Source organism: Spermophilus citellus, assembly GCF_964194105.1.
Source record: "Spermophilus citellus genome assembly, chromosome: 6".
In the NCBI taxonomy this organism is placed as follows: domain Eukaryota; kingdom Metazoa; phylum Chordata; class Mammalia; order Rodentia; family Sciuridae; genus Spermophilus; species Spermophilus citellus.
Window position 1 is genome coordinate 97,743,214 of NC_138187.1, and position 131,299 is coordinate 97,874,512.

At 40.6% G+C, this 131,299-nt stretch overlaps 2 protein-coding genes and 1 long non-coding RNA gene across 10 annotated transcripts; 2 read left to right on the top strand and 1 right to left on the bottom strand.

The window, feature by feature from the left end:
• The first annotated feature begins 30,993 nt into the window (after positions 1–30,993).
• HEATR1 (HEAT repeat containing 1) lies at positions 30,994–78,931 on the top strand. 5 transcript variants are annotated; one of them, XM_081296936.1, is made up of 46 exons: positions 30,995–32,069; positions 32,152–32,332; positions 32,590–32,758; positions 33,296–33,512; positions 34,553–34,694; positions 36,144–36,245; positions 36,663–36,803; positions 38,426–38,637; positions 38,767–38,900; positions 40,254–40,356; positions 41,458–41,568; positions 42,245–42,362; positions 43,319–43,426; positions 44,256–44,351; positions 44,733–44,821; positions 45,674–45,885; positions 46,361–46,482; positions 47,059–47,250; positions 48,901–49,084; positions 49,211–49,347; positions 50,110–50,302; positions 51,139–51,308; positions 51,693–51,851; positions 53,790–54,032; positions 54,317–54,448; positions 56,370–56,473; positions 56,633–56,776; positions 57,505–57,623; positions 57,710–57,831; positions 59,270–59,398; positions 60,917–61,147; positions 62,022–62,148; positions 63,341–63,495; positions 66,784–66,830; positions 67,692–67,815; positions 68,580–68,720; positions 69,177–69,466; positions 70,115–70,265; positions 71,273–71,431; positions 71,558–71,692; positions 71,833–71,937; positions 72,026–72,194; positions 72,838–72,992; positions 73,676–73,834; positions 75,382–75,490; positions 76,583–78,931. In XM_081296936.1, exons 3-46 carry the CDS (start codon positions 32,617–32,619, stop codon positions 76,669–76,671), a joined length of 6,423 nt encoding a protein of 2,140 aa, XP_081153062.1. In that variant the 5' UTR covers positions 30,995–32,069; positions 32,152–32,332; positions 32,590–32,616; the 3' UTR covers positions 76,672–78,931. The 5 variants fall into 5 exon arrangements, with proteins under 5 accessions (XP_081153065.1, XP_081153062.1, XP_081153063.1 ...); XM_081296937.1 differs by having other exon boundaries at positions 30,995–31,910; XM_081296938.1 differs by having other exon boundaries at positions 30,995–31,664.
• Positions 78,401–96,437, bottom strand: LGALS8 (galectin 8). 4 transcript variants are annotated; one of them, XM_081296940.1, is made up of 11 exons: positions 95,847–96,437; positions 94,903–95,043; positions 89,222–89,310; positions 87,991–88,201; positions 86,502–86,621; positions 85,902–85,958; positions 84,049–84,075; positions 83,798–83,923; positions 83,246–83,334; positions 82,346–82,511; positions 78,401–79,565 (listed from the first exon to the last, which is right to left on the bottom strand). In XM_081296940.1, the coding sequence occupies exons 2-11, from the start codon at positions 94,945–94,947 to the stop codon at positions 79,416–79,418; spliced, it is 1,080 nt and encodes a 359-aa protein (XP_081153066.1). In that variant the 5' UTR covers positions 94,948–95,043; positions 95,847–96,437; the 3' UTR covers positions 78,401–79,415. The 4 variants fall into 4 exon arrangements, with proteins under 4 accessions (XP_081153066.1, XP_081153067.1, XP_081153068.1 ...); XM_081296941.1 differs by having other exon boundaries at positions 95,776–95,898; XM_081296942.1 differs by lacking the exon at positions 95,847–96,437 and adding an exon at positions 95,384–95,678.
• LOC308650704 lies at positions 96,342–101,932 on the top strand. The gene is made up of 3 exons (XR_014022393.1): positions 96,342–96,480; positions 96,598–96,876; positions 100,484–101,932. It is a non-coding gene; the product is annotated as an uncharacterized lncRNA (long non-coding RNA).
• The last annotated feature ends 29,367 nt before the right edge of the window (positions 101,933–131,299 follow it).

Sequence of the window (131,299 nt, forward strand, 5' to 3'; positions counted from 1 at the left end):
AGTCTCCTTTCGGCCCCTGCAGAGGCAAAGTGACTAGTATTAATAGCTCACGCTCATTGAGCTCATGCACTGTGCTCAGAAACCTTGAAATCTCTACATCACAACTGAGGAAGCCGAGATGCTGAGAGGCCAGTCAGGTAGCCCAAGGCAGGAAATGGGAGAGCAGGAGCCTGGCTCAGGTGTCTGTGTGAGTCCCAGCCTCTCCCCAGATGTGGTCCCTCTCTCCCTGGGCTGTGGTGGCCTGTCATTCTGGCTTTCTGCCTGGCATTTGGGTCCTACCACATACCAAGATGCTGCCTAATGCTGGCCATGAACCTTCTTTCTCTTTAACAAAAATTGTTTAAATGTGTATAATATTGTGTGTAGACAAGTTTACTTGAGGGATCCTTCACAAAATGAATGCACCTGGGTCCTTACCATCCAAATCAAGAAACAGAACATCACTAGGATCCCAGATATCCCCCACCCCCTTCTGATATCTGCCTACCCTTCCTTGCTGCCCAAATTAGTGCCTTTATTGTAGATTAATCTCGATTGTTTTTGAATGTCATATGGATAGACTCCTGTTGGATGTGTGCTTTTGTATCTGGTACCTGCTGCTTACCATTATGCTTATAAGAGCCAGTCCTCTTATAAGCATAATGGTAACTATTGTGTTCATTCTATTTGCTGAGTGGCGTTCCATGGCATGGCACTTCCCAACAAGTGCATCCATTCTTCTGCTGATAAACATCTGGATGGTTCTAGGTCAAGTTGTTATGAATAATGCTGCCATGGACATTGTTGGACACGCTTTTTGGTGCACAGGCATTTCTGTTAAGTGTGCTATATGAAATGACAATTTTACATAGTCTTCACATCAATCTGCATTTCTACCAGCAGTAGGGAGAATTTCAGTGGCTCCGAATTCTTTCCAGCTCTGGTTTTGCCAGTCTTCTTGGTATCAGCCATTCTGGTGGTGTGTAGTGAAATTTCACTGTGGTGTTGGTTTGATGGACTACAAATGATGTGTAGAACATTCTTATCTGTTTATTATAAATTTGGATATTACATTTTTTTAAAGTGACTAAGTCTTTTGCCCATCTTTCTATTGGGTCATCATCCTTATTTAAAAATTTGAAGCAGTTCCTCAAATATTCTGGATGCAAGTCACTTATCAAATATATAAACAGTAAATATCTTTTCTATTCTGTGGCTTACCTTTTGTTGTTGTTGTTGTTAGCAGAGATTGAACCCAGGGGTGCTTAACCACCAAGCCACATTGCCAGGCCCCCCGCTTTTTTTAGAGAGAGAGAGACAGTGTCACTGAGTTGCTTAGGGCCTCGCTAAGTTGCTGAGGCTGGCTTTGAACTCAAAATCCTCCTGCCTCAGCCTCCCAAGCCACTGAGATTATAGGTGTGCACAACTGGGCCCAGCTTATGTCTTTTTTATTGGTTATTTTTAGTTACACATGATAGTAGAATCCATTTATATACAAGCATGGAATATATATTATTCTAAGTAACACCCCATTATTGGGCCAGGTATGGTGGCAGACGCTTGTAATCCCAGCATTTTAGGAGGCTGAGACAGGAGGATCTCTAGTTCAAAGCCAGCCTTAGCAACTTAGTGAGGCCCTAAGTAACTCAGCGAGACCCTATCCCTAATAAATTATTTTAAAAAGGGCTGGGAATATGGCTCAGTGGTTAAACACCCCTAGGTTTAATCCCTGGTACAAAAAAAAAGACCCTGTTCTTGTGGATGTATATGATGGTGGGATTCACTGTGGTGCACTCATACATGCACATAGGAAAATTATCAGACTCATTCTACCACCTTTGCTTTTCCTATCCTCCCTCCCTTCCCTTCATTCCCTTTGTCTAGTCTCCTGAATTTCTATTCTTCTCCCTTACTGTCTGTGGGTTATCGTCCACATATCAGTGAAAACATTCAACGCTTGGCTTTGGGGACTGGCTTACTTCACTTAGCATGATAGTCTTCAGATCCATCCATTTACTGGCAAATGACCTCTGTGTATCTTCATAGTGTTTTGGTAAGCTTTTCTCTGAAGTATCACTGCTCTGATTGTCAGTTACTAAACTCACTTCCCAATGGGGGGTCACCTTGCTATCTCTGGGCCTTCTCTAATGCCAACCACTGATGTACCCTGCCTTCAGGATAATGTCCCCAGCCAATTGCACTGGATGCCCTCAGGGTTCAGTGCACCTGTTCCTGTCCTTCAAGGGCCAGCCCTTTCCCAAAGGGCAGATCTGATTCCATGTTCTGGCACCTTCGAGTCTTCAAAGACATCCCAATCGTTCACTAACTGTGCCTAATAATAGTCTGAAAATAAGTTCAGGATGTTCAAACAATTAACTTATAAGTGAACTTTTAAAATCCATGACTTTGTACATTGGGGGAGTCCTAGACATTCTATTTCTTTCTATCTTAGTCACCTAGGATCAAGTATTTCTAGCCAGAGAGAACTGAAACATTCAAACCATGATTGTGAGTCACCTAAACACCTCTGCAATTTAGGGCCCGCCTGCCAATCCATGGGAGAAATTATACAATGGAAAAAACACTTTTTTTTGCCAAATTGAGAAATTCAAGATGTAGTTATTGAATGCCTAACATGTCATCCACTGTCCAAAATACTGTAGAAAGTAATAAAAGAAAAAACCCAACACCAATCTATGCACATATGGCACTTAACCATTTAGATGGAGAGACAGACAGTAAAGAAGCTAAATAAATAAGACATTTGGTATGTTAGACAATAAGTGCTAAGGAAGGGAGGTGGGAGTGTCTCTAAGTGGTAGTGACTTGTTAGTTTTAGATGGAATTTCTAGATCGGGACTCACAATAAAGGTGAAATTTGAGTAAATACCTGAAAAAAGGAGATGGTTATGAAGATAACTGGGGAAGAGTATCTAAGGCTGAAGAAAGAGCAAATACAAAGGTCCTGAGGTAGAAGTGTGTCTCATGTGCTAGAAAAGCAGTGAGCAGCCAGACGCAAGTATGGTTAGAGCTGAGGGAAAAACAGGAGAAGAGGTCAAAAAGATGTAAGGAAGGCAGGGCCTTCTAGGTCACTGACCTACAGTGTGATGTAGGACTATGCTAATTTGGGATAATGATGCTCAGAAGCCAAGTTTGCCTTATGTGTACGTAAGTATGATGGTTGTATGGGCTGGGGTTGTGGCTCAGTGGTAGAGAGCTTGTCTTGCATGTGCAAGGCCCTGGGTTTGATTCTTAGCACCAGATTAAAAATAAATAAAGTATCGTGTCCAACTACAACTAAAAAATAAATATTAAAAAAAGAATGATGGCTGTAACTTGAGGATTGTTAACCACATACTGTAGTATTTAAATATCAAGTTCTGTACCATAATGTATATGCAATTTATATGTGAATGATATCTTAATAAAGCTGCTTAAAAATAACACTTCTAGGGGAGATATGGGGGAATGATATTGGCTAAAATAAATTGTTCTATTGTGTGAATATATGAATATGTAACCATTAGTACAATTATAACGCACCAATACAAAATAGAAAAAAAAATAAAATTATTATTTTAAAAAAACAGCATATTTCACCCTGAGAAGAAAGAAAATCAGCCATGGGAGGGCAGAGCTGGGCCGGGGGGGGGGGGGGGACATCTTAGGAATGTGGCTGGCTGGCAGGTGCACTGAGATCCTGGGTCCCCAGCAAGAACATTCCAAAAAGGCCAGGACACAGGACAGACTAACAAAGCCCAGCCTGGAGGTTCAGCAGAGGCCAGATGGCTTCCTGTAGAGAACTAGTGGATGAGGAAGGGCTGAGTTCACAGGAAGAGCCTCCTGAGCCTCGGCTCTTATCAAGGGTCAGCTTCTCCCCAGTGGCTGCCCACTCAGGTCATTCCTTCCACCCTTGCTAGAAATGGGTATTCTTTATTATTATTTTTTTAATTTAAGATGTCTGTCTTCTTCAGTAACTTTATCATGCTAGATATGTGTTCTGCTTGCTCTGATGTATATTGCTCTTTTTGGTTAGGAGTTCTTAAATAAGCTACATTTTTTCTTTGTTGCCTCCTGGGGCTCTGGCTTGCCACCAGATTCTCCAAGTTGGGAGCCTCCCTCTCTCTGGTCTTCTGAGCTGGTGATGTGGAAGAAGGCAGGCTCCAAGTCCCCTGGGGATTGTGGACAAAGTCTTTCTGTCACAATCCTTCTTACTTACCTTGTCATAGAATCAGCATAGTCTTGAGGCCTTGTTAAGCTTCGTATTAGTTATTTTTAAAAAAATATTTGTTTATTTTTATGTGGTCCTGAGGATCGAATCCAGAGCCTCACACATGCAAGGCAAGTGCTGTACCATGGAGACACAACCCCAGCCCCTGTATTAGTCATCTTTTGCTGAGCAACAATATTATCACAAACTCAGTGTCTTAAACAATACTTTTATTAACTCGCCGTTCCGTGATTCAGGACTGCAGACACAGGTAGGCTGGGTCCCCTGCTTTAGGACCCCACAGAACTTCAGTTGGGGGCCAGCTGGGCTGCAGGCTCATTGGAGGATCCACAGGGCAGGATCTGCTTCCAAGCTCAGGCAAATGATGGCAGAATGCAGTTCTTGTGGACCGCAGAACCCAGGGTCTCAGTTTCTTGCTGGCCATTGGCTGGAGTCTCTCCTTAGTTCCTCGCCCTCTGAGTTTTCCCAGCAAAACACATTTCCTCAATGCCAGCACATTAGAATCTCCTGGCAAGACCAATGTTCAATCTTACATAATGCAATCAAGGTCATGTGCTCAGACGTATCCTCTCACTGTGTGCTGTGCAACTAGAATCAGGTCACAGGTCCTACCTACACTCAAATAAGGGAGTTACAGAAAGACCCAAATACCAAATACCAGAGGTAAGGATTATGGGGCCATCCTTGAGGTCAGTCAGCCACAGTCTGCCCTCCAGCCCCCAGGCAGTTGTGTCTCTCATCCAGGAAAAGACATTTCGCCCCTTCGAGGTTCCCAAGAGTGTCTCATCTCATTACAGACTTTGCTCGTCGCAGAATCTCATCATCTACATGATGATGAGACCCGTATGTAGATGACGCTCATCAAGTGACATTCCTCTCAATCTGTCAATACATAAAACCAAAGAAGTAGGGGCCAGGGTGGGATTGAGACCCAAGGAATCTATTACTTCATAAACATAGAATTTGCTTGATTTATTATCAAGCAAAGGAAAAAGAAAAGACATCAGGATGTACGCACGCAAGTAGTCCACAAGTTGGCTATGAAGCCACAGTGAAGGTTTAGCTCTTATAGAATTAAAGCCACAGTAGACGGAGCTTACTAGCTTTTGTGAACAGAAATTAGGATAACTGGGTTATCCTAGGCACCGAGTGTACTTGACAGTACAAAGTGTTTACCACATTTTTCAATGTCCCTCAAAATTTGAGATTAAGCCCAGTTTCCCTCAAGAGGCAACTTCTCTGTTCTCCCCTCCCCCTAGCCAATATAAAATGGTGGCACAATCTTATAACAACAGCTACGCACATGCCCATTCAAAAGGGGTGAAAACAAGGTATGAAGAAACCCTTTATCTATAGAAATTCTGAAATCCAGCCAGATAAGTGTTCGAAGTTCCTTGATTAGGTTTCAAGGCCTGAGAGTAGTCTTTGCAGCTCTGGGTGCTGCCTTCAAAGTTGCTCTTTTCTCCTCAAGGGTGATGTGTTTGCACTGAGTGGTCCCACTGGTCTGCCTCCTGCCAGTCGCATCCGGAGGGCCTGAAACTCTTGTTCTGTGCCTTGTCCCTTCTGGTGTGTTTTTGCTTAAATAACATTCTCGAGCACTTTGTGGATTTTCCTGTGAAATTTTCTGGCTTAAGTTCTATCAAAACCCATAACCACAGAACTAGTTGAGATCCCTACCTTAGGCCTTGCTGAGCTGGCCAAGGGAGACTGTGCTCGAGCCTCTGAGAGGCTGTGTTTTGCTCAGGAGGGCCCACAGGCACACCCACGCTCTCTGGAAAGTCTCTTGTGTGACAGAAGCTGCTCTGGCCCTCTGATCTGGCTGAGGTCTTAACAGAAGGTTGTCTGTACCACCCTCAGCTTTTCTTTAGACAGCATATCCCCGAGTGTGATCAGAAACCATTTCTTCATTTTAACATCTTTGCCATCTGGAGTGGCTGAGGATTTTCAAAATCATAAATTCCTAGTTCCATTAGGTTTGATCATTTCTCCTCTTGGTCTGTCTCCTCCTCTCATGTTCTACTACACACAGTCAGAAGAAGCAGGCGGCACCTGCAACACTTTGCTTGGGAATCTCTTCAGCTACATAACCAAGTTCACCCCTCCTGTTCTGTTTTCCACAACTACTGGCAACCAATTTTCTTTGTAGCAAAGGTCCTCCTTACTACTGTTCCTGATAATATACTCCTTACTTCCTTCTGAGCATGCACAGGCAGAATCCTCCAAGTCCAGATTTCTACTTAGAGTCTGATCAAGATAATGTAGGCTTTCCTTAGCGTCTGCTTGGGAGGATTACCAGCCTCCACCTACCGCCTGTTACAGAGCCGTGCCCTCCCCATTTTTGGTGATGCCACAGAAGCATCCTACGCCGGTACTGAAATCTCTTCTGGTTATTTCTTTCTGTGAAATAGCACCATAAAGTTGGTGGTGTAAACAACACACATTTGTGTTCTCACATTTTTGTAGATCAGGAGACCAGGTACAGCTTAGGTGGTTCCTTTGCTCCTGGATCACTGTGTCAGCTGGAGCTGAGCCTCATCTGAAGCTCCACGGCGGCAGGATCTACTTGCCCACTCATGTGGCAGCATGTTGTTCCTTGTGGGCTTTTGGGATAAGGGTCTCATTATCTTGCTAACTGGAGGCCAGATGCTGCTGGAGGATTTCCTTGGTTCCTTGTCATGGGGATATTGCCAACAGTACCTTGTTTTCTTGATGTCCTCAAACCTAGCAAGGTAAAGACACTCCTTGCAAGACGAATATTACATGCTTAATATAAGCATATACAACAAAATCACATACCCATACTCCTGCCCCTTTGACCCCTCACCCCCCCCCCATACACACACACATTTGGTACTGGGGACTGAACCCAGGGGTGCTCTATCACTGAGCTACATCCTAGCTCTTTTAACTTTTTATTTTGAGACAAGGTCTTGCTGGGTTGCTGAGGCTGGCCTTCAACTTACCTTCCCTGCCTCAGTCTCCCAAGTTGCTGGGATTACAAGTGTGTACCACTGTGCCCAGCTCCCCTTTGCCATAATCTGTTGGTTAGGAGCAAGTGACAGGCCTCACACTCAAGAGGAAAGGATCAGACAAAGGCATGAGAACTAGCTATGGATGGGGACCATCTTAGAGTCCATCTGTCATGATTTCTTCTTAGGATCTCAGGACCAGGGAGACTGGGCACACTCGTTCATTCAAGTCAGCTTACCTTAGGGAGGTAGATGGATTTCAGCAGCACATGATCTACCCAGGATCCTCAGCCTGATGGTCCTCAAGCAACAGTTCCCTGATGTCTTGGCCACCGCGGTCTCCCTTAGCTGCAGCTCTCTGGCTTTGTGAGATGTAAAAAGTGAAGTTAGACGTGCATCTCATCTGGATGCCACATTCCCAGAATCCCTGTATACATACATGCACATACAAACATACATGTGTACGTGTATACGAAATGTTGAACATTTCCCACAGCCTAAACGTTTAGAAAGTATTTAAATAAGTTATGATACTCATAAATTAAAGTACCCTCTAATTATGCAAATATTCAAAGATTTTAGCATAGAAAAACATTCCTGGAGGGGAGGCAGTTTACAAAAACAGGTAGTTTCAAATGTGATTCCTCCTAAATATATACATGGATATGTGTATAAAATGGTTAAAAGTGGTTATCTGTAGGTGGGTAGCATGAAGAGTGCTTTTATATGCCTTCCTTTAACCAGTATTATAAAAAAAATATAATGAAATATATCACTTTTTATGTTATAGTGTCGAGATTTAAAATGTTTGCTTATTTTAACTTTAGAATGTGAGCTATTTGTGGTTGGACACGTGTTGTTTATTTCTGTATTTCTAGCCCCTAGCATAATCCCTTGGGCATATTAAACTCTTAATAAATGTTTTTGAATAAACACATGAATTTCAGAATGTTTAAAATCTAAAATCAAGATATTCTGTGAATATAAAAATAGTAGTTTACAGGGCTGGGGATGTGGCTCAAGCGGTAGCGCGCTCGCCTGGCATGCGTGCGGCCCGGGTTCGATCCTCAGCACCACATACCAACAAAGATGTTGTGTCCGCCGAGAACTAAAAAATAAATATTAAAAATTCTCTCTCTCTCTCTCTCTCTCTCTCTCTCTCTCTCTCTCTCTCCTCTCTCACTCTCTCTTTAAAAAAAAAAAATAGTAGTTTACATGCACTTTTGTAAGTAAAACAAAACAAAGTACCTGAAACCTGGATTCTATTTCTTCAAAGAAACTAACTCTACTCCAACCCCAAGTAAAGTCAAATATTATACCTCCAGCATCCAGGGGAAGGGTGGTAGATGGCATGGCTGTAATGAAGGCTGGTTTGAACAAGTGAGCTTTGCAGATAATCTAATGTTTCCTGTCTTAGTCTACAATTTTAACCATCTTCCCCTATATGACTTTAAAAAATTATGTTTAGTTATACATGAATACAATATTTTATTTTGTTTATTGATTTTTATGTGGTGCTGAGGATCAAACCCAGTGACTCATCTATATGAGGCAAGCCCTCTGCCACTGAACCACAACCCTAGCCACTCCCCCACCCCTCATATGACTTTTGAAAGAGAGACTAATGAAAATTGATGGAGTTATTGTTAATGATTCCTTTTCTGTTCCATCACTATAGAAATTGGTAATAAACTTTTTACTGATTTTTAGCTTTAAAACGGATGAGGAAGAAAAATAACGGGCCAAATAAGTGGTCCTTGTAATATTGAGACTTTACTATAAAGTACTTGCTTTTTTTTTTTTTTTTTTTTTTTGCTTCACTCAAAATAAACTGTTACTCACCAAGATGAGTGGGTAAGAGATCTTTTCCCCAAGAATACTGAACAGTGACATGGCATGGTATGTTTATAAGTTATAATTTCATCATTGAGCTCTAATGCTCACATGATTTTTAAAGATAATGGGGCAAGAATACTTTAATCCTCTTTTATACACAGAGAGATCAAAGTGCAGAAAGAGTCTAAGGAAGGGTTACAGGTGATTTGGAAAGTTACCAACCATCAAATAATAGTGATGTTTCTGGCCAATCTTTCTGTGTAAGTTTAGCCGAGACCCTTTTACCTCCTCCTACTCAGTAGGTTCTTGATTCTGAAGAAAATAGAAGAGGAAATCCTTTATAAATTACAAAACCTTCTGTGACTCTAATGTTTTGTGAGGAGTGCTAGGAGCCACAAGCAAATAATATGATGCATGGCACTTTCGGTTGTAAGGTGACGCCAGCTAGCCATTGAGATGATATGATTATGTTAAGATTTACATTCATATGGAAATTGGACTCCTGCTGTTCACCTTGGCCTGCTACGGGACTCATGTTACGGGACTCCTGGAGAGTTCCCATTGGTTGGGGAAGGATAGTAGGAGGGAATTCCAGGGGAGGTCCGGGCTCCCCCCCCCCCGGTTCCGGTAGACACGCGCGTGGGTGGACTGGTTTTTGGCTTACCAGCATGTACGGAGTATTGGCGGCTTTTTCAAAAATAAAGTTTTGTTCCTGCTTGAGTGGCTCGTGATTCTGTGCCCAGCCAGACTGAGGCAATTGGTGGCCCGTACGGGGAACGCCTGAAACTTAGAGGTGAGTAAAATTGCTTGCCCCTAAGGGAAGGCGACAGAATGGGTGACCGTTTCAAAAAACAATGTGTTCTTGTTTTGATTTATTTTGTTTTTATTTCAAGCTCCCTAGCCCTAGAATTTTCTCAGGCGAACTGGGAAAAATGGTTGGCTCAAGGTTTGAAGTTATTCGGCCCTGAGAAAGAGAAAATTGATATAACCATTCTCTGCTCCGTTTTTGTTTCATTCTGCTTCGGCTTTGTTTTATCCTATCTTATTGGGTTACTTTACCTTTATAGTAGATTAGAATCTAGTAAAAAACAAACCGAAAAACGGTTAAGTAAATTATTAGAGGTCCAAACTATGGTAGAAAAAACGCTAGGTCAAGCAAAAGAGAAGGTCTCTCAAGCTAGTCAGACAGAGGAAAATTTAAAGAAAGAAAGCTTAGAGGAAAAACAGCCATCAGGTGGAGAATTAAAACAGGAGGCTGCTACTAACTCCGTTCTATCACCAGAGGGCGTAATTCAACCAACAGCTCCATCTACAGCTGAGCGGCCCTCAACTCCCGTAGTTGATGGACGGAATTCTGAGGCAGGACCCCAAAGATTAGCATGCCCTGTACTTGAGCAGGCAGGAGGGCAACGAATTCACCGTGCTTTAGATTTCAAAACAGTAAAGCAATTAAAGGAGGCTGTAACAACCTATGGGCCGCAAGCTCCCTTCACGGTAAGCATGGTCGAATATGTTACCAACTTGGACATGACACCAGCAGATTGGGCTAACATGTGTCGATCTGTGCTAAATGGAGGACAATATTTGTTATGGAAGGTTGCCAATGAGGAATTTTGCATGGAGACAGCTAGGCGAAATGCAGAAGCCAGTTACCCTCAAAGAAATCTAGATATGTTATTAGGAAAGGGACCTTATGAGGGTCAAAGACAGCAAATTGAATATGACCCTGGCATATACGCACAAATTGCTATAGATGCAGTTAGGGCATGGAAAACTTTACAGGGGCATGGAGATTTACAAGGTCAATTATCTAAGGTAATACAAGGAACTAATGAACCTTACGCTGAATTTGTAGATAGGCTTATTCAGACAGCCTCTAGAATATTTGGAAATACAGAACATGCAATGCCATTTATAAAACAACTGGCTTATGACCAAGCAAATCGTTGCTGCAGAGAGGTCATTAGACCATGGAGACATGAAGATTTAAACACATATATTAAATTATGTAGAGACATTAATGAACAAGGGCAAGTCTTAGCAGCAGTACAACAGGCTTTAGATGCTAGGCCAAAAACATGCTATAATTGTAATCAAACAGGACATTTTAAAAGGAGTTGCCCCATAAGAGGAGGGTTTAACAAAACTAGGTATCAAAGGAATAGAATACCGGGTATTTGCCCACGATGCTATAGAGGGAAATATTGGGCTAATGAATGCCGTTCTCAAACCACCATAGAGGGTATTCCGTTATCAAAAAACGGACAAGGACCAAGTGTTTACCCACGATATCATGGAGAAAGGTATCAGGCTCCATTGCCAAAAAATGGACTAGAGGGCCCAATGCCCCGGGGCCCAAAACCACAAATATACGGGGCAATGGAGGAACCCAGCAGCACCATCAAGGTAGTGCCCAGGACACATTATCCATTAAATCCCTCATCAGACAAACTAGAGGGAGCGCAGGGTTGGACATCTGCGCCTCTGCCAGAGCAGTACTAACTCCAGAGATGGGAGTTCAAATCATTCCCACAGGAGTAAAAGGACCTCTTCCCCAGGGAACAGTAGGCTTGTTATTGGGACGCAGTTCTTCTACACTAAAAGGACTTATGATAAGTCCTGAGGTAATTGATCCCGATTATGAGGGTGAAATAAAAATTATAGCTAGTTCTCCAAGAGGTATATCAGTAATTTCACCAGGAGATAGAATAGCACAGTTATTAATAATACCCAGCCTGCATGATAAATTTTCCAGTTGTAATGTAGAAAGAGGTTCCAAGAGATTAGGCTCCACAGGTGTAGATTGGGCTATGCTGTCTTTAAATTTAGATTCTCACCCAATGCTAAAATTAAATATTCAAGGACATGACTTTAATGGGCTGCTGGACACAGGTGCTGACCTCAGCATCATATCTCGTCAAGAATGGCCAAAACATTGGCCATTACAACAAGCCACTCAAACGCTTTGAGGCCTAGGAGTGGCAACAAATCCCCATAGAAGTGCTATGGTATTAGACTGGAGGGATCCTGAAGGATGTGAAGGAACTATACAGCCCTATGTATTGGATCATCTTCCCGTAAATTTATGGGGACGAGATGTCCTAGATCAATTAGGATTGACATTAACAAATAACATCAATCCTAACGCGCCCACTACTAGGGCTAAACAAGGCTTTAGGAAAGAAAAAAGATTAAGAGAACAAGAACAAGGTATGACAGCACCTATTCAAATAGATCAAGAAATAAATAGACATGGATTGGGTTTTCAGAAAGGGCCACTGAGACAATCAAAATTACTTGGAAATCAGAAAGTGTCGCGACCCCCTTGCCCGCAAGGAAGACGCAACAACAGGAATCTTCTTTCAGCCGTTTATTCAGGTCCTTGATATTTCTTCTTCTTTCTCTCGGATGCCTCTCCCAGCCTTAATAAAGCATCTCAAGCCCCAATGCGAAGCTGCCACGTGGAGCTTTCTCATAGGGTGTTAAAAAACCATGCGCCAACTCTCCCAAAAAAGGAGTTGTTTGTTACAGACCACAGCGGAGCCAGCGCCATCTTGTAATGGCGACCACAGTCCGCAGAAACGGCTCACCACAAGAAAGACCAGTATGGGTTCCTCAGTGGCCCCTGACTAAAGAAAAGATACAAGTAGCCCATGACTTGGTCAGACAACAATTAGCGGAAGGACATATACAACCTTCTGTATCCCCCCATAATACTCCCATTTTTGTCATTAAAAAGAAATCTGGTAAATGGAGATTATTACAAGATTTAAGAGCCATTAATAATGAGATGGTTATTATGGGACCTGCTCAATCAGGGATTCCCCAATTGTCTGCTTTACCAAAAACCTGGCATGTTTTAGCTATAGATATTAAAGATTGTTTCTTTTCAATTCCAATTCATCCCGAGGATAGTCCACATTTTGCATTTACTATCCCTGCACTGAATCATGAAGGTCCTGATCAGAGATATGAATGGAAAGTACTCCCTCAAGGGATGGCTAACAGCCCAACTATGTGTCAAATTTATGTTAATAAAGCAACCCAGCCACTTAGAAATCAAAATCCTGAACTACAAATATTTCACTATATGGATGATGTGTTATTGGCACATAAAGATAAAAACACATTGCTAGAATGTTATGCCACACTTACAAACTTATTGAAAAATTATAATCTAGAGATAGCAATAGATAAAGTACAATTAAATCTTCCAATTAATTATTTAGGAGTTCTATTATCCTCAACCATGGTCCGTCCACCAAAAATTCAAATACAAGTAGATCAACTCAAATCACTTAATGACTTTCAAAAGTTATTGGGAGACATAAATTGGATAAGGCCTTATCTAGGCATACCAACAGGAGAGTTGGGACCTTTATTTGATATTCTAAAAGGTCCATCAAATCCAAATTCACCCCGCATGTTAACGCCTGAAGCAAGAAAAGCATTAAAAATCATTGAAACATATATGGAAAATATGCATTTGGATAGAATTGATATAAGTTTGCCTTTATTATTTATTGTACTACCAACAAAAAATATTCCTACAGGAGTATTTTGGCAAGAAGGTCCATTATTGTGGATACATTTATCTTATTCTCCTAACACTATTCTTACTAGATATCCTGAGGCTGTAGGACAATTAATACTCAAAGGAATAAAAGCAGCAAAGGGAGTGTTTGGGATTTCTCCCAATAAAATTATTACTCCATATACTATGGATCAAATTGATGAGTTAGCTAATGAGTTAAATACTTGGGCAATAATCATGTGTAAAACTAGTGTTTCATTTGATAATCACTTACCATCTAATCCTTTGTTGTCTTTTTGGTCTAAGCATCCTGTAGTTTTTCCAAAAATGACAAGAAAAACCCCTATCATAAATGCTCCAAATATAGTCACTGATGGGTCAAACAATGGTACAGCAGCAGTAGTTAGTCCTGATCAAACTTTTACATTTTTAGTACCCAAACAATCAGCTCAAAAGGTAGAGCTTAATGCAGTATTACAAGCTTTTATGATGTTTAAAGATTCTGTATTTAATTTATTTTCTGATAGTCAGTATGTAGTTAATGCTATAGTATCCCTTGAAGATCCTGGTAGGATTTCACCTTCTTCTACTGTTTTCTCTTTGTTTTTCGCTATACAAAGTCTAATCTGGGACAGAAAAGATCCATTCTTTATAGGACATATCAGGGCACATACAGGATTGCCTGGAGCCCTTAGTATGGGCAATGAACTAGCAGATAAATCTACACATGACATACATATTTTCTCCACAATAGAAGAAGTTATCAATTTTCATAAAAGGTTCCATGTCAATGCTAATACTTTACAAAAGCATTTTAAAGTAACTAAAGAACAAGCCAGACATATAATAAAACAATGTCAAAATTGTGTGACATTTTTACCACAAGTTAATCTTGGAGTCAATCCTAGAGGACTGATACCTAACCATATTTGGCAGATGAACGTCACACACTTGCCAGAATTTGGAAAATTAAAATATTTACATGTTACAGTTGATACTTCTTCCGGATTTTTGATGGGCTCCCTTCGTGCCGGAGAAAAAACTAAAGATGTTATAGCTCATTGCTTACAAAATTTTGCCACTGTGGGCGTTCCAAAACAGTTAAAAACGGACAATGGTCCTGGTTATACTTCCACCTCTTTTAAACAATTTTGCTCATCATTTGGCATTACTCACATAACAGGAATTCCATACAATCCACAAGGACAAGGCATAGTTGAAAGAGCTCATCAAACTATTAAAATGTACTTATTAAAACAAAAGGAGGGAATTGGAAAGGGGTATATATCCCCCAAAGATAAACTTAAAATAACCCTTTTTACTCTAAACTTTTTAAATTTGGATTCATCAGGACTTAGTGCTATGGAAAGACATTTGTATCCAAAAAATGTACATAAGCCTAAGGTACTTTGGAAAGATATTCTAACAGGACAATGGAAAGGTCCGGATCCAGTGATAGTCTGGAGTCGGGGCTCCGTCTGTGTTTTTCCACAGGAGGAACAGCAGCTGATTTGGATTCCAGAGAGATTAACCAAAACAATTTCTACAGAAAAAGAAGATGATTTGACTCAAATCCATAACAGCTGATATCCAGAACTCCAGCTTGGCTATTCTTACATCTTCGACAGTGATCAACCAGGATGCTTTTTTCAATATCTATTTTATTATTGCTTTTCCCACATCATAAAGTTCCATTTTAATTTTGAGCTCATACAGACATAAATTAATGTTTTTCTGATCAGTTTTATTTTTTGACTATGGAGTTTTTAAACATTGCAATGGAGATTTCACCTAGGTAATCTACAAGGCCTTTACTATTGTCTTATATGTTGTATGTTACGTGTGCACATTTCTGTTTTGTGTTGTATGTCTGTATGTGCGTATGTCCATATATCATATATGAGGAGCGCTCATAAAAATATGGATCCCAATTTTTTTTTTATTATTCACATGATTTTAATGGTTTAATTTAATTTGGGTAAACAGCTGTTGAAGACTGTTTTAATATGTGTACAAATAAGCAGGTTAACAGATCTGTTTGTTTACTTTCACCTTTCCTTTTCATTATATTTAATAATTCTGTTCAGGATAATGTAAATTGTTCTAAAAATTGTTTTCTTAATACCTGTTGAAATGTTACATTTTTTTTCTCTTTTCTTAACATCATTGTCAATCCCTATTTTCATCCCAGTGCTGGTGAAGACAAAGATGAAACCAAACTACGACTTCTTCAATAATTATCACAACAAACTGTATAAACTGATGCATCAATGAATAATAACTCAACAAGTAATGCTCAATCACTGAGTCGATTTATTTTGGGAGGAAATGGACATATTGATAGATTCCTCCACTTTGAACTGCTTACAAAACTTGCCTGGACTATGTATCACTTGTATGCATTGTGCTCTATCTGTTGATGCAGCGAATTATGGTAGTGCTGGCGTATCTTTGCTGTAGTGTCACCAGTGATGCAATTTTTCCTAAAGAGCCGTCTATTGACTTGATGTCGTGGCATTTCTGTATCCTCCTCCCTTCTACTAGTGATGGTCTAATTTTGGGGGCCAACTGAGGTGAGGCAAAGAACTTCACCCCCCACCGGCACCAAGGTCAAATTTGGGGGCCAACAGAGGTGAGGCGAAGAACCTACCCCCCCACTGGTGCATAGGCCTATCCACAGGTATGGCTATATACTGGACCAGTAGTCAGTGACGGGTATGATTCAGTTGCAGTGGTATCAACCTAAGACAGGAGGCTGACGCCTAGAGGTCAGTTTTCCGATGACGAGTAAGAACCATATGTTGAATTGGACATACCTAACAGGCACGGTCCCTAGCCACATTGCCTATTGCTTAATTAAACAGAAGGGGGCAGATGCTAGGAGCCACAAGCAAATAATATGATGCATGGCACTTTCAGTTGTAAGGTGACGCCAGCTAGCCATTAAGATGATATGATTATGTTAAGATTTACATTCATATGGAAATTGGACTCCTGCTGTTCACCTTGGCCTGCTAAGGGACTCATGTTACGGGACTCCTGGAGAGTTCCCATTGGTTGGGGAAGGATAGTAGGAGGGAATTCCGGGGGAGGTCCGCCCCCCCCTTCCGGTAGACACGCGCATGGGTGGACTGGTTTTTGGCTTGTACGGAGTATTGGCGGTTTTTTCAAAAATAAAGTTTTGTTCCTGCTTGAGTGGCTCATGATTCTGTGCCCAGCCAGACTTGTCGCGTCTACCCGCCGGCAGGAAAGACGACAACAGCAGGATTCTTCTTTAACACACTTTATTGGAAGCTTCCATGAGGTATAGATGAGAGAAAAGGGCCCGAGCCCGAGAAAACCACCCCTTATATACTTCAGCTGCAGCCCTGCTCGTACACCATTGGACAAAGAGTGCATAGCAACACAGCAGCAGCCAATAGAATGATAGACCCAGCACTTGCACATAATGCAAGAGACACCCAGCTCCAGCTTGTGCAAAGCAACAAGCACTTCTTGAAAACAGTTTGTTCCAGGAGCTGGACAATTGATACATTGTATTCTAGGGAGTGGCTGAAAACAAAGAACTGGGTCTCAGCCCAAGAATTAGGCTCACGCCCACACAAGGCAGCACAGCAAAATGGCTCTCTACAGTTCCCCCCTTTTGTTTTCTAAAAACAATACAGGCAAGAGTAGAGGTGAATTGCCATTACTCATACTAAGCCTTCAACCAGGAACCTTATCAGACCCAAGCAGGTCAGGACGTTCCCGCATGACCGGTATTGGCTGAATATGAAAACAGACACCACAGATCTTACAAGGCCTTGTGAGCTGGCCTCCTTGACGTGCATAAACTTCAGGGCTGGATCCAAGCCCTGGGGGCCGGGGGGAATCCACTGCCAGCAGTGTTTTCCTTTTGTTTGTTGCACGTCAAAGGGAATCAAGTAGCCCCTGTCTTAGGTCGTTCACTGCCCTTACATTGCTTACCCGTCCTTGGGGAGGCCCCATTCCCCTGTCTTAGGTTGCAGTGCAAGCGTGAAAGTTGCCCGTCTCTGGGTACTACAAGATCAGCTCGTTGTTGCCAAGGCGTTTAATGGTATCTACTCAGCCAGTCATTATTAGGTCTCTGAGGCTGAACTGTGGCTATAAAAATACAACGACAAACAAGTTGGCAACACCCTAAAAGAAAGGCACGGGTCCTAAAGCGATAGAAAAGCACTAGTGTGGAAACCCATCTGCGTGCAATGGCAGTAAAGCCGGCAGAGTGCAAGGGCTTTCCAACACTAAGAGAATAGCAAGAAGAGACATGTCGTTCCCAGTGCAATGTCCGTAAACTTGGGGTGCAACGACCATGTCAAAGATTCACTGTTTAATTTGCGCAAGCCAAACTTGAGGTGAGTTGCCATTTTCTAAAGCTGCAAGAGCTTGTGTGAGCATAGCCTTATCATGAGCATTGCGGGCCTTAAGGCGACAGAGAAACCACAAGCAGAGAACCATACCGAAGCAACACATTGCACCAATCTCTGTAAAGTGCTATGCTTCACTTTCAGGCCCTTGGAGCGTAACAGACCATCTAGGGCCGAGAAAAGCGGACTTGAAGGTGCGGCACCCCTGACACAACAACAAGAAAAACACAGAAAACAAAAGACACAGACGACAAAAAGAACACAGAAAACAAAAGTAAAAGCACACATTGCAGCTGCAATAAAATATGAGGCCTACGGGGTCCCGCTCTCGGGGACGAGGGGTCCGCTCACGGACGAGGGGTCCACTCAGGGACGAGGGGTCCACTCACGGGACGAGGGGTCCACTCCGGGACGAGGGGTCCACTCCGGGACGAGGGGTGCACTCACGGGACGAGGGGTCCACTCCGGGACGAGGGGTCCACTCAGGGACGAGGGGTCCACTCCGGGACGAGGGGTCCACTCACGGGACGAGGGGTCCACTCCGGGACGAGGGGTCCACTCAGGGACGAGGGGCCACTCAGGGACGAGGGGTCCACTCACGGACGATCGGTGCACCACTCCTGTCGACTGAAAGTTCTGATTCTCCCGGGTTTCGGCACCACTTGTCGCGTCTACCCGCCGGCAGGAAAGACGACAACAGCAGGATTCTTCTTTAACACACTTTATTGGAAGCTTCCATGAGGTATAGATGAGAGAAAAGGGCCCGAGCCCGAGAAAACCACCCCTTATATACTTCAGCTGCAGCCCTGCTCGTACACCATTGGACAAAGAGTGCATAGCAACACAGCAGCAGCCAATAGAATGATAGACCCAGCACTTGCACATAATGCAAGAGACACCCAGCTCCAGCTTGTGCAAAGCAACAAGCACTTCTTGAAAACAGTTTGTTCCAGGAGCTGGACAATTGATACATTGTATTCTAGGGAGTGGCTGAAAACAAAGAACTGGGTCTCAGCCCAAGAATTAGGCTCACGCCCACACAAGGCAGCACAGCAAAATGGCTCTCTACACAGACTGAGGCAGATGAGTAGCTCAGAGTCCCCTTTTTAGTCTCCTCTTTGCCCCAAAAATGAGCCCTGTGAGCGCTCTTGACTGCAAACCCTCTGGTCACAGCCAAGTAACCAAGCTGTCCACTGCCAGCCCAAGGCCAGCAAGATTTTCCCGGTGTATTTCAGCTGGTTGGGTTTCCTGGGTGTCTATGGCTTGGGCCTTGGTCTCTTTCAGGTTCAGTCAGCTGCCAATCATCCTGCATTTATCTCCCCCCTGCCAAAAAAATGCAGAGGCTGCTGCAAGGTGGAAATAAACCAAGTTCTGGCTCATGGCTAGGGCACATAGAGATGGCCAGTGTTGCCGTTGCTCTGCCCCACCTGAAAAAGGCACCCACTCCACCCCCCCCACACACAAACATCCCATGGCCACCTCCTACCAAGTCCCTGTGTGGAAGTTCCCGGCTGTGCACCTTCTAGGTCTCCAATCTGAGCCTCCCAGCTCATCTGTCTGCTCCCCATCCCTTCCTCTCTTTGCCTCTCTTTGGCTTCTTTCCTCTCTTTGTCCTCAAAGTCAAGCTTTTCTTTCAAATCTTCAGCTCCCTTCTCCACCAGCAAGCCTACACACAACTAATGTGAGGTGGCCCTTCTCCTCCAGGAATACCTAAAAAAGACTTTTAGTCCCTAAAGAAGACATTCAGAAAGTATTGTTTTAGATTATATTGGCATCCAGACCATATCTTTTTTATTAAACAACTTTTTCCTTATGTTAAAGTAAACAATCTTCTATGAAAATGAGAAAGTAGAGGCAGGTAGAAATAAAAAAACAGAAATCAGAGTCTCACCATCCACAGTTCTTGCTAAGATTCACAAGCATTTCTTCTGAGACCAAGTTCTATTCATACAAGGTACATGTGCTTACCCAGGAGAGCTGAGATGCACAATTTGGTATCTCTTTTTATCTAGCATGGTGTTGGGACATTTTCCAACATAATGAAATATTTATTTAAATACATTATGCTTTAAAGTCAGCCTGTCTAGACATTTCTCCTTGTATGTTAACATTGGGTGGGGGAAACATCCCCATCTTTGGGGCCATTCCTAAGTTTGAAGATTCTATTTAAAAAATATGGAATATGGAAAAAGCTACTTATTATAGATCTTATAGTGGACCAAAAATCTCTGTATGTAATTACTTAATTTAATGGAGAACAGTGGTGTTATCCATCAGGAATACCAAAAGGAAGCTAAAAATAGTGATCGTTGAGTAAGACTGCAGGAGATATTCTAAGAACAGATGAGGAAACATGATAGCAAATTCCTCTGTGGTTTGTAAATAGACTTGTGCTCTGTTGGAAGAGGCCGAGTCTTCTGTTCGGCTGGGGAATAGGACCCAAGGTCTAACTTCCATCCTATATTTATGGCATAGGGGATAGGGAAGTGGCCATCCTTGACCTTATAAGCCTAATGATTATAAAGGTGTATTTTTCTGATGCTTACAATAGTACATAGGAGAAAGACTTTCGGATGGATACATTGTTGATCAAGAGGCTCAGAAATTTATTTCTTTCTATAAAAGCAGTGAATCTTCCATTTTATTTGCTTTATGAAGAAATAGGAACTAGAAATCTGATTAAATTCTCAGGAAGCCAGAGGTTTGGGTAAAGGCCTCTCAAGTCCTTGGTTGGGTGGCAAAGGCATCTGGATGCTATAAACTGCATTCTGATGCTGTCTGGGGGATTTGATCAAATTACTTTACTTTTCTGAGGTTCCAATTTTTCTTCTGGGGAAAAAAATGCAAAAGAAATACACACTCATTATAAAGATGTTAAGCAATATTTCAGTACATAAAATAAAAATGTATTTTACGTCACTCTCTGTGTCTAACCCATGATTGTGACCTTTGTTAAAATTTGATATCATTGCTTCATGTATTTCTCTACAAGTATTTAAATATTTCCTTATAAATTGATCAAACTTTATATATTGTTCTATAATTTACTTTTTGCACTTAACAGTAAGTATAGGCATTAATTATCTCCTGTAGTAGACTTCTATTTCATGACACAGAGATACCTTAATTTATTTAACAATTTTCAGAACTGATGGATGTTTGGATTGACCTTGATCTTTTAGCATGTTCACCAAAAATGTGCCACTTGATATGTTCCCAAAAATGCTCCCCTGGCTGGGCACAATGGCACACACCTGTAATCCTAGCTACTTGGGAGGCCCAGGTAGGATTATCACAAGTTTGAGTCCAGCCTAGACAACTTAGTAAGGCTGTCTCAAAATAAAATCAGAAAGGACTGGGGGTGTATCTCAGTGGTAGAGCATTTGCCCAGCATGTGCAAGCCCCTGGTTCAACACCCAGCATTGCAAAAAAAAAAAAAAAAAATTTTAAATGCTCCCCTTCTATACCTTCTTTACCATTGAATATTATAAATAATTTTTTACATTTATGCAATTTAGTCAGTGAAAATGGAATTTATTTATTTATTTTTTTATTATTAGTTGTTCAAAACATTACAAAGCTCTTGACATATCATATTTCATACATTTGATTCAAGCGGATTATGAACGAAAATGGAATTTTTTAAAAAAGTTTTTTTAGTTGTAGATAAACACAATATCTTTAATTATTTATTTATATGTGATGCTGAGGATCAAACCCAGTGCCTCACACATGTGAGGCAGGTACTCTACCACTGAGTTACAGCCCCAGCCTGAAAATGGAATTATATTGAACATTTCTCGGTGTATAAAATGAAGAGTTGGACTGCATGATCTCCAGGGATTTTTGGAATCCCTGGAGATTGCTACAACTCTGAGGAACTGTGGAAAACAAATTGCTGTACCTAAAGACAGAAATGACTGGTGCCATAGTGGACCTTTCTGACCACCCCCTGACTCATCTGCAAACTACAATTGGAAGGTCTGAGAGTTTCCACGGAAAGTTCCAGAGGAGGCTGGACATCCAAGTAGACAATAAGTAGACAATGGGACCTAACAATCTCATCTGAAGGGAAGGAAGACTTTTGCTATTTTCAGCATTTTTAAAAATTTTACGTTTTGGTTGTAACTAGACACAATATCTTTATTTTATTTATTTATTTTTATGTGGTGCTGAGGATCCATCCCCTGCTGACCTCCATCCCCTGCTCCAGCTGCTTCCCCAGGGCCTCCCCCGTGCCAGGCGAGCACTCTACCGCTGAGCCACAATCCCAGCCCCGATTTTCAGCAATTTTAAAGAAATAAAACTTAAGATACGCACACACACACACACATACACACAAGAGTCAAGAGTAAAAATGATAATAATCAACCTTTCAATACTGCATATCATAAAGCAAAGACAAAAGCTCAGTGTTTTATCCCCAAAGCTCTGGCTTTGCAAAATTAAGCATTTGGCAGGGACTATCACCAATTATAGTAAATGTCTTGGTGAAGCCATCTCAGTTGACGCCTTCTTTCCAGCTAGACTGGAGGGTCTGTGGAGCGGGGGTGGGGGGTATCGCTGTGTCTGATGGGCCTTTCTGGCTCCTTCAATCTTTTGCTCACACAGATTTCCGGTCTGTGTGGCAGTTTGGAAGCTGTCCCCTAGACCCAGGTGTTGGTGAGCCTCCTCCGAGTCCCATAGAGGTTAACTTCCTAGTTACCATCAGTTTTCCTTTCACACCTTTTCCAGTAACTCTTTTTAGTTCACAAAATCCTTTCACAGTTTTAAAACCTTTAACTTTCAAAAATCTCAGTCAAGGGTACTGTAAGAATGCAAGAAACCAGGTCCACATGGCACCAGTGGGGAAATACTGAAATGTTGTCAAAACCCCACACTGAACACCTACAGTCACCACCTACTGCTTCTCTACCCATGGCCTTTGCCCTCTGCCCTGATCTCTACTCCTCTGATCTGACCTCTACTCCTTGGCCAGAAGAAAAGCACCCACAACAAGGAATGTCTTCCATATCTGACCTCCATCCCCTGTTCCAGCTGCTTCCCCAGTGTTTCCTTGGGGTATGCCCATTGTCCAGCCTAGTCAGACTCCACAAACACTGCTTCCTCTCTCCATGTCTATCTACCTGCTGATCCAGTGGTGGGCTGAATTGTCACCCAGCACATCAGCCTTTTGTTTGTTTCTAGTTGATCTTTGAAGATGCAGCTCAATGTCACATTCTAGAGGAAGGTGAACTGTCTGGGAAGGTTAACCCCATCACAGCCTCAATATCTGTCTTGAAGATGGTTGAACAGATTGGCATGGGTTATTTTACACCACCATCTTTTGCATTAGATTCTGCTAAGGCTGATTTCTAGGTAACTACAGGTCCTATGTGTAGGTCATCTTGCTTTCACACATCAAAGTTCCAGGCATCTTGGAAAGGCACAGTTACTGTAAATTGAGTTGACGTGAATTCAATTAGCACAACACAGTGGTGAATCTGAAGTATTTGAAGACTGATTTGGTTAGTGATGTTGACATAAGTTCCTACAAAGTATTGTTTTGTCAAATCAGCTACACTTCACAAGTTATGAAAACTACTAACACATCATGTATCTGGGAGAATGTCAATTGGCAGAATGATCTCAAACTCCATAGTATAGGAAGAATGAAATATGAGAAATTCTATTGTTATTTTGTTGGTTCTCCTTGGTAGGATTTTTGTACAATAGCTACAATTCTCCAAGGATTCTGCGACTGTTTGCAACATTTGAAAGCATATTTAATGAGAATACAAAACTAATAATGTGTAAAATATAACAGGACACACTTTGCTTGTGCTAGTTCAATTAATTTCTTAAAGGCATAGTACCATCCTTCCAACCTTCAAAATGCTCAAATGATTTTGACCTTTCCCATTTTGATGTGTTAAATGGGATAACAACCACTACCACCACCACCACCACCACCACCACCATTCTGACAGTATAAGACAACAATTGCCTTATAACTAAATAAGTTACCCTTTAATCTAAGTTCTCAGATTCTTTAATGTCTAAAATTATACTTGTAGCTTACACATGCAAAGGTCCTCTGAAATATACAATGAGACATTTCCCAACATCCTTATATGTGTTAAAGGAGGAAGTTCATTCTATTTCTCCTTTGTTATGGAAAACTGACTCCCAGGACTAAGTGTCTTCAGAGGATGCTCTCTTTGTTCCCAGACTGAAGAAATGTCTTGAGGATAGCATAATCCAAAATGGGCATTGCTATTTAAATAATTGTTGCTATATTGTCTTTAGAAGTTATTTACATGGAGTTATTTATGGGAAAAATGTTAACTATGTTTATTAAATCTGAGAGGTTGATTTAAGATGAAAAATGACATGATAAAAGAATTGTTGTATTTATGAACACTACTTAAGGTAACATTATTTATCCCTGCCAGAGACATATTTTAATTCATATTTTCATGTATTACCAGTGATACTATAAAGTGGCATCATCCTTTCAGAAGCTATTTGGAAATATGCATCAGGAACTCAAAATATGCTCATACCCATTAACTTCCTAATCCTACTTCTGGAAGCCTAACCATCCAGCATTCCAAAGCCATGAATGGACCATTATCACTTTATTGTGTGGGATATATATATATATATATATATATATATATATATATATTTAATAAAGTATAAATACAGTCAATGTAAGTACACATCTCTAAATATAAACTTAAACAATAGTTCAATAGTTTTAAACAAAAGTAATCAGTGCATACCAGCAATTCCATTTCTAGTTGCTCCGGTGGAGAGCACAAATTCAGATGCTGTTACTCCATCCTGTTCAAAACCCTCATTTCCTTGGGTTCTCTAGAATTCACTCTTATGGATGAACAGAAATAAACATCTATTTTTTAATTTCCTTATTCCACCCAAATTACATAACCCAATATTAACTGGTGGATATTTTCTTCCTTGATTGCATTTGAAACTTCCCTGGTACACTATTAAATGCTAACCCATATTGGAAACTCTCTCTGGATTAGCTGCTTGGTACTGGGGATCTACTTGTCTGGTTTTAGCCCAGAGCTATAAACTTACAACTGCTTTGTCCTATATTCCTAATACCTGATAACAATCTCCTATCATATCATCTTTTGCCATTAAGTGTCCCTTTGAGAATTTTTAAAAAATGTACATTCTAGAGTATATACTTTGGAATGATTTGGTCAAATTATGAAAATTATTGCATATTTATCAAGACCGAATTAAATATGTAAAATTTAATAACTTGCAATGGCAAACAGATTTTTACACATTTGCCAATATATCCAGGAACATAATTTTTTTCTCTATTCATTCAAATCTTTGTTTTAGGATTGGGGACATGGCTCAGTCGTTATGTGTCCTGGATTCAATACCTTGTACCAAAAAAAAAAAAAAGTCCTCAAATATTTGTTTTAGTTTTCCCTAAAATTCTACAGTTTTATTCACCACTACCCTATCACTAAACAAATCACTATTTCCCCAGTGGCAAATATTCAATAGAAACTAGCATAGAATGAGCAAGGGATGAGAGAAGAAAGGGATTCAGGCTACCCACATCTATAATTTAGTGTGTATATTAAGCAGATGACTGTGAATAAATATTGTTTGAATGCATAGATAAATTAGAATAATTTGATTTTGAGTCCTAAATTTATTACTTTTGTTTAAAACTATCAAACTATAGTTTTTTTTAAAAAAAGTTTATATTCAGGATATACACTTACATTGACTGTATTCATATTTTATATAGAGATATATTTTTAAAAATTCACCATCCCACACAATACAGTGAGAGTAGTCCATTCATGGCTGTGGAATGTCGAATTGTTAAACTTCCAGAAATAGAATTAGAAAGTTAGTGGGTATGAACATATTTTGAGTTCCTGATGCATATTTCCAAATAGCTTCTGAAATTATCTACTGTAGTATCACTAGTAACACATGAAAATGTCCTTTCCAGGGATAAATAATATTACCTTAAGTAATATTAGTAAATGTAACACTATGGTTTCTAAATAAAAATAAATATTATCTTATAAAATTTTGTTCTCATTGGTTAAGTGTCTAAACATTTTTAAAGTAGCTCTCTTGGTGACATTTGGAAGCATTGTTTTTGTTGCATTTTACAACACATGGAGGGTTAATGAGTCAATTTTTAGATAATTGTACATACTTTTCAAATTTAAAAAATTTGATAATTGCTGCTTCCCACAGGCACTAGGATACCACCTACCGTCCTTTGGGTAGGGAGACACTTTGGTGCCACCTGCTGCTTGCTAATGATATGCCGGGTACTTGCTCCTGTCTGTTCCAAATCATTTCAACTCCTAGCTCCACCAGCATATTAAAAAATAAATAAATAAAAAGCACTCAGATTCATAATAATTCAAATAACTTTGTTTGGGACCCAATATGAACAAAGACTTCTCAATCATTTAACTAATCACATAGTTGTTGACTCTTGACCAAATTACAGATTTCACATGTTGAGTTTACTTTGTTAATGATATGCATCTTATTTCTTTTCTCATGAACTTATACAAGTTAAAGTTAATTGCATCCTGTCAATTGTAATATGTGATGTAAATAATCCAATGATAAAATTTCTGAATAAATTATTTTTATTATAATTAGAATAATTCTAACTATAGAGTTACTACTTTAATAATGTTACTCTCATTCACTTGCATTTTGACACATCTATCTTCCTTCCTTCCTTCCCTCTCTCTATTTCAGTACTGGTGATTGAAACCAGAGGTGCTTCACCACTGAACTACCCCCCAACCCTTTTAGCTTTTATTTTGGGATAGGGTGTCACTAAATTGCTGAGGCTGGACTTGAGCTTGTTGTCCTCCTGCCTCAGCCTCTTGAGTCACTGGGATCGCCGGTGTGCACCCCCTCCCCTGAGTCTGACACACATTTCTTAAACAGGAAGGAGATACAGATGTGGCTTAAGCCCATTTTCATTCATTCAGTTAGTAAACTAACATGTTAGCCATGTCCTAGTACTTGAGTTGGTAGTAGAGATTCAGTGGTGAACAATAAAAGGCCCTTGTCTTCAATAGCATCGAAGACCAGGTGACGACTGGATTTCTGCAGATACACAAAAATTTATTTGTTTAAAAATGTAGGAGCCTGTCCCTAACAACCTGCCAGCCGGCACTGATGGAGCACAGCCCACAGACCAAGTCCCTGGCCCTTGCCCTGTGCACCTGGGCTTCAGGGAAGCGGGTTTTTTTCTCCCAGAATAAGACCCTGAGTGCTCTGCGGGGGAGGCTCTGTGGCTCCTGGTCACTGCTTCAGAGCCCAGGGAGGGTCTGACTGAAGTACTTAGGTGAGAGAAGAGACAAACTGACTTGTTCCTGCTCCTTTCAAACTGCAGCAACATAATAGATTTTGACATATGGAGTATTATTTCTAAGTGGTTCCAAACATGTAATTTTTTATTTCCTTTTGTTTTCTGATTTATGGTTCTGGATGTGCTTAGAAATTTGTGTAGCATTCCCAATGATTAAATACAACAGCTGAGAAATATTTAACAATATCAAATAATTCGTAGATCTCAAATTTGAAAAGAGATGACTACAGCTGAACCATGAATGAAAGTGACACCTATTGTTTACAATGGCAACTAGATGGACATTGAATAATCAACTTGTCATTTAATTTTGTGAAAATATCTCATAAGGTAATATTTAGAGACAGGGTCTCACTAAGTTGCTTAAGGCCTCGCTAAATTGCTGAGGGTAGCTTTGAACGGGCCATCCTCCTGCCTCATCCTCCTGTCTCAGCTGGGATTATAGGCATGTACCACTGAGCATGGCTCAGAATTTACACTTATTTAAATAGTTTTATTTAAATTTTTGTCATTGATTACAAACTATATTTGGCTTGCTAGAATGAAAATAACTCACGAAAAATACACTTAATGTATTGATTTTTATTTAATTTACATTTTAATAAAATCATCTAAATTTTACACACCTTGAATATAATTAAATTTATTTTAAACTCAATCATCATTGTTGATAGAACATAATTACATTGAGATTTTTCTTCTTCTAGGAGGGCTGTTGGGGATCAAACCCAGGGCCTCACATATGAGGGGAAAAAGAAGCAGGTAAACAAATCAGATCATTTCAGGTGTGTTAAATGCTGATAACAGGATTTTCATGTAAAGGGGGTCCACTTCATGCTTTAGATATAAACTTCGCTGCTCAACCCTGGGGCTTATTTTAAAACCAACTTATGCTTTTCCTTCCTCTTCTCCCTTTTTCCCTCCCTAACCTCAAGAAAAGCAAGATTAACATTCTTCCTGTCCTAAAGTGAGTCTTCTGTACTTCTGCTCACTGCTTACAAGAATAAAGAAACTCTGAGCCAGGTGCAGTGGCGCATGCCTGTAATCCCATTGGCTCAGGAGGCTGAGACAGGAGGATCTCGAGTTCAAAGCCATCCTCTGCAATTTAGCGAGGTACTAAGCAACTCAGTGAGACCCTGTCTCTAAATAAAATACAAAATTGGGCTGGGGATGTGGCTCAGTGGTGGAGTCAAAAGAAAGGAAGGAAGGAAGGAAGGAAGGAAGGAAAGAAAGAAAGAAAGAAAGAAACTCTGGACTGGGAAACAGGAACAACAGTTCTTTCAAGGGTATAAGTTGAACATTCATTAGATCTACTGATAATGTTACTTGGAAAACACCCTTTGTATCCCCCTTTTTAAAGCTCTTTGCTCCTCCTGGCCATTAGAATGTCAATCTCTGTGACATGAGTCTTCTGTGACTGAGTCCACTGCCTACTCATTTGCTAGTAAATCAATAAAACTTCTTTTTTCCTTTTTCTCAAACCCTTGTCCTCATTATTGGATCTTAAAAGACAGTTGCAGGGTCCACACGAAGTCCAAGGACCACGCCACACACGAGAACGTCACAAGAGATTTATTGTTAGTAACAGAAGGCATACCAATAAGGCTGTCCCTCTGAGGAGAGCAGCAACCTGTAGGCACACACAGAGCAACTTTGTAACCCACAGGAAGACTCAATCTCATAAACTGCTTAGGAGTCTAAGCTGCGGTGGGGTTGATGGTTTTTTAGCAGGCACATGTTCTTATGAGAAGTTAAGCAGGATTGCCTCAGAATCAAAACTTTGGAACCTCTAGATAAAATGGCTTCTAACCTAAAATGGAGAATCTGATGCCAATATTGATCTGATGCCAATAGAATCAACACTGGAGACAAGGATTGAGCTGTTTGTTGTGTCATGCTCTGGAGAAAATACTAGCTCAGTATATTTGATGGACAGAAGGAGCCCTGTTGTGGTCGAAGTAGAGCCAAGGTCAAGAACAATCCTATCTGGGATCATCATTTTCCCAAAACTTCTCATTCTGGTCCTAGCATAACAGCCACCATCCATAGACCCTCTGATAATCCCATCAGGAGATCATCGGGGGCTCATCATATTACCTGACGGTTTGGGGATTTACCCATTTGTGTTCTTGTCTCTTCCTGCTGGAATGAAACTTCTACAGGAACAAGCACTTCAGTCTCTCCTTCACAGGCACAGCTACATCTCCAGCCTGGCATAGGGCACACCTGGGATGAATTAAGGAAGCTGTACTCTGGGTTGAAAGGAGTGGGATGGGAGGGGGAGAACATCCTTAAAACTGCTCTTACAAGTTTTCTTTTTTGGAGCAGAGTCCTTTTCATGAACAGTGATTGAAACAAGGAGTAGAGTTCATTCCTCTTCCTCCCCAGACCAGAATGAAAGAATGTATGATTAAAACACTGTCTCTGTACTGGGGATAAATCTCAGTTGGTAGAGTGCTTGCCCCACATGCACAAGGCCCTGAGTTCAGTCCCCTAGCACCACCAAACAAAACAAAACAAACAAACAAACAAACAAAAAAACCCTCCATCTCTATCTTTGCATTTAGGAATATTCATTAATTGTAACTGAAACTATGGTCTTAATGAATGTAAAATAGTAAAAAAAAATAGTAATAGTCATAAAAAGAATTATTAGGAGACTTAGAGAGCTATGTATGACCTATAACTGGTATTTTAAATTCAATAACTGAGAAAATAAGTTTGCTCAGATCATCATTGAGATAGGTATATAACCACAAAATCAAAAAACCACAAAATCAAAATCAAAAAACAACTAGGAACAAATTCAAAGAATTGTTTTAAAATGGAGAAAACACAAATCATGATCACCATGTATTTTCCAAACCAAAGCTTTTTATAAAAAAAATCATTTATGAACTTTTTATTTATTTCCCTTTTTAATTTCCTAGCCTACTTCCAAAGTAAAATTTAGCATGGCACTCTGTACCATTGTAAGAGTAAAAGAAATTGAAGTTAAAGTGTAAAAGACCAGGCATTGTAAAGTTTCTAAGCAGCAAGGTCTGAGTTAAAAAGTGAAGGACCAGGTATTGTTAAATTCCTCTGCTACACCCCAAACCTGAAATTCCTGTAGCTGTAAGGACAATGCCCGGAACTGCCCAGTAAATATTCCCCCTGACCCTCTGGTTGTTTAATAACCTAGGACCCTGTGTAGCCTGGCATGTAGGCATTCAAGGCCCAAACCAATCAGTTTGAATGTGTACCCCGCTTAGGAGTGACCAATCACCCCCGCCAGCCCTGTTCCCGCCAATGAATGTACTAATCAAGTCTAAGAATTGTTGTTTGATTTTCCCCGGCGGTGTAAGGTGATTTGTTAAAGGAGACTGTGATGTGTGTAAAGTCCCCGCCCTCCCCAAAAAGTGTACTTAAGCACTGCTCAACCCCTGCCCGGGGGCTCTGGGCTGCTCTCCCTTCTTGAGTGGCCACGGAGCCCCAGCATGCTGGAATCTCAATAAATCCCCCTCTGCCAATTGCATGAGTGGTCTCTTGGTGGTCCCTCACACCATTAGAGCCAACAGAGAAGACTGAACCAAATATCTGTAGTACATTTTCCAAATTCACTTTGATAAAGCCTTTAAAAATGTATAAAGGATTTTTTTTTTCAGATAAAATAAAGAAGAAAATAGGCCTGATTTTCATTCTTTACTTACTACTCAAAACTAATTGCTTTTATAAAGGTAAAATTCCTGAGAAAGAACAAATTCCTACGAGAGCTGTGGGTCAGGATGAAATAGCCTCCTGCACTTTCCTGTCATCTTTACAAGGCTATCAACACCCGGGAAAAGGTAGATTAATAACTACCTGCAGAAATAACCGAAGACAACCTGTGGCTGTCGTGAGTGCCCTTAAAACAACCCAACAACAAAAGATTTGAACAAATGGGACAAAATCCGCAGAAAGCACAGGAAAGGGGAGCCCCTGTATTTGTTCGTGTCTCCGACATTCTCTTGGGAAGAGGGGTACGCAAAGACTGGCGCGCTCCGCGACTGAAATGGATGCTACCACCGACTGGCAGGCACCCGAGGCACCCAGCGCCCTCAGTCCGCGCAGGCTGCGAGAGGCCACCCTGCCTGGCATTACCACGCAGTCCTGAAAGCCAGCTTAGTAGGTCGGGGCGTGGGACCTTTCGGCCAGGCCAGCGCGGGACGCCCGCACCGTGCACGCCCGGGGCCGGGCTGCGGGGGCGCCCTCGCTGAGAGGGAGCCAACCGCGGGCGCTGGACACTGTGTGTGGACTGGAGGGAGAGTTGCTCCTACACGTTCATTTGCTGAAAGTCACCAGGCGTTCAAATGATCGGGTGCGTTCACAGTTTGTAAATGACCCCTCCCCGCCTGCCCTCCGGGAAGGCGCACCAAACAGCCGCAGCGGGGCCGGGGCTTGGAGCGGCTCGTCTCAGGAAATTCTCGGCCCGACCCCACTTCACAGAGAAAGTAACAAACTCAGAGACAACAAGCTGAGGTGGAGCGGCACAAACGGAAGGCGCGGCGCTGAGATCTGAACCCGCGATGCGACATTACGCTACACTGCACACGGCTGCTGGATAGTTGCGTACTGAGTGAATGCGGCTACAGATCCTTAGAGTTTGCAAAAAGCCTCGCCGGAGGCTGACACCCTGACGCTAGCCGTTGAGTACAAGGCCGCCGCTCCAGAGCGAGGGAGCAGAAAGCCACAGCAGAAGACCCTCAGCCAGCTGGGAGGCGGGGTGCGTCAACAGAGCTTCGCGGCGGGGAGGCGGGGCTGGCTCCTCTGTGTCTCATAATATTGTACCTTTTCTCTTGCCGTAGATCCCGGAACCGGAAGCTCCTCTGAAATTTGGGATAGATTTCCGGTCGAGGGCTAGGCTCGCTGATGCCACGTGGTAGTCCCTGTGAGGTGTTTTTGGCTTCCAAGTCCTGTTGAAATTCAGCGCTTCAGGTGAAGAGCTGCTTGGTGTGGCTGCGGGCCGGGGCGCTGTGCCGCGGGAAGGTAAGGCGTCCCTGGGGTTGGGGTGTTCGTGGGGTTCGGGGTCGAAGAAAGCTTTGGCGCGGCCGGGACTGGAGCCCGCGGTTGACGCTCTTGTCGGGGTGTTTGCAAGTCGGGGTCGGCGACTCCGGGTCAGCCGATTCATGCGTGCTGCAGGGCGCTGCGTGCGAGGAAAGCTGCGTGCACCGGCGGCATTGGCAGCTTTCAGAGGAGCCTCCTGTAGTTTTGCACGCACTTCTCCCAACGGTTGTGTTTCTTAGTGTTTTTAGAAGTCGCTGGCGTGAAAGATGACGTCCTTAGCCCAGCAGCTGCAACGACTCGCACTCCCTCAGAGTGATCCCAGTCTCTTATCTAGAGATGAAGTTGCCTCTTTGTTGTTTGACCCCAAGGAAGCGGCCACCATCGACAGGGACACCGCCTTTGCCATCGGTGAGCCACCCTTAACTTTGGAAAGGGCTTTGAAGAGTTTGTTTTCGGAGCGTTGCTGTATTTCTTGTTTTCTCTTTTGCCCTGCTTTCTTCCCTAGCATTTGTAATGTGATAACTTTACCTTGTGCTAGGTACTTGAAACATATTTAGGTAGTGGTATCTGAGTCTCAGGAACAAGAAGCAAGATTAGGAAGGTAAACTAAAACATAAAAAGGAAGAATAGTTTAAAAGGGACTGGGGTTGTGCTGGTGGGATGGAGAAGTCTTCCAGGAGGAGTGGCCTAGTTTTTGTAGAGGATATTTAAACAGGATTTAAGAAAGCAAGAAGAAAAGTTGCTTCTGCCCTGAAGTACTTTCTTTTCTCCTGCTTAATGACATAGGATTAAGTCTGTGTGTTGAAAACTAGAAATCTGTTTGGAACTACATTGTGTGTTACACATGCTAAAAGAATTCATAGACTTTCAGACTAAGTAAAACTGTAAAAAGGATGGGATGAGTTTACTCAAAGAGACTTGTTAAATAAACCTACCTTTTCCTAGGATGCACTGGCCTGGAAGAGCTGCTTGGAATTGATCCTGCCTTTGAGCAGTTTGAAGCACCATTGTTCAGCCAGCTAGCAAAGACCTTGGAACGCAGTGTTCAGACCAAAGCCGTGAACAAACAGCTGGATGAAAATATTTCATTATTTCTTATTCATTTGTCCCCTTACTTCCTGCTTAAGCCAGCACATAAGTGTCTGGAGTGGTTGATTCACAGGTAGCTGAATTACAGAAATAACTGTGGGCTGGCCTCTTTTAAAAAATTAAGTAGTTGAAGACCCCTTACTATTTATAGCTGAAAGATTAGATATGTTGAGAGCTTAATATGTCTAGAACTTGAAATAAGCATGTTCTTCTGATAAAACACTCTGATGTAAGATCCATTTGTTTTAAACTCATTAAGTAGTCTAAGGAGCTCTAACAACAGAACTGGAGTATACATGAAGTTTGTTTCTAAGATCTGATCTTTCATCTGCTTTGGAAATTGTTAGTAAGTTTTCTGTTCATTTCCTCATTGATTGGAATCATATTAGAGCTTACATATTTTTGTTTTTGTTCCCGTATATGTATTTTAGAAGTAGAAAAATTTTCATTTCACTAATGGAGATGAGCAAGTATAGTAGTTTTCTTTTAAAAGAAAACCTAATTTTAACTTGGAGCTTCTGATTACTAGAACATTAGAGGTAAAAGGGAGTTCAGAAGTGAATAAAATTTCTCTTTGTTGTCTAGCACTTAGTTTCTCCCAAATACATCCTTAATATAAGAACTTTTGCGTTTGATTTTTCATTTATTTCTTTGTGGAACTAATTTATTCAACAAATACTTTGATACACAGATAAGTAGCTTACTCTTGGATACTATTTTGAAATAAATGTCTTAGTAAAGATTTATGTAAAATTTGGGGCAGGGTAGCTTGGAGTCATTGAGGAAAGAAACTATGGAAAAAATAACATGTTGGCTAATTCTAAAGTATATGTAAAACTAATAAAAGGCAAAGCAGTGTGGTAATGTAAGAAAAAGTACATATAAAGGCGTAGGACAGTTAGATGTAAGAGGGAACACTTGCCTGGAGACTTAGGAAAAGCACCTTGAGAAAGAAGCAAGGTGTGAGCTAGGTTCTGAAGACTGAGAAGAATTTAATGTATCTTCCAGAATTATCTCCTACATTCTAGGTATTTTTAGCTCATTGGTATGTAATTTGGACATATCGGGAAATGTAAATTTTGTGTCAATTTGAATTGTTTGCTTTTTCCTCAGATTTCACATCCATCTTTATAATCAAGATAGCCTCATTGGTTGTGTTCTGCCATACCATGAGACAAGAATATTTGTGCGGGTTATACAACTTCTAAAAATTCATAATCCAAAGCACAAGTGGTTCTGGTTGTTCCCAGTTAAGGTATGATTATTAAATGATGTATGTCTTTATGTAATCATTACAAACCTTGATTAAGGAGTGTAATTTGGAAAAAAATAAGTTCTTTATGCTCCTGGAGATAGTTCAGATATTATCTATATTTTATTTTCTGACTTCCAGTTGAAATTAACTAATAGCATCTGGCATTTATTTAGGACCTGGACATCAGTCTAGGCATTTTACGTTATATTTTCTTAAATTCTTATAGAACTGTTTTTTTACTGATGAAGACAGGCTCAGAAAATTAAGTTACTTGCTAGAGTTCATATGACTATAAAGTTCAGAGTTGGGATTTGAATCCCAATCTGATGTTAACAGCCTGTGTCTTTTTCCACTGCTCTATGATGTTTGGCATTTTATGTTTTGGAACTGAAGAAGTTGGAGATGATGAAAGACCAAAATTAAAAGGATAAGGATAAGTTGAAAAGCTCCCAGAAATTACAAAAATTATGAATAAGGTGTTAGAAGTTGATTTACAAATGAATAAAGGATAGTTGCCTAGCAGAAAGGGTCTGTGTAAGATCAGAAAACACAGAATTAAAGTAAAACCACTGACTTGCCATTAGCACTTTGCAACACGTAAGTATATGTTGTTAGTTGGTAATTAAATATGCTATATTGAGCCTGGTAATCCAGCTGAGAAGAGGGCACATGAGCATAAAAGTAGCCATGAAACTGAAACTGCAGAAAATTCGACAGATGATCATGGTGATGTCACCAATCAGAATGAGTTAAAGGAAAGGAATGAGGAATTTTGAATTCAAAGGAGAATTTAAGAATCTGGCTATAAAGCACTTGAACTACAGTGTCAAAAAGGCCAACCTAGGACGGGGTTGTGGCTCAGTGGTAGAGTACTTGCCTAGAGTGTGTGAGGCACTGATCTGCACACACAAACTCTACTACTTCCTAGAAGCTTGTATTTGAGGTATCCAAACCTCATTCTTCATAAAGGTTACTCCAGATTCTCCTTTCATTGATTTATTCAGTGTTTGAGCACTCCATACAGACTGTGTACAATGCTGGGTGGTATGAGTAATGATGTAATCTGGGCAGGTTCCTGGTCTATTTTCTTTACTAGCATTTTTGCAAAGCAGTGGTAAACCATATCACATTAACTCAGAAATCAAATACAACCAGTAGAATTACTAAGAAGCTAGAGAATACAGCTTTATATAAATACATACCAAAATGTGACATATGCTAAGTATTTTCCACTGAGTTCTTTGCCTTCGTTGTTGGCCTGCTTTTTTGGATTTCTGGAGTCTGCATAGTTTTATTTATTTATTTATTTATTTATTTATAATTAATGGTATGAGATTAAATTTTGTACTCATGAACTTCAGCAGTATAAAGACATAATTAGGGTAGGTACTTGAAAATAATCAATTGATGAATATCCTTAATATCTTGGGGTTTTTTTGTCAATAACAGCAATCAGGAGTGCCCTTAGCTAAGGGCACCTTGATTACTCATTGCTACAAAGATCTGGGATTCATGGATTTCATTTGTAGCCTGGTGACCAAGTCTGCGAAGGTGAGTAGTGTATTGTTTCGTGCATGTTTGAGTCCATGAAATGGTTGCCTGCTCTGAAAGAAGAAGACATACTAAATAAAGCCTTACCTAAGAATAATGGAATTTGAAGAAATTCCTTTTGTTAAATGTTATGCTGTGTTGGAGCATGAACAGTTTAAGTCTTTTGTCACCAAAGGTGTTTTTCTACAAAGATAAATAAGTCTGTTCCTTGTCATATTCTAGGTAATGGTGATCATTTAAACAAAGAAACATCTAAAAATATCAGGAAGATTGTTAGGCTTTTCATTCTTGTCCTATTGTGTACTTGTTGTTACAAATGTAAAAATTAAAATGTCAGAGTAGGTCAGGAGAGCTATTAAATATTTTTGTGTCTTCATCTACACCCCTGCATTTTTGGTTTTTTGTTCCTTGTTTCAGGTATTTGCTGAGTGTCCAGGAAGCTCTGCTCAGTTGCGTGTGCTCTTGGCTTTTTATGCTTCTACCATCGTGTCTGCTCTAGTGGCTGCTGAGGACGTATCAGACAGTGTTGTTGCCAAACTATTTCCATATATCCAAAAGGTTGGTCCTGTTAATATGTCAAGTATTTTGTACTTAATGGAATTTAATGGAATTTTCTTGATTTCGAAAATTTCATTTAAGTAAAAATGTTTTTAAGTGTACATTTTATTTTAGATGATTGTTAAAATTTAATCTTTATGTAAAAATATATGATTTTTTTTCAGACCTTAATTAGGTTTTTAAGAATAACTATTGGGCTGAGCACAGTCCTATAATCCCAGTTGCTGCAGTCTGGCTGGGCACAGAATCACAAGCCACTCAAGCAGGAACAAAACTTTATTTTTGAAAATTCTAGGGCTAGGGAGCTTGAAACAAAAACAAAATAAATCAAAACAAGAACACATTGTTTTTTGAAATGGTCACCCATTCTGTAGCCTTCCGTCAGGGGCGAGCAATTTTACTCACCTCCAAGCTTCAGGCGTCCCCCGCACGGGCCACCAATTGCCGCAGTCTGGCTGGGCACAGAATCACAAGCCACTCAAGCAGGAACAAAATTATTTTTGAAAATGCCGCCAATACCCCATACACGTCCGGGCAGAAGCCGGTCCACCCACGCGGTGGTGTTCTACCGGAACCCCAGAACAACTTCCTGCCCCGGAATTCCCTCCTACTGTACTTCCCCAACCAATGGGAACTCTCCAGGAGTCCTGTAGCAGGCCCAGGTGAACAGCAGGAGTCCAATATCCATATGAATGCAAATCTTAACATAATCATATCTCAATGGCTAGCTGGCATCACCTTACAACCAAAAGTGCCATGCGTCGTATTACTTGGCTATGGCTCTTAGCACCCAGTGACTTAGGAGGCTGAGGCAGGAGGATTGCAAGTTGAAAGCAAACCGTAGCAACTTAGCAAGACCCTATCTCAAAATAAAAAATTTTTTAAAGGGACTGGGTATGTGGCTCAGTGGTAAAGTGCCCGTGGTTTAATCTCTGATAACCAAAAAAGAGAGAGAGAATAATTGTTGGCTCTATAGCCCAGCTGCAGTCTTACAGATCTATAACTTTAGCAGTCTCTTTACTGGAAAGAGAAGAGCAGACAGTCTTCAGGGTGCAGACATGCATCTGTTCTCTTTGCACTGGCTTCTGCTTCTCGGACTTTCTTTCTCTCAGGTGGCCTTTTTGCCGGCTGACTTCATAGAATCCTTTGAGGCTCACTTCCCACAATTGTCCCAATGTTCTTCATCAGGTGTTTTTTTAACTTCTGTTAGTGATCTGATTGAAGTCTCCCTTCCACAGATAGGGAGCATGTTGGTTCCTGTCAGGATGCATAGTGTATGTATGAGTTAGAAGATTTCAGAGATCTCTTCTTTCATCTAAGAGATGCATTTCATCCCTGGGTCCACTCAGGAATGGGCTCAATTAGTGGATTTTCTACTTCTAAGAATGATTAGTTAATTGTCCTTGTGCGTAGGTAGGTGTTATTAATATCTACTTTGATATATTTTTAAAATTTTATTTTTAATGGGCACATTAAACATAAGAATTATTTATGGGGTATCATGTGATGTTTTGATACACATATATGTGATGTAATAATTTGTTATGGTAAAAGTAACATTTTAAGTGGAAGAAAATAACCCTTATGCTTGGTCATTTTCCTTATATTTCAAAAATATGTAGGGATTAAAATCATCTTTACCAGATTACAGAGCTGCAACATACATGATAATATGTCAGATTTCTGTAAAAGTGACAATGGAAGATACAGTCATTAATTCACTGGCATCACAGATCATCAGAACGTTGACTAAGGTACCCTCCTTGGTCAAGGATGGATTAGGTTGCTTGATCGTTCTTCTGCAGAGACAGAAGCCAGAGAGCCTTGGGAAAAAGTAAGTCAATGAACTGAGAAATGATGCTAGTTGAGTGAACTTAGTTATTTTGCATAATTTTTGTGAGATGACTTTTTATATTGCTGCTTGTCTCACTTGTCAACCTCATATGTACTTGCTTCTTCAAAGGCCTTTTCCTCATTTGTGTAATGTTCCCGATCTTACTGCAATACTTTACGGTATTTCTGAAACACATGATGTCAGTCCTCTTCTACGTTATATGCTTCCTCATCTGGTGGTTGCCCTGACTCATCACATTGCAGGTACATAGTTGTATGTTTATGTTCAGAGCTTACTTTCTAAAATGTGACTCTTGATAGGGACCACACTCTGGTTAATACCTTCAGATCATTTAAAATTCCCACCGTCTAATTGTTTCCATGCAACTTACCTGTTGTTCTTATGTGAGAAATATTTGGGATGGGAGAGATCCTGGAATTACTAAGTGATTTCTGAGAATTCTATAAAATAGTCTCTACACGAAAAAAGACCATGGGATTATGTTAAAGTATATTACTCAGTAGAATTTTTCCTTCTCCTTTAGGTACTTAATGATCTTTAGTGATTAATTTACACTAAATATCCAGCTGCCAAAAATTTTTTTTCTTCTGAGAGTCATTAAAATATAAGTCCAGCCAGGCATGGAGGCACTTGCTTGTTAATCCCAGTGGCTCAGGAGACTGAGGCAGGAGGATTATAAATTCAAAGCCAGCCTCAGCAACGTAGGGAGCCCCTGAGCAACTTAGTAAGACCCTGACTCTAGAAAAAAATATCAAAACAGACTGGGGATGTGGCTTCGTGGTTAAGTGCTCCTGGGTTAAATCCTTGGTACCAAAAAGAAAAAAAAAGTTCAAGAAAATCTCATGCATAAAAAATACCAATTATTAAAAAAAAAAGATTAATTAGAAAGTAGTTAAGTAGTTATTTGCATATTTGTTTTTATCCTTTAATAAACACAGAAATAATGAGGAAATACATGGTCCTCTTGCTACTTGGAGAATACTAAGAAAGACTTCTTTAAAATTATGTCAGTCTGTTGGACAGTAAGATCTGCACAACTGAATCTTGGTGTAAATCTTGCATTTCAGAGAAATGGCTAGCATAAATGAAAATGTGTTCTTTGTCTCTAATGATGATGAGTAATGTAATCCCAGGCTTTGAAACAGCATCTAATATTAGATCCACGTTTATAGTAAATCTAAACTAGAAAGTGATAACCTTGGCTCGTAAGGAGCTATCACAGTGGAAGTATAGCCTGTTTTCAGATACAGTTTATAAGAGCTGGGCTCATGCCCCAGCTTCACCACTAACTTCTAATGGGACCTGGTAGTATTTGTTGTCAACAAGTATTCTCATACTATGTTCATAATAAAACAGAAGTGCAAAAATTTTAGTCTTTGTATCCTCCTGCTCCCAATATAGAGAGTTTCAGATAAAGATAAAATGGTTTGAGAAATATAAATAGATCATACATCTTTAAAAATAGGTAGAAGGCTAAATGTCAATTTATATCTTCAAAAATTACTTTTAGAAAAATTTTCTGCTATAAGTAAATTTTATCATGTGAGCATGCAAAAGAATTTCTCCTGACTCAATTTGATTTGTTACATATTAAGGAGAAAAAACTGAAGAAGGAGATGGTCAAATCTATAAGACACTCTTGGAATCTATACTTACAAAAATATCACTGAAGAACAATGTAGACCACTTGTTAGCCAGGTAAGCTATTGTTTTTAACATGCTTCTGATTTTCATGCCTGTGTCTCAATCAGTATTTGTTTCAGCATTAGTTAGCAACAGCAAAAACAGCAAAAGTAAGTTTTCTATTTGCCTTTATAGCTTATAGAAAGAAAAGATAATGGGTAAGCTAAATTGAATGCAATTTGTTGTTGTTTAAAATTACTACTAAATTGGGTGCAGTGGCACACACCTGTAATCCCAGCAGCTTGATCTCAAGTTCAAAGCCAGCCTCAGCAAAAGTGAGACACTAAGCAACTCAGTGAGACCCTATCCCTAAATAAAATACAAAATGGGGCTGGGGATGTGGCTTAGTGGTTCAGTACCCTTAAGTTCAATCTCCAGTACTCCCCCCCAAAAAGTTTCAACACTATTGGAACTCATTTGGAAACTTAATATGGGGATAAGCATGCAGTAAAGATTATTTCTAGCTAGGCATGGTGGTACATATCTGAAATTCCAGCTGTTTGGGAAGCTGAGTTGGAGGATCACTTGAGTTCATGAGTTAAGGCCAACCTGGGCAACACTGTAAAGACCTATCTCAAAAAAACAACAAAATTGTATGTTCCTTTTTTTCTTTTCCTAATTAAAGAGCAACTTGGTAACAGTTGCAGTAGATTAGAATCCTGCTTCCACCCTTCCACTAGAGCAGTAAGTTCTGGAGGTCAGACCCTGGATCTATTTTTGCCATTGTGTGAGGTTGACAGGGACCTGTCTGCTGATGTGCATCATTTGTCCCCTTGCTCAGTGGTTGGGCTGAGAGTTAAATGACAGTGTACATGTGAAGGCTTAGTTTAGACTTGAGAATGAGAATGGGGTTTAAAATTAAAAATCCCAATCTTCCTTTTCTGGTATATAAGGGCTGAGGGTTGGCTTTTTTGCTATTTATTTGGACCTCAGACAAATTGGAAGATGTCTTATGCTTTAGTTTGTTTTTTTTTAAATCAGTAAAAGAGGTTTTATAATTTCTAACTCATACAAGTATGACAATCAGAGATAATATTTGTAAAGTACCTAGGTCATAGGAAGGACTGAATGAATAATAATTCTCCTATGTGTTGATATTTCTACTTCCTTTTTCAGCCTTCTTTTTGAAGAGTATATTTCATATTGTTCACAGGAAGAAATTGATCCTCATAAAGTGTCTTTGCTTAATGAACAATTTCTTCCACTCATCAGACTGTTGGAAAGCAAGTAAGTTCTCTTGTGTTTGTGCTCTTTGTTCATGTATACTTCCTCCTATTCTGTGAAGATAAACGTTCACAGATCATATCTTAATATATTTTAAGTTGTAAAGAGACTTCATATTTTTTCCTTTCCATGAAGATACAAGAATAGGAATTAAATATATTTGAAATACAAAAGGAAATAGGGCATGTACAACCAGAAAAATGAGAAGTTATACTTCATTTATGTATGGTATGTTAAAATGCATTCTACTGTCAAATATAACTAGTTACAGAAAAAAATGCAAGGAAAAAAAGAAAATAGGTGTTGAATGGGGACTGTGGAGAGTGTAACTTTTTTTTTAGAGAGAGACTATTTTGTTCTTGAAGCTATAAGGGTACCAAACTTGATCATTTGATTTTATATATACCATTTGTTAAATTAATTTTTTAAAAGTTTTTTTTTTAGTTGTTGATGGACCTTTATTTTATTTATTTATTTTTTTTGTGATGCTGAGTGCCTCACATATGCTGGGCAAGCACTCTATCAGTGTGCTACAACCCCAGCCTTCATTTGTTAAATTCAAAGTTTCACTTTCAGTTATTTTTAAAATTTCATTTCTATTTCTTTTCTTTATACGTGTATGGTGTATATGGTTAGTAACTTTCTTAAGAAGTGAATGAACTCTTCAATCTCTTCCTAGGTACCCCAGCACATTAGATGTTGTGTTAGAGGATCACCTAAAAGAAATTACAGCTCTTAAAAAACAGGAACTTTTTCACCAATTTATTTCTCTTTCCACAAGTGGAGGAAAGTATCAGGTATGTTGTTCTTCTATAGAGGAATTGTGATTTTTAGTAAATAGACATTATGTGGTTGCTTGAAGAGCTGCAGATGGAAATGTCCTATTCTCCTTCCTTCTGGAAAAAAAATCAGAAACGAGACTGAACAGTTTGCCTGCTTGTTTGATGTAAGGCTCAGAAGCAAGTATTGAAGAAAGTACAGTAATTTTAAATAACTGAACATGATGCATTATTTCATGAAAACAGTTGTTGGGGAATTTCACATATGGCGTTCATTAACAGTCACCAGAAGATGATGCTTCTTGTCTTTCTCTGGGTCTGTGCTTTAATTGTAGTATTCACTGGCTCCATGTGGCCGTTTTCAGTTATGATTAGGATAGATGATGATCATGGTAGGACTTCCAAAATCTGGTGCTTCCGTCCTAGGTTTTTATGTTAGAAGTTAGACGTGTAAGCAGAAGTTCTTACAATTAGCCTTGAAAATGGGTATTATGAAGGGAATATGATAGGTTTAGTTTTTCTCTTACATAATTAGACTTTTATCTTTAACAGTATTGCATTTCCAAATCTTGGGTTGATAGGTAGATTTCCTTTAGTCTGATTACATTTATTAATTAAATTGTCATTAATTTGATTCTCAGATTTATGTTCCACTAATTTTGAGACTTTTTGTTTTGGGGTTCTGTTCACTCTGAAATAGGTATCTGTAAAAAGGGTAGAGTTACTTCATAGAATTTCTTCACTAAATTGAACCTACTCATACACACAAGTACACACAAAATACAACCATTAACCGTACAAATGTTTTCATCTGTTGTGATTCACCATGTTCTGGAGACAATTTTGCTTTACTTTTTGTTTTTGTAGTTTTAGATGGGTGTAATTGAATATGTTGTGCATTTTGGGGTATTTTTATTACGGTTCGTATGCTGCTCAGATTAGATGAGATTATTGGATATTTTTGTTACCTACAGATTTTAGCAGATTCTGATACTTCCTTGATGCTTAGTCTGAATCATCCACTTGCTCCTGTGCGACTTCTGGCGGTTAATCATCTGAAAAATGTCATGAGAACATCAAAGGTTTGTGTCAGATAATTTTCAGTTGTGATTTCTTTGACATTCTGATGAGCAGAATAATTTTAGAATAAGAAATTGAAGTTATCATTAAGAATTGATATTGTATATAGTTATTATAAGTAATAATTTAAAGCAACTTTAGGATCTGTGAAAATGTTCTTCAAAGGTGGTTGATTTAATACTGAAGTTCTGAGAAATGCTTTATTTTGATGCATTTTTTTTTTAAATATTTATTTTTTAGTTGTAGTTGGACACAGTGTTTTTTATTTATTTATTTATTTATTTATTTATTTTTATGTGGTGCTGAGGATCAAACCCAGGGCCTCGCACATGCTAGGCAGGCGCTCTACTGATGAGCCATAACCCCAGCCCTAGTGTGTGTTTTTAAGCCTCTAGCAACCTTTTGAGTTAGATGTTCTTATGAGCAATCCTATTTCACAGGCAACAGTGCAGCCCAGAATTAGGGAACTTGCCGAAGGTCTCGTACCTAGTGGACAGTAGAGTTTGGATTTAAACCTGGACATTCTTGCTCTTTAGTCTGTATATTTCAATATCTGGGCTCTTGTTTTAACAAGATCAGCTCCTTACTTTAAAATGGATTATAAATATAATCCAGTTCCTTCAGTGGAAACCGGAAGAAGTTTTTTTAATAAACTAATCTTATAAGGCCCATGATAGATTGCCCCATTCCTATGTGTTTGACTTTTTTCCTCCAGTACTTGGGCCTGTGATTGGGATTCTGGAGTGCTTTTCAAAAAACTGCTCTTCCTTTCTGGCTAGTCTTGTGAGGTTTATAGCAGCAACTGGATTAATTTGTTTTTCTCTTGCTCAGGAAGGCATTGATGAATCTTTCATAAAAGAAGCTATTTTAACCCGATTAGGTGATGATAACATAGATGTTGTTTTGTCGGCTCTGGGTGCTTTTGAGGTGAGTAAATTTGTTGTTTGTGGGTGTATACATTTTGTAAATATTTTACTGCTCTTCTGACATTATTCTCTGCTGTAGACTGGAATATATTTGGAAATTATTACTCCATTGGAAATTTGTTCACTTGAGAGCACAGACTTAAGTCTGCTTTAGAGGAAGCTCAGAGAAGTAATTAGACTTTACAGTTATCAGTTGCAATACCATGGGACCATAGAAAATTGGGTAATGAGTGCCACTTTTGAGAAATTGTTCTCATAAACTTCATACTGGGATTGTTAGGAAAAATTCACCATAAATCATTATTTTTTAAAGTTCATTTTAGAAACATCATATATGTTTGAGGCAAGTAAATATTTGCTCTTGGGTTTTTTCCCCCTCTAGATTTTCCAGCAACACTTTAGTGCAGAAGTGACTGTTTCAAATCTTCTGAATCTCTTTCAAAGAGCAGAACTTTCAAAGAATAGGAAGTGGTATGTGTTCATTTCTCTTCATGCTCTTTTGAATGGAGTTCTTGTACCAAGTACAAATTGATTTTCTTTCTTTTTTTTTTTAATTTTTAACTAATAATTTAGTTATGTGGCCTTTTGGTTGTGGTAGTAGGAAAGATCCTAATGTAATGTCTTCTTGCATTTTATACCTAATTTAGGTTTATGTGTATTCTTCATAATTTCTGTGTATGAAATTTTTAAATAAAATACAAAAGTATGTCATATACTAATAATATATATTAATATGTGGTGTGTTAAGATATAATAAATTTTGTAGGATGAAGCGTTTTCTGATTTTTTTTTACTCTATACTACTTTTACATAATTATTACTTTGTAATTGAATACAGATATAAATAAGTTCAGAGGCACTTGGTATCTTCTGGTAGTATTTGATGAGCTCTGGTTATTTCATTTTGGGCACATAAGCATTTTCCAGCTCCTTAGAGCATGAGACCGTGGCTTTGTGTCTGTCATATAGATATTTCTCACATTAATATGTATATATGATGATATAGGATGTGCTTAGTTAATTTTTTGAATGTATGAGTGAATCTTTGGTAAGTAGAGAAGTTGAGATATGCAATTTGATATGTATTATAGTTGACGTTGATTTTTAATATTTTTTAATTGACAAGATAACATAAGGTGATTTATAAAAATGTTTACATATATAAAAAGGTAACTCCTTTATTAGCATGGATTTTAAGAGATGTTTCTGAATAATACTTTTTTGGTAAGGAGATATTGTCAGTTGAACTATAAACAACATGATGATTAATTTTTACTGAAGTCTTGAACATGTCTCAACAAAACATGCTCATGCATCTCTTAGGTACAGGGCCCTTGAGATAGCAGCAGATGTACTAATTAGAGAAGAGATACTAAGTGGAAATGATCAGTTGTCAAATCAGGTGGTTGTGCATTTGCTGCCTTTCCTGGTCATCACTGATGATGATGTAGGATCTGCTGAAGTGAAAATTGCTTCGTATTTATCAAAATCGGGAATTTGCTCTCTGCATCCTCTGTTAAAAGGCTGGAAAGAAGGTAAGAAATTTAGGTGGGTTTTAGAAAAAGCAACAGGTAACACTTTAAAGATATTTAAATTTAAAACTGTCTGTATTCACTATTTGAATAAATTGTGTTTATTTTACCTCAGCACGATTTTTTAAAAAATATTGCCAAGATGAAAAATATACAACAGGGGCTGGGCACAGTGGTGCACCCCTGTAATTCTAGCAGCTAGGGAAGCTGAGGAGGAGGATAGTGAGTTCAAAGCCAGCTTCAGCAACTTAGTGAGGCCCTGTCTCTAAATATAAAAAAGGGCTGGAGATGTGGCTTAATCCTTCATACCACAAAAAAAAGAAGAAAAGGAAGTTGACTCAGATATTCAGAACTGGATAAGAAAGAAAAAGCAAACCTTTGAAGAGCAATACTAGAATTTTTACACAAATTCCTTATTTTACACAGTTCTATATATGAGTGTTAGTGGCATGAGGACACTATTCATGATTTTTTACAGCTCTTGAAAGTGTGATTAAAAGCACAAAATCAGGAAAACTGAGTGGTGTAGCAAATCAGAAGATGATTCAAGTGTTGGCTGGCAATATAAATTCAGGAGACCCTTCTTCAATGTTGGTAATGGTAGGTGTCTATTGACGTCCACCCCAGCTTTCCTTCTCATGCTCTTGTTAAACTCTCTGCTTCTGTTTTTTTAGATTTTTCTTATTTCCATTCTTGAATATACTGATTATCTTACTTAAAACAAGTAAAATGTTGTTCAGATATTTTCCAGAATATTTGAGCGCCTTGGTATATCATTCTTTTCACTGTGGTTCTGAATTGGACTAGTGAGAATAATGTGTTCTTTTTCACCTTCATTTTTCCCTCTCATTCTCATTTAAAACTTAAAAGTCTTTTTTTATTAAAGTAGCAAAGTAGAAAAGTATTTGCCTTAATTAGTAAAGCTTTGTAAAGTTCATAACTGTGTGATTTGAACACATTAACTAGTTTGCAAGTGTGATTATGTTCATCGTAGTTTCTGAGAATATTTATTTTTTTAAGTACTTAGAAATCAGTGCTTATTACATTTTTAAAAGCTTTATATTTGTCCTCTCACTTTGTATGTAAAACATACAGTACCTCAATAGGCCTGAGATAGAAAAAGCTGTTTTACGAAAATTAAGAGTTACAAGTAATAGAATGTGTTTATTTTTCAAGGTGGAAGATTTAATAAACGCTGGTGAAAAGGAGACCTTTAGCCTGAAGCAGAAAGTGACATTTCACGTGATTGTGTCTATACTTGTCTCCTGCTGTTCATCTTTAAAAGAAACTCGCTTTCCATTTGCAATGAGAGTCTTCGGTTTGTTGCAGAAAAAAATAAAGAAGCTGGAAAGTGTCATTACTGCGATGGTAAGGAGTGCAGTCTACAGAAAGCTGAATATTGACATCAGTCAGTCGAAAATCTGGCCTGTTACAGCAAAACCAAAACTTAGGAGGCAGAGATATGGTGTCTGGTTGCTAGGTGGGAGAAATGTGAAGCAGCCTTGGGTTGCAGTGGGGTCCTGAATTAGGTGCTCCCATGCTTTTGCAGAAAATTTAATTGAATCGTAGAGTTTTGAGGTTGCAAGTTTTTATGTCTAATGTTTGACTCTTCCCTTTATTATCTTTATTGGGTAGTTTTCCAAGTTACATTTAACTACCTTGAGTGATGGAGAATTTGCTTAGTGTATTAGTACTTGAACGAAACATTATTTAATTCTATTATTTACTAAAACAAGATCTTGTTTATATTTTTAAAAAATTTTTTTTAGATGTTGGTGGACCTTTATTTTATTCATTTACTTATATTCAGTGTTGAGAATCGAACCCAGTGCCTCACACATGTTAGGCAAGTATACTACCACTGAGTCACAACTCCAACCCCGAGATCTTGTATATTTTAAAAATCGAATATTCTATTAGATATGGATCTTTCTAGCCTTCTATTGTCTTTGACAGTATTACAAGGGACATGTTTCAACTATTTTATTTCTACCTAGTACTACATCTTGAGGTAATGAGATTATTTCTTTTCATATCTGCCCAACATAACTGTATTTTGTTTTTATTTTTCCTCCAAATTTCAAAGGAATACATATTATAGGATTTGCTAAATGAATTACATTTTATCACATTTATTTACACTTTCAGGATTTATGAATTCTGATCATAGCCATTGTTAGCTAAAGTTACCTAAACTTTAAGAATGGATCTTTATATTTTTAAAAGTGTTTCATGTGAGCTCTTAATGTCTAGCTTCTTTTTCTTTTGTGAAGTGTGGTAACTGGAATTATACTTCTTAGTGTTAAAAGTGTGTACCAATTTTTTATATAAAAGTAGGATCATATTGCTTTATATTTAAATACCCTTTCTGAGCATGTTGCAGTTGCAGCAGCACATTGAGCCAATCATAGCCCTCAAAAAATACATTGTCTGATAAAATTGAACTTAGATTCTTTTTCTTTGGTGATTTTGTTGTGTACCCTCTTTAGATTAGCAGGAAACGTGCAATTAGAGAAGTCCCTTTGAAGAGTTCTTAGAAATGCAATTCTTAGACTGGGGTTGTGGCTCATTGTTAAAGCTTTTGCCGAGCACATGCACCATATAAAAATAATTCAATAAAAATAAAGATATCATGTTCATCTACAACTACCAAAACTTTTAAACAATAATAATAATGAATAAATATAGTGTCTATCCCCAACTAAAAAAAAAAAAATTAAAAAAGATACAATTCCTTATCTTTCTGTTTGGAAATATGCCTGTTTATTCCTACCATTTATTTGATAGGATTAATATGAGTAAAATTTGTTTTTAGAGAGCTTTTTAAGGTAAAACAGATAAAATGAAGCCATGTTTAACCTGTATTTTTTTCTTGTGAATAGTAATGGCTAGACCTCTCAAAATCTGTGTTAAAATTATCCATCCTCTCCCCACCAGTACATGTTACTGTCCACCCACATAGTCCATGCTCAGAACCTCTTCAAGTGTGTGCTTGCTTTGTTTCCTTTCACATTTCAGGAAATCCCCTCAGAATGGCATCCAGAACTGATGTTAGACAGAGATTTACCAGGGGAGCTGTGGGCACATTACATAGAACAGCTCCACAGTGCCCAGAGGGTTGCAGTGGAAGACTCAGTTTTACTTATATTTTCCCTGAAGAATTTTATTTATGCACTGAAGGCTCCAAGGTCTTTTCCTAAAGGTAAAACGCAAGTTGTAAATCTTTTAAAACTGGATTCTTGACTGTGATTCTCTGTCTTGAATGAAAAGTTCCCCATAGCATGTTCAAGTAGGTTATGTATTGCTCCTCTTTTTCCACATTCCGTAGATGATACGTGGTGGAATCCTGAACGCCTGGACGAGGACGGTAGACAATACCTGCACTTGCTCACTGGGCTCTTTGAGGTGGTCCTTTGGGGTACTGATGCCGTTCACTTCAGGGTTCTGATGAAACTTCTCATGAAGGTACATGGTGTACTGCTTTCAGACATTCTTCCCTTTAAGATAATATTGTAGATTGTTTTAGTTATGACAGATTATAACAAAAATGAAAGTTCTCTTCAGCTAGTGAAGCATATGTGATAATAAACATGGGCCTTGTAAAGCATTATAATCCTGACACCAAGCGTGATAATAAACATGGGCCTTGTAAAGCATTATAATTCTGACACCAAGTGGTAGGTTGAGCAGAGACTAATGTGCTGCACCTCTACTAATGTGCTAATGTGCTAAGCCCATAATCATGTTTAAGAATCACAGCAGCCCAGTTGGTTTGATTTTTAAATGCTGTTTGAATAACCTCTCCCAACTTAAGTTTTCTCATTTGCAGTGTCCCCAAAGTCACCCGGAAATTCATGGTGGGTACCACTTACCTCCATGTTCCCAGCAAGTGATTCTTGTTCTTCTCCACAGCATTTGACATATTTAGCATTTTTTAACTTCATCTTTGAAGTCTCTTGATGAAGCTTCCCAGATACTACTCTTACTTGGTTTCTATTTAGTGCTGTCTTTTTTGTTAAGTATTCAAGTGCAAGGTTAGAATGAGTCCGAGAATCACTCTTTATTGACATCTTTTCTAATTGGTTAAAATACCAAGAGTAGAATAAGTGATTAGACAAGGCACAACTTTAAATTATTTGTGTTTTATAATTGTACGTGAGTGATAACAAGATTTGGAACCAACTTGTTTGAGCAAGGATTAAACCTCACTTTTTTTCTTTAAATTAGGTACATTTAGAAGATGTTTTTCAGTTATTCAAGTTCCTTTCTGTTTTGTGGACTTATGGTTCTAGCCTTTCAAATCCACTTAACTACAGTGTGAAGTCAGTGCTGCAGATTCAGGCTCTTTATGTAGGCTGTGCACTGCTCTCCTCTCAGAAGATCCAGTGTAAACAGCAGCTGGCGTCCATGTCATCCCCAGGTATTAAAAGTAGCGTTGATGTGTTCTGTCATGTCTGACTGTTAATGCTTTCTTTGAATGTTGTTTATGTAGTGTGGAAAATTATAACTTATTAAAAAAAAACTGTATATAATTTTTCTAATTCTAAATATTGCAGTTAATGTATGAATGACATTTACAGAATCTCACTTAACACAAAAAGTTGCATAATAGAAATGGTGGCAGAAATATATGTGAATTCTTAATATACAACTATTAATTTCTTGAGCTGCAGCAGCTTTAGTTACAAATGAAAGCCAAATCATCATATTCGGTTCAGTAATCAACTGACTGTTTATTCAAAAGTCCTTCCTGGATTTATCTCTTTCCTAAGTGTAAGTCATTTTCAGATTCATTGCTCTCTAATGAAAATCTGAAAATAGAATTTATATGTAATTTTGTGTAAAGTAGAATTGCAAGTCCAGCATGGTTGTGTACACCTGTAATCCTAGTAAGGTAGGAGGATTGCAATTTCAAAGCCAGCCTGCCTGAGCAACTTAGTAAGACCCTGTCTCAAAAAAGTAAAAGAGCTAGGTATAGGCTCAGTGGTCAAGTATCCCTAGGTTCAATCCTCAGTACCAAAAAAGAAAAAATAGAGTTTCACATTTAACAAAGGTGGAGAATTTTACGAAGTTGATGAATGTGATGCTGAAAAGTAGATTGACTTAACAGAGCTATTGTCAAATAAGCGTATCTGGCAGAATTAAACCATAAAAATATGGTTGAAGATGAACAAAATGATTTGGATAATGGATTCGGTTACAAATGTTGTATATTTCATTTTTAAAATTTGGTATCAACGTGTTTTCTTTCGTTAGTGGTGACATCTCTACTCATTAATTTGGGAAGCCCTGTTAAAGAAGTCCGTAGGGCTGCCATTCATTGTCTCCAAACTCTCAGTGGAGTGGCGTCACAGTTTCATTTGGTGATAGATCATTTGGTTCCTAAAGCAGAGGAGATCACCTCAGATGCCACCTATGTTATTCAGGTAAACTCCTTGGCAAATGAATTGTGTGCATGCCTATGTGTTTTGCAAGTTCTCCAATCCTGACATTTTTCTTGGAGGGATTTTGATGAACTGAGTCACTGAATTTATAAACTGATAGGGCAGTAACTACATATCTTTCCACCATTTCTAAAAGATTATAGTTTTATGTATCAATTCTGCTATTCTTTCCTTTGGCTAAAAGACCAATGTTTAGCTTTTCAGAGTAAACTAGCTTTGGGGTATTGATACTCTTTCCAGTTAGTGTTTTAAAGGGAAATAAAGTTTAAGCAGTGTCATATTTGGGAAAGATTTTTCATATTTAGTACCTTTAGCCTTTGTAGTTCCTGAACATTTTTTAATCCAATTTTCCTTCTGTAATACTAGGATTTGGCTACTCTATTTGAGGAACTTCAGAGAGAGAAGAAACAAAAATCTCATCAAAAGTTGTCTGAAACTTTGAAAAACCTACTTTATTGTGTGTATGGTTGCCCATCTTATGTTGCAAAAGATTTGATGAGAGTATTTCAGAAAGTCAACAGTGAGGTATGTGTGATTTAAGTCGATTGTACACCTATGATCATGTATGAGGAAGACATTTGCAAGACACATGCACTTTCAGAAATGATAATTTTCTTAATTTGGGATGAAGAATTGAGGTGAGTGGAGTAAAGGATGCAGGATACAAGAAGCATATTTTGGTGTTTCTTTGTGTTTTAGAATTAAGTGCATCATCCTTGTCTAATCATTCATTTGGTTTTTAAGTAGACTTAAAATGCACATGGGAGTGCACTACTGGAAACTGTTGGTGTGTGTCTATTTTGCAAGTGAAAATTCTCCACAAGGGGATATGTTTGGACATGAGTCAGTGGAAACTCCTAACTTGTTTCCTTATTTATTAAATATTATGTGTTTATACATTTTGGGGGGAGGGAGGGGAGTCCATAGCTTTTGTTATGTTCTCAAGGAAGTTTGTGATACAAAAGAAAGAGGTAATGAAACACTTGTGTGTATGGTGGTGTGTATTATGTTCAGCAGAGGAAAAGACCTTCATTCTGGTTCCAAAACTGCCTGACGGATTGTAGACTTTGAGAATTAAAATAGGTTAAATGGAGTGAAGACCATTTGATTATATTTTCTACACATATCAGCTCTGAGTTATCCCTGGTGTAGATTAGGAGTGGGCAGATATCTTGGCTGAGGACCAGGTAGCAAATACAGTTGGCTATCTTCATCTGTGGGTTTTGCCAACCTCAAATTGAAAATATTTGGGGAAAAAAATTGTGTCTCTGTTGAACATGTACAAACTTTTTTCTTGTTATTTCCTAATCAGAGTATAATAGCTATTTATTTAGCACTTATGTTGTATTAAATATTATGAGTAACCTAGAGGTGATTTAAAATAAATAGGAGGCTGTGCATTGGTTATATGGAAACACTAGACTATTTTATATGAAGGGTATCCTGGGTTTTGGTTTCTGGGGAGGATGTAGAACCCATTCCCCATGGATACTGAGGAACAACTCTGTTTTGGGCTCCGTAGACCATAAGCTCTGGTGCAGCTACTCATTTTTGCTACTGTGTCAGCAAAGTAGCTATAGTGGGTATGTAAGTAGATGAGCATGGCTGTCAGTAAACAAAACTTATAAAGGGCATCTGTTGAGTTTGCCATGGTTTGCCAACCTAGTTATTAAAGCCTTCACATTCATAATTTGAATAAACACTTATACCAAATTCAGTGTTTGAGGGAAGTGCACAATGTTTTAGCAAATCATAAAATATTGTTTTAGTCAGATTTTAGGAATATACATATTTGTTCTCAGCTCCTCTCTGAAGAATGAAAGGCTTTGAACATTATAGGTGGACCACCAGAGAAGACCTGATCTTAATTCAGATTAATAGTCTCCTCTGAGAATTATGATTGTTTTTTTGTGGGGGTGGTATGGGGAGTACCAGGGATTGAATTCGGCCACTCAACCACTGAGCCACATCCCCAGCCCTATTTTGTATTTTATTTATTTATTTATTTATTTATTTATTTTTTAAAGAGAGAGTGATGGAGAGAGAGTGATAGAGGGAGAGAGAGAGACAGAGAGAATTTTTCAATATTTATTTTTTAGTTATCGGCGGACACAACATCGTTGTTTGTATGTGGTGCTGAGGATCGAACCCGGGCCGCACGCATGCCAGGCGAGCGCGCTACCGCTTGAGCCACATCCCCAGCCCTTGTATTTTATTTAGAGGCAGGGTCTCACTAAATTGCTTAGTGCCTCACTGTTTTGCTAAGGTTGTCTTTGAACTCTGTGATACTCCTGTTTCAGCCTCCTGAGCTGGTGTAATTTCAGGCAAGTGCCACTGTGCCTGGCTATGATTGGGTTTTTATCCTAAGCTCCTAGCCTTCCTATAGGGTGTCTTTGGACATCTTTGTAGTGTGAGGGAAACATCAGAACATCACTGTTTACTAATACGTTTTCCAATCTTTAGATGGTGCTTTCTCAGCTCTTGCCAATGGTAGAACAGCTACTGGAAAAGATTGAGAAGGAGCCCACCGCTATCCTGAAAGACGAGGCTGTTGTTTTGCATCTCGCTCTGGGAAAGTACAATGAATACTCAGCTTCCCTTTTACATAAAGACCCAAAGAGTCTAGATATGTTTTTAAAGGCTGTGCACACAACAAAGGAACTTGACCCAGGAATGCCAACCATTCAAATCACTGCCCTTGAAAAGGTCAGTGACTTTTTTTGAAATCTAAAGCTTGTTGGGTAATGTAAGTGATTAATAGACTAGATGCATTTTAAAGGCTCCTCATACAGTTTAACTACTTTACAAAACTGAATGTTGCACATGTGTTGTTAAAAAAGAATTGCATTATACACGAGAAAATAAAATGTGAAACAGTTTATATTCTGAGAGAATAAAGATGCAGATGCCATCTTTGGAGTTTAAGCTTGTTCACTGAACTCAGTTGTAGTGTTTGTTTGTTTGTTTGTTTTTTTCCCTATCCCTGCTAGATCACAAAGCCGTTTTTTGCAGCCATTTCAGATGAAAAAGTTCAGCAGAAGCTTCTGTGCATGCTGTTTGATCTGTTGGTGAACTGTAAGAACTCACATTGTGCTCAGACTGTTGGCAGTGTTTTTAAAGGGGTAAGTTGTAAACTTTCTATAATTTGTCTGTTGTTTAGTCTTTTACACGTGACCTCATTTTTAACTGTCCTGAATTTTACAGTATTCCTGAGAGGTCAGATGTCAGTCTCCATTAGCAAGAATGATGAAAAAGTAGGTCATAGGGAGGTACAAAATCAGAATTATAAGTCCTTGCTATTATTTTTATTATTGACATACTTATAGTTTTAACAAGGTAGGATGTGTCCATGTGTTGGTTGGATCTTAGTTGCATTAACAGGTGCGTTTTGTTTTATTCAAGAAATGAGAAAGAGTAGCTCCCATGTTGATCTGGGTGGTGTTACTCCATTTAAATAGTTTTATGCCATGTATGATGGAATTGAAAATTCACTTATTGGTTTCATATGTATATGGAAGCCTAGCTAACAGCAGAATACTACCTGGTTAATTCTGTGTTTCAAATGCATGGAACTAGATAATTAGTATGGTGAAGCCCTAGTATCCAGATTTAGCAGTTCTCAAAATTTTAACATATTCACTTAATTTTTTTTTTTTCTTTGCTGAAGCATTTCACAGTGGACCTTAGAACAACATTTACTATGCATTTTTTTAAAAAATGAACAATTTTTTTATGACTGTAATGCCATTGACACCTGGAAAAATTAATATTAGTTTTTTAATGTCATCTAAATACTCAGTTTATAATCATATTTTTATGGTAGTAACAAAAATACTTTTTGTCAATTGTCTTCTTTTTAATCCAGATCCAAACATGATGTCATTTAGATATCACAACAATGTTTTCTAAAATGAGAGATTTCTGGATCTCTCCCATATCTGCAAAATCTTGGGGTATGAGTGTGTGTGTCTTCGTTATTCCTTTCCAGTATATTAGGATATATCAGGCTTTGTACATGGAAACAGTGGGTATGGATGATTCTCTATCTGGTGGCTAGTTTTTCGTTCTAAGGGTTGAATGTGGAATTGAGTGACACTGGACTAGAGAAGTGGTACCATGTTATAATCAGAGCAAGTGCAGGATTGTAACTTGAGACCCAGGATAAACCCTACAGAAGCAAGTGCCCTGTAGCAAGAGAACTCAGGTAAAATGAGCATCGAACTGGAACTCATGTTGACTAGTGCTGGATTGGTTGCTTTGAATTTATACCGGCTCCCTCCTTTGCTTCTAATTTTCCTTTGGGTATACAACACAGGAGCATCAGATGGCAGAAGAGTGGGGCAGACACAGATCGAGAAAGTCAACCTTCCTCATCAGTTGATGAAACTGTTGTCATGGGAGAATGTCTGATTTTAGTCTTAATGTAAACAAATGTGAAGAGAAATTAGAATCACAAATAACATGTGTTCAACAGGCTTTGAATACCCTATAGTGCTAATTAATTATAGTGCTGGTTGAATTAAGATTTATTGCAAAAAAGGAGACTCTTACAACATTTTGAAGGATTATTGAAAGGAAAATGTTAACCCAAATCCCTCTAGCTTTCATTTCAATAGACTGTGGACTAGAGGGTAGATGAAATATTGGAAACATGCCATGTCAACCAAAGATAAGCTTGGCCTAAAGCATAAGACAGCTGTACTTCTCATTATAAACATTGTTTTGATTACAAAGTACACTAGATGAAACACTTCTTTACATTTGTGACAATAAACATATGCCATATAGTGAAATAAGTATATACTGATACGAGTAGATTTTTAAGATACCAGAACAGTGTATTCCTTTAAACAACTACTGGTATGTGGAAAATTTTCAAAAGAAATTGTTAATGGTGTTTGCATTTGGGGTTTGAGCTGTGCTGTAGACTGGTATAAAAGTGGACGTAAATACTTTGACCATATCTCTTTTAATCATTGCTTATTCCTCTGATTTCATCATGGTGAATTAATGTTATCAACCATTCTTCCTTCAATATTTCAGATTTCCATTAATGCTGAACAAGTCAGAATAGAACTGGAACCACCAGATAAAGCTAAATCCTTGGGCACAATTCAGCAAACAAGAAGGCAAAAAATGCAGCAGAAGTAAGAGCTATGAGTGTATTAAGAACATACTCTTGTTCCCAGGCTTTGCATGTTGACACCATTATGATACTCATCAGTTTGCCATAACTGGGTACAGTAGTTTTTGTTTAACAGTGATGGTGTTTGTATTTCCATCTTTTTGTCTTCTATGTTTCCCAGAAAATCACAAGATACAGAATCCATTCAGGAAGTTGGAGGTTCTTACTGGCAAAGAGTAACCCTCATCCTAGAATTATTGCAGCACAAGAAGAAGCTGAAAAGCCCTCAGATATTGATACCAACTCTTTTTAACTTGTTGTCTAGGTAATGACATTTAACTTTGATCCGTGAGCAATTAATTCTTAGTTGTCTGATCATCCCATGTTACTTAACATTCTCTTTTCAACACACTGTTTTCTTTAGATAGTCTGTCCAGTAAAGTAGGTTCAGATTCATAGTTGGAGGATTGTAGGAATGGTTTAAGTACTCGTCGCCAGCCCCTAAATGGACTTCATCCTGTGTCAAGTTAAGAAAAAAGCAACATTACTGCTGCTTTTTTCTTAACTTTCAGTACTGTACCCAAGCTACTGTGACTTGTATTTAAAGATACAGTCAGACACTGCTTAATTTTTTAAGTGTAGGTAGGTGTAGAGTTATGTCACTGAACTGTAGAATGTACTGTTAGGTGAAGAGTAAAGTAATTCTTGCCTCTAAGATTCCAAATAGGATAGTGGGAAGTACAATGGAGGAAAGAGAATTAGACATAAGTACCTGTTTATATAAAAAAAAAAAATTAGGGGCTGGGGTTGTGGCTCAGCAGTAGGACGCTCGCCTAGCACATGAGGTCCTGGGTTGATCCTTAGCACCACATAAAAATAAATAAATAAAATAAAGGTATTAAATTAAAGTTACAAATTTACATCCTATTTATAGACTTGAATATAGTATTTTAGCTATTATTTTCTAAACAAGAGTTCTGGACAGTAGTCATTAATGTGGCAATGAATTAAGCAACTTCTACACCTGTTATTTTTCTTGTGGATGTCCTAAAGGTGTTTAGAGGCTTTGCCACCAGAGCAGGGGAACATGGAATACACCAAGCAATTAATTCTTAGTTGTCTGCTCAACATTTGCCAGAAACTCTCCCCAGATGATGGAAGGATACCTAAAGGTATGTGCTGGTTGGGTAGAAAGTTCACCTACTTTGAGTGCAGATGTATCTGCCACTTACATTTTTTAAATTTCTCATTGCTATAGATGTTGTAGATGAGGAGAAGTTCAATGTGGAATTGATAGTTCAGTGCATCCGCCTTTCAGAGATGCCTCAAACTCATCACCAGGCCCTTTTACTTTTGGGTACTGTTGCTGGAATATTTCCGGTGAGTGTTGATGACTTAAGACTTTAGCTACTTCACATATTTTTCTCCCATGGAAGTGTGTTGACACTTATTGATTTAAATTCATTGGGCTGAAGCTGGGTTTATAAATCAGTAGTAAAGTACTTGCTAAGCATGCTTGAGGTCCTGGATTTGATCCCTAGTACTGTAACAAACAAACAAAAACAAAAAATAGCTGGGTGTGGTGGTACTTGCCTATAGTCTCAGGAACTCAGGAGGCTTAGCCAGGAAAATCACAAGTTGGAGGCCAGCCTGGGCAACTTAGCCAGATCCTGTCTCAAAATAAAAATTTTAAAAAGGGCTGGGGATGTGGCTCAGTGTAGAGCACTAGCTTAGCATGTGTGAGGCCCTGGGTTTAATCCCTAGAACTGAAAATAAGTAAATAAAGCCATTAGACTTTGGGGTCCTCCAGCACTACTGGGACTCCTACCCTGTCTCTTTAAGGATGGGACATGTGAACTGATTGATCTTGCTAACTAATCTTTGGTTCTCTTCTTTGGAATAGTAACCTCTTTCCTAGCATTGCTGTGAGGACCCCGGTATGTAACTTGGGGTTAGCTCTCAGCCAGTTCCTGTACAAGTGTTGTTTGAAAACTAATAGCCCATTAACCATTAATTTTCTAAGCAGGCTTCACCCAGCAACAATAAAGTTAATTTGATTATAACTTACCTCATTTGAAGAAATCACATCCCTTTATAAAGCAAATCATTTGAAGAGTTTGACACTCTTTTCATATAGAGCTTTATTCAGAGGGTCTTAATTGGAGGTTCTCCATGAGTTTTAATCTGTTGAAGTCATGTGGAGATCTGTTATGTGAGACTTTTTATTTCTTTGGACAAAAGTCTTTAGCTCTCAGAGGGGTTGCTATGAATGTTTGTATATAAGGTTTTGTGTGGACATATTTTCGTATCTATTGGGCACACACCTAGAAGTAGAATTTCTGGGTCATATGGTAAGTTAACTTTTCAAGGAACTACTGGGCTGTTTTCCAAAGTGGCTGCACCATTTTACCCACCAATAGTATATGAGAATTCCAGTTTTTCCACATCCTTGCCAGAATTTGTTATTGTCTTTTTTTTATCATAGCCATCCTAATAGATGTGGAAGTGTATCTTGGATTTTGATTTTGTAATTACCTAGTGACTAATATTGAACATCTTTTCATAAGCAAATATGCTTTGCCAATTTGCATATTTTGAAGAAATGTGTTTCATATATTTTGCCTATTTATTTACTTATTTTATTTTTAGTGGTGCAAGGAATTAAACCTAGGTCCTAAGCATATTCTCTGAGTTACGGCCCCAACCCCTTGCCCATTTTTAAACCAGATTATTTCTATTTTTATTGGTGAGTTGTAATGAATTATTGGCCTTTGATATGCTTGAACTATAAAATGTTGATAGTTGTGTTTTCTTTCAGGATAAAGTTCTACACAATATCATGTCTATTTTTACATTTATGGGCGCCAATGTCATGCGCCTAGATGACACATACAGTTTTCAAGTTATTAGCAAGACAGTGAAAATGGTTATTCCAGCACTGATTCAGGTAAGCTGTCTGAACACCACCATCATCATTATTGCTTCTAGTTTTTTGAATGTTGTATGATGGGTATTAAAAACCTTTCTGAAGTGCTCAAGTAATTGTTGCTCATAAGCTATAGAATGGCAGTGCTCAAAATCAGTCTTGGAAATAATTTCCATTCCAAGATGTGATCAGACAAGCTGCAGCTGGTGCTGCTGTGCTGCATGGGCATCTTAGGGTTGTAATAGTAGAGTTTGGTTCAGAAGATCATGTCAGTTTAACAACTCTCTAGTGTAGATCAGCAGAGATGTGTGGGAAAAAGAAAAGGAGCTGTTAGACCTATGGTGGCGATTTGTTAACATGCAATCCAGCCTTTGCTGAACAAACTCTGTGAGCCAGGTCCTCAGGAAGAGGTGCATAGCGTCTGCTGGGGAGAATGAATTGCAAAGTAGCCTCTGAGGTGAGAGGGTGTGGTTGCATACTGGAGTTTTCTGCTTCCCCACTTGTAACTATCTTTTCTCATGCTCTTTACCATCTCAGGGATGAACAGTCAGACCATCTCCTTTTAGTTTTGGCATTAGATTGGTGTTTTCTGTGTCTAATAATTTGTCAAATGTAGAACATATGCCTAAAAAGAAAAATATGTGCATTAATACATGTGCCAAAGAAGTAATCATAAAGAGTTCAGAATAGGTGAAAATCAGGGTGGGCCAGGATGAACAGAAAGTTTCATAAAACATAGAATTCAAATGGGTAGAAATGCATAGGATTTGCATAGCGAAATGGCAGAGCTGTCTGAAGCAAAGAAGAGGCTTTATATGGACATGTGCCCAGGATGTTTAAAGATTGTGATGTAGATTAATTTGATGGAGAAGAGAAATTGGAGACAGAAGTAGAGGGCCTTGGGCTGTTCATTTCAAGTGCTTCTTTCTTTTTTTTTTTTTTTTTTTAATATTTTTTTTTAGTTTTCGGCAGACACAACATCTTTGTTTGTATGTGGTGCTGAGGATCGAACCCGGGCCGCACGCATGCCAGGCGAGCACGCTACCGCTTGAGCCACATCCCCAGCCCCATGTTTCTTTATTCTTCATTCTCTCATTCAGCAACTCTATTATAGTAATATGGTTTGAACTTTATTCTGAAAGCAACAGGGGGCTTTAGGCCCTTTCTTCTCAGCACCACATAAGTGCGTTGTGTTTGCAGTTTTCGCAGGTGACCCACACAGACTGGCTGGCTGTGCCACACATTTGGCACTTGTCATTTGCTGCCTCCTGCTCTCTTTCACATGTGCATTTTGTTTCATACAGATTACACATCTCCCTTGGGGCAGAGGTCACACCCTAAACTCTGTATCCCCCTCAGGGCCAAATAGTACCTGAGATATGACTGATACTCATTGACTATTTATTGGTAAATCTTTGATTATTAAAATTCTTTGATAGCTTTTCCAGGGCACATCCAAAGGTCTGGTCTTCTGTATTGCAAGTTTGTTTTGAGGAGGATTATTTGCACCTACTCATGTTCCTGCTTTTTGTTTTGCAGTCTGATAGTGGAGACTCCACAGAAGTCACAAGAAACGTAGAAGAAATTGTGGTAAAAATCATCAGTGTGTTTGTGGATGCACTGCCGCATGTTCCAGAGCACAGGCGCCTGCCCATCCTTGTTCAGCTTGTTGATACTCTTGGTGCACAGAAGTTCCTCTGGGTTCTCCTCGTCTTGCTCTTTGAACAGTATGTCACTAAAACAGTTCTGGTGGCTGCCTGTGGAGAAAAGGTCAGAATGTCGGTGGTGTGGTAAGAAGGAAAATGGTGATGTTTCATGCAGATTTTGTTTAAACTTGGGGCTGGCAATGCTTAATGTGCATTTCCCAGAACCTTTTCTTCTTTCCTCCCTCCCTTGCTCTCCCAGGGGTACCCTACAACTGAACTATATCCTCAGCCCTTTTATTCTTTGTTTTTGAGAAAGGGTTTTGCTAAATTGCTGAGGCTGTGATCTTCTTGCCTCAGCCTCTCGAGTAGCTGGGATTATAGACATACATCACAATACCCAACACCTTTTTTAAAAATGTTTTTGGCATTCTTTAAAATTGCTTTCAGATCTGTGGGCACCTGTAACGTTTCAGTAGCAGCAAGGCATCTTCTGAGGGCAGTTTCCTTTATCTGACAAACAGGTTTAGCGCCATGCTGGGTGGTTCCGTTTTAAGCCCAGCAGAGTGAGGCTGTGGAGTGGTGAGACTCCTCTGTAACGTGACTTTGAAGGCATTTTATCAGGAAGGGGAAGAGCATCCATAACTAAAGACACAGGCTTGGGTGATGGTTTGGATCAGATCTCAGAGATCCAGGGCTATTTGTAAATGGCATCTCAGACATGGATCTGGGAGTAGAATTAGACCTTCTGGAAGTAATGTGGGAAGTTCCTCTGGAAATCAGAGTACAGACTATCCTGGGACCCTGCCCTCTTCAGTTCTCATGAATGGCCTTTTACAGAAGGAGCTCGCCAGTTTAACTCATCTAGTGATGACCATCAGGAAAGATAGGATGACTTTGCATGCTAAGGGATGGTTTTTGAGCATGTTCCCTTATTTATAGTTATTAATACTCATTTGTTAGTTACGGTTCTGTTACTTCTCTCCTTTCTTTCCATACAGGATGCTATTTTAGAGGCAGATACTGAATTTTGGATCTCAGTCTGCTGTGAGTTTAGTGTCCAGCATCAGGTACAAAGCTTGATGAGCATCCTCCAGTACTTGGTGAAGCTGCCAGAGGAAAAGGAGGGTAAGTGCAAGTCCAGTATCGCTGCCATCTCCTGATTGGGAGTAGCAGAGCACGTCAGCCTTACAACCGCAGCATGTCCTTAGCAGGCCTATGATTTTTTTTGATTGATTATCTTTAATTTTAGTATGTAATCATGTACTTTCCTGAATCCTGTGTGAAAAGGTCAGCAGTTCTGCTTGCCTCACATGTTGTTTTTGTTCTCTGTGCCTTGCCATGCATGTGTTGCCTATGGAATGTCCCCTGTGTCCCGAATGAATTATGTTCAAATGACAGTAAGTTAGCTGGACCTAACTAGATTCCCATTAAATTTGCAAGAAAATAATAAAAATAGGTAGCACAGCAGTGGTACCTGAAGGTTAAAGTTGTCTGTGGAGCAGTTTTGAGGATGGGGCACATGGTCACAGTACCAGTAAGTCTGGCTGAAGGCAGCACTGATGTGGTGATGTGCTCAGTCCTCTGCCTGTGCAGCAGAACAGCAGGGTGGACTAGAAGGCAGGAGTGAAGGACTCCCAGGACTGCTCTCTGTGTGGCCAATGTGGACCTTGTCACCAGAGAGGTTTGCTCAGGTTTGTCAGGAGCAGACCAGGAAACAGCCTGGAGAGCTGCGCTTGGTGGCATGGCTGGGGAGGGGTCTTCACTGTGAACCATTCTCTAGCACAATGGGTGGTTTGGTTTGGTTTGGTTTTTTAAGTGCTGGACATTGAACTCAGAGCCTTGCACATGCCAGGCAAGTGCTCTTTGCTGAACTTTATCCCTTGACCACTGTACTGTCAGCATGGTACAGTGGTCAAGAAAATAGAACAAATATTTTCAGACTTAAAACTGAGACTTAAGGTTAGTTCACAGGCTCCTTCAGCCTGTGTGGACTGCCATGAAAGAGCTCCTGAAATCTCAGGAGCTCTGTCCAGAGCCAGCATCTGAAGGGTTCTTCTGGAGTGTCTGTGCCATCTGTTTGATTGTCTCAGTTATCCTGTTGTTTTGGTTTTTGCCTTACACATCTCTTTGTATTAAGAACCTTTGGGGTACTTTCTTGGAAGGCACACTCCCACTTCTCACTGACAAGAGCTGTGTCGTAACTCTAGTTTTTCCTTTCTGAAATTGCATCCTATTCGCCCTACTGTACTTGAGTTCAGTATGCCAAGCAGTCAGATTGAAGAAGAGTGAGGTCACTTGTTTTGTTGTTGTTTTTCAGAAACCATCCCCAAGGCAATATCTAACAAAGCCCAAGAAGAAATGCTCCAGATTTTTGATGTCGACACCCATACTAGCAAGCAGTTGCGGCATTTTAAGTTTCTGTCAGTGTCCTTCATGGCCCAGCTCCTGGCTTCCAGTAGTTTTCTCAAAAAGGTGATGTGTTTGAATGGATTTATGATAAAATGCTCCTGCTCTTTCTAAGGAAGCGAGTTTTTTAAATTAAGATTTATTTTTTAGTTGTAGTTGGACACAATACCTTTCTTTCTTTCTTTCTTTCTTTATTTTTATATGGTGATGGGGATCGAACCCAGGGGTATGCCTTCGAAGATAATAGAAAAAGTATTATACTTAACCATGAAAAACTGTTATGCACTCTACCAAGGGTGAGTGTATAAGCCCTGTGAACATGTGATTTCATTCTCAAAAGCTCTATTCCCAGCACAGGGTATGAACATGTGGACCAGCAGCCATTTGCAAGAATGTTTGCAATAGGGCTGGGGCTGGGATTCAGTGGTGGAGCACTTGCCTAGCATGTATGAGGCACTGGGTTCAATTCTCAGCACCACATATAAATAAATAAAAATAATAAAGGTATATTGACAACTAAAAAATTTGTTTTAAAAAAAGAATGTTTACAGTAGTATTGTTCTCGGCAGCTGAACTGGTAGCAACGTAGGTGTCTGCCTGTGGAGTGGGTAAATGGCTGTAGTCACACGGGAACATAGATGGACAACATAGCCATCTGGGAATCTGAAGCATTATGACTAGAAAGAGGACAGGCACAAAAGAATGTATACTCTGGTTTCATTATATAAAATTATAAACAGACAAAATAAGTTTGTGGTTTTAGAAGATAAGACAGTGGCATCTTGGGGAGGAGGATGGGGCACATGGGAGGCAAGTGTGCAGCGGGACTCTGGGCTGCCAGCAGTGAGCTGGAGCTCTGCGGGGCATGGTGAGCTCTGCATGGATGATTGGTGCACTCTGCTGTCCCTGTGTTAAACCTCAGTGTGGGCAATGAGAGGAAGAAGGAAAGAAAGAAATACAACCTGAGATAGAAAATGGTTGAACATTGGAACATTTATTAAAGTACTATGACACTTTAAGAGATAAAATCATCAGAATTCTTGATCTACTGGATTTTTTTCTATGTAAAAATTCATTCATTCATGATTTAAGAAAAAAAAACCCCTCTTACGTGGAAATACTTTGGCCTGATAAAGGTATTTATTAGAAGCCTATGGGTTGTATCATAATTAATAATGAAACATTAATGGCGTCATAAAGTCAGGAACAAAGGTGCCTTTTGTTATTCCTTTTACTCAGAAAAAGAAATGACATGTAAGGATCAGGAAAAAAAGAATCAACAAACTTTAATTAGTCTTGTATATCATATAATCCTATGGTTTACCTTATGTTAAAACAGAATAAAATATTTCATATACAATAAAAATAAACTTGTAAGACTAACCAAATGTATGCAAGAATATTAAAGGACACAATAGAAGATTCAAAGAAATTAAAAGAGACAGTGTTCATGTGCAGAAAACTCACTATTTAAAGATTTCAGTTCTTCACAGATTAATCTAGAAATTCAGTGCACTTCCTCAATGACATGTGTTAAATGACCTTGACAAACAAGTACATTACAAAATACACAGGATTAAGGACAGTGGAGCAAGAGGAAAAAGATGGTTCGGTGTGAACCAACAGTAAGCTCAGAAACACTTTGAGATAGGTAGAAAAGGTGTCATGTGGGGAATAAGTACTAGCACTAGTACAGTTTGTTTCTGTTTGTGATGGGAAAAGTCTCTGATCTCACACCATATACAACCAAAAATTTTAGGCAGAGTAAAAATTTGAGTGAAAAGCAACACTTAGAATTTGTAGAAGAAAACTGGGAACAATATTGTGGCCTGAGGTTAAAGAAAATTTTTTCTTTAAATGTTTCGGGCTGGGGCTGTAGCTCAGTGGTAAAGCGCTTGCCTCACATGTGTGAGTCACTGCATTCTGTCCACAGCACCACATAAAAATAAATAAAGATACTGTGTGTTCATCTACAACGAAATAAATATTTTTTAAAAAAATGGTTCAACAAAAAACTACCATAAATTGAAAAGAAAGCCACAGACCAAGAGAAAATTGTTGCTCTGCATAAATAAAAAAGCATCTGTTTCCATTAGAACAACTCGTAAAAAATGTGAACTCAGTGAAGAGAAATCACAAATGGCCACTTGCTACACAACACATCTCACCCTTCTTAGTGAATGGGAAGTGCAGATTAAATAAGATGTCACTGTGGTGCCCATCAAATTGGTAAAATTGTCAAAGCTGTTAATACAAAGGAGTGGCAAGGACATGAGATACACAGAGTTGGGTAGAGTGCTCCAAACTGTAGAAAGACTTTGGCAGGATCCTGTGGAGCCAGGGGTTTATTATTTATATCTGTAGATATTTACTATACAAAAACTGGTGGAGATGCTCAAGAGATTTATAAAAATGTTTTTCTTTAGAATTTTTTATAGGTTAGGCATTCTATATCTAAAATGTTCCAAAACCCAAAACTTTCCGAGCACTGATATGACAACCACAAGTAGAAAATTCTACATCTGACCCATACTGTGATTATGACTTGTCATAAATCACAGTACAAATACACTAAAAATGTTGTTCAGAATTACCTTCAGGCTATGTGTATAAAGTGAACATAAGTGAGTTTTGTGTTTAGACTTGGGTCCCATCCTCACAATATCTCATTATGTCTATGCAAATCTTTTTTATCCTTCCCCACAGCAATCTGAAACATTTCTGGTCTTGAGCATTTCAGATAAGGGATACTCAATCTGTAAAAGGAAAAAAAAAATAGACTTAAACTAAATGTCAAGCAACAGAGGCAAATGGATAAGTAAGTTATGGTTTCCATAGAGGAGAGCTGTGTGCAGTTGAATGTACCAGAGCAATGTTGAGTCCCCACACATAATTCTGAAAAAATCCAGTGTTACCAGAAGGTCATGTTGTTGAATATGTACTGTTTGGAAACACTTGGTAGCAGGGTGTTTTTTTCCTCTGGAGGCGTGGGGTAGGGGAGGGTGGATCAGGGAGCAGTAGGTAGGGGATTACAGCTGTCCATAATGTTTAACTTCTCCACTGATTCCGTATGAATTAGCCAGGTCAGCATTTCATTCCATGGACAAGTGAGTATTGCTAATGTACTGTATTTTCCTGATTCTTTTTTTTTAAATTTTCCAGATACAACAGAATATAAGAGAATCAGAGTTAAATACAGTCTACAGTGAGGGTGCTCTGAACCTGATTAAATTGTAATATCAGAAAATTTAAGCATGGTGTCTGTGTGTGTACTCCTGAGTTTTATTGAACCTAATTCAAATGACATTATTGTTATCCATGCTGTTTTCTAATGGAGCTTTCTTTAAAATGTAGGTGGTTGAAGGTGGTGGTCCTCAAATTTTAAAAGGACTTGAACAGAGGTATGTTTGTCTTTTTTCACTTTTTATATGGAAATACTTTCAAACTTACAGAAAAACTGGAAGAGGGCTGGGGATGTGGCTCAAGTGGTAGCGCACTTGCCTGGCATACGTGCGGCCCGGGTTCGATCCTCAGCACCACATACCAACAAAGATGTTGTGTCCGCCAAGAACTAAAAAAAATAAATAAATATTAAAAATTCTCTCTCTCCTCTCTCACTCTCTCTTTAAAAAAAAGAAAAAGAAAAACTGGAAGACTAGAACAGGAACTCATGCACTCTTTTTTTAAGAGAGAGGGGAGAGAGAGAGAGAGAATTTTTAATATTTATTTTTTAGTTCTCGGCGGACACAACATCTTTGTTGGTATGTGGTGCTGAGGATCGAACCCGGGTCGCACGCATGCCAGGCGAGCGCGCTACCGCTTGAGCCACATCCCCAGCCCTCATGCACTCTTTATAGCAGGTTGACCATGGACACTTTATACCACATTTAATTTATCATTCTCTCTGCATACATTTTGTTCTTTGAACTCTTTGAAACTAAGTCCTATATATTATGCTTCTTTCCCTTAGTATGTATTTCCTAAGAATCTGAGATATTGTTATAAAACCATGACACAGTTACCAAGGCTCAGAGCCAGAGTTAGAGTGTCCTTCTAGATAGAGGCCTCTGTTTATTTCTTAGTGGGATTTCTCTATGACAGTAATCCCTACTTTCTTTTTCTTCCACATCATTTTTAAAATAATTCAGTACAAAATTATTAATTGTCTTTTTTCATTGAAACATCTGCATGGGATAGAGACATGTGAGTTCTGTAAATGCCTTCAGCTGCTGTTTGTTGGTTGTGTTTCCTGTGCCTTATAGGTTGCTAGAAACTATTCTTGGCTATATCAACGCTGTAGCACAGTCCATGGAAAAAAACGCAGACAAACTAACTGTGAAGTTTTGGCGAGCACTCCTTAGCAAAGCTTATGACATGTTAGATAAGGTAGGTTATCATTTTTCCCCATAAGTACTGAATTTTGTCACTGGTTTTTAAGTCATTGAAAAATTATTTGACTTGAAGTTTTACTTTAAGAATGAATTTAGCAATACCTTTTATTAATATAGTAAATCTCAGATTGTTCCTGAAAAGACTCTTGATGATTAGAAATAAACTCTTCTGGGAAAAAAATGCCACCTTACCCAATTATATGAACGTGTGCCTCCATAGAATATTTTAAATAGTCGCGTGACAAATAATGTCCCACCTTATTCAGGTAGAAAAAAATTAAAATATGTCATATATATTAGGTAAAGCATTGGTTCTGAAATTAGGGTCATTGTTCAAATTTAGCTAAATTATTTGGCCACATGGCCTAGAGCAGTTCACTTGTTCTTTTTTTTTTTAAGAGAGAGAGGAGAGAGAGAGAGAGAGAGAATTTTTAATATTTATTTTTTAGTTCTCGGCGGACACAACATCTTTGTTGGTATGTGGTGCTGAGGATCGAACCCGGGCCGCACGCATGCCAGGCGAGCGCGCTACCACTTGAGCCACATCCCCAGCCCAGTTCACTTGTTCTTAGCGTTAGGATTTTTGTTTTGTTTTAGTTAATGAATTGAGTAATACTAGTCCTAGTAGAAAGGTTAGTGTAAGAAATACACAAGTGTGTGTGAAAATTGCTTCATGCCCAGAGATATGCAGTAAATAGAAGTTTCATTGGTTGATCATTGTTCAGGTTTTTTGATTGTTAAATGTAATCTTCCCTATAGGTTAATGCCTTACTGTCCACAGAAACCTTCATTACTGTGATTAAGGGGCTGGTGGGCAATCCACTGCCATCTGTTCGCCGCAAGGCATTGGATCTTTTGAACAACAAGCTACAGCAGAATACATCCTGGAAGAGGAAAACGGTGAGTGAAGCCATATTGCAGACACATATAGCTTTCCTTGCTTTATTAAAGAGCAGCATTTAACTCCCTGAAGTTTCCCCAGGGTGCTATTTAACATTGTATTGTATATGTATATAAAAATGTGATGGTCTAGTAGTGACACAGGTATGTTGCAGAGCTCTTAGAACGGAATTCGGCCTAATGGAATTATTGCTTGATAGGGACCACACACTGCCTTAGCTTTAGCATAATTTTAATCCTTTCCCTCTGGGGTGTTTTATATGAATCAGGTTGGTGAGAGCACATGTATTTACTTAGCAGTAAAGAAAGCAGATGGGGAAACCATTGCTTTGAGTATAGTCAAGAGGTGGGGCCCTCAGTCAGATTTTCATTGAGAGAGTCTCAGGCTATGAAGATGGAAAATGAACTAGAAAATTTTAAGCTTTAACTATTTGAGAACTGTGACTTTTTCTTCAGGTTTACCGCTTTCTAAAACTGGTTCCAGTCCTTTTGGCCATTGTGCAGCGTAAGAAAAAGGAAGGGGAAGAACAAGCCATAAACAGACAAACGGCTCTGTATACCCTGAAGCTTTTATGCAAGAATTTTGGTGCAGAAAATCCAGAATATTTTGTGCCAGTGTTGAACACTGCAGTAAAACTGATTGCTCCAGAAAGAAAGGAAGACAAGAATGTCATGGGAAGTTCCCTTTTGTGCATAGCAGAAGTGGCCTCCACCCTGGAAGCACTGGCCATTCCTCAGCTTCCGAGGTATGCCACTGGAGACTTGACACAAGAACCAGTACAGTGCTGCACAGACTATAAAAGAATGCCTTGGTGACCTTTTTTTTTTTTTTTTTTTGACTTGAGTAGAAATTACATAAAGTAGATTTGTTAAAGAATTGATCTTTTCTTCAAACTGAAAAATACAACATTGCTATTTAGCTTCAGATGCTTTGTGATGTTACTTGTACCCCCATTCTTCCTTCCTTTTGAGCAACTGTGGCTAGAAAGCAGGGTGAAGCTCATAGAAAAGCGAGTCAGATCACCCTGCAAGGGGTTGGACATGCCTGACTGTGGCTCTGACTGGAACTGGCTGCTACAACTCTGGTGTCTGTAAAACAGAGGCATGCCTACCCACCCAATAGGGCCTCTGCAGGACAGGGCTTGTCAGAGTTTTTGTACAGTCCTGACACAGTAATGGAAAGATAGTACTGTGTTAACATTACTCTTGTACTGTTGGCAATAGGAGATTTCTTGTACTTCAGTCACATCAAGTATGTAGACACTGTTTTGTGATCTGTGGGATATGTGGTGACATAATGGGTACAATTTGGGTTTTTCCTTATTGTCCCCTACTTCATCTTCCAGTCTGCTTTCTGTTTGGAATTCTCTAAGGAACTTGCTCTCTCCTTTTAGCCTGATGCCATCGTTGCTAGCAGCAATGCAGTGCACCAGCGAGCTGGTCTACAGCGAGGTCTGCCTGCTCAGTGCCCTGGCTGCCCTGCACAAGGTTGTCGAGACTCTGCCACACTTCATCAGCCCCTACCTGAAAGGCATTCTGTCTCAGGTGAGCTGTAGTGACTGAAATGCTCTGTAGGGTGGTAGGAGAGCAGAAGATCATTGTTATTGGTTCCTTTTCAGTGTCACCTCTGTTTCTCTTCCATCGTCCTTTCTGCTTCATAATGAAGCTGACCAGAATCACTATTTAGTGAGGGCTCTTCTTTTTTTGACTGTGCAGGATGTATTTTATTGATCTTTTTCACTCTGTGAGGCCTTGGGAGTTGGGAGATAGAGCTGCCTATTGTACTTCTTGTGGAAACTGGTGTGTCCTGTTTGTTTTTGCTGTGAAACTTTCTTAATCCTAAGTCATTTTGCATAGTGGCATTCCTATAGCAACCTTACAGGTTGTTAGGTACCTGTGAACATATTGGGCAAATGGCTTTTCTGATCAAAAGTGCCCAAGAATATTGACCTCTTTCTTGTTCCTCCAATTATTGATGTTTTATCATGTTGGTCATTTGCCATTTATGAGGTTAGGAACCTTAATGACCATGGTGTACATGAGTTAACCAATTCACATATTGTGCTGTCAGGGCTTGAAAGTAGCTTTCAGGAGCTGCAGGTGTAGCTCAGTGGTAGAGCACTTATCTAACATGTGTGAGTCCCTGGGTTCCCTCCAGCATTTCATCAAATGAATAAACAAAAAACATAGCTGCAGCAAAGAAGGGGCCTAGGTTGTGAGGAGTATCTAGACTTTTTTAGCAAGAAAGAATCTGGCTCTTCCTAAGGTCCCAGATTTCTGTCTAAGAAGATTATCAGTCTGGGTTCTCAGAGTTTTGCGTTTGCCGTTTACCTTCATCCCTGGCCCCCGCTAGGCACAAGGCATCTGCCCAGTATTACCTACAGATGCTCAGAGTTGGCATTCAATTGAATTCTGTGCTTGGTTGAAGTAACAGTATTTCCCAAACCCTGGCATTAGAATTTACCTGGTGTCATTATTGAGCCTTCTGCATGAGTGTGGTTGTCAACACAGAGCCATCATGGCCTCAGTTGCTATTTTTTATATTCCCATAGGTGATTCATTTGGAGAAAATCACTAGTGAAATGGGGTCTGCCTCACAGGCTAATGTCCGTCTCACATCTCTTAAAAAGACACTGGCCACCAGGCTGTCACCTCGAGTCTTATTGCCCGCCATCAGCAAAACCTACAAGCAGATTGCAAGGAATTGGGAGGTAAGATCATTTGGGTACTGGATTCTGGAGAAGGAAGAGGTGGTACTGAAATGTTTTAAGTTTTCACTTGAGGGATTCCTGAGTTCTAGGAATAAAAGTGGTACCTCTCTTTGCTGTTTGTGGTAGAATAACATGGGCCCATTTATGAACATCTTGCAAGAGCACATTGGGGTGATGAAGAAGGAAGAGCTCACCTCCTATCAGTCTCAGCTGACTGCCTTCTTCTTAGAGGCCCTGGACTTCCGGGCACAACACTCAGAGGTGAGCTTGTCTCTGCTCTCTCACAGTCCTAGGGTTGTCATCTCTCTGTTGCAAGGAAAATCTCACTATGCAAATAGTCATACTTGCCAAATAATTTGAAAGTCAGTACCCTGGCTAATCATCAGCTCTTCCATTTTCAGGATGATCTAGAGGAAATTGGGAAAACAGAAAGTTGCATCATTGACTGTCTGGTGGCCATGATTGTGAAACTCTCCGAGGTTACATTCAGACCCCTGTTTTTCAAGGTGAGGCTTCCTTCCTCTGTTTCCCTTTTCTGCCCAGATACATGTGAAGGCATGAGTAGAAGCAGCTAATCTTCTGTTGTGGTTTTAGCTGTTTGATTGGGCCAAAACAGAAGACGCCCCAAAGGACAGGCTGTTGACATTTTACAACCTGGCAGACTGCATTGCTGGGAAGCTGAAGGGGCTTTTTACTCTGTTTGCCGGCCACTTGGTAAAACCTTTTGCTGACACCTTGAACCAGGTGAACATCTCTAAAACAGGTTGGTGGCTCCTTCACTTCAGTCCACATCCTTGTTCTGCATACCATACACTGGGCACAGTTAGTGTAAGACACGACTTTGAAGGTTCTAGAGTTCTTGGCTAAGGAAGATGAGTTTTTACTTTATTGTTGTGAGCCATTGAAGGGATTGTTTTACCATTATGGAATAGTGTTATTTGGCCCAGAAGAAAGAATAAAATAAAGGCATTATTACAAGTCATTGGAAGTAACTGTAAATATCATTAAAATTGGGGAGAGTTTAGAAGTAGAGCACTTGCCTAGCATGCATCAGGCCCTATGTTAAACTCCCAACAACTCCTTCCAAAAAAGAGGGAGAAAATTAAAATTAAGATTGTTCTATTCTTTGATGCCAATAAGCGATCAAAGGTGACAGTTGAGGTAATTTAACTTGTCAAACTAAGCATGAGTCAGTCTTCACTCCAAGATGGTTTCTCCACTTCTGAAAAACCATCCATTTGATCTAATCCACATTCATGCTAATTATGATTCTAGATGGTTTTTTAAATACTCTCCTGATTGTAATTATGTTGATGGTGATTCACATTTAAACCTGGGGGATTAAACTGTGAAATTCTCTTGGTTTTCGTTTGTCTTTTTCATTTTTACTCTTTCCTTGTCTACAGATGAAGCATTTTTTGACTCGGAACACGACCCTGAGAAGTGCTGCTTGCTGTTGCAGTTTATCCTGAGCTGTCTGTATAAAATCTTCCTTTTCGACACCCAGCATTTCATTAGTAAAGAGAGAGCAGAAGCCCTGATGATGCCTCTGGTGGATCAGGTAACTGCAGAACTGGCCTGTTAGCTGAGGAGGCTGCCACCTGTCAAGTTTCTGCAGGTTTATATTCACCAAATAGATGCTTGTAGGGCTTTTTTTAAAAGGTTGGTTTTTTGTTTTGTTTTGTTTTTTTGGTAGGGGAGTCTTTTATAACATTTCAAAGTCTTCATTGTGCAGTGTTTCTTTTGAATTGTTCAGAAAAAAAACACCTTCCCATGGTTACTTAACTTTAAAAATTGTGTTGACTGACAGGCATGATGGTGTGTACCTGTAATCCCCAGTGACTTCGGAGACTGAGGCAGGAGGATCAAATGTTTGAGGCCAACCTGGGCAACTTACTGACATCCTGTCTCAAAATAAGTTCAGAAGGCTGTGGGGAATGTAGCTCAGTGGTAGAATACCCCTAGGTTCAATCTCCAGTACCCCCCCCCCAAAAAAAAGTGTTAGCCATTTAATGGCTTTTTCAGAAGTGTGAGGGTGTGGCTGCCCCTGGAGGAAAGCTATCCAAGGTTTTCTTGGGGGAGGAGAAGGCTGGTGCTGAGGGTTGTGAGACTGAGTTCCAGAAGATAGGATACTTGTTGTAGAAAGTTAAATTATAAGATACTAGATACCATTCTACAGCAGGCATTTTCCAGTAGAAGGAAAATGAGACGTGTTGCTTACAGTCCTTGCCCCACTCTTCACAGCTGGAAAACAGGCTTGGAGGAGAGGAGAGGTTCCAGGAGCGAGTGACGAAGCACCTGATTCCCTGCATTGCACAGTTCTCAGTGGCCATGGCAGATGACTCTCTATGGAAACCCCTGAACTACCAGATTCTGCTGAAGACAAGAGACTCCTCACCCAAGGTTAGGGGCTGTGGGCAACAAGCTCTGCAGCTGCATACTCCCCATGATTCCAGCAGCACTGATGTAGGGTCATGGCCGTAGGACCTGGGCCTGGAGTCGGAGGACAGTGCAGTTTGTCTTCTGGTACTCGGTGTCTGGTGTGCTGTGCTGGGCAGAAATTGAAGCCTAGAAACTTTAATTTACTGACAGGCATCCTCCCCAGGTGTGGTAGGCATGAGCACCAAAATATCTTTTAGATATTTTTAATTCTTGAACAGCAAGACTTAAATATCAGTATTTTTAAAATGTCATTGTACTCCTGAGATAAATGCTTTCAGTTTGTCCATAGAATACTCCTTTGAGTTAAAGCAGTAGATGTATAGTATCTCTTCTGTGTAGATTAGGTTTACAATTCTCTTGGGCAAGTTTTGGCAACAGATACAGGATGACATGGACAGGTGGGGTGGCGTTAAAATGCCCTATGGAAACTTTCAATCATTTTAGAAATGAATAGCCATTTCTCAAATTGATTACCATACAGACCTTCACTGGATAAATCAGACCAAAGCAGACTTCTATTAATAGGATTTGCTCAGATTTTTAACATTTGTTTATTATAAAGTAACATAAGGAACTTGTTGTGATGGACCCTTAAATCTTAAGTCACAGATTACATACATTGCAGCATTAGATTTACTTTTTTAAATTTATAGTTTGAGTTATTTCAAACTGGAACAGTATTATAGTAGTAACTGGTGACTGCGTCCATTCCTTTTCATAGATAAGGTGTATGAGAAGCATCCAAACTATTTCTTTTCCTTTTTTTAAATTTCAGAAGTAGGACATTGTGACACTGTGTTTTATTAATAGATGAGAGTATAATCCATGTGGGTGCTCTGGCCCCTCTCACAATGCAGTGGTGATTGTAGCTAGTAATTGTGGGTGAGTTCAACTGCCAGAGAAGGCAAGACTCTTCATTGCCAGGTTGGCATCATCTCAGGCAGCCCAGCAAGCCGGAGAACTCCAAAGCAAATTAAATTTGGTGACATGCTGGGTATGGTGGTGCATGCCTGTAATCCCAGCGACTTGGGAGGCTGAGGCAGGAGGATCATAAATTCAAAGCCGGCCTCAGCAACTGCAAGGCACTAACCAACTCAGCAGACCCTGTCTCTAAATAAAATACAAAATAGGTCTGGGGATGTGGTGCAGTGGTTTAGTGCCCGGTACCCCTCCCCTGCAGATGGTGACACACTTGAGCCTGCAAGTAGCATTTTATTATTTCTTATAGAAAAAATCATAAAAAGACGTTTACAATAGTGTTAAAATGATAGTGTTAAAACAGAGTTCTAAAAACTTGATTTGTACAATTACCCGTATTTCAAACAGACCCCAAGTATTAAACTGGTAATCTTAAGATAAAAGTTGAATAATATTAATGCATAATAATGAAGTAAAATAAGATTTAGTTTGAAAAGAGCTTGTCTCAAGTCAGAACATATCTTAATGTGGTAAAATAGTAGTGAACAATAAAACAAACCACTTTTTTGTTCTTTTTTTATTCCTGTCAGGTCCGGTTTGCTGCCTTGATTACTGTGGTAGCCCTGGCTGAGAAGCTGAAGGAAAATTATATCATTTTGCTACCAGAATCCATTCCTTTCTTAGCAGAATTGATGGAAGGTAGGTCCCAAACTGTTATTAAATATTACAGTAAGTTTCTGTGGAAATGTGCCCAATGCTGATAGAGATTTGGATGTATGGTTAGCAGGGGTCCAGTCCTCTGCCTCGCTCCCAGGTGGGAGTATGGGCTAGTGGAAGCCACCACCTCTCACTCACGCTGTTTATAGAACTTGTCACGGTCTTTACCCTTCTTTGTATTCAGACAGACTACAGTTTTGTTTTTCATTAATCTCATACATTTATATGGCTGAATATTTGGTCTCGAGATGTGGAGTTAATGTATCAAAACCTCTAGTGCCATTAGGATGTGTTGGAGGGACTGGGGTTATGGCTCACGGTACAGCACTTGCCTCGCACATGCGAGGCCCTGGGCTTGATCCTCAGCACCACATATAAACAAACTAATAAAGGTATTGTGTCCACCTACAACTGAAAGAATGTTTTTTTAAAAAAGGATGTATTGGAATGTCCATTTGAGTGGTGAATGGCACTTGGTGCTCAGTGTTAAGATGCTCTACACAGATGATCTTCAGTTCTCATGTAGGGTAAAGAACATTGTTCCTATTTTACAAAGGAAGAAACTAGAGGCTTTAAGACCCAAATAGTTTGATGGCGGAAACAAAGCCAGTGTGACAGGTGATTTATGCAGCCAGGTTTGTCCCAGCTGGAGCTCATACCCTTGTGCGTCGTACCCCTCCCTCAACAGCCCTTTCTGTTAAGCAGGAATGCTGGGCAAGGGGACCACTACTTGCACACTGATTTGCTGATTCTCATAAGCAGAAGAGCATCTTGCTTTGTGACTTGCCCCTGGAGAGGGGCTGTGTGAGCTTCTAAGAACAGCATTTCCTTGAGCTTTGGGTCTGGATGTGCCTGCTCTACTCCCGGGCTCTGTTCTATTGAGCAGCCAGGCACTCTCATTTAGGAGGGAGGGAAGGCAGAGGGGAGTGCACCATGTGCCCTGGGCCACCCATGCACTTCTTCCACTCTGAGGGAACAAATGCTAGATAACACAGGACGTTGAAAATTAGGCTGATAACTGAGGCAGGATGACAAATGGACCCAGATTTTAATTTTGATATTTCATTTTTTTAGATGAATGTGAGGAAGTAGAACACCAGTGCCAAAAGACCATTCAGCAACTGGAAGTCACACTGGGGGAGCCGCTCCAGAGCTACTTCTGAAACTTCCCTTGGTGTTTAAAACTGTGTTCAGAGTTCATATTTTTATTTGGGGTGTTTGGTGCCATGTTACTTTTGGTGCTTTCACACCTACTGGGACTACTTAAAGACCTTACTGACTGCTTTGCCAAGTCCGTGCCTGGCCTGTGCTGCCAAACGAGCTCCCCTCCCCAACCCACACCCCCCTCCAACCCTGCTGTATAGTTATTAAGAGTAAATGATTCATATGTAAGCACTTGTAGTCTTTGAATGGAGTTACTATGACTCATGTGTTTAACTTCAGCACCCAAAGCTGACAGCTCCCTTAGACCTGGAAACCCTTACTATTCAGCATAGCCCTTACTATTCTCCCTGCTGGAGATTCACTCTTACCATTCTGTGTTCAACAGGAGTATTTGGATGAAAGCCAGTTTGGGGAGACTGATAATGCAGCCTTCATTTCTGTATGTGTACATGTAGGGAAGCACTTCTAAATGCATTTTACACTCAATGACTATGATTGCCTCCTATATCCTTTAACCCTTTTGGGGTAGGGGTGGGGAGGCAGCAACACCATGTTTATAAAATACCCCACATCTGGCCGGTCACACAGGAAGGACCCGGACATACTAGATGGCATGAGGGAGGGAGCCCTTTCCACAATTAAAACACACCAGCTTTCCCTTGGTGGTTAACTCAGAACAGCAGCACATTTTTTCTAGGCTTTGAAGTTTGCTGTCTCTAGTGCTATCATGGTGAAGCTGGAAGGTAAGCCCTGAGCTAAAATCAAACAAATCTGCCTTCTGTTTGTAAAGCATTGAGTTCCATAGAATATTCACATTGAGTGAAAGTCTTTGATTTAAATTTCTTTTTTTTTTTTTAAATTTGGTACCAGGGATTGAACCCAGAGGAACTTAACCACTGGACCACACCCCCAACCCATTTGTTTTTGTTTTAGATTTTGAGACAGTCTTGCAAAGCTCTCTGAACTTGTGATCCCCCTGCCTCAGCCTCTTGAGTGGCTGGGTTACAGTTTGTGCCACAGTGCCCAGCTCGGTCTAATCAAGAAATTTCAGTGCAGAGCTGACAAGCACAAGGCTGACTTTGAGCTCAGTGAGGAGCTTGCTAGAAATGCAGATTCCCCTAAGCAATGTCCTGGTGTCTTGATAAAGTTCATTAGTAAACACCAATGCTTTTTTAAAAAAGAATCTGAAGGTTTTGGATTTCTTCTATCAAAAAAGTCAGTCTTACTAGTTCCATGTAAAACGAAATGAACTTTTTAAGCCTCACTGGGGACAATAGGAGTGGGCTTTTTTTTTCCTCCTAAGTGCCTTTCAGTCTAACATCTCTGTCATATACACTCTGATGTCTTCATGGAAAGAAAAACCCCTGTAACTCTGGGGGATTCTAGAGCCTTCTAGCCTCCTGCAACTTTTCCTGCCACCACACCCCCCAAGTCTTGAGTTTGGCAAGACTCAGCACTACTTTTGTTTAAAAAAAAAAAAAAATTGATGATATTCTTTTTAAATATGTGGCTATAAATGATATCTAACCAAGTATGTTATGAAAATATTTCTGAACCCTGGCAGAATTCTGCCTAGCAGTTTAACATGATAAAATGATGACTGATTTTAGCTTTTTTCTTCTCTACACCCAAAACTTTGATATCTCCTCTAACAAGATCTGACCTGTAAAGATTCTACATAGAAGTTATGCCAATTCCCTTCAAATGATGGAAAAACTACAGAAAGGCAACAGTTGAACTTGCTGACACAGGTTTGATTTTAATCACTGAAGCAGAACAAGGTTTTGATCTTAGTTGCTAATGATGAACTAATCTTTAGAAGAGCAAAGGTGAGTGTTGGTTTGCAAGCCAACACAACATTTGTATGTTCCCTTTACCTAATTCATTGGTCTCTCACAGGTAGATTCTGCCTTCTGGGAGTGTCTGTTTTATATGCACTGGGTCTCATCTCGACTTCACTGCCACCCACGGGTACTTTACAGACCTCACGTACCTGACTTGCCACAGGCACACTCTGGCTCTTGATGAGAGACAGGTGGACTACCTGAAGTCTGGTGTCAAGCTAAAGTCGGCATCATTTGTTTTTTGTTTGGCTTTGACTTTTGCCTTAAGGGTTTTTTTTTTTTTGCATTCAGATGTCATAACGTTAATTATTTGGAAAAGCTTTCTTTAGCAAGGACAGCTAGGTGTTCATTAAGCTCAAAATCAATTGCCAGATGAAAGCATCTGTCCACAATCATGGACTAAGACAAGACTGACTGGAAGCCACTGCTGGGGAGGGGTAGTGGCTTCTGTAAACTAGTGTTTTGCAGGAGCATAGCCCTTAGCCCTGGAGAACCTCTGATTAGTGTACATAGTGTCCTCAGAAGACTGCACCTGGCGGAAGGTAGGTCCTGCGCCCACCATGCACATGTCCCAGCTCCTAATACACTGATGACAGAAAAGATATGCTCAGTACCTATCAGCAGATGTAGTATAGTAGGCACTTAATAAATACTTGAGTGTGGTTTTAAGAGGAGTCCAGGGGCAGAGAACAGAGCCACCCTACTGTTGCTGTTGCCCCAGTTTCCTCCTCTGGTGCTAGGGAGGCACGATGCATGGCAAAGACTGAGAACATCCAGGAGGCCTTAATGCTGTGCAAGCTCAACTTAACAACAGAAACTGCAGGGACAGCCAGATGTGTTTGACATGGCCAGAATCAAATAAGCCATTTGTATTTTGGGTTTTGTAGCAGTGGCGGCAGCTACCAGCTCCTTACTTCCAGTAAGCGAATGTCACCATCAATGGCCAGCATGTCGATGCGGCCAAGCTCTTTAAATCTGTGCTTGTACTCCAGGCTGTGCACGCCATTTACTGCAACCTTGAATTCTCTAACATCACAATAAATTATCATCTGAAAGGAAAGGAAACACACCATTAGTGGCCTCCCTGAGTTTGTTACACACTAATAGAGGGTCAAAGGAAAACCATCTGGTTTGCTTCCCTTCTAGAGTGGTTCTCCCAGCCTGCTGCTACTCACTTCCCTGCTGTCATTTCTAACACCCAAATCAACCAGGGTATGGGAGTGGCACTTCCCGTCTCATGCTCAGATTCTCCATGTGGATCCTCGGGCACAGAGTCCCCAGGGCCTACTGACCTTCCTTTCCTCTGCTCACTCCTCCTAAAGCTCCCATCCTGCCCCTTGCTCCCGCAAAAACAGAAAGCTGCCCCTCATCTCAGTGTTTAGGAACTGATGAAGGAGGGAGGCTGCTTGTATCTTTACCCTTACTCATTGAGAGGCTTTCCAATTTACAGGCTGGGGACTAAGAGCCTTGGGTTCTTTCCTGCCTCAAACTATAGGGTCTTGGGCAAGTCAGACCTTTATAGGTGATTTCAGAAGCTTGAGACATTACTAACTCAGGACCTTGGTGGTCCTGAGGCCATTTCAGCTCTGCACAACTCAACTTCAATGTGTCTCCTCAAAGCTGAGTTATGGGATACTCATACCTCTGGAGTAATAGCATTCTGGCAGTTTCATCACTAGGAGTAGCACTTTGGAGTGCTTTACTTAAACAATGAGATGCACACCCAGAAGCCCAGTGTCCTTTCACATCACCTGTATGCCTGATGCCAGTGTGGCCACTGATTCTACCCCACTGAAAAGGCTATTTTGGTGGCCTTGCACTGTGCTCCTTGCTATCCTGGAGACTTCAAAGAAAACAGAGCAGCACAGGATGTTGCTAATCCACCCATCCCTGGAGGCCAAAGATCTGCAGAGAAGCAAGTTAAGGGTCTTTATTTCTTTTTTTGGTACTAGGGATTTAACCCAGGGGAGTCATATTCCCAGTCCTTTCTGAGACAGGGTCTCCTGAAGTTGCTTAAGGCCTTGCTAAATTGCTGAGGCTGGCCCTGAACTTGCAATCCTCCTGCCTTAGCCTCCCAAGCCACTGGGATTACACACAGGCACTATTGTGTCTGGTTAATGTCTGTTCTTTTGACAGTAGTATTACAAATGGCTGCCAAGGAAATTGGCAAGAACAAATGCCTGGGTAACAGCTGATCAAAATGAAAGTCCTAGGGCTATTTTTTTTTTAATGGAGTTGGCTGGGAGTGTTGCTCATTGGTACAGCACTTCCCCCCCACCATGCATGAGGCCCTGGGTTTCAACCTAGCACTGCAAAACTATAAATAAAAGAATAAGTGAATCTGAGAAAAGCCTATTTAAAATTAAAGTAATGACATAGTGGACAAATCTGAGATAATCTCAGAAGCATAATAAAAATCAGACATTTCAGGCAATCTGCCACAGTCTGGCTGGGCAAAAATCACGAGCCACTGAAGCAGGAACAAACTTTATTTCTGAACTCCACCAGCACACTCCACACTCGGCTCCTCCAGGAACCAGCAACCGGAAATATCCTTCCTCTGGAATTCCCTCCTACCACACTTCCCCAACCAATGGGAACTCTCTGGGAGTCCCACAGAGCTCCAAAGTAGAGGTGGACAGCAGGGGTCTAATCTCCAATTGAATGCACATCTTAACATAATCATTATCATCTCAATGGCTTGCTGGTGTCACCTTTCAACCAAAAATGCCATGCTTCATTCCTACTTGGCTATGGCTCTCAGCATCAATCAAAACTTGAGTCACTGTGGAAGAGTGCCAACAGTGGTCAAGAGATAATTAACACTCCCACAGCAGAAAACAAACGAGGGAGACTGGCATGATTTGAGAATGGATACAAGACATGGCATTAGTCCATCTCCCCTTAGCCAGGCTTTAGTCTTTCATCTTATTATCTTTATTTCTCTTGATACCATAGAACCAAACTTGGGCCCTGATAGGTCCAATTGTATCACTGGTTTTCTGTCACAAGCCACAGGGACCAACTTCCTTCTAGGATCCTTCATCTCCCTCCCATGAACCCCAAGTCACCCTCTGTGCCCTGATTGCACCCTCTGTGCCCTGATTCCTGCCAATTTAGCAAGCCTGTGCCACTCTTCCCACCTGGAGTGAGTTGTTCAAATCATGCCCTAAATCTGGCCTTCCACATTCTTCCTAGCCTTCTGACTTCAATAACCAAAACTTCACAGAACCTTCTATATGCCCGCATCTCTCTCTGATCCATAAGGGCATTCATCACACTGGAACTAGGGAGTGAGTCTTCTGTGAAACTGTTCTCCCGTTTCCAGCCTTGATGTTCCTGCTTCCAAGAACTAGTTCTGATGAGTCCTTGAAAGCCCAGTGCTTCAGAGCATATGATGGTCTAAAACGTGGAAGTGGGACCCAAATCAATGGCCCTAGATGTGATAGTGTGTAGCAGTGAGATCTATGCTAGTGAGCAAGCCCAAACAGCCACCCAGCAGCCACCATTCAAGGACTTCATTCTCTGCTCAGCATCTCAGGAACTTATTTTGGGAAAGCATGTGTTCCAAGTACTGAAATATTTGGGGACTCAGGACTACTTGCCTTTTAGCTGCAAGGGTCTGATGTATTTTTTTCTTACACACATAGAGAAAGGAAGAAAGGGCTGCCACGTGAAACTGTGCCAAAATGGCAGGTGACATATGTGCAAACCACCAATTTGGGGATTCCTACATTGTGTCCACCTGAGATTACACACATCACTCAAGTCCTGAGACAAGTTTGCAGGATTTGCTTTCCTGTCCCATTTTCAAAAAATATACTCTTACCTCAAAGTACATCCCAGGACTAAATGGGAAACAGGTAATATTTCTCTCTTCTTCTCCCCAGGCCTCGTGAAGGAAAGAATTTCTTACAAATGCTTTAATATTCAGGCGTGGGTTCAAGTGTAGAGCGATATCCTTTGATTTTCCTGATACTAGATCAACATTAAAGCTTTTGAGAGGGAAAAAACAAAAAAAACACTTAGTTAACCAAGTAGGACAGAGTAGTGGCAGATTCTGCAATCTTAACATCAACTTAACTGTGACCATGACTGCATCCAACTGATATGCACAGGGACAGGGGACACAGGCAAAGGTAAATTTCCAATCTGAGGAGATAGCATTCCACTAGTATGTTGCTTGTAAAATGAAAATAACAAAAACTTTAACATCAGTGTTGAGGCTGAGATCCAGCTAGGCAGAAGTGCAAGGCTCAGTGCTGGAAAAGCAAATGACTGCTTCAGGCTATAGAAGGCAGGCCTGGTCATGTGGATGTTGTAGTCATCTGCATGAGCTCTTCTTGAATACATTCTACTGTCTAGGAAATAGTTCTATTTCAAGCTTTCAGAAATCTGGCCATCTCTGGAAAAGGTTCTTAAAGCAGAAATGTTCTAAGTCACAAGATAGGAGGGGCCCTAAAATAGCTGCCCAATCTCCTGGGGCTGCTCTGGAGTTCTAGGAGGGCCTTGAAGACAGAAATGCTACCCTATTGTTTGGCTAGAAAAGACTCTGGTCAGCACACTGGATTTCAGTCCTGGCTCAGTCTAATTTCCTCTTGCTTTAACGTTCTGTCTTTCAAATGCGGTCTGTCATTAGCCCCACTTATAGCCCGGAGGATCATCATGAGGAAAAGGAGGCCTCAGGCGCCTGGCAGGGACTCCAACTCACTGTAACAGCCATACTGACCCTTTGGCATCTGCATGAACTTCTCCTTTCACAACAACAGTTCGTCCAGGGCCCATGGGGGAGTTCAACCTCGCTTCAAATGGCAGAGTCTAAAAAGAAGCTACATTGAAAACCAGGAAGCAACTTCATGAGGAAACTGGCCACATACCATGGGGGCATGGTTCAGAGAGCCTGGAAATCCCATGAGGGGACACACCAAGTCTGCTTTGGTCCCTAATGGGGACCTAACATGCCTAGCTCACAGCATGTTACCGATGACAACATTTACACCACCAAATGAGTGGGCATGGGTGGCCCTGATGCCCTGCACACAGGGCATCACTCTGGCAAAGCCACCTGTGCATTCTGCCTGAAGGGGAGGCAGCCATGCTGGAAGGAGTTGAGGACAGAGGTGAAGGGCTCAGAAACATGCCTGGGTGCCGCCTATGTGTGTCCAGTGACAACATACAAGCGTGACTAGCTGCTCTGGGCTGCTACTGGGGGGCAGAAATGATGAACATAATTATAACTTAATCTTTATGTAAAGGTAAGAAAATTTTTGGCTCTTCAAACCTTTGACAAAGAGTTGGTAGGTAGTATTTTGGTGGAAGTCAAAGTGTGATTGGCAGTCGGATCTCTGCTCTTGGTGTAGACAGTTTTGGGTACGATTTTAGAAATGTCTCCTTCTCTATTACTAGGCTGCAGGGAAACAGTTCTACAGTAAGGTATGGAAAGAAGGAAGCTGCTTTTCAAGGTTAAACTATTCATTTTTGAGGCAATTTTATAAAATGTTCTTCATTGAATGACCAGAAAAAAATACTTACAAGCTGTGAAATGCCAGACTTTTGTACCTATTGGAAGAGAAAGAAAAATAAGAATGTTTAAAGGAAAGACTGACATTCCATAATAGAAGCAGTCTGATGTGGTTAGTCAGCCTGAGCTCAGCTCTGGGCCACCAGTGCCCACTCTACTCTGGGTGTGGCACCCAGGCAGGCAGCCAGTGCTTTATCCTGGGTGCCATGGCTGGAACAGACCAACAGCTCTATTCATCCGAACCTTCATCCTCCTCCATAAACTGGTAATATTTTATATAACTACATGTGAACTTCAAACACATCCTTTCCTACTACCACCCAAATGCTGAAATTATGTGCTGTGAAATATGAATGTGTGAAAGGGGACAGACTGACTTTTATCCATTAAGACTAGAAAAGATGCAGGCTGGGGTTGTAGCTCAGCGGTAGAGCGCTCGCTCGCACCTGTGAGACCCTAGGTTCAGTCCTCAGCACCACATAATAATATATGAATAAAATAAAGGTATTGTGTCCAACTACAACTAAAAAATAAATATTAAAAAAAAAGACTAGCAAAGATGCAATTTTTAAATTGCACATGTTCCCAAGGGGGAGGACATACACATGGATCTGTGCCACAGATTGATGTTCAATACTTTAAAATGCCTTGTGTCAAACTGAAACTATAGAGCTTTCATCTCACTCTAGTCAGAATGGCAATTATCAATAATACAAGTAACAATAAATGTAGGATGTGGGGAAAAAGGTGCACTCATACATTGCTGGTGAGACTTGCAAATTGTTGCACCCACTATGGAAAGCAGTATGGAGATTCCTCAGAAAACTTGGAATGGAACCACTATTGGACCCAGTTATCCCACTCCTCAGTAAATATACCCAAAGGACTTAAAATCAGCATACTATAGTGATGTGGCCACATCAATGTTTACAGCAGCTCAATTCACAATAGCTAAACTATGGAACCAGCCTAGATGTCCTTCAACAGATGAATGGATAAAGAAAATGTGGTACATATATTACTCATCCATAAAGAGAAATGAAATTATGACATTTGCTGGTAAATGGATAGAACTGGAGACTATCATGTTAAGTGAAATAAGCTAATCTCAAAAAACCAAAGGCCAAATATTCTCTCTGATACACGGATGCTAGCTCACAATAAGGGCAGTAGGGGCAGGTAGGGAAGAATAGAAGTACTTTGGATTAGACAAAGGAGAATGAAGGGAAGGGAGGAAGAATGGAAATAGGAAAGACAGTAGAATGAATGGGACATAAATTTCCTATGTTCATATATGAATACATGTACATCATGTACAACCAGAAGAATGGGAAGTTATACTCCATGTATGTATAATATTTGAAAATACATTATACTTTCATGTATAACTAAAAAGAACAAATAAAATAAAAAGTTGATGCTGCAGTCTTGCAAATTACAAATAAAGTAATAAAAATAAATCAGGAAAAAAAATGCCTCATGCCAGGACCAGTCAAGAGCAAGAACAAGAGGTGTGTTTCACATGAGACACACATACACTAACAGGTTAAGCATCAGTTCCTGGTACTCTGAGAAATATGTGCCACGCTGTTTAAATGATTGCTTCCAGCCTGGCCTCATAGTAAAAGTATATTTTTTAAAAACCCAGCCTTCCTTCCATCTGATAGCAACTAAAAAAAAAAACATTTCATTAAAAGATTTCACAGGGCTGGGGTTTAAGTTCAGTGGTACAGTATTTGCCTAGCATGTGTAAGGCCCTGGGTTTGATCCTCAGCACCACATAAAAGTAAATAGATAAAATAAAGGTATGTGTCCAACTACAAAAAAAAAATTTAAAAAATATAAAAAAAGATTTCATATTTACATTTTCTCTACTTATCTGTGTCAGTCCCAGAGTAGATGCCTGAGTATTCTGTAAATCCTAAAGAAAAGATAGTAAAGGTTAATATCCACCAGAATGTAACCTATTCAACACATCAAAACATTAAATGGTACTAAACATGAAAATATCCTTGAAAATTATGATCCCAAAACACTTGACACTGGGGCTTCCCACAGTGGCAAGCGTTAAAGAGAATCAGCTCAGATTTCAACAAGAATGTGAGCAGATGGCACTGCCACTGAGAGTGCCAACTGTTTTCATCTTTCAGGGCAAGTTGGCAATATACAGCAAAACTTAAACTGCAAATACTCTGACTCAGATACTCCACTTCTAGGAAAATACTCCACTGTGCTCCCATGAAAGGAAAATACATCTTCTCCAGCTAAAAAGGTTGGTTGCTTTGCTAGAATAAAGCCCTGGTCAAGAAATTGAGGAAGAGATTTATTTTACTTATTTTTATCTCATCATTTTATCTCATCATTTTATTTTTATCTCATCTGAAGATGTTAAAAGATATTTTCTGCCATTCCTTATGAAAACATCATCAAAAAAAAGCCCACACTATGCATGAAAGGTACTCACCAGGCTGAAGCTAAAGCCCACTGAGTGGACATTCACTTGGCCATAAATGCCCAGGGTGTCTATTTTCTCTGGGCTGATCCTGTGGGCATAGAGCAGAATGTGTTTTCCATTCACAGCCACCTGGAGGGACAGAGAAGACAGCACCCCCAAAACAGTTAATAAATTAACATTATCCAAATCCAAATGTTTCCTTGGCTTTCATTTTGTGCCTTTTCCCACGGGTCTCTACTTAGAGCTGACCAAATTACAGCAGAAAACAGCCTCTGCACAGCAGAGTTCCTGAAGGTTCTGGGTTCCAGCGCCCTGAACCACTTCCCCAGACAGACAATGCACAGTCAGGGACATATGCACAAGCACATGCACATCTGTGAACCTGGGCAGGTGCAGCAGAAATGCAGGGACTCAGAGCCACCCGGCCCCCACCCTCCAGTCCTGGGGCCTGGGAACCGAGGTTAACGATTTGCCCCACATTTCTCCCTCACACAGTCTTTGGGGACCACTCTAACAGAGACCACCCATGTGTCAGAAGTTTCACAAATATGTATTGAGTGTGTGAAGTGGATGAACATGGGCAAGTTCCCATCTCATCTGGGATTGCTTTCTACCCACGAGGAGGAGCCAGCATGGCCTCAGCCTCAGTGGGCACAGATGTGAGTAGAGAGCAGCACAGCTCCTGCAAGTCCTCAGCATAGTGCCAGTCACAAACAGGGCCAACCCCTATCTCCTTCCCCTTGCCTTCCACCACATGCAGGGACCACATTAGAACACAAGCAGCACACAGGATGGTCTCTGACTCAAGGAGCGTAAAATCCCACCAGGGAGCAAAGTAAAAATGTTATAGCAGGAACAATAGTACAGGGACTGCTGTCCTAACAGGAGGCTAGAAAGGGCGAAGAAGGGTGAGAAGAGGGAAGTCTAGGAGGTTAGAGGATTTTCCCCTGGGAGCAGTACCCATGGGCCAGGGTGTTGCACAGACCTGCACAGATATGAGGGCCCTAGTGGAGTTGTGGGATCTCTAGTCTGCAAGAGCTCCGTAGGCCTGAGTGCCAGCAGGGGCTCCAGAAAGAAATTCCACCTCCCACCATACACTTAGGATATGAAAAAAAACAGGAAGCCAGGGAGAATTTACCAGGTCCTCATGATTCTACATAACTGTCCTATGGCAAGACCTCACACTCAGGGTGCTGTCTATAATTTACTTTCTCACACTTAATGTGATGCTATGACAATTCAGAACTGAGCCCTGCTGGAGGAAATGTGACTGAGATGCAGTGACAGTGGGCCTATGTCCCGAATGTTCACAACATGCTGGAGAGTAGCTGTGCCCCACTCACAGCTAGGTGCCTGCTGGTCCTACTTCGGAGGACAAGTACACAGCCTTGCACGTTCTCGGGTGAAAGATGCAGATGGTGAGTTTGAAAATGTGAAGTGCTCCCAGGACACTTGTCCCCACTAGTTAGGACTCTGCTTGTCCTTCTCCAGAGCCTACCTGGAATTTGTCCTTCAGTACCATAATCACAATTTCAAATGATTTTTCCTTTTTGAAGGGCATGTCATAGGTGATCTCTTCCCATCCCCATTTTTCACTTATCAGAGTGTTGCAAACAATGCAGTTGGTCCTTTTGAAACGAGGGTTGAAGTGAAAAGCTACGTCAGCTCGAGGTTTTATGCTGCTGCCACACTGTAAGTCCACCTGGAATCTGTGAGAAAGAATAGGTACCATATGAGGCCCAGAGGCCAGCAAAAGGGAAAATCCCAGAAAGCACCCAGGCCAAGTAAAGTGATACATGACCCTTGTTCTTTACTTGCAGGGCCACAACAGCTAGATGCCTCACCTTCCTTTCCTTCCTCCTCAATAACAAGAGCCCTTCAGTCTGAGCTGGGTCTCCCTTGGCCTGCATGGTCAAAGCTCTGCCAATAAGCTATTGGAAGCTGTCTTGAAGGCAAGCTGACATTTGCCCTTTGTCCTCCATGATCTGCCTATCCTCACACATGCCCAACTGCCCAAAACAATAATGGGGGCTAGAATTCCAGCTGAGGGAATCCAGACAGAGGACCTCCCCCTAGGGATAGCAGGGCAGAGCCAGACCCTACCTTCTCTTCCGACTTGAGGAGTTGACTGCCAACATCTGGGTGCCTGCATGAGATCTGACCTTATTAAACCATGTTTAGGTGTCAGCCACACAGCTGAGCCCAGCTCTGACACATCCCAGTCCAGGCTGTGCACCCAAAGCACTCAGTTTCCCCCATTCGAAGCTATCCCAAATGGTCTTAAGAGATGCTGTGGGAATGTTAGACTATGCCTGAACCACCTCTGAAGCATGAGAAAACAATTCCCTTTTTTGTTGATATATCTTATTCTCATATTAAAATCAAACTTTTAGGGCTGGGGTTGTGGTTCAATGGTAGAGCACTTGCTTCACATATGTGGACACTGGGTTTAATTCTCAGCACTGCATATAAATAAATAAATTAATTAAGGTCCATCAACAACTAAAAAACAAAAATTTTTTTTAAATCAGACTTTTAGCAAGAAATAAAAAATTCTAATAATCTTTCCTCATTTATTCATTTCCATCTCCTCAGCACCTTGATGGAGCTGTTGATGAAAGCAGATGAGGCCTCAGAGTATCCAAATGGTCTCTCCCACATTATTTTTTTGTTGTTACAATTACATACATACAGTTTATGGTTTTTTCCTTCTAACACAATGATCTTACCTTTCTGCATCACTAGGAACATGCCCACGGATTACAATCAATGACCCAGGATCCAGTTGCTCAGAAATGGTGCCCACATAGGGGATCATCTAAGGGAAAAAAATTGAACAAATATACATTTACATGAACAAAATTACTTACGAAGTAGTTATGACCAAACCCAGTGACTGACAAAATATACTACAGTTTTATTTTATTTTTTATAGGATTTGCAATTTTATTTTCTTTTTCTCAGTTATTATTTCCAGATGTATCTGGGAGCATCATTATACCCATTTTGCAGAACTGACACTTAACTAGATAAAGTACTTTTGCTCAATGTCAAATATTGCAAAGTGCTTTGAGAATGACTACATTTTTTAAAGGCTGAATATAAATTGCTTGGAATCTAGCATCTTTCAAGCCATCTTCACTAATCAAACATTTACAAGGGATCAACCAACAGAGCTAGGATCCCACAGTATCTGCAAATTACTCTTAGTTCCTTAGAACAAAGACATACTGCTTTTATTTTAGTTTTAGTTTTTTAGTTTTATTTTTTAGTTGTTGATAGACCTTTATTTTATTTATTTATGTGTGGTGCTGAGAATCGAATTCAGTGCCTCACACATGCAGGCAAGTGCATTACCACTGAGCCCAGCCCCAGCCCCAACATACTGCTTTTAATTTGGGCAAGGGCTTTGTGAATTAAAACTTCTACTTAATATAGTAATCATAAGAAGAAAAAGAATGACTTGGAACCTCAAGCTTCCCACCCCTCTCCCCACTGCTTCATAGATGATTCCAGCAGAAGGCTTAAGACCACCCAAAGCCTGTGGCCCAGGCTGATGGAGAAAGCAACAAGCCACTGCCTCTGGCAGGGTTCCAAAGTAAGCCACACCCTCGAGCCTGGGGTTCTAGGCCCTGACTTCCACTGAACTTTCACATCACAGCCCAGAGAACCAGAGAGCTGTGCATCTTAAGGATGAGCTCTTATTTTAATGTTTATATTTATTGATTTAATTGCTATCATGGTACAGTTTTGTAGCTCTGGGAGTCTAGGAGTCTCTCAAGACATGCACCTACCTATTTATTCTGGCCCAGGCCATATGTGGATCCCATGCTGTCCCCTCATTACCCAGATCCCAGCCTTTTTGTCTGGGACCTGTCAGATCTTCTTTCCCCTTTCCTAGACATGACTCCCTGTCCCTGAATGGGGACCTGCGTCACATGGCTACATCTTCTGCATCAACAACCATCTCCTTCCTCTCCTTTGGAGCCTCTGACAAGGATGTGCAGGCCAAATGTCAGCATGTTTTAGGCCACACTGGCCTGAGTGATGACATGCATGCCTAAGCCTACCCAAGGTGGCTCTGATCAAATCAAGAGGAAGGACACAAAACAAGAGAAGTTATAGTGCTGACCGGTAGCTCATATATGGCAAGATCTTAGCTGGAGCATGGCCTTCCCGTGGAACCTTTCCCCAGTTCCCAGGCTGATGAGCTGCCCCTGTTCATCACAACACTTTAGAGTCTGTTTGTTGGCACACAGCTCTGCCCTGACGCTGAGCCTTGTGGATAGGCCTGGGTCACCACCTTTCCCTCACCAGGACCAAGGTCAAGAGATGATCAATAACTCTCACAGCCTGGTCCCTGGGTTCTGGCAGACTGCATGCAGAGAAGTGATCAAGCAGATGCTGAACTTTGAGCCAAGGCAGCGAGCTCCTACTGCTTCAGCAATAAGACAAGAAATGATGGAAGCCAGTCATTCCACTGGGGTCATGGCCAATCACTGTGGTAGGCAGGGTGAGGAGAGGACAGAGGTCCAGTAGACCAGAGGAAAAATCCATCAACCACACAGATGATGGCTGCAGCTGCATTACTGGGTAGGTGGCTGGTTTTGCATACAGGGAATATAAAAGGAATTACACTTCCATTCTGTTCTGAGCCACAACTGACTCTGAATATACACAGTAGCATCTTCTATAATGGAAGTCTCTTAAGATGGGCAGATTTGTAACTTCATACTTTACAGATGTTAAGATTAATATCTGCAATTTGTTTTTTCCTTTTAAGATGGGTGGCTTACTATGTTTGTTGCCCAGGTGGCCTCACATGGCTGATCCTGCTGCCTCAACTCCCAAGCGGCTTGAACTATAGGCATGCATGAATGCAGCTGGCTAAGTGTGCTGAATAACATACTGGGTTTGATTTTCATGAGAAAGTCACCTACAAGATTATATATACCATGATCTCAACTAAACTAATAAGTATAAGCATTAAAATAAAAACACTAAAGAATAAACCAAAAATGTTGCAAGAGTTTCTGTGGAGAATGGGATTTTAATTTTCTTTATATATTTGTATAGTTTCCAGATTTCTGTAATAAGCACTTATATTCTTTTTTTTTTTTAAAGAGAGAGTGAGAGAGGAGAGAGAGTGAGAGAGGAGAGAGAGTGAGAGAGAGAGAATTTTTAATATTTATTTTTTTTTTTTTTTAGTTCTCGGCGGACACAACATCTTTGTTGGTATGTGGTGTTGAGGATCGAACCCGGGCCGCACGCATGCCAGGCGAGCGCGCTACCACTTGAGCCACATCCCCAGCCCCCACTTATATTCTTATAACCACAAAAATATCTTTAATTATACACTTAATTTTACAGTTGGGAAGAGCTTTTTGAGACCAAACAATCTATTTCCATCATTGTTAATCCCTTGTTTGCAAATGTAAATAAGTTGTTCTAGTCTGATAAGTATAAATAATCATGTTGAGAATTTTGGCCATTTGCTGCTGTGGTTTTCTGTGTTAATGTTTCCCATTTTGGAAAAGATCACAAGATATTCCACTGTTTTGGACCAAGTTCATGAGACAAAATGCCCTGCAGCCTACTCATGAGCCCATGGCACCTGCTCTTGTGACAAGGGAGAAGGGCACTGTTTTCCAGGCAACTCCAGGCTAGATGCTTTGCTGCTTCACAGGTCATTATTAACTTCTACAAAAAATTAGAAATCAGATGTAATCACATCAAACATAATGCCACTGGTTAAGCAGTGGTTATATGTGGTATTACTTGCCAAAACATCTAGGTGATTCATCTTGCTTTGCCTTTCTGATGACTACTTATTCAATGCCTACTGCATGCAATTATTAGGCAGACTACAGTTTATAAACTGTAGGCAGACTACAGTTTGTAGTTTATAAACACATCCCTTTCTGTGTCTAGAAAGTGTCCTCTCTCATGAACTTGACCTCAGCATAATTTCTCTCTTATGAACTTGACGCCACTGTCTGGCAGAACTCCCAGCTCAGACATTAAGTCAGAAGTAGTGACAAGAAGTCATAGGGATGCAGACTGCACTTCAGCAAGGGGACAGCAGTCACATCCATAGTCAGAGGCAGTGCCAGTGCCATAGCACCACCTGTGCTCAGGGGTGACAAGACTCACTGACAGCATTTCTGATATAAAATAAAGATACTGTCTCCCACATTTTCACTCAATTTGAAAGGAAAGAAAATTTAGAATATCATCAATGGAATAAGTCAAAGAGAAATGCTAAGAAAACAATATACAGGCTAGTTACAATATTACCTTTTCCTTTCCAAGAAGAGTTATTATAGACAAGTTTGTACCAAATGGACCAAAAATTTTAAAACTAATGAAATAAAAATTAAAAGATGCAGTTCTGTCTTCATAATGCCTAATAAAGAACTCAGAAGAGACTCTATAATAAATACTTCCTCATTGTATGAACTGCTCACTAACAAAATTAAATAACCACCATGCAAAAAACAGATTTTTAAAGTCCAGCTTACAATATATCCTAACTGATTAATTTAAAATCTCTTTGCTAGTGCGCCATGTTTTTTGTCTTTTGACCACTGGTAGAGCAAAAACTGCAAACGGGGGAGAGTAACTTCAGTACAAGGTGGCACTTCATGCTATGAATACTTAACAATGGGGAAATTTAAAGACAGAGCAAAGTGTTATTCTTGCCATTCAGCTCAGTTTTTCTACCTAACCTTTTGTACCACTTTGTGAGAACTGATTGTGAAACAGAAAAACAAAAACAAAGCTATCTGCCAGAACATTCTCCTTAGAATCAGGTGATGATGTGTGTCTCCAGGCCCAAAGGCATTTTCTGGTCTCAAGCAGCACTGTTCTGCTTTCCTCTTCATCAAGTCAGAAGTTGACTTATTTTTGTTCCAACTCTACAGGGTATGGGGCTAACTCCAAAAATTACAAGAATCACCAGTGTGCCAGAATCAAGACATGCTGGGATTTTAACCTATAAAATAGTTTGCTAACTAACATTTAAAGTGTCTATGCATGAAAGATACAGGTGAGCAGAAGCCCTGGCCATCTTCTCTGTTCTCCAGCTTGAGTTAAGGTGATGCCCTTCAGTCACCTTGGCAGGCAGCTGTTATTATAATTATTATTAGTCTTAATCTTTGCAGAATGTCAGTCTACAACCTTGAGATGTTTTTAGCCCTAACGTGCACAAAATCATTTTAAATGTCTCATGGGTTCCAAATTCTTCCAAGTTTTCCTTTTTAAACCCATTACTACCAAATGCTAATTCTTCTAAAACTGAGTTTGTCTAATATAGTGGTTCTACCTCACACTACTCAATGATATTGAAACTCAGGGGAAAAGAAGTACAGCAACAAAATAATTAACAAAAACGTAAGCCTATAGAACTGGGGTTGTGGCTCAGTGGTGAAGTGCTCACCTACATGTGTGAGGCACTGAGTTAGATCCTCAGCACCCATAAAAGTAAATAAAAACAAAAATAAAGGTCTACAACTACAACAAACCAAAAAAAAAAAAAAAAGTGAGCCTAGGACCTTACTTCAAGGGCTCTCATCACCTTTGTTGCCCAACAGTCTCCAATGGATTTACCAAAAACAATCCTGCCCTATCTCAGATCTAAATACAACTTCAGAGAAGTGGAAACTAAAGAGTTCTAAAAACTGAAGTGAGTCCTTTACTGCCCAGAGTGATCACTGCTGTTTTTGACAATCACAGTCATTTGGGGGTTCTTGAACCAGGCTGGTCTGGACAAGCCCCTGCTAACCTTGCTCTGTCTCACCACTGGCTTTTTTTTTTTTTTTTTTTTTTAAGAGAGAGAGGGAGAGAGGAGAGAGAAAGAGAATTTTATTTTTTAGTTTTTGGCGGACACAACATGTTTATTTGTATGTGGTGCTGAGGATCAAACCCAGGCCGCACACATGCCAGGCGAGCGCGCTACCACTTGAGCCACATTCCCAGCCCCTTAACACTGGCTTTTGACATTCTCCCTTCTCAATTACCAAAATGTATTTGAAAAGTGGAGGGGAAAGCTGAGACATTAACTTCTTATAGACAGTTCTAACTAAAAAATAAATTGAAAAACTTGGAAAGAATCCATTTCCCTTTTAAAGTGAGGTTTTATGGCCTGAGCCTCCCCACCCACCACCACCTCAAGCTGAAATTTCTCCATGTGCTCGCACACATTTTTTGTTTGACACTATTCTCATGACTTTGTATTGTCACTATAACCTCTCTCTCCCTAGGGGACAGGAACACCCACCACACTCCTACCACACAGTAGGTACATGTTTGCTGAATTTTATTCTGGTCTCATTCCAATGGGTAATTACTATTCAATTGCATCTGCTCTCATTCCTGCCATGGGAAAAATGATTTGACAGAAATCCGTTACCGGGTTATAGATGATGTTCTGCAGGTTGTTTAAGGACAACATCATTCTTCTCAAACTTATTGTTGATCAGTCTCTCCTGTGTGTAAGATTTTAACCACGTTTCACTTAAAGGTTCCCCAGAGTGAAATTGAGGTACTCGCCCTGTGTAAAATCAAAATAGAGGGAAAAACAAGAATACGTCACCTTTTCTCATAACTACTTTCATGTTTAAAATGTTATTTTAGTAATATTTACCAATAGGTCATCGTTAATAAGATGTAACCCCATTCTTAAAATCGTACCAACGAACATAATTTGGGATCCTGAGTGCAGGAAATATCTCTAAAATATTTCGGTGCAAGTTTTCTAATGTGGAATTCATTATTAAAATAACTAAACTCGGGGCTGGGATCTAGCTCCGTGGAGCACCCTTAGCATGTGCAAGGCCGCGGCCGTGCCCGCACACGGCCAGAGGAGCTGACCACTGCGGTGCCGCTCTCACCCTCCGGTTGGCGACCGGGACCGGCGCTCCTCCCCAGGCGGCCAGCTCTGCACCGTGGGGGGGGGGGACGGCAGCTCAGCCCCGGGAACCTGCCAGCGGCGGGCACAGCCCAGTTCCCCGGGGGCCAGTCACCAGCCCGGCCCACCGCTGCTCCCCGGAGCCGACACCCGCGGCCGGCAGCCCGGGACTTGCGTCCCGTGACTCAGCCGCCCGCAGGGCCACCCCGCACTCTCGAGGACGCCGGCCTCACCGCGCCCGGCCGGCCGCGGGGCAACGGGGGGGGGGGGGCACCGCGACCCCGACGACCCTCGGCCCCCGCGGGCCTGCGGCGGGGTGCCGGACCCCGGCCCGCCCATGAAGCTGAGCGTGGGACGGTGACGCCCCAGGCCCACCTCGGCTGGCGCAACTTCCCGGCCAGCCGGATCCCGGCCGTGCCGCAGCCAAGGCGGGTGCAGCGACTCACCCCAGGGCTGCCGAAGCGGGCGCTCCACCAGTGTTTGTCCGCCGCGGGTCGCCGTCTGGGCTTCCGAGCCGGAGTCCGAGGTGACTACGGAAGCCAGGGGAGTCAGTCCGCGTCCATTTCCGGGCGCCGCCGGTGTCCAAATGCGGGCGTCCTCGCGGCTCTGGGGACTTCCGGCCGGCCCAGCTGCCAACCGCTGCCCGAGTAGGCTTCGTACACAGCCTCTGGGGTCTGGGGCCGCGACCGGCTTGCTGTGGGACGAGCAAAGAGGGTCAGCACAAGGGCAGGTTTGCGGAATTCCCGCGCGGATCCAGCTGCCAGGCGGACAGCGGTGGGTCAGAGTATAGAGAGCGCCGGACTGGGCAGCCGGCGGTGGGTTGCAGCGCAGGGTACTGACCAAGAGCCGCCCGGACCCGCGGGACCCGCTGCTTGCGGGTAGTCGTGCTTTGCCGTCTCAGCCTGGCTGCTTCCTAAGACACAGTTAAAACGGTATGGAGCGCCATTCTGAGCTTACTGGATGCGCTGTGAAGACCCGGCTTCTCAGTCAAGGGCCCACGGGGACTGACAGTTTGACATCAGAAATACAGTCGCACGCAGGCTATTTGAAGGGCTGGCTGGACCGCTTAAAGACCTCAAGGTTATTTTCTGATATTTTTATGCACATTTGTCTCACCACTGTGGGCTTTCTTCTCCCTGGTTTTTGCTATTATTATTATTTGTTAATACCTTTATTTTATTCATTTATTTTATGCAGTCCTGAGGATTGAACCCAGTGCCTCACACATGCTAGGTGAGCTTCAACTCCAGCCCGGCTTTTATTATTTTTAATTTAAGCTGAAGAATTCATTACTCATGGAAGAAAATTCACAGGCTGATTCACTGTTACTTCTTTCTCCTCTTCCTCCTATCCATTGCCTAAGTTTGATTCACTCTTCAAGATCCAGTTGAAGAGCTGAATTTTACCCTTGACATGCACTACTTGGATCTGCAGTGTCTTTCTGTGTATTGTGCGTGATGTCTGTCCAACTTGATTGTAAGTTGAGAAAAGAAACTTGTTTTACACATAGTGTAATGCATTGTATGAAATAGATACCTGAAAACTAGGTTGAATGTCTTCACAGTTTTGCCTGGTTCTACTTGGTACTTCCTTTACAGAGTCAAAAACAATATAAATAAATACATCTCAAGCATTTCACACTAAGGGGACAAGCTAATGCCAAGTTCATAAGGCTCTTGAGAATGACTGTTCAAGAGACAAGACCACCAGCATGGCCAAAGCATGGTAGATGAGGGAAATGATAGAAAGTCATGGGAATGAATGAGGTCACCAGAGAAGATACATGGAGAAAATGACCTAGGTCAGAGCCCTGGGGAGTTAAAAGCCAATAAAAGAAAATGCCAGTAAGTAGCTAAGAGGGGCCAGTGGTGGAGCCTGGTGAGTGGCATCATAGAAGACAAAAAAGAGGAACAGCCAGTTATGCCAATGTCCTGAGGTCATGATAGATAAAGTGACCAGTGGGCTTAGCGACATGGAGGTCAGTCCCTGTGACTGAAGAAGATTAATGCAAGGCGGAGAAGTGGAAGAAAGGTTGAGCAAAAATATTTCAAGAAATTTTGCTATTTCGAGAACAAAGAAACAACATCACTGAGAAATCACTGAAATAAAGGGAAGATTTTACTTTTCTTGTGTTTAAAAAGAAAAGATACACAATGGTAGCTTTTTGACTTTGTTCATGAGCCACAGTAAGAACTACATAATAATTATATTTATAATTAAAATTAGAGTCAAAAATTCCACAAAACAATGTTTTTGTTATGTGTGAAACAATCTTTTTCACTTAAGAAAAATGCTATTCATAATCCACTAAGATATTTACAAGACCTGCTAACTGGTGTGACCTGAAGTCTGAGGAATACTTTCATTGGTGCGTTGGAATCCATTCATTACTAGCTTATGAGAGCCAATTTTGTACATCTTTTCCATTTTGATACCTTGAAATTGGCCAGGATGGGAGTATTTACCATGGAAATAGGCAACTGCTACAAATTAGGATTTTCCCACCTTGAGGCCAGATGTTAAACATTTATCAGCACTCAATTGACTGTGCTCATGTGTTGATTGAGAAGCAAGGACACATTCATGCAAGAGAGAAGATGGGTACAAGAGTGATTCTTGAGATGATTTTGCCCCAAAAAACAGGCTTAAAAGTTGTACTCACAAAACAGTGTAGATGTTACAAATGATTTGCCACAATTACCTTGAGAGTTCCAAAGATAAAAGGATCACTTCTGGTTGAATCAACTCATTTTTCTTTTCTTTTAAATATTTTTTAGTTGTTGAGGGATCTTTATTTGTACTTGGTTCTGAGAATCAAACCCAGTGCCTCACTCATGTTAGGCAAGTGCTTGCTCTTCTACTGAGTTACAACCCCAGCCCCCTCATTTTTCTTTTCTTTCTTTTTTTCTTTTCTTGGTACTGGGGATTGAACGAGGGGTGCTTTATCACTGAGCCACCTATCTGGTTCTTTAAAGTTTATTTTGATACAAGGTCTCACTATGTTGCTGAGGCTGACCTGGAGCTTGGGATCTTCCTGCCTTATCCTCCCAAGTAGCTGGGATTACAGGCCTGCATCACTTAACACCTGGGTTTTCATCTGTCTTATCCTCATATCCAATGAGCCTTGGTTATATAGCTCAAAGTAAATTTTATATCACATATTTAGAATAATGTGATATATTTTCGTACAAGAAAATACAAAGTAATTATATATTGCCCACATTTTTCTAAAAACTTATAGAAATCACAATTTTAGACTTCTGAATTATAAACTCTATGCTCTTGCTACTTGGCAGCATTAAAACACGTGCCACATTTCATCAATGTTGTCAGCCATTGTGTTTCAAGCTGAGAAACATCTGGAAGTGATTTTGCTTATTATAGTGTTGCCATGATATTTGTTTTGTTCCTATAGCTTAAAAACTTTTTTGACCTTTTATTAAATAGTGGTGCCAATGCTGGAAAAATATTCTCCAAATCAATAATTTTGAAATGCAAATTAGATACAATAAAACCTGAAGAACTTTAAACAACTGCCTTGATATATCCTGGCCTAAATGTAGAAGCCTAGAACCTGAGACAATTTTTTTTTAAAGAAAACAGTATTAAAGCAAAACTTTACCATGATAGCTATAGATTTCAGAGCACTAAGAACACATACCTACTTTCCAATTATTCCCATGAGAAAAATAGTCTTGAACTAGGTAGGTTTTAAATTATGCCAAGTCTTTGGAAATTCATTCTTTACTAAACCACAAGGCTCACATTCCTCATAATGATGGCTACTTCCCTGGGAAGTTTTATGGTTGATGCCATTTGCCTCATCTGATCATCCTCCCAGTCTCAGTGGACACTTGAACTCCTCTTGCTGGACCTAGTATCTCCTACACCCCAGGAGCACTGAACTCCTTTCTCCCCTCCCAAACTCCCTGTGTTTGAATTCACCAAGCTTACCTCTTAAGTTCTATAGGATCATGTCCCAAATCTAATCTTCTCAGGTGCAAGAAACAACCTTCTAGAACTAATGGTTTTGTCATAAAATAAGAATCTTAGTGATGGGAGAAATCTTATGGGGAGTGTAAATTGACTTGTGTCAATGATTCAAGGTTGAGGTGCTCTCCTGTTTTTTCAGTACTCTTAAATGGCTTGTAGATTATTGAATGCTAATACTATCCCAGCTATTTAACAGGAGAAAGTGTATCTGAAATGACTTAGATTTCAAAGGCAAAACAATGCTAAATGTGCAGTATATGTGTTTATAGATAGAATACAAAATATGTAAAATATATACAATAGTGTACATACATATATGTTCTATACAGATTCAATAAATGTAAGCCCTGGAGATACAGTAAGTTAAAAACAATTAGATCCCCTGAAGCTTAAAATCTAGTTAGGGGCAGTACATTGGTTACTCGTAGGTGTATTTAATGAAGTGCAAAAGAAAGGTTGAGGACTGTGAGCACTCATTGTTATCTCTGTTCCCTTCCTGTGAAGTTGCTGAGGTTCACTGCAAGTGTTCCCTTGGCAGCCCAATCTCAGTTTTAACCAACCCTGCTTCACATAACTAGTCCACTTCTGGCTGTGTTTACACAGCTCTTTGTCAAAGTGATAACTGGAACCTTAATAGTAAGTTTTCTGTGAGAAGTTGAATCAAGGAAGAAATTGAGGTAGTTTTCAAATAGGAAAAAAAAAAACTGTTATTGAGTCTGAGTACTTGTTTAGTCACTTTAAAGCCTACCTAGAAGTACATATGTGTAGGTGATCCCCATGCTCTCACTGTCCAGCTCCGGCAACTCTCAACATGGCCAGTCTTGTCTCACACATACCTCACCCACTTCCTGTCCACCACTGGTTCATTTTGAAGCACATCTCATGCTTCATTTTGTCCACAAAAACTTCAGTACCATTTGTTAAAACTTGAAGGCTTTCAAGATACTAGTTTCAGTGTTTGGGCCAGAAGACTGCTTGAGCAATTTATACTTCTTTGTAATGTGTTTGACCAGTAGGTACAAAATGTTTGATTGTTTCTCTCTCTCTCTCTCTCTCTCTCTCTCTCTCTCTCTCTCTCTCTCTGTCTCAGATCAGAACTGATCAGTGGTTTTGTGGTTTTGGATGTCATTAGACTGATCCAACAACTATTATAATGTTCCCATTGGTTTTTGCTCAGGTGTTTTTAGTACCTAGCTATTGATGGTCATTACCTAGATCCATTACTGAGAACTGAAAGATAATGGTATCGCAATTCTAGCATTCCTTCTAAACTCATTCTTCTATAATTCTTCTGTAAGGAAATACTGCTACTTTCATCAACTCTTTGGTGACCCCAATATGAAGTCTATTCCAGAACAGCAGGGTGAGTGCTTGATTCTTTTCCTTTACTTGGGGGCTTTCAGAAGGATTTGGTTCTCCCAGCCTCCACCAAAGGAGTTAATTGTGTTAGTCAGCTTTCTGTTACTGAGATAGATCAACTTAAAGTTTATTTTAGCTCACAGTTTTGGAGGTTTCAGTCCTGGACTGGCCCTTTTGCTTTCAAGGCTGTGGCAAGGAACACGTCATAGCAGGAGCGCATAGTGGAGAAGAACTGCTCACCTCATGGCCCAGAATGGAAGAAGAGAGGACAGGAGGACTGGGTATGAGTCCAAGCACTTTTTGAGAGTTCATTTAAATCCCCTTCTTGCTCTAGCTTAGGAGGAAGCCCAGGGTAAGGACGGCCTTAGGCCTTACCCTAAGCAACTCCATTTTAAAAAACCTGCAGTCTCCCCAGGCTCAAGCCTACAGAGCCCTCCAATATGTCATCAGGCATAACCTTGTAAACAAGTCAGAAATAAGCCATTTGGTGAAAACAAGTAACTTTCCACAATGCTGACAAGAGTCAGAGTGAAGCCACTTAGTATAAACATGTCACTTGCCTTAACCCTGATAAGAGTCAAGAGTATAAAATCAGGACAGAAGCCACCAAACCATATGGCTTGGCTCTAAAATGTAAAACGTCATTAAGAAACCTGGTAACAGCTGATAGGGACCCAAAGGGCAAGCAGAAGCTCCAAAAATTAGTATAAATAATAGAGCAAAAGGACATTCAGCCAGCTGACACTGATGCACACTTTCTGGAGAGCCTGATGAGGACCTGGACTAACATCCCAACTCTTCTAATCATCTTCCTGATCCTCTGCATCGTCCTCACCACTCTCAAGCTCTACAGCAGCCTCTCTTTATATCTCCTTGACAGCCGTCAACCCCACCCCAGAAGAAGCCTCCACCGGTTGCTGTGGTCTGAGTGAGTGTGCATCTGCTGGACTTAAGGCCTAAGGCTTAAGGCTTTAGATCTGGCACTTGAGCTTAGCACACAGAGGGAATGTCTGTCATGATTAAGTGTGTCTGCAGTGCCTGGAGTTAACTTAGAATTGTTTGCTTTGAATTGATTATGTCTGTTGCAGTGCCCAGCATTAAGGATTGTCACTTCTTGATTAAGAACCTATTGAGTGAATTGTATTGAGTAATTTGAGTGAATAAAGCATGTAGGACAGAAGCGTGTCTTTATTTCTCCCCTTGACTGCATTAGTCTCACCTTTGCCCATTGCGACCCCCAGGATACTATGGTGGTGGTGAGGGCCAAGAGACTGGTGGGAAAACTCAGAGGAGATGACAGGGACTAGAATCAAAGGCATGCATGGAATCAGGAACCACACAGAAACTCAAAGGCAAGGAGGATCCAGGAAAGAAACCTGAGGAGATTTGGATAGGGGCCAGGAGAAGATATGGAAGCTTCCATCCAGGAGTGGAAATGGGATAGCTGGGCCCCACGGTGATCTGTCTGTAATTCTAGCTACTTGGGAGGCTGAGGCAGGAGGATCTCAAGTTTGAGGCCAGCCTCAGCAACTTAGGCCCTAAGCAAATTAATGAGACTCTGACTCAAAAACTAAGAAGGGCTGAGAATATAGGTCAGTGGCAAAATATCCCTGGGTTCAATCCCCAGTACCAAGAGAGAGAACGAGAGACAGGAATGAATGTGGCAATAATGCTAAGAGCAGGTTTGGGGCAGGTTGGGAAGGGTTTGAGGTAATTACCCAGATCAGCAGCTGCTCTTCCACATTTTTTCCTGGCTGGCTGGACCCTAGGGCAAAGCCCCAAGGTCGTTGCTTGTGTATAATGCACCAGGGCAGCCAGCTAAAGGAGAGTTTGGGAGCTAACCCAAATCTGTGCTTTATGTGGCATTGGGGCTGGTACTACTTCCCTTCTAGACCAAAACCACATTTTTCTAATTTGCAAAAAAGTACATTTGGTCTGTGACTGCAGAATGGGCAAGAATTTCCCCAAACCTCATCTCATATTAGTGGTAATATCATTTTTTTCCTCTATAATTTGGCTATAATTTTAGTCATTGTCACTTGGTTGAAACATGTTTATTTCTCTTACACTCAACAATCTTTTTTTAGATGTTTTTCCCTGTGGGTGACTAACCTATTCCCCAGTGATTATACAGAGTCTGTATAATAGAAGAATTGGCACTTTGGTCCCCATTTCATGGTACTTAGCTGACTGGACAGATCATGAGGAATGTGCATGTGATAGTCAAAGGGTGAAGAGACAGTTTTCAGGGTTGTGTAAGTGCTTCCTGGTATCAGAAAAGAACTTCTGAGTCCTCATGACGAGGCAAGAACAACCATAAATACTCAGGAGCCCTGTATCTCACATGTGATCTGTATATCATCACCTTCTTCATCTATGGAACAAATTTATCAGAAAACCTTTAATATAGTGTGGAAAGCTGTCAGTGACCCAGGTCAGAGTATGATCCAGCTCTTGGAGGAGGCTCTGTGGGACCCTGGAGGGTGGAGCTTTTAGGAGAATAGATTGTGGAAAACAAAAACAAAACCACCCAGATGATCTAGCACCAGGGCTTGGAATTTGAGACCAGCAGCCCTCTTCCTGTTCTTTTTATCTATCATTGAACACTTATTAGGCACACATTTTGTGGGCATGCAGGACAGAGGTGTACTAAGATATCACATGTAGAACTGGACCATTCAACATGTCAATATTGTCAAAACTCTGCCCACTAAGGCTTTGTCTTGAGAGCTGCCTTCCTGGTGGAGATTTCCAAGTAGATGCTAACACTGGACCTCCTAGGAGAAGAGGCCATGGCCAGGGTGATCAGGAAGCCAGGCAGTGTTTTGTGTAGGGTGGTTTATAAATCCAATTTGACCTTTGGTACTTGAGGCAGTTAGTGTATTGGTTTAGCTCCTCTTAATGGCCAGATAATTCAACCTTTGAGGGAGCCATCCCCTTGAGGTTCTTCAAGGATGAACCCCAATGATTTGGGAAACAGAACTGTGCAAGGATGCAAGTTCAGGAATTTATGGATTCATTTAGAAACTAAATATTTTGAAGAAGTGAAGGCAATGAACCTTAAAACTCCAACAATTCCCAGTTCTCACTTGCTTTCTTCCTGTTTGTTTCTGCCAGTAAGTTACAGAGAGGAAAGACATAAAGGGTTTCCACATAGTCTCTGAGGGTAGAGCAGACTTCTCCAGCAGGAGAGGAAGGTGAAGCTGAGAGACTGGGCATGTCAAAGCACCCAGTTGCTGCATTCAAAGAGGGCACTTACCCCAGTGTTAGAGGCCTGGGCCAGGCAGTAGGGTTTTTCTGTTTTAGGGCAAGCGAGTGCTGAATTTTTTTTTTGCTGATAATTCTTTATTTATTTTATACAAAGTATGATCTGAGGAAGATATTTTAATATATTAACATTTGTTCATCTTGAAAGGTAAGCACGTGAGTTTTGCTTAGATTATTTTCTAAGGCAGCAAGAAACAATAAACACAATATTAATGCAAGAAATTTGAGATTTCCTTAGAAATCTTAACAAACAGAAAATTTGAAATCAGCTATTGGTGTTATTTCTTCTTTCCCTAAATTTGTTAAAATACTAATTATTTCTTCCTTGGAAAAATAGAAAGAAGAGTTCAGAAATTAAAATATAGAATTTGCTACTAAATTAATATTTTGAACTTTTATAGCAACCATAATAGAGGCAAAGTGTTCATAATTCCTCAAATTCTCTTACCAATCTCTTTGTGAAATGAACTATATCAAGATAAAAAATTACATTAAGATAAATATGATTCAATGTATTTATGCTTGCACTGGCTTGATGATTCCAGTTTGCAGGAAATCAACACTCTTATAGTACCCCAGTTATTAATTACATACTGTAAGCATCATAATTATCTTTTTTTTTCTTTTTTCTTTTTTTAAATTTTTTTTTATTGATTATTTAAAGCATTACATAGCTCATGATATATCATCTTTCATACATTTGACTCAAATTGTGCTTTTTTTAAAATATTTATTTATTTATTTATTTATTTTAGTTCTCGGCGGACACAACATCTTGTTGGTATGTGGTGCTGAGGGTCGAACCCGGGCCGCACGCATGCCAGGCGAGCGCGCTACCGCTTGAGCCACATCCCCAGCCCTCAAATTGTGTTTTGAACTCCCATTTTCACCCCAAATACAGATTGCAGAATCACATCTGTTACATATTCACATTTTTACATAATGCCATATTAGTGACTGTTGTATTCTGCTACCTTTCCTATCCCCTACTATCCCCCCTCCCCTCCCCTCCCCTCCCATCTTCCCTCTCTACCTCCCCTGCTGTTGTTCAATTCTCTCCCTTTTTTTCCCTCCCCCTTGCCCCTCATAACCTCTTATAATTTTATGTATCATTGAAGGTCTCCTACCATTTCCATATGCTTTCCCTTCTCTCTCCGTTTCTCTCCCCCCATTCGTCTTTGTTTACTGTAGTCTTTTCCTCATGCTCTTCCTTCCTGTTCTGTTCTTAGTTGTTCTCTTTATATCAAAGCAGACATTTGGCATTTGTTTTTTAGGGCTTGGCTAGCTTCGCTTAGCATAATCTGCTCTAATGCCATCCATTTCCCTGAAAATTCTGATTTTGTCATTTCTTAGTGCTGCATAATACTCCATTGTGTATAGATGCCACATTTTTTTTATCCATTCATCTATTGAGGGGCATCTAGATTGGTTCCACAGTCTAGCTATTGTGAATTGTGCCGCTGTAATCATTGATGCAGCCGTATCCCTATAGAGCGCTTTTTTAAGGTCCTCAGGGTCAAATGGTGGTTCCATTCCCAGCTTTCCCAGGAATCTCCATACTGCTTTCCAAATTGGCCTCACCATTTTGCAGCCCCACCAGCAGTGTACAAGTGTACCCTTTTCCCCACATCCCCGCCAACACTTGTTGTTGTTTGACTTCATAATGGCTGCCAATCTTACTGGAGTGAGATGGTATCTTAGGGTGGTTTTGATTTGCATTTCTCTGATTGCTAGAGATGGTGAGCATTTTTTCATGTACTTGTTGATTGATTGTATGTCCTCCTCTGAGAAGTGTCTGTTCAGGTCCTTGGCCCATTTGTTAATTGGGTTATTTGTTATCTTATTGTTTAATTTTTTGAGTTCTTTGTACATTCTGGATATTAGGGCTCTATTGGAGGTGTGGGGGGTAAAAATTTGTTCCCAGGATGTAGGCTCTCTATTTACCTCTTTTATTGTTTCTCTTGCTGAGAAAAAACTTTTTAGTTTAAGTAAGTCCCATTTGTTTATTCTTGTTGTTAACTCTTGGGCTATGGGTGTCCTATTAAGGAATTTGGAGCCCAACCCCACAATATGTAGATCGTAGCCAACTTTTTCTTCTATCAGCCGCCGTGTCTCTGATTTGATATCTAGCTCCCTGATCCATTTTGAGTTAATTTTTGTGGATGGCGAGAGAAAGGGATTCAATTTCATTTTGTTGCATATGGATTTCCAATTTTCCCAGCACCATTTGTTGAAGATGCTATCCTTCCTCCATTGCATGCTTTTAGCCCCTTTATCAAATATAAGATAGTTGTAACTTTGTGGATTAGTCTCTGTGTCTTCTATTCTGTACCATTGGTCCACCCGCCTGTTTTGGTACCAGTACCATGCTGTTTTTGTTACTATTGCTTTGTAGTACAGTTTGACCTCTGGTATCGCTATACCTCCAGATTCACACTTCCTGCTTAGAATTGCTTTTGCTATTCTGGGTCTTTTGTTTTTCCATATGAATTTCATGATTGCTTTGTCTATTTCTACAAGAAATGCCGTTGGGATTTTGATTGGCATCGCATTAAACCTGTAGAGAACTTTGGGTAATATCGCCATTTTGATGATGTTAGTTCTGCCTATCCATGAACAGGGTACATTTTTCCATCTTCTGAGATCTTCTTCTATCTCTCTCTTTAGGGTTCTGTAGTTTTCATTGTATAAATCTTTCACCTCTTTTGTTAGGTTGATTCCCAAGTATCTTATTTTCTTTGAGGATATTGTGAATGGAGTGGTTTTCCTTATTTCCATTTCAGAGGTTTTGTTGCTGATATACAGGAATGCCTTTGATTTATGCGTGTTGATTTTATAACCTGCCACTTTGCTGAATTCATTTATTAACTCTAGCAGCTTCTTTGTAGACTCTTTTGGGTCTGTTAAGTATATTATCATGTCATCCGCAAATAGCGATAGTTTAATTTCTTCTTTTCCTATTTTATGCCTTTCATTTCTTTTGTCTGTCTAATTGCTCTGGCTAGTACTTCGAGAACTAAATTGAATAGAAGTGGTGATAGAGGGCATCCCTGTCTTGTTCCAGATTTTAGAGGAAATGCCTTCAGTTTTTCTCCGTTTAGGATGATGCTAGCCTGAGGTTTAGCATATATAGCTTTTACAATGTTGAGGTAAGTTCCTGTTATCCCTGGTTTTTCTAGTGTTTTGAACATAAAGGGATGCTGTACTTTGTCAAATGCTTTTTCTGCATCCATCGAGATGATCATGTGGTTCTTGTCTTTAAGTCTATTGATGTGGTGAATAGCATTTATTGATTTCCGTATATTGAACCATACTTGCATCCCAGGAATGAATCCTACTTGATCATGGTGCACAAGTTTTCTGATATGTTTTTGTATTCGATTCGCCAGAATTTTATTGAGAATTTTTGCATCCAAGTTCATTAGAGATATTGGTCTGTAGTTTTCTTTCTTTGAAGTATCTTTGTCTGGTTTTGGGATCAAAGTGATGTTGGCCTCATAGAATGAATTTGGAAGAGCTCCTTCTTTTTCTATTTCTTGAAATAGCTTGAAAAGTATTGGTATTAATTCTTCTTTGAAGGTTTTGTAGAACTCCACTGTATACCCATCCGGTCCAGGGCTTTTCTTAGTTGGTAGTCTTTTGATGGCTTCTTCTATTTCTTCTTTTGTTATTGGTCTGTTTAAATTGTGTGTGTCTTCCTGTCTCAATCTGGGCAAATCATATGCCTTAAGAAATTTATCGATATCTTCATTATCTTCTATTTTATTGGAATATAGGGTTTCAAAATACTTTCTAATTATCTTCTGTATTTCTGTAGTGTCTGTTGTGATATTGCCTTTTTCATCCCGTATGTTAGTAATTTGAGTTCTCTCTCTTCTTCTTTTCGTTAGCATGGCTAAGTGCTTGTCTATCTTATTTATTTTTTCAAAGAACCAACTTTTAGTTTTATCAATTTTTTCAATGGTTTCTTTTGTTTCAATTTCGTTGATTTCTGCTCTAATTTTAATTATTTCTTGTCTTCTACTACATTTGCTGTTGTTTTGCTCTTCCTTTTCTAGGTTTTTGAGGTGTTGTGTGAGTTCATTTATTTGTTGGTTTTTTCTTTTTTTGAGGTAAGAACTCCAAGAAATGAATTTCCCTCTTAAAACTGCTTTCATTGTGTCCCATAGATTCCGGTATGTTGTGTCTGTGTTATCATTTGACTCTAAGAATTTTTTCATCTCCTCCTTTATGTCTTCTATAACCCATTGATCATTCAATAACATATTGTTCATTTTCCATGTGATGTAGGATTTTTCCTTCCTTCTTTTATCATTGATTTCCAATTTCATTCCATTATGATCAGATATGGTGCATGGTATTATCTCCACGCCTTTATATTTACTAAGAGTTGCCTTATGGCATAATATATGGTCTATCTTTGAGTAGGATCCATGTGCTGCTGAGAAGAACGTGTATCCACTTGATGATGGTTGATATATTCTATATATGTCGGTTAAGTCTAGGTTATTGATTGTGCTGTTGAGCTCTATAGTTTCTTTATTCAGTTTTTGTCTAGAGGATCTGTCTAATGGCGAGAGCGGTGTGTTGAAGTCACCCATAATTATTGTGTTGTGGTCTATTTGACTCTTGAACTTGAGGAGAGTTTGTTTTATGAACGTTGCAGCTCCATTGTTGGGTGCATACAAATTGATGATTGTTATGTCTTGTTGGTGGATGGTTCCTTTTAACAGTATATAGTGACCTTCTTTATCCTTCTTGATTAACTTAGGTTTGAAGTTGATTTTATTCGATATGAGTATGGCCACTCCTGCTTGCTTCCGAGGGCCATGTGAGTGGTATGATTTTTCCCAACCTTTTACCTTCAGCCTGTGTATGTCTTTTCCTATCATATGAGTCTCCTGAAGGCAGCATATTGTTGGATTTGTTTTTTTGATCCAGGTTACTAACCTATGTCTCTTGATTGGTGAGTTTAGGCCATTAACATTTAAGGTTACAATTGAGATATGATTTGTATTTCCAGTCATGCTTCTTTATTTATTTATTTTAGTTTGGCTAGTTTTGCTTTACTGAGATACCTCCTGCTGTTAGTTTTGGGCACTATTTTTCAATTCCTCTTCTTGTAGTGTTTTGTTCAAAATGCTTTGCAGAGCTGGTTTTCTTGCTGCAAATTCTTTTAGCTTTTGTTTATCATGAAAGATTTTAATTTCATTGTCAAATTTGAAGCTCAATTTTGCTGGATATAGTATTCTTGGTTGGAATCCATTATTTTTCAGCATTTGAAATACATTATTCCAGGATCTTCTCGCTTTCAAAGTTTGTGATCAGAAATCGGTCGTTAACCTAATTGGTTTATCCCTGAAAGTAATCTGCCTCTTTTCTCTTGTAGCTTTTAATATTCTCTCCTTGTTCTGTACGTTGGCTATCTTCATAATTATATGTCTTGGGGTTGGTCTATTATGGTTTTGAATGTTTGGGGTCCTGTAGGCTTCCAGGATTTGGCAATCCATTCCATCTTTCATCTCTGGGAAGTTTTCTAGAATTATTTCATTTAATATGCTGTCCATTCCTTTGGTTTGAATCTCTGTGCCTTCTTCTATCCCTATGACTCTCAGATTTGGTTTTTTTTATGACATCCCATAACTCTTGAATAGATTGCTTGTGGGATTTAAGCATATTTTCTGTGTTGACTATATTCTTTTCAAGTTGATAAACCTTGTCTTCATTATCTGATGTTCTGACTTCTACTTGATCAAGTCTATTTGTAATATTCTCGTTTGAGTTTTTAATTTGGTTTATAGTTTCCTGCAATTCTAGGATTATTGTTTGATTTTTTTTAAGATCTCTATCTCCTGATAGAGCTCATTCTTTGCCATTTGAATTTGTTTGTTTAATTCATTTTCAAAATATACTTTTATTTCTTGGACTTGCTGTCTCATGTCTTCTCTAATATTCCTTTCCATTCGAGTTAGGTATGCCTTGAGTTCTTTCCCTATCCCTATTTCTGATGTTTCTATGTCCTCCTGTAGAATTGAGTTGTCTTGCATTGTTTGTAATCCTTTTTTCCCTTGTTTTCTCATGTTGTCCACGTTACTTTCCAGCTCTTTTTGATTGTCGTGTTTCTGCTCTCTTCTATAGATTTGTTTTGTTTCTGTATTACTCTGATGTCTCTCCTTTGTGTTGTTGAACTATGCCTGCTAACGTGGATTCCGCTGGGAAGGAATTCCAACGTCCGAGCTCCAGTGACGACACTACTCTGCTATGACGGGCCCCAGTCTCCTTGCCGGGGTGCCCTAATGGGGGGGTGTGACTGGACTGTCTCTGTTTGGTTTCAGCTCCCAGTCGCGGCAGGCGGGCGGTCTCCAGCCGCCCAGTATCACAGGCCGCGGGCAGGTGATCCGTCGCCAGCGGGAGGACGTTCTCCTACCGCCCAGTTACGCTGGCAGTAGGTGAACTGTCGCCGGCGGGCCTGCAGTTTACAGCTGCCCAGTCGCAAGGGCCTTGCCTCTAGTCTCCTGGTTTCTCCTGCTAGTCTTGGTTTCTCCTGCTAGACCAGATTTCCCCTGAGTGATGGTTCTCGGCAGTTCAAACTGTACTCTGGGCCTGCCATTTGTTGGGTGTGGAGGGTGGTTATTGGGAACCCCGACACTCTATTGTTTTGTTTCCCTTATGGGGGATAGAACTGTACCGCTTCCTTCCCCATCTGCAATCCCGAACTCAGCCCGGGGGTCAGTGCGGGCTTGGCTGGTGGGATACCACCGTGTCGCAGCCACTTATCTCCCTGCTGACTAGTTTATCCCTTCTCTGCGGCGCCACGCCTTCTGTAGCCGTGGGGCAGGCCGCGCGAATCAGACAGCCTGGATCTCCCGGGTCACACCGTTGGCTTTTGGGATCCCCGGCACTCTATGGTTTTGATTTTTCCTGCTTGCCCCTCCCCCAGCGCTGGCTAGACAGGTTTTGTTTTGGCTGCTGATGGGGGGGGGGTTGAAGGTCAGGTGCCTCTAGTTGTCCTTTAGTCTTTATGCAGGCTCACTCTGATACTCCCTCCCCCTGAAAGTCTAGGAGAGATTTTATGCGAAATCCCCCTATGTATGGGGGCTGAGCTGGGTGACACACACCTGTTTTGTTGTTGCAATCTGTCGGAGAGTGGCGGTGGATACTTCAGCTCTCCAAGATGGTGGCCGCTGGTTGCCTTAGTGGAGTGTCCCTTGTGGGGGATGGGGCTGTACCGCTTCCTTCCCCGTCTGCAATCCCGAACTCAGCCCGGGGGTCAGTGCGGGCTTGGCTAGTGGGATACCACCATGTCGCAGCCACTTAACTCCCTGCTGACTAGTTAACCCCTTCTCTGCGGCGCCACGCCTTCTGTAGCCTCGGGGCAGGCCGCGCGTATCAGACAGCCTGGATCTCCGGGGTCACACCGTTGGCTTTTGGGATCCCCGGCACTCTATGGTTTTGATTTTTTCTGCTTGCCCCTCCCCCAGCGCTGGCTAGACAGGTTTTGTTTTGGCCGCTGATGGGAGGGGGGTTGAAGGTCAGGTGCCTCTAGCTCTCCTTTAGTCTTTATGCAGGCTCACTCTGATATTCCCTCCCCCTGAAAGTCTAGGAGAGATTTTATGCGAAATCCCCCTATGTATGGGGGCTGAGCTGGGTGACACACACCTGTTTTGTTGTTGCAATCTGTCGGAGAGTGGAGGTGGATACTTCAGCTCTCCAAGATGGTGGCCACTGGTTCCTGAATTTTTTTTTTTCAAGTTGTAGATGGACACAATCTCTTTATTTTATTTATTTATTTCTATGTGGTGCTGAGGATCAAACCCAGAGCCTCACACATGGGGCAATCGCTCTGCCACTGAGCTACAGCCCCAACCCTGAGTGCTAGATTTTACTGGATATTTCCCTTGTATCACAGTGAGGGAGTGGAGGGAAGAATCCGAGCTCCCCCAACCACTCCATAGGCTCCATTCCATAAGCACATATTCATCTTGCTGGGATGACCCCACTCCACTGCCCAGTGGGGAAGAAATATGTTGCTTTAAAAGATGGACTCATGGGGCTGGGGATGTGGCTCAAGTGGTAGCGTGCTTGCCTAGCATGCATGAGGCACTGGGTTCGATTCTCAACACCACATAAAAATAAAGTGAAGATGTTGTGTCTACCTAGACCTAAAAAATAAATATTAAAAAAGTGATACTTAAAAAAATAATAAAATAAAAGATGGGCTCAGATGCCAGTAATACTTCAAATACATGTGCTATCTCAATTCCACCTGGAAATACGAGCTATAAAGTTGAGACCAATGTGCTTGAGATCTTAGGCCTTTGGGGATAATTTGTATTTTGGAGTTTTTAGGTGAAAATTTTTAATTAGGGATTTTTTTATAAGAATAATGTCCAGGGCCTGGGGCTGGAGCTCAGCAGTAGAGCACTCATCTCGCATGTTGAGGCCCTGGGTTTGATCCTCAGCACCACATAAATAAAAAAATAAAAAGGTATTGGTGTCCACCTACAACTAAAAAAATATTTAAAGAAAAAAAATAATATCCATTTATGCTAGAACATTCTTAGAGTCTCAATTGACCCTGCCTAGTATGTGAAGGATCTGATTAACCATCTGATTAATCTTCTTTGTGGATACGTGAAGGTGTAGCTTTGCCCATGCTGTACATGCTACCTGTCCGTTAGTCTCCTAGTAGCCCTCAACTCTCATGGTACTGTGGTGCTTGTGTTCACCTAGCAGTTGCATGCTATGTCACAATGCCCTGTTTCATTTGCCTTGCTGTATATTGTCATAGGCATTTTATCATCTCATCTCATCACAGAAGAAGGGTGAGTACAGTACATGAAGATATTTTGAGAAACAACATACACATAACATTTATTACTGCCTATTATTATACTTGTTCTCTTTTATTATTATTGTTAATCTCTTATTGTGCCTAATTTATTAATTAAACCTTGTCATAGGTACATATAGCAAAAAGCATACATAGGGTTTAGTACTTTCCATAGTTTCAGGTATCCCTGGGGATCTTGGAATGTGTCCCCTGGAGATAAGGGGGACTACCGTACTCTGCCACGTAAGATTCATACTCTAGTCCATCTGTTCAGGAGAATGTCAAGTCCAATGTTTCAGGTCATTTCTGGCCACTTAGCTTAGAATTCCTGACTGGCCAGCTGAGCACTCTGCCAGGAACTCCATCAAGACCATCAGAACAACTGGCTCTGCCCTACACACTCCTGCAGGCAGACAGCTCCATTGCTAAAGGACACTAGATTCCTCTTCCATTCCCATTCTTCTCTGCCAACCTCATAATATAGCAATGTGTTTCATCAAAGGAAAATTCAGTTCCTGGCTTGAGCATCTGCTCAGCTTGCATCTTGATTCTTATCTGGCTCATGGCTGCCCTCCCTTAGCTGAGCAATGTGAGCCTGTGGCCTCTTTAATGCACCACTTGTTTAGGGAATTTGGTAGTATGACCCTGATGTAAAGATGCTTAATTGCGATTGCATATTTAATTGGCCTCTTGTTCTACCCATGAGGCCCAAGCGAGCTTTTAGACATTTCTAATCTTGAAAAAGTGTCCTATTTTATTTGAGTAGAAACAGTAAGCCTGTTTTTTTGTTGCAAAGGAAATTTTGTAGTTATTCCTTTGTTTTTTTTTAAAGAGAGAGAGAGAGAGAGAGAATTTTTAACATTTTTTTTTGTTTTAAATTTTCGGCAGACATAACATCTTTGTTTGTATGTGGTGCTGAGGATTGAGCCCAGGCCGCATGCATGCCAGGCAAGTGCACTACCACTTGAGCCACATCCCTAGCCCTATTCCTTTGTTTTTAATGAAATCATTATCAGTATGTATTTTTAGTGTATTGGTTCATCCTCATTATAGAAATAATGAATAAGCCAGAGGAGTGTCATCCCAGTTGCATGGGATGGCCACAAAGAATAATCCTTCATACATCAAGAAAGACACTCTGCTTTTCCTCCAAAATCTTTTTTTGTTGTTGTTGAACTGAGGATTGGAACCAGTGCTCACACATGCTAGGCAATCACTTTACCATTGAGCTACATCCCCAGACCTTCTTATTTTTTGAGCCAGGGTCTTGCTAAGTTGCCCAGGTTGGCCTTGAACTTGTGATCCTTCTGCCTTAGGCCCTCCAAGTAGTTGGGTATATGTCATTGTTCCCAGCTTGCAACATCAGTTTTCATGGTAGAATCCTATGAATAGGCAGAGTTTTTTTTAAATTCTTCAATAACCTAGGTCTTATAAATATCTAATCTGAACTTTTTAATACATATAATATACAACTAAAAAAATCAAGCAGTCATGACAAGATTTAAGGGTCCCTAAAAGTGTTTCCAGATAATCGTCACAATATGTGTGTGTGTCTTCCTCAAACCCAAAGACTCAGGCTCAGGTTGTGGCTCAGTAATGAGGTGCTTTCCTAGCATGTGTTAGGCACTGGGTTCAATCCTCAGCACCACATAAAAATAAATAAGTAAAATAAAAGTATTGTGTGTGTCCATCTACAACTAAAAAAAATTTTTTTAATAAAATTTAAAAAAAATTCTAAAGACTGAACCTGTTCACATTTCTGACCTTAATCTGCTGCCACCTGTGTTGCTGCCTACAATTCTCAGCAGAAAACACCCAGCCCATCCTTCCTGCTTACTCCTACCCACCGCCAGGACACACACTCAAGTCCTAGTCTCCTCTCTCCCTTCCTCCTGCCCTTCCTTCTTCCTTTCTTCCTATGTAGGTTTTACTAATTCACTTGAGGAAACAGAGCTTTTGAAAAATGCTAAGCAGAAGTGAAATTATAGGCATCCCTGGAATCTCACCATGTCCTCCTGGTGTCATTTCTGGGCAAAGCACACACATTCACCAGACTGCTGGTTTGGAATCCTTGGGAGTCTTTCCCAGGAACACGATGCGTGTTTGTCCTGAAAACATATCATAGCTTTACTCAAGCCATAGTGATGAGGTCTCACTGTCAACGTAGGCTAACACCTACTAGAAATTTGAGCTTAGGCAAGTGACTTAAACTTTCTGTGCCTCAGTTGTCTCATCTGTGAAATGGGGATAAGCAGAATGCTTGCCTTGTAGAGTGTGAGGACCAAGTCAGCTAACATACAGAATCTAGGTAAACATGGTAAACACCAGGGAAGAACATAAGCTATTATTACTTTTAAAAATCCAGAAATGTTTTGAAGGAAATTCCTTTGGTTTGCAGATACCTTTAACTCCTGGAGAATCAGGTGGAACAACAGGAATCATGTAAGGCCATAGTGCTTCCATCTTGAAGGTACTGCTGAATACCTCCCAAAGGCATAGAACATCAAATTAAGCTTCACCCCTGGCTTGACATTTCTCATATTTAATGTAGGTGGTCTTTGCAAAATAAAATAACTTAAGAAAGCACTACAGTGGGGCTGTAAGCAGTGGAAACATGGCTTCTGACCCAAACCATAAAGCAAAGAAGGTTGCCTTCCCAGTCAGAGAGGCCAGGGCAGCTCTAGGGATGGACACTGATTCTCCAAGTCAGAGGAGGTCTTGTGCTTCACTACTCTCGGCATTTCCCATTTCTAGAAGTTCTGTGGAAGTGTTTCTTCATCCTTATGCCAGTTGCTCTCATTTGTAATATGAAGAATGAAAAAAATATAACTCTACCAGTGAGTCTCATTTTATTACCTAACAATGTTATCAGCAGTATACTCTATTTTTTTATTGGTTGTTCACAACACTACAAAGCTCTTGACATATCATATTTCATACATTAGATTCAAGTGGGTTATGAACTCCCAATTTTTACCCCAAATGCAGATTGTAGAATCACGTCGGTTACACATCCACATTTTTACATAATGCCATATTAGTGACTGTTGTATTCTGCTACCTTTCCTATCCTCTACTATCCCCCCTCCCCTCCCCTCCCATCTTCTCTCTCTACCCCATCTACTGTAATTCATTTCTCTCCTTGTTTATTTTCCCATTCCCCTCACAACCTCTTATATGTAATTTTGTATAGCAATGAGGGTCTCCCTTCATTTCCATGCAATTTCCCTTTTCTCTCCCTTTCCCTCCCATCTCATGTCTCTGTTTAATGTTAATCTTTTCTTCCTGCTCTTCCTCCCTGCTCTGTTCTTAGTTGCTCTCATTATATCAAAGAAGACATTTGGTATTTGTTTTTTAGGGATTGGCTAGCTTCACTAAGCATAATCTGCTCTAGTGCCATCCATTTCCCTGCAAATTCCATGATTTTGTCATTTTTTAGTGCTGCGTAATACTCCATGGTGTATAAATGCCATATTTTTTTTATCCATTCGTCTATTGAAGGGCATCTAGGTTAGTTCCACAGTCTTGCTATTGTGAATTGTGCTGCTATGAACATCGATGTAGCAGTGTCCCTGTAGCATGCTCTTTTTAGGTCTTTAGGGAATAGACGGAGAAGGGGAATAGCTGGGTCAAATGGTGGTTCCATTCCCAGCTTTCCAAGAAATCTCCATAATGCTTTCCAAATTAGCCGCACCAATTTGCAGTCCTACCAACAATGTACAAGTGTACCCTTTTCCCCACATCCTCGCCAGCAATTGTTGTTGTTTGACTTCATAATGGCTGCCAATCTTACTGGAGTGAGATGGTATCTTAGGGTGGTTTTGATTTGCATTTCTCTGACTGCTAGAGATGGTGAGCATTTTTTCATGTACTTGTTGATTGATTGTATGTCCTCCTATGAGAAGTGTCTGTTCAGGTCCTTGGCCCATTTGTTGATTGGGTTATTTATTATCTTATTGTCTAATTTTTTGAGTACTTTGTATACTCTGGATATTAGGGCTCTATCTGAAGTGTGAGGAGTAAAGATTTGTTCCCAGGATGTAGGCTCCCTATTTACCTCTCTTATTGTTTCTTTTGCTGAGAAAAAACTTTTTAGTTTGAGTAAGTCCCATTTGTTGATTCTAGTTATTAACTCTTGTGCTATGGGTGTCCTATTGAGGAATTTGGAGCCCGACCCCACAGTATGTAGATCGGAGCCAACTTTTTCTTCTATCAGACGCCGTGTCTCTGATTTGATATCAAGCTCCTTGATCCATTTTGAGTTAACTTTTGTGGATGGTGAGAGAAAGGAATTCAGTTTCGTTTCATTTTATTGCATATGGATTTCCAATTTTCCCAGCACCATTTGTTGAAGATGCTATCCTTCCTCCATTGCATGCTTTTAGCCCCTTTATCAAATATAAGATAGTTGTAGTTTTGTGGATTGGTTTCTGTGTCCTCTATTCTGTACCATTGGTCCACCCACCTGTTTTGGTACCAGTACCGTGCTGTTTTTGTTACTATTGCTCTGTAGTATAGTTTGAAGTCTGGTATTGCTATATGGCCTGATTCACACTTCCTGCTTAGCATTGTTTTTGCTATTCTGGGTCTTTTATTTTTCCATATGAATTTCATGATTGCTTTCTCTATTTCTATAAGAAATGCCGTTGGGATTTTGATTGGCATCGCATTAAACCTATAGAGAACTTTTGGTAATATCGCCATTTTGATGATGTTAGTTCTGCCTATCCATGAACAGGGTATATTTTTCCATCTTCTAAGATCTTCTTCTATTTCTCTCTTTAGGGTTCTGTAGTTTTCCTTGTATAAGTCTTTCACCTCTTTTGTTAGGTTGATTCCCAAGTATTTTTTTTTTTTTTTGAGGATATTGTGAATGGAGTGGTTGTCCTCATTTCCATTTCAGAGGTTTTGTTGCTGATATACAGGAATGCCTTTGGTTTATGCATGTTGATTTTATATCCTGCCACTTTGCTGAATTCATTTATTAGCTCTAATAGTTTCTTTGGAGACCCTTTTGGGTCTGCTAGGTATAGAATCATGTCATCCGCAAATAGTGATAATTTAAGTTCTTCTTTTCCTATTTGTATGCCTTTAATTTCTTTCGTCTGTCTAATTGCTCTGGCCAGTGTTTCAAGAATTATGTTGAACAGAAGTGGTGATAGAGGGCATCCCTGTCTTGTTCCAGATTTTAGAGGGAATGCCTTCAATTTTTCTCCATGCAGAATGATGCTAGCCTGAGGCTTATCATAGATTGCTTTTACAATGTTGAGGTATGTTCCTGTTATCCCTAGTTTTTCTAGAGTTTTGAACATAAAGTGATGCTGTACTTTGTCGAATGCTTTTTCCGCATCTATCGAGATGATCATATGGTTCTTATTTTTAAATCTATTGATGTGGTGAATAACATTTATTGATTTCCGTATATTGAACCAGCCTTGCATCCCAGGGATGAATCCTACTTGATCATGGTGCACAATTTTTTTGATATGTTTTTGAATCCGATTCGCCAGAATTTTATTGAGGATTTTTGCATCTGGGTTCATTAGAGATATTGGTCTGTAGTTTTCTTTCTTTGAAGTGTCTTTGTCTTGTTTAGGAATCAGGGTGATGTTGGCCTCGTAGAATGAATTTGGAAGTTCTGCCTCTTTTTCTATTTCCTGAAATAGCTTGAAAAGTATTGGTATTAGTTCCTCTTTAAAGGTTTTGTAAAACTCTGCTGTATACCCATCTGGTCCTGGGCTTTTCTTAGTTGGTAGTCTTTTGATGGTTTCTTCTATTTCCTCAATTGATTTTGGTCTGTTTAGGTTGTCTATATCCTCCTGACTCAATCTGGGCAGATCATATGACTTAAGAAATTTATCGATGCCTTCACTATCTTCTTTTTTATTGGAGTATAAGGATTCAAAATAATTTCTGATTATCTTCTGTATTTCTGAAGTGTCTGTTGTGATATTGCCTTTTTCATCCCGTATGCTAGTAATTTGAGTTCTCTCTCTCCTTCTCTTCGTTAGCATGGCTAAGGGTCTGTCGATTTTATTTATTTTTTCAAAGAACCAACTTTTAGTTTTGTCAATTTTTTCAATTGTTTCTTTTGTTTCGATTTCATTAATTTCAGCTCTGATTTTAATTATTTCTTGCCTTCTACTTCTTTTGCTGTTGTTTTGCTCTTCTTTTTCTAGGATTTTGAGATGAAGTATGAGATCATTTATTTGTTGGTTTTTTCTTTTTTTAAGGAATGAACTCCAAGCAATGAATTTTCCTCTTAGAACTGCTTTCAATGTTTCCCATAGATTCTGATATGTTGTGTCTGTGTTTTCATTTATCTCTAAGAATTTTTAAATTTCCTCCTTGATGTCTTCTATAACCCATTGATCATTCAGTAACCTATTGTTCATTCTCCAAGTGATGTATGATTTTTCCTTCCTTCTTTTATCGTTGATTTGCAGTTTCATTCCATTATGATAAAATAAGATGCACTCCTTTATATTGTCTAAGAATTGCCCTGTGACATAATATATGATCTATTTTTGAGAAGAATCCATGTGCTGCTGAGAAAAAAAGTGTAACTGCTTGATGTTGGGTGGTATATTCTATATATGTCAATTAAGTCTAGGTTATTAATTGTGTTATTGAGTTCTATAGTTTCCTTATTCAACTTTTGTTTGGAAGATCTGTCCAGTGGTGAGAGAGGTGTGTTGAAGTCTCCCATGATTATTGTATGGTGGTCTATTAGACTCTTGAACTTGAGAAGAGTTTGCTTGATGAACATAGCTGCACCATTGTTTGGGGCATATATATTTATGATTGTTATGTCTTGTTGCTGTATGGTTCCCTTGAGCAGTATGTAGTGTCCCTCTTTATCCCTTTTGATTAACTTTGGCTTGAAATCTATTTTATTTGATATGAGTATGGACACTCCTGCTTGTTTCCGAAGTCCATATGAGTGATATGATTTTTCCCAACCTTTCACCTTCAGTCTATGTATGTCTTTTCCTATCAAATGCGTCTCCTGTAGGCAGCATATTGTTGGGTCTTGTTTTGTGATCCATTCTACTAGCCTGTGTCTCTTAATTGGTGAGTTTAAGCCATTAACATTTAGGGTTATTATTGAGATACGGGTTGTTCTTCCAGCCATATTTGTTTATTTATGTTACTAAACATGGTTTGTTTTCCTCTTTGATTATTTCCCCCCTTCACTGTCCTACCTCCCACTGTTGGTTTTCATTGTTATTTTCCATTTCCTCTTCCTGTAATGTTTTGCCGAGGATGTTTTGAAGAGATGGTTTTCTAGCTGCTAATTCTTTTAACTTTTTTTTATCGTGGAAGGTTTTAATTTCATCTTCCATCCTGAAGCTTAATTTCGCTGGATACATGATTCTTGGTTGGAACCCATTTTCTTTCAGTGTTTGAAATATGTTATTCCAGGATCTTCTAGCTTTCAGAGTCTGTGTTGAGAGATCAGCTGTTATCCTGATTGGTTTACCCCTAAATGTAATCTGCTTCCTTTCTCTTGTAGCTTTTAAAATTCTCTCCTTATTCTGTATGTTGGGCATCTTCATTATCATGTGTCTAGGTGTGGATCTCTTATGATTTTGCACATTCGGCATCCTGTAGGTTTCTAGGATTTGGAATTCTGTCTCATTCTTCAAGTCTGGGAAGTTTTCTCGAATTATTTCATTGAATAGATTGCTCATTCCTTTGGTTTGGACCTCTATACCTTCCTGTATCCCAATGACTCTTAAGTTTGGTCTTTTAATGTTATCCCATATTTCTTGGATGTTCTGCTCATGGTTTCTTAACAGTCTTTCTGAGCTGTCTATGTTCTTTTCAAGTTGAAATACTTTGTCTTCATTGTCTGATGCTCTATCTTCTAAGTGTTCTACTCTGCTGGTAGTATTCTCAATTGAGTTTTTAAGTTGGTTTATTGCTTCCTGCATTTCTAGGATTTCTGTTTGTTTTTATTACCTCTATCTCCCTGTATAGTTGATCTTTTGCTTCTTGGATTTGTTTATGTAATTTATTGTCGAAGTGATCTTTCATTGTCTGATTTTGCCGTTTAATGTCTTCCTTGAGACTCCAGATCATCTGAAGCGTGTATATCCTGAATTCTTTATCTGACATTCCATCTGCTGCAGCTATTACCTCTTCTAAAGTTGAATTGACCTGCATTGCTTGTGGTCCTTTCTTTCTTTGACTTTTCATACTGCTCGCGTTTCTTTCTGCTTGGTGAAACTGTTGTGTTTTTGAAATTTTCACCCTATATATTTATATTGCTCTTGTATAGTTGAAAAGTCTCCCTTGCAGGGGCGGGCGGCAGCTGTGCTCCTCCTCCAATTGGGGTGATCTGTCTACCATGCTGGCAGGCCGCTGGGGCTGTTCTGCCGGTCGGTCGCAGGTCTGCCTACCTTGCAGGCACGGGCGGTGGCTCTGCTCTGCCCTTAGTCCAATTGGGGTGATGTGACTTCCACACTGGCGGGCCGCTGGGGCTGTTCCGGGCGTGGGTGGTGGCTCTGCTCTGCCCCTAGTCCAATTGGGGTGACATGCCTACCATTCCGTCGGGCCACTGGGCCTGTTCCGGGCACGGGCGGCGGCTCTGCTCGGCCCCTACTCCAAATGGGGTGACGTGACTGCCACGCTGGCAGGTCGCTGGGCCTGTTCTGGGCACGGGTGGCGGCTCTGCTCTGCCCCTACTCCAATTGGGGTGACGTGACTACCACGCCGTCGGGCCGCTGGGCCTGTTCCAGGCACGGGCGAAGGCTCTGCTCTGCCCCTACTCCAATTGGGGTGACGTGTCTACCACGCCCACGGACCGCTGGGCCTGTTGTGCCGGTTGGTCACAGGTCTGCCTACTTTGCGGGCTCAGGCGGCGGCTCTGCTCTGCCCCTACTCCAATTGGGGTGACGTGACTACCACGGCAGTGGGTCGTTGGGCCTGTTCCGGATGTGGTGGCGGCTCTGCTCGGCCCCTACTCCAGTTGGGGTGACGTGATACCACGTCGGCGGGTCGCTGGGCCTTTTCCGGGCGCGGGCGGCGGCTCTGCTCTGCCCCTCTGGCTTGATGACAAAGTGAGAGAGACTCGGGTGTGTGTGACTCACTTTCTTTACCAGGAGACCAACTGTTTTTTTCTCGTGACTTTTAACCAGCCTTTCTGAGTTTGCTAGACTCTTTTCAAGATGAAATATTTTGTCTTCATTATCTGATATTCTGGCTTCTACTTGCTCCACTCTGTTAGTGATACTCTCATTTGAGTTTTTCATTTGGTTTATAGTTTCTTTCATTTTTAGAATTATTGTTTGATTTTTTTTATAACCTCTATCTCCTGATAAAGATGCTTAACTTCTTCTTTTATCTGTTTATGTAATTCATTTTCAATATATTCTTTCACTGTTTGAATTTGTTGTCTCGTATCCTCTTTAAGGTTCCATTCCATCTGTCTAAGGTATTCCTTGAGTTCCTTATATGACCATTTTTCTGATGGCTCTAGGTCCTCCTGAATATTTAGGCTGTCCTGCATTGTTTGTACTCCTTTTCTTCCTTGCTTTTTCATGCTGCTCATGTTACTTCTTGTTCTGTTTGACTGCTGAGTTCCTGTTTACTCCTATAAATTTATTTGATGCTTGGGAGAAAAGGTATTAGAAGGGAAGGGAAGAAGTCATTAAAGAGAATGAGAGTAAGCAGATAGAATTCGAGGAAGGGGGAATAAGAAAATTGAAAAGAAATGAAAAGACAAATAATAATTAAAAAATGAAAATTAAAATTAAAAAAATAAAATAATAAAAAAAATTTAAAAAATATTTACAAAACAACAACAAAAAAATGAAAATGAAAAAAAAACCTAAATTAAAAAAAATTAATAAATGCAGTCTTAGAGTTTGATTAACTTCTCTTCCAGTAGGTGGAGCTGTGCCCACTGGGCCAAGCTTCTCCTGTCAATAGGCGGGAACCAATCACTGTGCAGCAGCTCTTCCTCCCAGACTGGGTGGGTCTCCAATCCTGGGTGCCTAGGGCCTTCTCTTGTGTCTTGACACTTCCCCACTTTTCCTCAAGCCAGGCCCCGCTCACTGGTGACGCTCACCACAATATTGGCTACACGCGGGCGTGGGTGGCGGCTCTGTGTGGAGAGGGAAGGCTAGGTGATTACACACCTGTTGCCGCTGGTTTCAATGAAGTTATCTCCTCCGCCGCGTTTTGGTGACATCAGTTCTCCGCCATGGTGGTATCCCATGCAAATGGTGACAGTTCGTCCCCTTTGCTGGGTGACCAATGCAACGGGTGGGTCCTGACTGTCTCTCCCAAGCCCTGTTTCAATCCTGTGGCCACTGCCTATGCAGGCTCGGTTGGCATTTACTTCCGCAGGATCAGAAGGGCTGACCAGTTATTTCGGCGGGATCGTTAGTGCTGACTCATAGCGGTTTGGCTGTGAGAAGCAGGCGAATGAGAGCTTGAATGCAGCCAATCCCAGCTCGGTGTGTGTTCTGAGAGGCCCAGACTGTTCGCCCCAGATCCATGTCAGCTCTGCATTGCCTAGTGATCCTGAGCAAACAGCATTTAGACAGTTTACGACTCCCTATGCCCGCACAGCTGAAGAGGTCAGAGATTTGATCTCTCCGCGCCAGCCGCCATGTTGGATCAGCAGTATACTCTAAACAGCATAACCAACAGCTAGATAGAGCTACCATTTGGGTTTCCCAAATTGAGTGAAGCTAAGAATAGTATTCTTTCTTTTATTCAACCCAATGAAATCTTTTTTTTTTATTAATATATCTTGATTATAGATACCTGAAGTACATCTTTGAAGATTTCCTTTGAGGATTTTCTGACTGGAGGCCTTCATAACTTTAAAAATATATCACAAAGCTGGTACTTCCTCAAAGACTTCTGGGTGCAATCAAGTATGTTGACAGGCATTTTGAAGAGGCCCTCTTTGCTCATTGTGATGGGGAAGCCTGACCAAGTAGGTTGGAAGTTGCTTGGTATAACACTTATGGGGAGAGTCAGCTTTGAGGGCATGTGGCATGGACACGGGCCTCCCTACATGGGGTCCATGCTGTGCTCCAAAGTGAGCCCTGGGCAGAAGACAGCTCACTCGGGACTGGTTCCTTGGAGGCTGGCACACTGCTTGCTCTGCAGCCTCAACTGTTACATGAATTAACCTTTTGGAGACTTCCTGGTGAATCTGCCCCTCTTTTTTATTGTTTTTTTAGTTGTAAATGGATCTTTTATTTTATCTATCTATCTATCTATCTATCTATTTATATGAATTATGAGGATTGAAGCCAGGGCCTCACACATGCCAGGAAAGAGCTCTATAACACTGAGCCACAGCTCCAGTCCCTGAATCTGCCCCCTCTTATCTGAAATCTTTCTAATTAAGTATTCAAGTGTCATCTTGGAGCAAAACATCATCTCCATGGATACTCAATTTGTACCCAAATAAGCGGTCGCTGCCAAGAACAGGTAAAACAATGACCATTATGTATTTTCTGTCGAGTAGTGTGTAAAAGGACTTTTTGTTTTCATGAATGAAAGTAAAATAAATCTGTCAGGGCCCTGCACGGAATTTTACTGCTAGTTACCAAGAGTGTGTTTGACTTGGACTGGATTTTTAAACTGTTTTTATATAGAATTTTACTTGAGTTTTTAACTGTAGTTAGACTACACTGACAGTGAGACCTCATCACTATGGCTTTAGTAAAGCTGTGATATGTTTTCAGGACAAACACACATCGTGTCCCTAGGAAAGACTCCCTCACCAACAAGGACAGTTATTTTATTTGGTTGTAGGGAATTAAGCAGGTATGTTTGACTTGTTTTTTTTTTTCTTTTTTTTAAATTTTTATTTATTTTATTTTATTTTTTTTATTGGTTATTCAAAACATTACAAAGATTGCAGAATCACATCGGTTACACATCCACATTTTTACATAATGCCATAATAGTAACTGTTATATTCTGCTACCTTTCCTATCCTCTACTATCCCCCCTCCCCTCCCCTCCCATCTTCTCTCTCTACCCCATCTACTGTAATTCATTTGTCTCCTTATTTTTTTCCCATTCCCCTCACAACCTCTTATATGTAATTTTGTATAACAATGAGGGTCTCCTTCCATTTCCATGCAATTTCCCTTTTCTCTCCCTTTCCCTCCCACCTCATGACTCTATTTAATCTTTTCCTCCTACTCTTCCTCCCTGCTCTGTTCTTGGTTGCTCTCATTATATCAAAGAAGACATTTGGCATTTGTTTTTTAGGGATTGGCTAGCTTCACTTAGCATAATCTGCTCTAGTGCCATCCATTTCCCTGCAAATTCCATGACTTTGTCATTTTTTAGTGCTGCATAGTACTCCATTGTGTATAAATGCCACATTTTTTTTATCCATTCATCTATTGAGGGGCATCAGGGTTGGTTCCACAGTCTAGCTATTGTGAATTGTGCTGCTATGAACATCGATGTGGCAGTATCCCTGTAGTACGCTCTTTTAAGGTCTTCAGGGAATAGTCCGAGAAGGGCAATAGCTGGGTCAAATGGTGGTTGACTTGGTTTTGATTTCAGATCATTCTAGCATGTGCATGAAAGATGAGCTGTGGTGTAGGAAAAGGAGAGCTGGAGTAGGGACCAGTTTCTGCCACAGCAGTGGCCCAGGCAAGCAGAGATGGGGCTGTGGGCTGCTTGGGGTAGAGGGGGCTGAGGATGGGTTCACAAGATTGATCAACGGGGCGCGGTCCTGGAGAGGAGTGCAATGCCAAGCCAGTTTCTTACTGGCATGGACACTTCGCACAGAGGAAGGTAACCTAAGGTAAAAGCAGATGTTCAGAAGAAACAACGCCCATCATTTTAGACATTTGAAGCACCTGGGACTTCTATTTGATGGAGAGTCAGCATGTGGGTGGAAATGGAGCTAGAGAGACTAGGTAGCAGTGGAAGGACAGGGAAGAAGCAAGACCACATTGAAGGCCACCGTCACTTAGTGATACAGGTGAAGCAGAGGGATGTAGGAAAGAAATGAGAAAGAAAAGAACCAGGAGATAATGGAGCCCCACAGGCCAGTGCAGGTGTGATTTAATGTTAAATCACTCCCGCCTACAGACACAAGGCCCTAGTGCCTGCTCATTCCCCTCCAAGAAGTGGTTTCCTGGGAGTCTTTGCAGCATTGCCCTGGCATCTCACCCACAGGATTCTCAGGCTTCTCTGGGTGAGGTACTTTCCGCTGGGCATGGTGGACCATTCTCCAGCCATGTGGCCATGGCTCCTCCCCACTCTGCCATTCCTAATCCTGCTTTGCTGGTGGCCACCTGAGCAATCAGTGCCCTAGTGACAGTGAGGGTGTGGTTCCCTCCCTTTAAGTCACAGTGTCTTAGAGAGAGGTGTGTTATTTTTTAGAGGGATTCTCAAAGCTTGGGGTATTTATTGGAGGAAGATTCTAGAAGCATCCACTACACTATTTAAAATCCTACTTCTTTCCAGTGAATCTGTCTTGCTTCCTGAATAGTTTGTCTTGGTTCCTTTTCTCAGAATATGCTCTTCTACATGGTCTGTGTGAGTGACTTCTAAGGGAAGACACTCCCATTGCCTTGATATGCGGAGAGCCACTGAGCAGTGGCCCCTGCTTGCATTCCATCTCACAGGCTCCTTGGACCCATGCTGTCTATGTCATGCTGTTCTGTTACTCATGGACACTAGGGGCCACACGGAGCAAGCTGAGCTCTCCTCCACACAGGACAGGGGCTGGGGGTGGGAGAAGGGACTTGTCCTTCTCTGTCAGACACTACCCATAGAACACCATGGGAAGGGAAGAGAAGATTTGGAGACGGGAAAAGCAGACAGCTCTTTCCAGGGGCAAGGTCGTGAAGGAAAAGAAAAAAGACAGTTGGTTGCTGTCGCACATCATGAAATTTAGGAACTTTGGTTCCCATGTTTTAAAGATGGGAGAAATTTTAATCAAAGTCAACTTATAATTTAACTGTGTCTTTGATTTACTCGCCCCTCTGTGTGGTCCAGTTGTTTTTCTTCTGTTGTTTGGTATGAGACCACATCAAATATATAGTGACATTCTATGATTTGCACAAGTCCAAGTGCTCTAGCCTCAGCCACTTGGAACTCTTTAGCCTGTTTTCCTGTCCTGGGAAGGAGGAGTTGTCAGCCACAGATGGAGGTGGTTGGATAGAGGGTGGGACCCTCTAGCAGGAACAGGGTCTTTAGCCCCATAAAAGCCAACATGAGAGCAGTTGCATTAGGGCCCCATGGGTCTTTGGTTTGTGTTATCTGACACTAGGAGTGGACCTGCCAGCTGCCCAGTGGGCTCACAGGAGAGAGCCTCTCTGGCTGACACCACCAGCCTCTTCTCCCCCCACCTTCCCTGCTCCTCTCCGCTGCCCACTCAGACCCCTGCAGTCTCTGCCTCACTTGCCACTTTGCGAACAGCTTCAATCTTGTTCAGTCCTGTTTTTTTCAATTGGGATATAATTCATGTAACATGAAATTCACCATTTTTACTATTTTAAGTTGATCCATTCAGTGGCTTTAATATTTTCACAATGCTGTGTCCCCACCATTACCTAATTCCAGTACACTTTAGCTTTCATCTCTTGAGCCCGGAAGATAAATGAAAGGGGGTGGACCTCATCAAAAGAAATAAAAGTTCCCCACACAGAGGATCCACAGTTTGGTGAGTAAATCCCCTCATTTTTTATTTTCTATTTGTAACACTTTTTCCCCTTCTCAGAGGCTATAAAATTGTAATGAACTGTTTTGCTTTGCTGGCATTATTTATTTATTTATTCCATTCATTCTGTGTATTTAGCATCTCTTCTAGGCCAGGTACTCAGTGCTAGCAAGAGGTAAGTAAGATGAGGTAAATAAGCGAACGAGGCCCCTGTGCTCTGGGGTTTGTAGTCTTAACAGGGACCACAGATAGTAATCAAGCAATAGTTATCACAGGGATAACAGAAAGACTCCCCAATCTAGGGGTCAAGTGCAGTTTCCCTGAGAAAGCAGTACTGAGGTGAGAGCTGGGGGTGGAGCAGGCTTAGCCAGAGAAGGACAGTGTGAGTGTAGCTGGGGCAGGAGGAGGACACCTGAGTGTGGACTGGGCAAAAGAAGTAGCCTTTGGTGATGCCTTCAGCAGGAAAGAGAATGCTGGCCGTGGGGTCCCAGAGGTATAGGGTGGCTGAAGCATTGAGAACTACAGGGGAGTGGAGCAAGATGGCACCAGGTGATGGAGGCAGGGGGTACCCTGAACCCATGTTGATGATTTAGGATCTTATCTTCAAAATGGGAATCTACTGGTTGGTTAGTGCTGAGGATGACAGGATCCACCAACTGTGTGGAGACCATATACGGTGGGAAACTATGGTTGCTTGGGTTATGATGGCAGCCTTAAGGTTGGAGAAGAGGGAATGGATTTAAGAAGTGATTAGGAGATAAAATATATGGAAGGAGAGTGAAATCTTTATTTATTTACTTATTTTAGTTGTAGGTAAACACAATACCTTTGTTTATTTTTTTTAAATAGTGCTAAGGATGGAACCCAGTTCCTCACATGTGCTAGGCAAGTGCTCTACCACTGAGCCACAACCCCAGCCCCAGAGAGGGAAGTTTTAAGGATGACTCGAGCAGGTTGGTACAGAGAAGACAAGGAACTCTGGTGAGAAACAAGTTTAGAAGGAAGGATCTTGTGTTCAGCTTGGGAAAAAAGGAGACAGGAAATCGCTATTAGACAAGGATATCTGGCAGCTCGGAGGAGAGGCAGAGGGTAACTGAAATCACCCTTCATACCAGTGACAGTACCCGAGATACTTACTGGGTGGTCATTACCTGTCTCTCCTCCTGACTCAGTACTTCTGGGCCTTGTTGTGCCCACTCCTAGACCATGTTTGCCCTGATCTTTCCAATCCTGTCTCTCCATGTCTACAGTGGCTCTCTTTAGTCTCTAGCTTCTTGAGAGTAGGCCTGTGTTGCTTATTTTTACATCCTTAGTGCTTAGGAGCATTTTAGAAACCCCCCAGGTATTCAGATGATGAATGACTGACTAGCAGGACTCCCGAGTCAATTAGTGGGTGGGAATCTACATACAGCACGTGTTAGAAATAGTGGTGAACATCAGTCTTTAATTTTATAGCACCTATTATTTTAGTTAAAACAATCCTTATTTAGAAGAAAGACAAAGTCATACAGGAGATCAGAATGTAGGCAGTTTTAGAAGTACAGCACAAAGGAATATATAAACAAAGAGCCCAGGACCCGGTAGTTCAGAAGCGCCACCTTCATTGTCACAAATGTCTTCCTTGAAGCTTTGGAGGACATGCTTCAGAGGACTGTGGTCACTGGGATGTCACCTAAGAGCACAGCTTAGCTCAGGAAGTATCTAAGAAACCGTCCTCTTACATTTCCAAACAGGCTGACATTTCACGTTGAATGGTTGATGGCTTAGATCTCTTCAGTTCAACTGTGGAGCTGGATTCTAGGAGGCACCCTGTCTAGACACGGCCCTAGATCCATGACCCTCCATGCCACGGGGAGGAGGAGAACAGACATGCTCTGCTTTACAATGGTCCTTCCTGACCAACCTTTCTGACCAGTAGTCCCAGCTCACAGCCCCGCATCTTGGCCACAATGCTCTCTAAACCCAGGGGAGACTAGACCCACCCCAGCCATGTGCAACCAAGTGCATGGGGTTCAGGAGAGTGCTGCTGAGTTCCCAAGGAGGAGATGGAAGAACAAATGGGGTGCTTCTCTGTCACTGCTTCCATCCCACCCTTGTGGGTGTGTGCATTTCAGTTATAAGGGCCGAAAAGAACTTCAACATGAGCAGGCCCAAAGCAGCATCTAAAAAGGAAAGGAAAAGGAGAGGAAATCTGCGTATGTTCTTGTTGAATGTGTCATGGAGGAAAGGTGCGATTCCTGCTCCAGAGAGGCAGACCCTTTGCCACTTGGCATCACAGCCCCCCCCCCCCCTCAGGTGCTATCGTGAAAGGGAGAGAGACCCAACATCCACAAGCAACTGACCTTCTGTCTGCTCAGAGGGAAGGCCCATCTGAACGCCCACAGTCATTCCCAGGGCACAGGATCGCACTGAGCTGAACACAGCCCTGAATGGCAGGGCGTGCAGTGCTGGGCAAGTCCAGGGGACAGGAACTCATCTCAGTTATGCTGCCCTCGTTCTACCAAGCAGTAAAACAACTGCAGTCTTCCTCTTCAGCAGGGCTGCCTGTAAGGTGCCGAACACGGCCCATACCCAGGCCTAAGGCTGGTGGGAGCTGGCATCTGGAAGAGTGGGTGTAGATTTTGTACTCCAGCAGAGGGCAGTGCCACATAGGTTTACTATGAAGGACCAGTGGGGGAGCAGCATCTTTTGTCTATTGCCACATGTTCTCTGTATTATTGAATAATGATTATTTAGTGTCACAAAAATGGGTGACCCCTTCTTACATTTACCTTTTGGATATAGGTGGGAGGTCCTAGGGAAGTAAACCCTAACAATTTAAAACCTTACTATTTTAAATACCATGTGCCTCATTTGGTCTTTTTCCTCCAATATAGGCCTCCCGGTGTAGATCTGTCCTGGCATGTGACGTCCACTGTGACTTCCCCTTCTCTTTTGTGTGGTACTTTGCTACTGCAACCAAACAAAACCCATATTTCCTAGAGCCTTGTCATGGAATATTACAGATGGGAAGTTTTAAGACGAGCCTGTTACTATAACAACAAAAGGACTTCATCCCAAGCAGCTTAATTTACAGTGTGGTCAATTTAACATGGATCCCTAGAACAGGATGAAGAGCAAAGCTGTGACATGTTAATGGACGGGCCTTTAACGACTGTTCTATTGGTCATAAAGCAATCTTCCCTTTCCACTCCCTGTGCAGTGTCAGGGCGTTATGCTATCACAATATGTGCTTTCATAAACCAACTCTAAGTGTAGTTGTCTGGGATTCCTGCACGGTCAGCTTGTACCTGCACCTCAGTTAAGAATTCCTGTCTGGCACTTCCCCACGTGACACAGATCAAAGTCACTGCCTTCTCTCAGAGTCTGAAAGAACTTTTAGAAAATCTTAGGTTATATTTCTCTCTGCTGACACCACGATGCTAATAATTAAAAATCCTCACAAAGTCAATGTTAACAATTCAGATGTCCATATGTGTAAATAATGATATAGGTGAAGCAAATTTATATTAATTCCTGTATTTTAAAAATCCCTTCTATCTGGGCACTTCCTCATGGAATTATAATAGGAATTTTTTAAAAAGAAGATGGCATTAAAAGCTTTCTAGCTCCCTGGCAGTGAAGTGGTGATAGATCCAGGGGTGGAGTTTGTTAGCTACCAAGACTCTGTACATAATGGCACCAGGTGGGGATGGGAGGCTGCTGTACTTCTGATATAGGAGGTTTTCTGCTCCGGAATTGAGCATCATCAAGTCTGGTTGGTGTGAGTGCTGTGTCTTGCTTGA

Coding starts and splice junctions, on each gene's coding strand:
- LGALS8 (XM_081296940.1), bottom strand. CDS start 94,947: ATGATGTTGTCCTTAAACAACCTGCAGAACATCATCTATAACCCG. Junction 89,311..94,902: donor AGAACATCATCTATAACCCG/GTAACGGATTTC, acceptor TTTTTCCCTTAG/ATGATCCCCTATGTGGGCAC. Junction 82,512..83,245: donor GTTCATGCAGATGCCAAAGG/GTCAGTATGGCT, acceptor CCCTCTCAAAAG/CTTTAATGTTGATCTAGTAT.
- HEATR1 (XM_081296939.1), top strand. CDS start 32,617: ATGACGTCCTTAGCCCAGCAGCTGCAACGACTCGCACTCCCTCAGAGT. Junction 42,363..43,318: donor CAAGTGGAGGAAAGTATCAG/GTATGTTGTTCT, acceptor TGTTACCTACAG/ATTTTAGCAGATTCTGATAC. Junction 47,251..48,900: donor AAAGTGTCATTACTGCGATG/GTAAGGAGTGCA, acceptor TTCACATTTCAG/GAAATCCCCTCAGAATGGCA.